The 107,698-nt window shown below is 44.9% G+C and overlaps 1 protein-coding gene across 2 annotated transcripts; it reads right to left on the reverse strand.

Moving 5' to 3' along the window:
• Positions 1-2,002: 2,002 nt before the first annotated feature.
• On the reverse strand, positions 2,003-79,658 carry GNG2 (G protein subunit gamma 2). Of its 2 annotated transcripts, XM_063438904.1 has the most exons (4): positions 79,544-79,616; positions 17,834-17,880; positions 11,590-11,705; positions 2,003-4,365 (listed from the first exon to the last, which is right to left on the reverse strand). In XM_063438904.1, exons 3-4 carry the CDS (start codon positions 11,674-11,676, stop codon positions 4,237-4,239), a joined length of 216 nt encoding a protein of 71 aa, XP_063294974.1. In that variant the 5' UTR covers positions 11,677-11,705; positions 17,834-17,880; positions 79,544-79,616; the 3' UTR covers positions 2,003-4,236. The 2 variants fall into 2 exon arrangements, with proteins under 2 accessions (XP_063294974.1, XP_063294973.1); XM_063438903.1 differs by lacking the exon at positions 17,834-17,880 and having other exon boundaries at positions 79,544-79,658.
• Positions 79,659-107,698: the final 28,040 nt, after the last annotated feature.

A 107,698-nucleotide genomic window follows, 5' to 3' on the forward strand; every position in this document is an offset into this window, starting at 1 on the left:
TGGAACGCACCACCACACGAGCGCGCGTTCCACCGCTGTGCGCAGGCACAAGGCCTGCCATGTACTCACTATGTGCTCGGGCCACGCTTTCTCCCCAACGCCGGTACCTACTCGGCATACAAAGATCCTGGTGTTGAAACTCCATACCTCTGCGGAATTAGCCTGGCCGCTCAGCCTGCCACCCAGACAGCTATCGGGTCGCATCCCCCAGGCATCAACCAGTGTGCCTCACCTTTAACAGATTCCTGATCCTTCCCGTGCTGGGACAAGGAAGAACTGAGGTGGGTTTGCCGGGGGAAGCCCTTCATAGGGTAAAGGAGGAGGGACTTTTCTTAATTTCCATCTTGCAGATGCTTGTCCTAATTAGGAAGCACAACCCATACGTATTGCCACCATATGTCAGAAAAATATTAGAATATTCAGTGAGCAGTTATAGCAAATTAGTTATCTAACAGCGATATAATATTACGGTTTAAATTCTGCTGTTAATATAGCTCTCGACCTAGGACACAAAGGAAATTTTCCCATAATACCGACAGTAGTATAAACAGAAAATGAACAAACAAAAAGAAACCCACAAAATATTAGCACTAGTGTACTCGTTATAGGTTGACAAATATCCGTTGAAATTAAAATGTTCTATATATTAAAAAAAGTTTATATAGACAGCACTTTAGTCTGCCTCAATACAAAAAGAAAGCAGCCCGATCCTCCTCCTCCTACAGAGCACCGCAATTATGGAACGACCTCCCGCACACTTTCAAATCTTCCCCAGACCTAAAATCCTGTAAGAGATCCCTCTCTACATATCTCAAAACAGAATGCACCGGTCATGGTTGATTATATATTCCTACCTGTTCTATGTTACGTTTTGTATATATTGTGTATTAATATTGTTTTTGTATTTTATTGTATCCTATTGTAACAATGCAATGACTTGTGGACCCAGGACATACTTGAAAACGAGAGAAATCTCAATGTATCTTTCCTGGTAAAATATTTTATAAATAATCACATCGGAAAAGCCAACATTTAGGATTATTTCATATAATTACATAAAATAGACACACTGAGCAGATTTTCTCACTTGTTTTCGATGGCAACAACAAGAATATTGAGGAAGACGTTATCCTCCTGCATGTATAAAATCTGTGCTTACCCGTTCTTCCCGACAACCCTACAGGACACCAAATTAGCAGGATTTACATGAACTTCGAAAAATGAAAAAAATTTTTTTGGGTGCATCGTGTTTATTCGTACCAAATCACCAACATCCAAAATCAGAAATAAATTACTTTGCCATGTTCACATTTACCTGGATACAATCTTTAGACGTTGATTTGTTATTCTACTTGGAAAAAAAAACATGTCAAAAAAGATTCAGACTTTTGCATTTTATTGACAATTAAATAAATAAGGATTAAACATTTAGAAAACACTTTGTGTGACTGTTTATTACCAATGTGTGAATTGACGGAACGTCAAGGTACATTTCAACATTTTATCCCCAATAGCGGAAATGGAAACATTATCCAAGTAAACGATTTCTTCTAGTTTGGCAATTTTAGTAAAATTTTTAAACGCACTTTGATTTTCCATCAATTCACTCTGTGGGGAATAGTCATTCGGGTTATGTACTAAAGTGATAATTCAAAGTGAATGTCAAATTTAAGACCAGAGTAGTCGAACAAAAAGCATAGATTAAATTACTGAGAATTTTTCCATTTCAGACACTTAGGCCTGAAATCCACTTTAAATTCTCACTTTAGGAACAAACTCGTGTGAGATATTACAAAATTCAATAATCAGAGAAATGTCCACAACCCATTGTTGAACTTGCATTATTCATACTCTACAATAATGAAACCTCAGCCTAGTTTTTAATTGTGTCAGCCAGTTTAGTCATTTGTTTGATTTTTCAGAGGGTTCATGTAAAAGGTAATTTATACAATAGACATTGCCCAATACTCTCCATCACTTGCCCAAAGATACAGGCTGCGACTCACAATGTAAAGGTTTATTGGTTAAACCACAAACTACAGAAAGTCATCAAGGAATTTGTAATTAAGTAAATCGCCAAACAAGAAAACAGTTGTCTTATATCGGCTATGTTGGAGTAAAATGTGCAAGTCTCTTTTCGTGAACAAACAATCTCCCTGAATTGAAAACTAAATTGTAAAATGTAGGTTAAATTTGATTCTCTCTATTGAAGAATCCTGGCACCTAGATTGTGCAAACTAGGTTTCAAGTCACCGCAGTTTGCGGCTTAGAGAATAAACCAGTTTGAATTCCAGACAGACACACTTTGGTGAATAACGGTTTGTCCCTAATGGTCCATCCATAATGAACACTCACATATGGCGGCAATTAAGCGGCTTTTAAAAGCAGAAGATTCAGATCTCATTTTAAACAAACAAGGTAATTATTTATTATGTAGTCATATTGGTGAAAAGGTGTCCTGTCATCAGTTTTAAAGATGAATGTGCCCCAAAGAATAAGCAGTTATTAATCAACCCCTTAAAATCTCCTGAAACATGCTTGGATGGGTCACTGCTGAGCTCTGCAGTGATCTTACAGAGAGATGGTCCTAAAAATACTTATAGAATTAGAGTGGAAAATGAAATTAAAAATACGGTATAAATATTTTACAGCAATGGGGGGATAGTGGGGCGGGAGAATTGGGATATTTACTAAACTGGAGATTTAGAAGAATTGACAAAAGGAATAATAAACTTTAACTCAACACAGATATATTGAGAAAACGTGTCCCTTCTCTGCAATTCCCCAATTTAGCAAATTATACTCTACAAAACCCTAAACATAACTTTTGTATTGGGTATCGACTTTTGTCCCCAAAAGAAAAACTATATGGCTGTATAATCAGTAAAGTCTAGACCCCATGCCGCATGTTCTCGAATAAGGCCTTATGAGCTTCCATTATGTGTAATGCATTCATTGAATGTCAGAATGGTTTCTCACCTCCTTAACGGACGATACACCCCCAACGTGATTCAGATCTAGATAATCCTATACCGAGTCATTTGTCACTCGAAGTTATACAAAGGGTTACTAAAATATTAAGGAGAATATGTACTGTCTGTGTCTCCAACTGGCTAGAAAGGTAGATTATGGAAGAACAGCTCGATTTTCTGCTTTTAGAGACAATATGCAGGTGGTTTGGGGAGTTCTGAATGTGATCTGCCAATTAAACAGCTCTTACTGCTATCGGACCAAGGCTTGTGATTCTTTGGCAATTCTTCAAAACCATCATGTTGGAAACTGCTATTGTAATCGCTTGAGATTGCTATTCTCTATGGCACTATGGAAATTCAATAAGCTTTTTTTTTTCTTCACAAAAAAAAAAAAGTACAAAATAAAGTTATTGGCATAAATTCCACCTTTCAGCTCCTTGTATTGGGATGACGATCAAAACCAGATTTGCATCCCTCCCTCTGCTGCTTCATGCACAATGCCTTCAAAATAGTCACAAAAATAGATATAAAAACTACATCACTAGACTTTTGTTTTTCAGAATCAAAAGTTACATTAAAAATGTTACAAAGAGTGATAACATTTTCCTAGAACACATAACAGCCACTTGCTGGCTAAATTTCTTAATACACACCATGAACGCGGTTAAAATATTACATGATCGGCACCGCGAAATGCATCGTAGCGCTACTCTACCCTACGCAATGCACAACATCTACATATGAAGAAATATAAACACCATTGCAAGTTTTATCCTGCGGCTAGAAGTGACGATTTAATTTAGATGAAAGAATATTGTTAAACAACTTAAAATAAACAACAAAAAAAAATAAAAAAAGCACGCTATTCACAATCTAACATCTGTTTTGGAAAAACATTGCCCCTTGCCCCATTCAAAATAATGAAAATTACAAAAAGGAAAAAAATATGAAAAACAAAACAAACAAACAAACAAAAAAAAAAAAAACAGGTTGAACTTAAGTGACACAAAGCTTTATGTTTTTGTCAAACACATTTTTCTCTCTAGGCAGTCTGAAAAGACCAAGTCTTATTTTCATGGTTGAAAAATCTTCCTTCATTTTTCGAGTGATGGGTTTTCCTTAGCCAGGATTATCAATGCTGCTCCTTCTCCAAGTCGAGTTATTAATTTGTTACTGTGATTCTGTAGACTGCAAGAGAGTCTGTGATGTTGAAAATTTCTACATCAGTGTTCGGGGAGCCCGGCAGCACGCGGCTTTCTACGGTTTACAGGATGGAACAGAAAAACTTCTTCTCCCTAAACGGATTTTCCGATGCAGGCACTGGGGTCAGTAGGGGATCCTCCTTGGCGTGAGCTTCACAATACGCCATCAAGTCGGCCGCAGCTTTTGATACCTGGAAGAGAATGACCACATTATAAAGGCCTTGTTACAGTGGTGATGGTAAAATGTAGTAAACTAACTTCCATCCCAAGAGCTTGTAATCTATTTTTTGTATTTTTCCTTTTTAAAATTGGAATTGTGAGAATTGCCTAAGGGATTGCAACATCTGGACTAAACTACCCAGGCTGAGGGGGGGGGGGGGGGGGGAGAATTCAATGAAAAAACTTGAATTTTGTGATTTTTTTTTTTTTTTAAATCTACAATTCTTTGATTAGTGAATAAACACGTTATTGCTATTATTAGCATTTACATAGCACCAACATATTCCTCCTAAAGTCCCCAATAATTCCACCTCTGGCAGCGTCATTAGCCAACCTAGAAACGGCGTTGTGGGCTGGCCAATTCGGTGCAGATTTCTAAGCACAGAGGGCAATTCAATAGCCGAGATCAATCAGCTGACGCTCTCAATGAATGAGCAGCAAGATCAGCATCCAGCTTCTGCGCAGGCCTACTGCAGGGAAATCTTGTAGTGGTTATGGTGTCAGGCATGCACTCCCTTCATTGGAATTAGTCAAAACAATTAAAGGGAATCTCCAGTGCCAGGAAAATAATCCATTTTCCTGGCACTGGAGGGTCCCTCTCCCTCCCACCCACCAATCCCCGGTTACTGAAGGGGTGAAAACCCCTACAGTCACTTACCTGAGGCAGCGGCAATTTCCCTCGCCGCTGTCTCCTCCTCCGCGACGCTCCGCCTCTCCATTGCGTTGGCCGGTGGGCGAGACTGATCCCGCCCACCGGCCGAGGAGACCTAAAGCGAACCCCATAGGAAAGCATAAAAAAAAATTTCAATGCTGTCCTATAGGGATTTGAGCGACGCTGGAGGTCCTTACACAGAGTGAGGACGTCCAGCGACGCTCTAGCACAGGTTTCCTGTGCTATAGAGCAGGAAGTGACCTCTAGTGGCTGTCTACTAGACAGCCACTAGAGGTGGAGTTAACCCTGCAAGGTAATTATTGCAGCTTATAGAAAAAATAATTACACTTGCAGGGTTAGGAGTAGTGGGAGTTGGCACCCAGACCACTCCAATGGGCAGAAGTGGTCTGGGTGCCTGGAGTGTCCCGTTAAGAGTGGATTTCCTTCCCACCTGAGATCTGCTGGGCGCCACTCCCCACCTGTAGTATTAGTAACCGAGAGCCAGAAACTCCTGCTAGGGGGCTACTCTTCGTCTCCTGAGAAAAGCCCTGAAGTGTGGGGCTAGCTCATTGGCTGATCTTTTTTAGCCAGTAGCACAAGCCATGCACCGACAGGCTTAGCAAACAGAGTGCTTCCGGATTGCTGTATGAAGTACTGGAGGCACAGAGTGGCGCTTTAGGTAAGTAGTCAACCCGTACTAACATGGTTTGCTATTTAGAATGGGCGTGGACACTAGGGCTCTCCTGGCAGCACAACAGTGAACTGTGGTAGTTATGGTGCTTGCACTATCTCAAGAAAAAGACAATTTTCCCATCATTTTCAATCAGACACAAATAAATAAATCAATAAATATGGAGCTTTATTTAGCATGCAATGCAGAGCATCATCTACAACAGAAGAACAGAACTGACTAACACACAGTAACATGCAGCGTGAGCAGACAGGAATTCTAAATGTGGAACAATCACCATGGAAACCGGTGGAATGTTTCTACTGACTGCAACACTCAGCAGGATTTCAATCAGATTGTTTATTAAAAGCTCAGTTTGAAAATTCATGGATTTCCAGAAAAATAAATACCGTATCTAATAAAATGAAGAAATTTGGAGAAAATTGGAGGGGGAGGAGGGAAACGTTATAAAATAAAATTCTCAAAAAGTCTTTTCACCCACCTCCAAAATGATCCAAATTAAAAATCCATATTAAATTAACTGGCGCTCTCTCAAAACAGCCTCCAGTCAGACATTAAGTGCGAGACGCGTTTCACACCTGACTGAAGGCTGTTAAGAGAGCTCCAGTCAGGCGAGAAATGTGTCCAGATTAAAATTTATCTTATTTTCTGCACCCCCTCAGCCTTTTTATCTTACATATTCTACATTTGGAAAAATACAAAAATAGAAAGAGTCACCATCTCTGCCCAAATTAAAAGTTTAATTGCTGAGAAATGCTGCCTTCTAATTAACCCCCCCTCTGCCACCCTATTAGTGATCTAATGTTCCCCCGCCGACCAGGTTAATTGAAGGATCTATTTTACTTTTGTTTTATTGGTAGCCAGCTGCTGGACATTTCACATTTTGTAATCAAAGGGAAAGCAAGCAAAATGAACAGTTACCGAGGTAAATACGGGGCGATTTTTAATGCAATCGGCCCTAAAAATGCCTTGCCTGGTTCCATTAAAGGCCCCCCAAATTCTTAACCGAACGTAGGCAATTATATAAAGCAATGCATTATTCCTCCCAGATGTCCTTTCGACATCAAAACCTTTTCTAATGCAGAAATATTACATATTTATAATTCATCAGATAATGGAAGCTCACAGCCAGCGCTGGGGGAACCGCTGTGCGGCAGCGGAAATCGCACATCCTGTGTGTGTCACGCTCACCGTCTAAATAAAACATGTCATTCCACTTGTATCAGAAGCTTTACTTTAATGTAAAATACATGAGAATCTCTGAAGACAAACAAGTGACAGCTGGAATGCTGTCGTGTACGGACAGAGTGGGGACATTTTGGATGAAGATTTGGGCAGATTTGCGGCCCTGGAAGGAAGGTGCAGCAATGTTACCGTCTGTATGCGCCGTACACACTACAGACTGGAGCGGCCATTTAACGAACATACTCAGCTCTGTGACTGAACGTCTTGTTATGTAAAATAATACGATATTTACGCCAACACCAAATATTCCCGGCTAGCACGTGAAGCAGAGATGGGACATGGTTCTACTTAGGAGGAGGCTGAGGATAGAATATATTGACTTATCGGTTCTCGATTCGCTTCTGGAAGGCTCTACACCCGAGGCAGCAGTGTGTCCCAGTGTTAATTTTGTCAACTAACAATTTTAGTCAAATCTTTGGCGACTAAATATTTTTGAGATTGAGAAACCAATTCAGATCAAAAGACTATGACAAACTAATTTTGGCAGCAAATTTCAATTTAAAGGAACTCTCTAGGGTCAGAACACAAACATGTATTCCTGACCCTATAGTGTTAAAACCACCATCTAGCCCTCCTTCCCCACCGCCTCCCTAAATATAGTAAAAAAATGTTACTTTTATTCAAGTCTGCAGCTAATGGTTCTGCCCCTGTCTACTGACATCAGAATTGTAGTCTGAGCCAATCACAATGCTTCCCCATAGGAGACAGTCAAGGAGGCAGATCAGGGGAAGAGCCAGCACAAGTCAAACACAGCTCTGACCAATCAGCATCTCCTCATAGAGATACATTATATCAATGCAGCTCTATGAGGAAAGTTCAGTGCAGAGTGTGGAGAGACAGAATGTCAGTCACACTGTGTAGCCCTGCCCCAGGAAGCACCTTTAGCAGCCATCTGAGGAGTGGCCAGTGGAGGTGTTTCTAGGCTGAAATGTAAACACTGCATTTTCTCTGAAAAGACAGTGTTTGCAGCAAAAAGCCTGAAGGTAATGATTCTACTCACCAGAACAAATTCAATAAGCTGTAGTTCTGGTGACTATAGTGTCCCTTTAACACTGTGCCTTTGCCAATAATATTTTAGATGTACTTGTATCACATTTGTATAGAATAGGACGCAGGAGTTCGACACAGAATTCCACAGTTTAGATCACGTCGGATGTGATTTTCCACAGTGTTCGGAGGCGGATTCTATGCAATGCTGGAAATCCATGTTGTCTCTGTATTTGTATCATTTTAAGGTTTTAAAACTTTTCTGTAATCCTCAAAATGCTTCGTCATAAGGCTATGACAATTAGCGCTACACATTTTTATAAAATATCACGGAGTGACAGACCCCCAGACGATTATTCAGTAGGAAGAGAATATAAAAATGATGTAAATATCTGGACGACTGAACGCCTGGTCTAATCAAATGGATTTATTATTTCACATTTTTTTCTTTTTTAGAACTGATAAGGAAATCGTATGTTAAAATAGAAAAGCATTCATAAACGGGAGAATTTGGACTATTTGGGCTTAAAATTTGCAATTTTCCACAACTCCAATTTTATGCAGAATATTAAGACTTCACAGGGTCCTCTTCATTCTTTATATAGAGATAGTGCATGGCTAGCAAAGCATCATGGGAAAGTAAACTTATAACATGACTAAAATAAAATCAGCTCTAAATACTTTGTAACATTATGTTCCCGATTGATCCCACATAACACATAGTATAGGACAGACTATCTCAGCCAGCCGCAGAGAGGGATAATCCATTCACTGACAACATAGGTCGACTTATGGTAAATCCGGAGAGACGCAACAAGTCATGAACTGTTCCTCCAAGCTGCTCCTTTCAATAACACAAATAATTCATATCGAGGGAGGTCTAATATTAAATATATGGAGCCAGACGTGTACATGGAGGGAGTCCCAAGGACATTTTTGAAAAGGCAGCCGCACCGCTTGCATGGTGTCAGACATGGTGGCAAGGAAAGAGTTAGGCCTGGACCTTGTCGTTAGCCTGGTTACCTGGCAGACAATTACATTAAAAGCTCTCCACAGGCTGCCAATGGGGGAGGGGGGTGGGGGGTGGAGTGAGCACCGTACTGCAAATATTGCTCTTGGGATAATATGAGAATGTGGAGGGGGAAAAAAATCCCCACCACATTTCCCCTCCTCTAGCGTTTGAAGCACGCCGTTCCATTATTTATAAAGCAGTGGGCAGACGCCCTGACACATACAGTGCGGGTACGGGGTCTGATGGAGGGAAACTCATGTGGATTACTTTGTAGTTTGTTTATTGTGAATGTATCTTCCATCATTTACTTTGTTTTGTCAATGCGTTAATTTATACGATTTATAAATAATTAAGAAAGGACAGAAAATGGAAAGGAAATTAAAACGAGAGGAGGAAGAAAGGAATAATTGGATGCAGGTGGTCATGAAATCTGATCTTCACTCGGCTGGAAGAGGATGATGGGAGCTATACAGTGAGCAGTGACATTGTATTGTAAAACCACTGACAGGTGAAGTGGATAACATTGATTACATTGTTACAATGGCATTTATCAATGGGTGGGATATATATGGCAGCAAGTGAACACAGTCACAAATGGGCAAGGAAAAAGATCTGGGTGACTTTCACAAGGGAAATAGTGATGGCTAGACCACTGGGTAAGAACATCTCCAAAATGGCAAGCTGAGCTTACTACATACCAAAAGGGGTGCAAGGAAGGAGAAGTGGGGAACTGGTGTCAGGGTCATGAGTGCCCAAGGCTCATTGATGCATGTGGGGAGTGAAAGGCTAGCCACTCTGGTCTGATCACTCCGAGAGCTACTTTAGCTCAAATATCTGAAATTCTTTGAGATTTCTGATGGTCTCACAAGACCACAACTAATGCCAGCTTGAGAACACATTTGGAAAGTTTCTGACAACATATCGTCGTTGGATGAAATCTTTGTTACAGCAGAATTGTATTATTTTACCTGAGGAGGCTTCCAGGTTGGTCCTACTGCCCATCCTGCAGGTCCCAACAGTAGGTCATTCTTTACGGACAAGAATAATGCATCTAATTTGCACAGAATGATTTCTTAACACATTTATTGTAGTTCAAAGACACATTACTGGGAGTATTATTATTGTGGAGCTCTGTTATACACACATACACATTACTGGGAGTATTATTGCTATGGAGCTCTGTTATACACTCAGACACATTACTGGGAGTATTATTGCTGTGGAGCTCTGTTATACACATTACTGGGAGTATTATTGCTGTGGAGCTCTGTTATACACTCAGACACATTACTGGGAGTATTATTGCTGTGGAGCTCTGTTATACACATTACTGGGAGTATTATTGCTGTGGAGCTCTGTTATACACTCAGACACATTACTGGGAGTATTATTGCTGTGGAGCTCTGTTATACACTCAGACACATTACTGGGAGTATTATTGCTGTGGAGCTCTGTTATACACTCAGACACATTACTGGGAGTATTATTGCTGTGGGGCTCTGTTATACGCTCAGACACATTACTGGGAGTATTATTGCTGTGGAGCTCTGTTATACACACAGACATTACTGGGAGTATTATTGCTGTGGAGCTCTGTTATACACTCAGACACATTACTGGGAGTATTATTGCTGTGGAGCTCTGTTATACACTCAGACACATTACTGGGAGTATTATTACTGTGGAGCTCTGTTATACACTCAGACACATTACTGGGAGTATTATTGCTGTGGGGCTCTGTTATACACTCAGACACATTACTGGGAGTATTATTGCTGTGGAGCTCTGTTATACACTCAGACACATTACTGGGAGTATTATTGCTGTGGGGCTCGGTTATACGCTCAGCCACATTACTGGGAGTATTATTGCTGTGGGGCTCTGTGATGCACTCAGACACATTACTGGGAGTATTATTGCTGTGGAGCTCTGTTATACACTCAGACACATTACTGGGAGTATTATTGCTGTGGAGCTCTGTTATACACTCAGACACATTACTGGGAGTATTATTGCTGTGGAGCTCTGTTATACACTCAGACACATTACTGGGAGTATTATTGCTGTGGAGCTCTGTTATACACTCAGACACATTACTGGGAGTATTATTGCTGTGGAGCTCTGTTATACACTCAGGCACATTACTGGGAGTATTATTGCTGTGGAGCTCTGTTATACACATCAGACACATTACTGGGAGTATTATTACTGTGGAGCTCTGTTATACACTCAGACACATTACTGGGAGTATTATTACTGTGGAGCTCTGTTATACACACAGACATTACTGGGAGTATTATTGCTGTGGAGCTCTGTTATACACTCAGACACATTACTGGGAGTATTATTGCTGTGGAGCTCTGTTATACACTCAGACACATTACTGGGAGTATTATTGCTGTGGAGCTCTGTTATACACTCAGACACATTACTGGGAGTATTATTGCTGTGGAGCTCTGTTATACACTCAGACACGTTACTGGGAGTATTATTGCTGTGGAGCTACCAACAATATGATGCTCCTAGAAAAGAGGGACAGAGAGATTTGAACAAAAATATAAAGACTACCCCTTCTAAATCAGGACACTCTGGATGTATAGGTCTCTTACCTTTATTCTGTCAATGTTGGCTTCCATTTTGAGTTGTTCTACCAGTTTTCTGGCTTGTGCTATACTGGCTGTGTTATTGCTGGCCATTAGCGCACTGGCAGAGGTTTCAAGAGAGGCTAGGCAAAAAATAAAAATAAAAGAAAAAAAGGTAAATATTTAAGGAAATGAAATAAATTTAAAAAAAATTATATATATAACAAAGCACACGACTAGAATTTGACTAATCTGTTTAAAGTTGGTTTATTTTCGGGTAGCATATTTTACTTGGCATTTAAAGTAGATTCCACAAAACCTTTATTTAGGAGAATATTGGCAGCCTCCGTCATGCAAGCTGCTAAGCATCATGGGTAATGCAGTGAACAGTTATCTGCAGTGCTGACACTAGCCATCAGGCTTCATGTGATCGTTCGGATTTCATTGCGATGTATTTCAAAATTCACTTTGTTTACAATATATATTTTAAGTCTACTTTTGAATTAAATAATGAACTGTCCCTTTAACACTGAATGCCACAAAGGGGATGGGGAGAAGGATTCTTTTCCATAAAATTGCTGTTAAATTTAGCCAGAGAGCTCTACCATATCGGCCCATTACACTAATTGGATATTCAGCTCTCCAAACCCATCTTTTCTTGTTACCCAGATTTAACTCCTCGCAGGCCTAGACGTGTGGGCTGCAATTTGCACAGTGATGCGCGGATCACCCTCCTGGTACTGACTGGGTTAACTCCAGCCTGGCACCGCTCCTGCTAATTGCAAGCTGTCACTGAAAGGCGTTGGCATTGTTTAGCACCAAGGCTGCGGGCTGCAGATCAATGCATTAGTTAAAGGATCCTAAAATAACGCAGAGCCCTATAATTTGTGCTGAATGTCAGTGAATAAAAATTAGCAGCGCACTTTGTCTCGCACACACCTGACGTGGAGAGCACGCAGTACGCAGATAAATTCACATCGTACACATGGTATAAAACGCCGTTATTGGACTTTTTATTTTTTTAAATGCACAGATAAAATAAATATCTGTATGCAGGCAATCTTTATTTATATCCATTCCTCAATAACTTGCGTTGAAAGGTTTACTGGCGAGCCGCGATGCATGCAGTGAACAAAGGATACTGGTCTCTACAGAGCCACAAGCACAGCCATCTTGGGGACTACTACCCATGATTCCTTGTGCACGCGCACATTATGTTCAAGGATACTGTGTGTACTCATGCATTTAGGGGACGTTTATGGGGTATACGCATAGAATCAGGAATCGGGGAGAATGGATTGCAAATTTTACGTCACAATGCAGTTATCGTTAGCATGAACAGGTAGGTCTCCTGATTCACCGCTTGATGTGCACATGAGCTCAGTGCTGTACAGAAAACAGCATGATTTAGGTAGTTGGTGCAGAGAACTACCACTCAGCAGAGGATCAATTAACTGAAAATAAATCCAGCAACTAACTGGGATGTATTGCAGCACCTCAGCTCAATGTAGAAAGGAAGGGAGGGGGGTGTTTAAACCCTGATAAATAGTAAAGTGGTTGTGCAATATTAACATTAGATTACTTATTATTACGCAATGTATCCTTTTATACAAGAAGGTTCATTGATTGCAGAATAAAAAATAAATAAAATAGAAAAAAAACTTAAAGGATCTTAACATGTATAGCTTGGAGGAAAGACGAGACAGGGGGGATATGATAGAAACATTTAAATACATAAAGGGAACCAACACAGTAAAGGAGGAGACTATATTTAAAAGAAGAAAAACTACCACAACAAGAGGACAGTCTTAAATTAGAGGGACAAAGGTTTAAAAATAATATCAGGAAGTATTACTTTACTGAGAGGGTAGTGGATGCATGGAATAGCCTTCCAGTTGAAGTGGTAGAGGTTAACACAGTAAAGGAGTTTAAGCATGCGTGGGATAGGCATAAGGCTATCCTAACTATAAGATAAGGCCAGGGACTAATGAAAGTATTTATAATACGGGGCAGACTAGATGGGCTGAATGGTTCTTATCTGCCGTCACATTCAATGTTTCTATGTTTAACATTTATAGGTTTATTAACTGAACGGATTTATAAAGAACTGATAAATTCCTGCTTTGAACAAGCCCAGAATATAAAATACTACAGAACGATCTCTGTCCATCTCAGTAAATACTTTATAAACATTGCGGCAAACAACGTGACTATCGAAACAGTGAAACAATAATATTCAGAAAATTTAAACGGTTCTGGATAGCGTTTCATTGTTTTGACACTCACTGGATGAAAAGTTTAAATTGTTTATTTAAAAATGGCTTGCGGGTATGGAATGCAGGCTCTGTGCGATATATCAAGTAAATGCCAACAGATGGGCAGCAATAAATGGTTTTAATACAGAAGTCATGAGAGTAGTATAAAGGGGATGTAAAGCCCACAAGGACTATGGTTCTTTCAAGTATATTTTGCTCAGCACTAGATAGAGGCAATACGCAGTGACTACATAGTGGTTTAATCATCACAGCCATAATAGCCGATTAAATTTCATGTCTGAAATATAGGGATTAACACAAACTGTTGGGCAGCACTTGCAGCCTCTACTGTACAGAATGCAAAATTAAGGGGTGTACTGCACGTTAATGGCAGGACTCTGGTCAAGGCTTAAAGGGACACTATAGTCACCTGAACAACTTTAGGTTAATGAAGCAGTTTGGGTGTATAGAACATGCCCCTGCAGCCTCACTGCTCAATCCTCTGCCATTTAGGAGTTAAATCCCTTTGTTTATGAACCCTAGTCACACCTCCCTGCATGTGACTTGCACAGCCTTCCATAAACACTTCCTGTAAAGAGAGCCCTATTTAGGCTTTCTTTATTGCAAGTTCTGTTTAATTAAGATTCTTATCCCCTGCTATGTTAATAGCTTGCTAGACCCTGCAAGAGCCTCCTGTATGTGATTAAAGTTCAATTTAGAGATTGAGATACAATCATTTAAGGTAAATTAGATCTGATTGAAAGTGAAACCAGTTTTTTTTTTCATGCAGGCTCTGTCAATCATAGCCAGGGGAGGTGTGGCTAGGGCTGCATAAACAGAAACCAAGTGATTTAACTCCTAAATGACAGTGAATTGAGCAGTGAAATTGCAGGGGAATGATCTATACACTAAAACTGCTTTATTTAGCTAAAGTAATTTAGGTGACTATAGTGTTCCTTTAACAAAGGCACTATGGCAAAACGTTGCTGTGTCGTTGGCTGAATGACTTGTTACGCTGAGGATTTTGGAGAGCAGACTGCTCTAATTCAATATCTATTGATGGACGCAAGTCTCTTTTCAGCTATGTAACTATTGAAATTGTTCAATATAGATTTAAAAAAAAAAAAAAAACATTTTTATACAAGCGTTAATGTGTTTGTTTTTTTATTTGCTTTGTATACATAATGCATAAATAGGGATTTGTAATCCCTTCTAGCTGCGTCCCTTTAATGTTTTATTAGAATTCCGAAGAGAACATTTTGACTGAATATTAAAATCATAGCAGTTTCCCGCCTTTTATTCAACATTAAAATGTGTATAGTCACTCTTGTTAAATTGCTGATTTAATCAGGTTTTATTTAAAATTATGCATAGACACATTGTTGATTTAATAATTTTTATATTGCATTTAATTGCTTCTATACGCTTTATTATAAGCTTTATTATGGTGGTATAAGTGTATAAAGATGGCTTTATGATAAAGCAGCCTTCATTGATAATATGAAGAGTCTGCTGAATCAATGGAATTTAAAGGCTAATTACCAGTACAGGACTTTGGGCGGTAAACGTATAATGCAAAATGCACCAATTAGAGAGACATACTGCCCTATAAAAGTACTTTGGGAACAGGGAAGAAAGAAGCCCCATTACGTCCTGATGAAGCCGTCTGAGAACGGCGAAACGCGTAGACGACGTCATTATGCACGGAAGGTGGGAGGAGCTAAGCGAAAGACGGAAGATTTTGAACGGCGATTGCAGTACAGCGGAGCAGCTGGCAATACGGACTCCATATATTCAAACCTCGCCTGACCAAATCTGCAGGAGACATCTCCCAGTGTGGGAAAGCGTGCTCGGGAGTCACGGGATTATATACCGTTACACTCACCATCATATCTAGTAAGCAGTTATCTGTTTACAAACTTCTGTTTTATTTGACTGGTTTATACCTTGTATCTTTTAACATTTAATGATTTATGTGAAGATTTGTTGTTTAATGATTAAATTTACTGAGTATCTAAATGTGTTAAGTAGCACTATATTAAATGTGCATTTCAAACACCATATATACAGATCTGCATTATCATGATTTAAAAAATTTTCTTTTTTATATACACAACATATGACTTTGAACGTACGACTACTATCCATTGGAGAGTATAAGTATACCTATTCCTTCATTTCTTGTAATATATTTCATAAATATAAAGGCCAGGGACTCATTTAAGCATTTAGAAAATTGGGCAGACTAGATGGGCCGAATGGTTATCTGCCGTCACATTCTAGGTTTCTATATTTAACATTTGTAGGTTTATTAACTGAACGGATTTATAAAGAACTGATAAATTCAGACACGCGACTGGGTGTCTGACGCCGAGATGGTCCCACGCGACTGGGTGTCTGACGCCGAGATGGTCCCACGCGACTGGGTGTCTGACGCCGAGATGGTCCCACGCGACTGGGTTTCTTATTTTCTTTTTTTATTCTTTTTTTTTGTAGTGCATGAAAACATAGCATGATAGCGCGCAGTGCCCCAACAGCATTTACAAGTATACGATAAAACACAGCGTAACAGTTGGTCAGCATTAGAAAATACAGCACTATTTTTTATAGTAGATTATAGTCAGGTTAAGGAAGCATGTCTAATCGATGGTAGAAATTAAAGTAGGTGAGCAAGAACTATTCGAGACGTGCAGAGGTTAAGAAGCAGTACGCCCTAGAGGCCCCTGGATCATTTAGATGTCCCAGTGCTTCGCTCAAAAGTCAAAACCACTCATAAAAGGTTAAGCTAGTGCACTACGTAGGCGAGATGTGGAAACATAGGTCTGGCGAGACCCAATATTGTCCTCGGGAGTATGCGAGCTGAGCTAACTGACATTATGGTGATGAGCACATGAGTAAATATGTAATGTTCGCAGATAAAAGAATAGGTGGGTAACAGGAGCTAGACTCTTAGAGTGGGCAAGCTGGGTGACTTGAGTATCACGAGTGTCACTTGGCACACGCCAGCAGCTGGTATGTCATAGTCCCCCAAGGTGGCGTTGAGGAATCTTGAAATCTGGATTATAGAAACTTGGTAATTAGGCTGATCGTACCAGGTAGTGGGAGGTCTCTGAACAAAGTTGGCAGATTGGTAGACATTGTATGAATTTTGCATAGAAAGGTTTCATTTTATTTTATAATTAGTATTTTTGAATGACTTTCTTTGGGACTGGGTGAGACTTTTCACATGAGATTCATCCTGGCAAATGTTCAATGACAGAACAAAGCCAAGTCTACATGCAGGACTTCGCAAAAGAACACCCGACCCGTGTAACATAACCTCTCCACAGGTACGAAAAAGGACTCTAAATAGAAATAAATAAATGGGTCCCCGAACAGATGAATGCTAAAGTCCGTAAACTCAACCAAACCAATTTGTACTTTTTCCCATTTACCACTATACAGTAGTTGCCAACAGATTGTTCATATGTCACCAATTACATTTTTTTGGTTAGTTTTACCCTTTGAAAGCCAGACTGGCACAGGCCACACTTGCTGCACACCTGAAAACAAAGTCTATTCTTCCTCCAATTGAAGGAGACCAGAGTGGTTTTTGAGATGACAATATTCTAATAATACATTCTCGAGCAGTCGATTTACCTGTTTATCTCCAACAGACATGAAACAGTCAATGATAATATGGGAGGAGAATACAGTTTATAGATCCAAGCTTTGTGGTTTTTATCTAACCTCTGGCAAGTAACTGCGCTGAAACACTGGCCAGGAGTCCCCCGTGCACAGCTCTGTAGGACACATCCTGGGGTTCTAGTGGCAAAATGGCAATCTACTGGCAGGTGTTGTGCGACATGATTGGTTGTTAAACCTGGGGCACTTACGGAGATAAAACTTACCAGCTTGGAAGGGGTGCTCAGCAAGCCCTGCTTCCACTTATCACATGGTAAATGTCACAAACCGTGTACCAACAGCCAGGGAGTCAGGACTGGGCTTACTCACTAACAAAATAAAAGATTTCTTACCAAACCAGAGAGGACCACTTCTGCTTTCGTGGATGTTTTATTCTCTCCTTCCAAGAAACAAAGAGAGAAATGCCAATTACTTCACCTTATAAATGATATCCATTATACACAGTACAGACATTTTATATTCACACTTCCTCGTAGTTTAAATAACACGCAGTGCTTGAAGCGAGAATCACCCCAATCTGCACAGTATACACAGTGTCTGGCTACGTGTATTTGGGATTAGAGTCCTTACAACTTCAATAATTATGTGCTTCTTGTTCCTAATAATGGAGCTGCTTGTTTTCACTTCTCACAAGCACCACCAACCATGTGTGCGGTCAGAGCGAAGATAAAATGATGACTGGCAAATTGTAGAGGATGCCAGCGATGGCCATGCCCGGGTGATGGGGTGGGCACAGACCACAGATGATTTTATCCTAAATAATCACCATGATACATGTCCTTAGCTCAGGCTACGGGGCTATACAGCCAGGGGTGGAGGCAGATCTCCTGAGAAAGCACAACTGTCACTTACAATAGTCCTGACATGACAGTGACTGACAGCTCTGCTTCTAAAGCAGTATTGTAGCAATGTGGGAGCTGCACACTGTGATTGGAACCTTGTGTATCAGGCGAGGGGAGAATAGTACATACTGTATATACACACACGACAAAAATCAGAGGAATGTTTCCTTTTACATGCGTCACGATTACATATCCCATTTTACAGGATTGATTCTCCCCCCCCCCACACGATAGATAGATACTGTATAGACAGATAGATACGGTAGATAGATAGATAGATATACCCCTTTTGTTCCACTGCAGTAAGTGTCAGCTTGTATCTGTGTGCTGCAATTCACAGCTGCTAGAATGCAACAAAACTACACAGTTCTAGACAAGGCCTTCTTAGTCCAGCACAATGACATCATGGGCTGCCTGAGATTGCTGGGAGTCAACCTTGTGCACACAACCTTGACTCCCAGCTGCCATAATTGCGTCTGGCCCTCCCACCACCTCCCCTCCTCTTCGTGAAACTCCATGAGAGGAGCTTTAGAGACAAAGAGAAACAGGAAAAAAAAACCTCACAAAAAGCACCATCTGCCCAGAAATAATTAGCCGAACGCGCAGAAAATATGTACAAAAAAATAAATAAAAAGGTACACATTTTTTACTTTATTCAGACAAGTAAAATTTAATTGTATTTATAAACTTCTATAAATAAAATCGTAAAATATGGCAGACTAGAATTTCCATATTTCCAGAGCCAAGACTGGCGCCCATCATTGATCAAAGGACCTTATTCTTATTATTTAACACAAACACTTACTACATAACAGTATGGCCTATCGTAAAGCACTCATCGAGGTGATCCCAATTCCATTAATCAGAATATTTCGTTGTGTAAATAAAATAACAGAGCGAAAAAAAATAAAATAAAAAAGTACGTTAACCTGCGGTCATTAAATTATTTTCCAATGATTTGCTTTTAGGAGCCAAAGAGATTTATCTTAAACGCCGATTAATGACTGTATTTGCGGAGTAACACCTGTGCATCGTGTAACCCCCTGCATTAATGTGTGTATTGTATGGATTGGCAGATAAGAAACCGCACATGTTAATAGCACCTTAACAGCATCGCCCTTATCAACAGCAATCCCTTAAACACTGGGCAAATTAAAAAAGCAATTAAAGAATTCATATCCCCGGGATTAATGGCATAATGAGTATTTGAGTAAAATCAATCACTCTCAAAACGTGTCACAAATGTACTTTAGAGTTTGGACACACAAAATGTGCATCCACAAACAGATAAACACACACACAAAACACACTAACAGGTGTCAAACAGCCTCTGGAAGTGATTTTCAAAGGCTCACATTTTGATGTTGGAACAAGGATTTCACATATAATCTTGGTATAAGGGCTATTTAACAATAATATTGGCATTTACACAGCGCCAACATGTTTCTGGTTTTAGTGAGATATGGTGAATGCGGTTGGTAAAGGATCTACATGGAGGAGAAATGAATGATGTAGCAGTGTGGTCATCCCAAAATATGTCCTTCAATGGACACCCTCACACCCTTGTCATTCCCTCCTAAGGTAATGGTGGCATAACCAGACTGCAAACGCAACTACATCATGGTTTACACAAATATATCCCCCTCCCCCTAATTTAGGCAGAGTGAATAGGCAGAGTCTCAGACCTTGCATTGAATCCTTCCACACAACACACACATACTGGGAGCTATAGAGTAGTGATCGGCTAGTCCGATATTGGAACGAAATTTACTAACGTACCCTGCATGCCTGCAGGAGATAAAGGCCTCAAGCAGCCAGAGATCTCACGGTAAGTTAGCGCTTGACCTACAGAATATCAGATTTTTAATTTTGAGTATTCTTTATGTAACTCAGGAATGTATCATACACGTTCCCAGACTGTCAATATACCCAGTTTCTGACACAAAGTTGGCTAAAAGGAGTCGTCCTCTGATGGCATTGGGGTACAGAATATTCATTTTTAGAATAATTTATGGAATATCGTCCAAACACCAATAAACAAACAATCGCCCTCTTGTCGAGTAAAGCGGACATGTTGGATTCTGCGATGTGAGGGTTATATTCCGGCGGCAGACCGGTCTTTAATGGTAAGTGAGGGTAATATTCTAACTCTGGCAATTGACACGTTATCCCAAGTCTAGGTCCTTTGTATCCAGTGTACTTTCTATAGTACATCGTTTAATGAATCTGATCGTTCTATTTCAGGGAGCAATGCCCTCTCAGTCTGGTCCTCCGTCACCCTCAGAGATCAAGACAAGCAGGTAAGTCCATGACGTGGCAGAGACTATTTAATCATTCTCCCAATGAGACCTTTTTAAATTGACAGAAATTCTCTGGTAACATATGGGAGCTCCGTTAGAGCGTTGTCTCATTATCCAATTAGCAGCAGCCGAGACTTTCCTCCGAGACCATTCTGGTTACAGTTAATCCTTAAGATTACTTCAAGACTTTCTTCTGGGCATTTACACAGATTTATTATCACTTTAACTTTCATACAACATGAACCCAATAAAACTGCATCACCTTTTATTCTTAAAGGGACACTCCAGAAAAGAATTTCAAATTTTAAGTGAACCTGTCATGGGTTATTAAAAACAGGAAACATCGAAATGATCCACAATGAATGGAGCATAGAATATCTAGATATACTCACCTTACCTCTGTTCCAGACATTTCTTCAGCTTCGTGGTGCAACACCCCTGGTCTGTCCAGTCTCTTCAATGATTCATTGATTTGCATCTCCAAGCCTCCTGTGAGACTATGGCACCCTGGCTCTGCTGTCAGCATGGAGCTACGTTAGAAGATTCTGCTTTCCCTTATCAATCAATTCTTTGGTATAGTGTCAATGCCAATGATTTGACGGACATGTGGGAGATGGAATTATGTATAAATACATTGTTATAGGCTATTCTTCCAGTTAAAGTCCCTCTGTTGTGTGTGTGTGTCAGAGCCATTATAACGGGTAGGCAATATCCGGTACGTGTGCCATGCACGGCACTCAAGGCTGCTAGAGCCAAACAGTCTCTGGCCCATCAGGAGTCCAGTGAAACTTGAGATATCTGCTAATACAAAAAGGTGGTGAAGGACAATCCTTAATTTATGCATTGCAGCACATAGAGGTAGTTATCCAAGATCACTTCATTCCAGCACTTGTGAATGGGAATCTGCACTGGAGTAGGGGAACCCACAGCTGCTATCACAGCTCCTGTCATTGAGCTGTACCTGGCCAGCCTGGTCCCCACTGGAACCCAGGGAAGCCACCCACACTGCTAGATATACACTGAGCTGCAGAATAACCCTCCCCTCATACAAATAATATTAACAGCCCACACACAAACATACACACAATCCTCACAAACACCACTAACAATCCACATACATGCAATACCCCAAACAGCCCCACACATACACACACTACCAAATACACAATGTGACATATACACACACACACACAATTCCACAAGCAGCCCCCATAGATGATACCACAAACTACTTGTTAACATATACAATGTAATAGCTCATATACGCACAAATCCAACGATACAAAGCAACTGCAGTAGAAATAACAAGCAGAATACGGCAGCATGCAAAACCCCAATTTAAATTAATATGACCGGCACGCTACGGGACATCACAGTGCTGCTAAAAGGTTGCCTACCCCTGCATTCTAATGTATGGCCCATCAAACAGAGAAAGATGTGGACTGACCCTCCCTGCTGGACTACAACTTCTATCATGCTCAGCGAGATTCTGGCTGAGGTATGAGGGAGGTGAAATATACATCAGTTATAGAATAGGTGGACAACACTACTCATTTGGATTAGAATTCTAATATACCTCATCCTGTGGATATACATTTTTGGATATAGAATACACACACACGAAAATGATCCTGTACTTTGTAATCCTAGTATTGTGCTAGCCGGCTGCTAAATATACAGAACAAGAAAAATACCTTACAGCAAAACATTCAGAATTTATAATAAAACGCAAACTAAACAAAAACCCTAAAAAATTTTTTAAAAAAAAATAAAATTATTATATATATATATATATATATAATATATATGCCCCAGACCACAGCATGGAGTACAGCAGGCCCAATCTCTGGTAATAAAATGCCGGTGCCCAGAACCTGTTTCCCTATCGCCTGCCCCCTTACGGTTTGATTGTGGTAAATAATGTCACCCTGAGACAGAACTGGCAAATAAATAATCATGGGTGTCACAGAGCTCCCCAAATCTCAGGGTCTGTTCAGAGTATCACAGCTGGAGCCCAGACTGTTTCTAAAGCAAGTCTCCTGCTATTTGGAAGGTAATGTTCTCACACATTGTTTTGGCTGGCTGAGGGTGTAGGGAGCAGAATTCTGCCAGCCGGCCATGAGATCTGTTTAGCAGACACTGTCCAGCAATAACACGGCTAGCAGCATCTCGTAGACAATCACCACGCTGCCCAGATGGCAAAACAAGAGGGGATTTCAGGACACGGTCAGAGAACCGCTACGAGGAAATGGTTTTGTGATGTAATTCCAGTAAAATACAAGTTTAGCAGGCTAAGATTGCCACAAGGCATATGTATGTATATGTGTTTGTAGTATCAGTTAGTTAATTACACGTAGCTAAGATACTGTCATCACTGTACTGACCAGGTGCAGGAATGTAAGAACTGGAATTACGCGTCCCTCTCCTTTGTATCAGATGAGCCACGTGGTTAGACCGGATGGATGAGTTTAGACTCTATTCATTAAATAGGTTAAGGGTATGTGTGGGTGTAGTTAATTGTGGGAGGAGCTACAGTGCTATATAAGGAATGTACTCTATGTATTCAGTACTCAGACTTTGCTGTATTTTGGTGACGCTAGTCCCTCTGAGTCCCGATCGGTGATCCAATAAAGAATCTCTTCCTTCCTGAAGAAACCTGTGTCCATCTCTCTGTGCTTGGCTTCCGTCAGTTTCTCCGGTATCATTTGGTGCATTGGCCGGGAAGCTCATCGTTCAACGGTAGCTGAGAGGCAGAGGCGTGAGACGGTCTATCTTTGCCCACGTTCTCTACGGCTGCACCCCTGAACTTCTGCGTGGACCTCCCTTCGTCTCGGCGCCACTGGTCTGTTGTCCAGGAGATCATCGGCCTCTACGTGAGAAGTGCTGGGGTGTCCCCGTCGATGAGTGTGAACTCAGGTTCAGGAACGAGGAGGTAAGATAACTGCTGTTTTAGACGGCAGGACCCGCTAGGGGTATACCGATTGTGCGGTAGGCCCAAAGGGGTTTTTGAATCTGTATCTGCCCCCTCTGTCGGAGGGAAGGAGCGAAGGCGCACCGCTCGATCGAACGCTCTTTAGTCAGACCGTTTGATTTGGTTAGTCAGGCGGGGTCCTGGTGTAAATAGCCCTAGCCGGACACCGGTGTCTTGTCTAGACTAGCGTTCTAGGGTGTATATTACGTTCGCTAGGTCGGAGGGACCGGGAGACTAAGCGGCGCCTGTGTAAATTCGGTTCGCTAGTTCTCATCCTATCTGGGCTAAGTGGGAAGGCGTGTAAATTTGGAACCCACTAGACTTTTGATAGTACGACTAAGAGGCGCCTGTGTAAATTCGGTTCTCTAGCTCGTTGTATAGTGCGACTAAGAGGCGTCTGTGTAAATTCGGTTCTCTAGCTCGCTATATATGTGGTGATTGGGCAGTGTGGCTAACCAAAACGGGTGTATATAGTTTTAGGTAGTCCATTCAAGGTACTGGCCAATAGTTTAGTTGGGAATTGTAAATGTGTTAACGATTGTTTTAGTAAAGTGTATATCTTGTTAGATAGCGCGAGCTCAGCCGTCTAGCGAGAGTGTTAATAGTGTGTTGCTGTATTATAGTGCACGGTACCATAACCCTGTATATTTACTGACATTATATAATAAGTACTAATCATTGTCGTCCATTGCATGTTTAACACCATAACCACTAATAATTGTATTGTGACCTTAACTTGTGCTTTGACCTATGCTAACCGTACTGTAACCGCTATTTGTAAAAGACGATGTTACTGGGGTGTGTTATAGACGGGTAATTCGTATATAGAGAATTATAGCGTGGGTGACTGTGTAGTTACGCCAAAGGGCATAATATTGATTATATAGTGACTGGTGTAGCAGCTGTGTGTGTACGGGAATTCCCTGAGTGTTTATTGTTATTGTGTACGTTTCACTTGGTAACCGTACCACGTGGTGCTGTTGCCAGAGGAAACGGGTGTGACTGTTGAATAGTACGCGTGTATAGTAATCGTTGTCGACGACGTTCCACTGTTAAATATGGGTGCGTCGCAGTCAACGATTCCGGATCCCTTAGGATGTATGGTTAAGAATTTTAAAAAGGGATTCAAAGTTTGTGATTTTGGGGTTAAGATGTCCCCTGTACGTTTGGTCACTTTGTGCACTAGGGAGTGGCCTACTTTGGTTGCGGCATGGCCGCCACGTGGCAGTTTGGATCCAACTCTGGTACAGCGCTTACACGTGGCTGTATCAGGTAGGCCTGAACTTTACGGCCAGTTTCCTTATATTGATTGTTGGAGACAGGCCGTAAATGACTCGCCAAAATGGCTCCGGACATGCCACGAGGAACAGTGTCGCCTCATGGTAGCTAGGACTTGTTCGTCCACTAGGGCTGGTGTTAGGCCCATTTTGGACACGCCCCCTGAGTCCGAGATCCCTTTGCCGCCCCCTTACTTTCCGGTAAGAGGAAGTGACGCAAATACAGGAAGTCCTGTAACCCTTCCCTCATTACCCTCATCCACTTCCGCTTCCTCCTCCAGTACAGGATCCACCCCCCCTCGTACTAAATCTCCCCTTCCGGAACCAGAACCCACCCCCATTAGAAACGAATATCCTGATTTGGCGCCACTTCAGACTTCCGGTCAAGCTTCATCTAGCTCGGCCCGAAGTGTTCTATTCACTACCTTTTCCCAAAACCAACCTCCCACATCCCCATACCCTATATCTCCCCGACCGGAACCCATGACTGACGCTTCCCTACGTAGCCCCATCCAAACCCGACAGTTGACTGGTGCCCAACAATTAAAGCACTATCAGATGCCTCTTCGCTTAAATCCCGGGTCAGCTTATATCGATGCCGCAGGTCAAATGGCACACGCTGACCCTGTCTTCGTATATGTCCCTTTCACCACTACCGACCTTTTAAACTGGAAGACCCATAATTCCTCGTATACTGAGAAACCACAAGCCATGACTGATCTGTTCACCTCAATAGTACAGACACATAATCCGACATGGGCTGATTGCCAGCAGTTATTAATGACTTTATTTAACAATGAGGAAAGGACAAGAATAAATCAAGCAGCCATTAAAGCAGAGGATAGAGCCCGTGCTTTGAACCAAGCTAATCCAGCAGCATGGGCCGCAACACATTATCCCAACACTGATCCCGATTGGAACGTAAATGGTGCTGATATGGTTCAACTCAGAGCCTATAGAGACGCTATAATTGCTGGCATGAAAGCCGGAGGAAAGAAAGCCATTAACATGTCGAAGACAGTTGAGGTGATCCAGAAAAGCGATGAAGCGCCCAGTGTCTTTTATGACCGATTATTGGAGGCGTACCGCTTGTACACCCCCTTTAATCCGGAAGACGCAGACAATTCCCGAATGGTTAACTCCGCCTTTGTCAGCCAAGCTTACGGAGATATTAAGCGCAAGCTACAAAAGTTAGAAGGGTTTGCAGGTATGTCAATCTCCCAACTAATGGAGGTAGCTAATAAGGTCTATATGAATAGGGAAACAGAAAGCAAGAAAGAGGAGGAGCGCAAGATGCGTAAAAAGGCTGATATGCTAGCGGTAGCGATCGCAGGCGTAGATAAACGGGGCCCAGATAGAGGCAATAATAGATGGAGTAGGGAGCCTTTGAGTAGGGATCAGTGTGCGTATTGCAAGGAAGAAGGGCATTGGAGGAACGAATGTCCGCAAAGAGAGCAGTACGAGAGAGACCAACCCAGGGCAGGCTACGGAAACTTTAGAGGCAGAGCGAGAGGTAGAGGAGGTCCCGGAGGGAGTAATGGTTATAGAGGGAGTAATGGGAACAGAGGAAGTGTTAGGGAAGACAGGTATATTCCAGCAGCGCAAAGGTCTCGCGATAGAGAAGGTAGGGACTTTGTAGGATTGGCTGACACGGTCATGGAGGACTATTGATACCGACCGGGCTCCATCCCCCTTGGTCGAGCGGAGCCTATGGTCGATGTATCAATAGGGGGGAAAAGGAGTGCGTTCATGATCGACACTGGTGCTGAACATTCAGTGGTGACTAATCTAGTTGCTCCTCCATCTGGAAGGACTATTACTGTGATAGGAGCAACTGGAAGAAGTGCTGAAAGACCGGTTCTTAAAAGTCGACTCTGTACATTGGGAGGCCACGTAGTAAAACACCAATTCCTTTATATGCCTGAATGTCCAGTCCAATTGCTGGGACGTGATATGCTATCCAAATTACAAGCGCAGATTACGTTCCTACCAGATGGAACAACATCTTTAAAGTTTAATGGACCTTCAGGTATTATGACTTTATCCGTACCAAAGGAAGAAGAGTGGCGACTTTATACAGTGTTGACTAGCCAAAACCCTAGGAGTGATGAGACATTGTTTAACATACCAGGAGTTTGGGCAGAGAACAACCCACCAGGACTGGCCCGCAATATTCCACCAATAAAAATTGAACTGAAACATGGGGTTTATCCAGTGAGCCTAAGACAATATCACATTCCGCAGAAGGCTAAGAAGAACATCCAATCCTATCTGGATAAGTTCATACGGTATGGTATCCTAAAATTCTGTACTTCCCCCTGGAACACCCCATTGCTGCCTGTTCAAAAGCCCGGCACAGATGAGTATCGACCTGTGCAGGACTTAAGAGCAGTCAATGATGCGGTTGTTAGCATACATCCAGTTGTACCCAATCCATATAACCTGCTTGCTTTAATTCCGGGCGGGGCTACTTACTTCACAGTCTTAGATCTCAAAGATGCCTTCTTTTGCCTCCGAATTGCCGCAGAAAGTCAATGTATTTTCGCTTTCCAATGGGAGAACGCTGTAACGGGCTCAAAACGCCAAATGACTTGGACAAGACTGCCCCAAGGGTTTAAAAATTCACCTACCCTATTTGGTTCAGCCCTAAGTCAAGATCTATTGGATTTCGAGTCCATCCCAGGAGAGTGTGTATTGTTACAATATGTAGATGACTTGTTGATAGCAGCAGTTACAAAAGAAATCTGTCAGCAAGCAACGCACGATCTACTACACATTCTCTGGAAGGCAGGATACAAGGTGTCTAGAAAGAAGGCTCAGTTGTGTTTGCCAACTGTCAAGTATCTAGGATTCCATATCTCTGAAGGTCAAAGAATTATGGGGCCAGAGAGAAAAGAAGCTGTCTGCCAAATACCAATACCCAAGAATAGAAGACAAGTGCGAGAATTCTTGGGGGCAGCAGGCTTCTGTAGGATATGGATTCCCAGCTATGCGATACTAGCAAAACCTCTGTACGCAGCTATCAAAGGTACAGAGCACGACCCCTTCTTATGGACCCAATAACAGCAAACGGCATTTGAAGATGTGAAGAAGGCTTTGATGAGTGCCCCAGCATTAGGTCTACCTGATCACACACGACCATTCTACTTATATGTACACGAGCAAAGAAGAATGGCTGTGGGAGTATTGACACAGTACTTGGGATCATGGCAAAGACCTGTTGCCTACATGTCTAAGCAACTGGATGCAGTGGCCAGCGGACTTCCACCTTGTCTAAGAGCCGTAGCTGCAGCCGCCCTGCTAGTAGCTGAAGCCGATAAACTCACTCTGGGTCAAGAACTTTATGTACGAGTCCCACATGCAGTACAGACGTTGTTGGATTACAAAGGAAATCATTGGTTTAGTAATAGCCGTATGACCAAGTATCAAGCAATGTTGTGTGAAAACCCAAGAGTGCATTTAGAGACTGTAAACACCTTAAATCCAGCTACCCTTTTGCCACAACCTACTGAAAGTCAACATGATTGTTTGGAAGTAATGGATGAAGTATTCTCAAGTAGACCAGATCTTCGTGATTTTCCCATCCAGAACCCCGATGTTCAATATTACACCGACGGCAGTAGTTATGTGAAAGAAGGGATCCGCTATGCAGGATATGCAGTGACAACAATAGACAAGGTGATAGAAGCTCGGCCACTGGCGAAAGGAACATCAGCACAAAAGGCAGAATTAATAGCACTAACACGAGCGTTACAATTGGCTGAAGGTTTAAGAGTAAATATCTATACGGACTCTAAGTATGCGTTTTTAACCACTCATGCCCACGGAGCTTTGTATAAAGAAAGAGGACTACTGAATTCAGAAGGCAAAGAAATCAAGTACGCAGCTGAAATCCTACAACTATTGGAAGCAGTGTGGGAGCCGAAAGAAGTCGGTATCATACATTGTCGAGCGCATCTGAGAGGAGATGGTGATGTAACCAAGGGAAATCGGATGGCAGATAGTGCAGCTAAGCGTGCTGCTGAATCAGGAAGACAGGAGTATGTAGGGCATATAGCTGCTCTTATACCAACTCCACTGTCCCAATGGACTCCAGTTTATACAGCTCAAGAAAAGGAGTGGTTAAAGACTGAACCGGGAAAGTATCTGGAGAACAAGTGGTATCAGCTAGAAGATGGAAGAATAGTTATACCAGCATCGCTAGCGGTAGAAATTGTCCAAAATTATCACAACGGGACACATTCTGGGAGAGACAGTACTGAAGAATCTCTTAGAAAACATTTCTACATACCAAGATTGTCCAACTTGACTCAGGCCATTGTACGCAGATGTGTAACGTGTGCTAAGAATAATGCAAGACAAGGACCAGTAAAGCCACCAGGAGTTCAGTTTATGGGGGGACTCCCCATGTCCGATCTACAAATAGACTTTACAGTGATGCCTAAATCGGGTGGACATCGTTACCTGCTGGTAATTGTGTGCACCTATTCAGGCTGGGTAGAAGCATGTCCTACTCGTACAGAGAAAGCAGGAGAAGTTGTGAGATTCCTGCTACGAGAAATAATACCCCGATATGGACTACCCTGTTCTATAGGATCGGACAATGGTCCAGCTTTTGTTCACCAGTGCCTACAACAACTGACTCATATGCTTGGTATAAAGTGGAGGCTTCATACTGCATATAGACCCCAGAGTTCTGGTAAGGTAGAGAGAATGAATAGAACTATAAAGAACCAGTTGGCTAAAATGTGTCAGGAAACCCAACTTAAGTGGAACGTTCTCTTACCCATAGCTTTATTGCGAATCCGCAGTACCCCTACCAGAAGGATGGGCCTCTCTCCTTTTGAAATCATGTATGGGCGACCACCTCCCGTACTTGGTAACTTAAGGGGGGACTTGAGTCAGTTGGGAGAAGGAATTACCCGGCAGCAGGTTGTAGAGTTGGGTAAGACTATGGAGGAGGTACAGAAATGGGTACAAGATAGATTACCTGTGAATATTTATCCCCCTGTTCATAGTTATCATCCAGGAGATCAAGTGTGGATTAAAGAGTGGAATAATGTACCGTTAGGGCCCAAGTGGAGAGGTCCTTATGTTGTTCTTTTGTCTACCCCTACAGCAATAAAAGTAGCAGAAGTGACTCCGTGGATACATCACTCCAGGGTTAAACCAGCAGCAGTCGATTCTTGGCAAGTTACAGCAGATCCAGAGAATCCCTGCAAGATCCGGTTAAAACGCACTACTCAGTCGGAGTAACGAGGAATTATTGTGGATTACAAATTTTATTGTTACAGGTGTGAGTGAGAAGGCCATAATAAAGCCTGTCCGCTTACCATCACATAGTGTATAAGCCAGGAAAGTCTCGAAGGGACACCTGTGAAGATGAGCAGAACTCCATTCCCTGCAGCCCCTCACATCCTGGAAGCTGAGGCGCCATCGCACGGACGAAGACTGAGGATGACGGCGAAAGATGTGCTTTTGATAGTGTTTATTTATATGTGTTTTTATATTCAGGAAGGTAGAGGTACCGACACTCCTAGCTGTGAGGTATGCATTAAGACTACGAGAACAGGTAACCATATTTCCCAAACCCTAATTTGGCATTCACAATACGAATGTAAAGGAGATGTATCGAGATGTAGATACTTAAATATAGATTATAGTGTGTGCCATTTAGGAGTAGGAGAACCTAAGTGCTTCAGTCCGGAGTATCAGCCTCGTACAATTTGGTTGACTCTCAGGAACGGAGATCCTCAGGGGACCCTAATTAATAAAACGGTGTTAGAATCCGTACATTCTTCGGGTGTTCTGCTATTTGATGCGTGTAAAGCGATATCGAGTGGTAGAAAGCCGTGGAATGTATGTGGGGATCTTAGATGGGAGAGGACGTATGGGTCTAACGATAAATATATTTGTCCCAGTAGCAAAAATAAATATGTAAGTCCTAGATGCCCAAATAGAGATTATAACTTTTGCCCATATTGGTCTTGTGTGGGGTGGGCAACTTGGGGACAGACAGTAGACAAAGACATGATAGTGACTAAGTTGCCGACTAGCCCTTATTGTAAGTCTATGGAATGCAACCCAGTCCATATACTCATTAATAACCCCGACAAGTTCTTAGATAAGTATGGAAATTTATTTGGGTTTCAAATATACGGGACGGGTTTAGATCCTGGGACATTATTGTTTATAGGAATAGAGACTGATACGGTATCCTCCCAGACTCATCAAGTATACCATTCCTTTTATGAAGAGATGAGTATAGATAATAAGATCCCCCATAATGCTAAAAACCTGTTCATCGATTTAGCTGAAAGTATTGCCGGTAGTCTTAATGTTACCAACTGCTATGTGTGTGGAGGTACTAACATGGGAGACCAATGGCCTTGGGAAGCAAAGGAGGTAATGTCCGGTTCTGAGGCAGTTGAAAAATTAATATCTACACAAGCCGATTATCATATGAGTGTTAGAGGTAAATCTGAGTGGAGATTAAAGACCTCCATCATAGGTTATGTTTGCATAGCAAGGAAAGGAATAATGTATAATACTTCTGTAGGAGAATTAACTTGTCTAGGGCAAAAAGCTTATGATGATGATACAAAGAATACAACTTGGTGGTCGGCTTCAAATGTCTCAGAACCATCTAACCCGTTTGCTAGATATGCCAATTTAAAGGATGTGTGGTTTGATCTATCCATCACATCTACTTGGAGAGCCCCAGCAAATTTGTACTGGATCTGTGGTAAGAAAGCCTATTCGGAGCTGCCACAGGACTGGGAAGGGGCATGTGTGTTGGGTATGCTCAAACCATCCTTCTTCTTGTTACCGATTGAAACAGGTGAGACTTTAGGTGTTAAAGTGTATGATGTGAATCATAGGAAGAAAAGGGGACCCATAGAGATAGGCGCCTGGGAAGATGATGAATGGCCTCCCCAGCGTATTATAGATTACTATGGGCCAGCCACGTGGGCTGAGGATGGTACCTTTGGTTATAGAACCCCTATTTATATGCTCAACCGTATTATAAGATTACAGGCGGTGGTTGAGATTATCACAAATGAGACATCACAAGCGCTCAATCTTCTAGCGAAGCATAACACCAGGATGAGGACAGCAGTCTACCAAAATAGATTAGCCTTGGATTACCTTTTGGCAGTAGAGGGAGGTGTATGTGGGAAGTTTAACCTAAGTAATTGCTGTCTTCAAATAGATGACGAAGGGCAAGCAATAGCTGAGCTTACTAGCCATATGGTTAAACTAGCGCATGTGCCTACTCAGGTATGGAAAGGGTACAATCCAAGTAGTTGGTTTGGTAGCTGGTATGAGTGGTTTGGAGGGCTTAAGGCAGTGGTAGGTGGAGTCCTACTGATTTTACTGTTGTGTCTACTCCTACCGTGTCTTATACCCTTAGTAGTTAGGTCTGTGCAAAGCCTGATAGGAAGTATAGCAGAGAGGAAGGCTGCTGCACAGATAATGGCGATATATAAGTATAAGGCTCTAGATCAGGGAGAACCAATGCAAGAAGATGAATGTTGAAGATTCACATCATAAGATAAGTCTGGTCTGGTTCATGGTAACCTGAGGTATATGCAAACCAAGGTTAAGTGATGCCTCAAGTAATTGTGAAATATCAGAGGCATCAAAGGGGGGAATGTGATGTAATTCCAGTAAAATACAAGTTTAGCAGGCTAAGATTGCCACAAGGCATATGTATGTATATGTGTTTGTAGTATCAGTTAGTTAATTACACGTAGCTAAGATACTGTCATCACTGTACTGACCAGGTGCAGGAATGTAAGAACTGGAATTACGCGTCCCTCTCCTTTGTATCAGATGAGCCACGTGGTTAGACCGGATGGATGAGTTTAGACTCTATTCATTAAATAGGTTAAGGGTATGTGTGGGTGTAGTTAATTGTGGGAGGAGCTACAGTGCTATATAAGGAATGTACTCTATGTATTCAGTACTCAGACTTTGCTGTATTTTGGTGACGCTAGTCCCTCTGAGTCCCGATCGGTGATCCAATAAAGAATCTCTTCCTTCCTGAAGAAACCTGTGTCCATCTCTCTGTGCTTGGCTTCCGTCAGTTTCTCCGGTATCAGTTTAACAGATGTAAAACTTTACAATGAAATAAACACGCTAGGGATGGTCTACAGCGCAACAAAATAACGCCCAGATCTGGAGGAAGAAGATATTAGACTTGCTCACAAACCCCGATCAGCTTCTCAAATCAAATTACTATTAATCACTGGATGAACGAACAGATCCGTCTGTGGTTTGCTGATCGAATCAATTCGTACGCCCAGCAATTAACAAACATTCACGATGTGGGACCCCGGTTACTCCATCCTGGGGATTTCCCTCCAGAGTCCTTAAACAAAATACAGAAAAAAAAAAAAGCCCGTATAAAGTGGAAATCACACGGAGTGTTTATATATGAGGTTTACGTAACATGTACACGTGGAGGTATGGGGCAACATCAATGCAGCCACTATGAGTCAAATAACACTTCCATCGCCGATGAAGGTTTATTCTAAGAAAACAGCAGCACATTCATGGACTAATCGCTTAACTGCAAGATACTCGATCCTTTATAAAAGTGGGAGTGATGCACAGAGCCAGCAAGACAAACTCAAAGCTGGAATGCTCAATGTAACCAGTGTGGAAGGCGTTCTACTCCCAAAGTAAATATCGAACATCTGCTCTTTCCGACGCACAAATCTCAGCATTTAGTTTTGTTTGTGTCGGGGGAAGATGGATTGTGAACTTCCTTCCAAAAAGGATTTAAAATCCAAGACAACAACAACAAAAAATTCCATTTTAATTAAATCCTGTTCGAGAGTTCTATTTGAGAGGAGGAGGACTGATTTTATGGGGACAATATAATCAGATCAAGGTTGTATTAAACGAAGCAGAGAAGTCCGCGAGATCTATTGGCCTGTGAAATGGAAGAACATCCGATAGGCCGAGCACCATTCACACAGACTGATCAATACTTTGCTGGAATTCCCATCATTTGTCCGCCTAATGCAAATTTATTAAAACATGTTGCTGAAGGTTTTAGCAGAACACAAGCCACAAAATAAAAACAACTTTCATATGTTTAGTCTTCCATGAACATCCAGACTGAGAAGGCTCAGATTTTAATCCAAGAATTATTAACTTGGAATGTTTTTTCCCATTAAAGACGCCATGTAATAATCTGATTAACCTGGGTGATCACAAACACCTTAAAAACCTTTCCCATCCCAGCCTGGATTCTGGAATTATTGATGCATTGAGTTCTGCTGGGTTCTTTTTGGCCGGGAAATTCTGTGACCTGGAATAAAAGGGAATCATGACATGTCACACATGTCATATGTCCTTAAGGGGTTAAAGAAAGGAGAAAAAAAAATCCATTTGGTCCAGCGTTATGTTAAAGTCAGTACAAGTAAAAGGAATAGCAAACATTACAACTGGCCAATCAGCGGGCCAGCTATAATGAAGCCCATGGAACAGCGCAGTCAGGGGAGTGGGCCTTGACAGAGCCAGGAGTAGGCAGGGGAGTAACCAGTTAAAGGGGCGTGGTTATTGGTAAATGGGGGTTGGACAATAGGAGTATATTAAGCGGCCATTTTATGACTAAGGGACATTTTAACTAAACTGACACTTACCTGGTAATTGTCCCTCCCACCCTCCCTGTTGTTTTGGAGTTCCCGTTTGGTCACAGCGGCGGGATAGGGCTTGGGTAATTGGAAGGTAGGAGGAGTATAAATTGGTTAGGCTGGATTAGACTGGAGTGTGAAATGGTTTGTGGGTTCGAGCTCATCGGTGGCTCCGAACCAGGTGGTGTAGGGGGGTCTCGGTACACCCCTACAGTTAAAAAAGTTATGGATATGGGGCCTCTTTGGTAGGCCATGTGTTGTGTTATTTGTTATTTATAATGTTATTTATTGTTATTGGGCGGGGTCATTGCCGGGGGTAATTTATGTACGGTGGGGGGTGGAGGTATATTTACATTTGTGGCAATGACCCCAATTTGTTAACTTGTTTATAAAAATAAATAAAGCTGTGGACTTTTATATTCCAACAGAAATACGGTGTCTGTAAGTTATTGGGGGGTTGGGGTAAACAGCGCACCTGCCGAATAATCGACTGTGCGCATGTCATGGGATGGTCTACAAGACCTTCTGGTGCGGTAATTCAATAATTCCAACTCCTCCACCCATTGGTCTGCTGGCATGTCAGCTTGGTAGAATCAGTCCATATCCCGTATGTGGTATGTGCACGAGAGGTAATGTAGTCAACACACATTCTAGATCACCATAGCTCACCATGTGCATTTAGATAAAACAAAAAACAAAAAAACAACAAGAAGCACACAATTCAGCCTTTGCAAAAGCATGTTCTATTAAATGCAAAGTACAAGTTTAAATAAATCAGCCAAGAGGCCATCAAATAAAAAAATGCTTATAACCGAGTTGGAAGCATTTGATTGAACGCGCGTAGCACTTGCCGATTTGCCGTACATGTGCTTTCATCCTGGCTGCATTCGACGAAACAAGAAGCGACGTCTGCTGGATGGTCCTCGAATTTAAATAGTGAGAAGACACTACAGCATTCGATACACGTTTGTATTCCTAACGCTATAGTCTTCCTTAAACCTCGGTGTCGGGGCCACAATGCATTTGTTTGGAAGACCCCACTAGGCCCCAGGCAACGCCCCACAATAGATTTTACCCAATGCAGCGAAGACCCATTTGATACAGAGAGGAGTGTTTCCTGTTCATTGTGACATATATTCTGTTACAATGGAAGAAGGGCGTCTCCAAACCATCGCCATTGATCTAATTTGGGTCATTGTCAAAAAGAGCTTTTGGAACCACATGTTTTTATGTCAATGATCTTTCCTAATGATGCGCTTCTTGTGCAAATTAAATTTAAAACGGACAACGATGGACACAAAATTAATCATTGGAGCCATGATCTAAATTTAGGCGCAGAGGTGGATGCTCTCCTACCCATCGATCGGATTTACCTCCCAACACTCAGTTACTTATTCACAGAAAATGTATTCAGGTTTTAAAAATATACAATCTGAGTTTTAATTGCATGAATTTTTAGAAGTTCAAAATCACATATTTTATTTGATAAGTAAAGTGCACATATGTAACATTTTAACTCCTATTCTAGAAATACACCTCCATAACGCTGCTCCCGGCATACATCCCACCACATCGCACTCTGCTCTCCCAGATTCTCCAGCACATATCAAAGCTTTGTCTACAACTACGCACCACTCGGCTCAGTGGAGCAAAACTCACAAGGCGTTGAGCTGCATTGGAAGCGTGTGATTGGACAATGCTTTCCTATGGGGAAACGCCGCGAAGGAGGAGACCTCTCTCGAGCCAGGCGAGCCTCAGCACTGGAAACAAGTCTAAAGAGTTTCTCACCCTTTTGTGTCCGAAGGTGAGGGATCTATTAAATCATGGACACTATAGAGTTAAAAATACAGTTGTGTTCCTTTAAGCCAGGGTGGGCAACCTTCGGCCCACCAGATGTGGACATATCCGTTGATGCTTTGCTAGCATTATAGGAGGTGTAGTCCAAAACATCTGGATTGCTGAAGGTTCCCCACCCCTGCTTAAGCATTTAACCTGGCCGATATCACAGCAAGTCAGCAGCAGATCCAATTCTTCAATAACGCATACATGGACTGTCCAACAATATGGCTGGTGCAATTCACGTACATTTAAAACGTAGCCATCCAATGGGCTCGTTTCAAATAGCAACAAAGAACAGGGACGCAGTAATGATTCTGATTTTATAAGAAAGCGGAAAGATTACAACAGGGAGACAGCAAAGGGGGGGGATTAAATGAAGGTTAAAGGGAGGTCTGCCCTCATAGGACGCTATGGACTGTAACTGCTAGGATTCTCAGCAAGTATAAATCTTTCACATTACGGCTGCTTTAAGATGGAATATGATGTAAAAACACACAAACAGAAAAAGGAATGAATATTCATAAATACACAAATGCAAAGTGATCGACAATTGTGCTTTGACTTAATAAGTCCCAGCAATCAGACCTGCTAATCACGCTCTGTATAGCCAGGGTGGAGGAGGTGTGGGGTGGGGGAGAGAAGAGAGACAGACAGACAGACAGAAACCCATCAGAACAGAGACTGAGCTATGGGATGAACACAGACGTTAAGCAGAGCCATTGCTCTGTGATAAAGACCCCTTGTAGCAGCACTACGTGTCTGTATCAGCTGCCTTGCAGTGTGACGTTAGGCTAAATGTCAGCCTTATTTGCAGCAATATTACCCTCCCCCAGTTCAGCCTTTAATAAAGGCAATAAATCAATATAAAAAGGACCATGTTGGTAGTGAGCAGCAAGAGAGAATTAACTAGACATCTAAGTTAAGTCCCAGACAATCAATCAGTCTTTACATCAGTCCTTAATACACAAAATAGGAGAAGTGATAAGAATATCAAATAGGAAATGTAAAAATGCAGGCTGCAAACACTGAATGTAAGGGATACCCTCCACCCCTTACACAGAGAAACAAACAGAAAAGATGGCAAACAATACAGGTTGCTCCAAATACAAAGTATGCTCAAGATATTCTTCGTTGGAGATTGTCTGGTCTTTAAAAGTGCTTGTAGATATATGTAATAAAACGGAAAATAAATAACCAATAATACTGCAGATTGTCTGGTGCTAGCTGGAAGACGCACAACTGAGATATTTTGCTAGCACTCACATTTCATAGAGTTATAGACCAGCTCCGGGTAAAATAGCTTGCAGCGGTGCAATCCCCCACTGATGGATATGTAGCTCTATGGGTCAGTCTCACGGCATACAGATTAATATATAAAATAAATAAGAAAGCAAACAGTAGTGCTTATTTTAGTAAAAATCGATAAACATAACAATGAATGGTAGTTTACTCACATTTGGTAGAGCAGTAGACACCGTTCAAGTATAAGCACTTGGGCGGTATAATCCCCACCAGGGAGCGGTTTAAGATTACATCATGTTTTTATGGTTTTCTCCTGAACTATTACAGAAATATATGTATTTTAACCTTTGCACATCATCATGTGACCTTAGTAGAGACCAAAGGTCATATAGGACGCCATTTTGGCGCCAATTTCTGTACGTTTGAATTGTTATGTATTCTATGACCTTGTATGCAAGGTCTTCAGTATTTATACTTTATGAAGAATTTCTGGTGAAATGCGTTTATGTATTTTAACAAGTTTACAGCATTAAAGTAGGTTTGGCATTCACCTTTTAATTGTGTTTGTCCATTTTATACTTTTATTGTTCCTGGCACATCTATCATCCTTGAAAAACCTTCTGTACCTTATCCTGTGGATAACTTAACATTATATCCCTGGTGGGGATTATACCACCCACGCGCTTATACTTGAGCGGTGTCTACTGCTCTATCAAATGTGAGTTTCTGTTTTAATAAAATTATATATATATTCATTCAAGCACTCTGAAGCCCAGCCTGTTACCAACCAAGAGTATCTCAAGCATACTTTGGACTCCGTATTTGGCGCAACCTGTTTTGTGTGAATCTTTACACCACAATGTTTGCTGTCCTTCAGAGCGAATTTCGGAAGAATGTCTCCTCGCTCGATCATTACCACTCCTCTGGTAAATATACTCTCAGTTACTAATACAAAAAGATAATTCCTGCGCTCACTCCCATTACTCCCGGGCGGCAGCAATGACTACAGTACACATCAGCCCAAATATATGGTTAAAAAAAACCCAAAATTTAAAAATTTAAATAAATAAAAAGTTACCTGCGCTCTCTCCTTAATCCCTATGTATATTTAAACAAATGGAGGTCATTTAGTTACTCCAATGGCCACTGGAGGAAATGCCCGCCTGCCACGTCAAGGCTGACCCCCCTATGCGGGTCCTACATTGACCCTTCACCTTGCTTCCTTGAGCTTCTGGCAAAGATATCTCCACTGAGACAGAGAGGGGTATTTTTTTTTTATATACACCCCTATATACTTATTAACCCTTAATAGGGAACACATGGGTTGGGCGGCTGCATTGTGGCTATTGGAGTAACTAAATGACCTCCATTTGTCTAAATATACATAGGGATTAAGGAGAGAGTGCAGGTAACTTTTTTCTTTGGTTTTTAACTATATATTGGGGCTGATGTGTACTGTAGTCATTGCTGCCGCCCGGGAGTGATGGGAGTGAGCTTTTTGTATTCACTTTTTGTATCACACATACTCTCAATGACTGCCAACATTTTGCGTTATCAATTGCTTTATGTATAGTTACACAATTTCACTTTTGCTGTGCATCACAAGCACCGTCCTATTGATTTATCCCCTATTTGGAGTTATAGGTTGTTTTGCCCACTAATAGGATTGCTGCCCCTACAGGTAGTCTAGGCACATCACATTCTTCTCACATCTAGCTCTTCTACACTGACCAGGAAATAGTGCCCCTAGAGTTGGGGGTAGCACATCACATCCAATATGCTTTTAAAACAAAAAACAAAACAAAAAAGTGGGACTGAAACGTCGACACTCTGTATCCAAAGATTTGATGCTAAATAAAAAGCACTATTTGAAATAAATTTTGAGTCATTTGAGTGCTCTCCATCAAGATTATATATATATTTTATTATTATTATTTTTTAAATTTGATTTTTTTAAGTTTCCTCTCCTCTTGCGTTGCGCACCAACCCGACTCTCTGCGATTTTTAATAAAGGCAAGAAGCCTCGCCAATTGCTCTTTGGATTGAGGCAGAGGAAATGAATGTGGGAACAAATATCCATGGATTCACTTCCAAGAAACAGAATTTATTTATTTGTTCTCCTTTCAAAGCCATATGAATACACAGAGCTGGATTTAGACGGTCACAAAAAGCACAGATCATGCAAAAAAATACAAGAAAAAAATATCGAGAGACAGTTTTCCCAAGTCGTGGAATCTGCAGCACAAGTGCAACGATTCCCATTGTCCGTGGTGCACAGATTGCTGACAAACCAAGAAGGCAAGGATGTCCTCCTTGGAGTTTATAGTGAAGTAAAATAAAATGCAATCCGCTACAGCACAGAGCGTCAGGAAGCAGCAAGATCAGGCAGCCACCAAACCCACTTCTTCTAGATTACGTCAGAAAGCGTGCCGTGGCTTACAAACACAGCCTCACATTCACTGTCCCTGCACCGTGCAACCGTGCGCTTAACGGATCTGTCTGTCATAGAACCCACAGTGACCACAAAGTATCATTAGCCCATCGCGCCTTAGCAACCTCGCCGTAATGCATTGCAACGGTGCTACGTTATCGCAGACAACACAATTCACAAGATTTTAAAATAAATAAATAAAAAATAAAAAGTCAGACAAACCTCCATGGATTTAACACAGAAATATTGTGGACTTTTGATACTAAAAAAATAAATAAAAGAAGTGGTTCTAAAATTGTACATAAGTGGAGGTCACCATGAAAACCAATAAAACAAACATTTCTGAATACTGCGCCAGCTTTAGTACATAGCCGGTTCAGGTTGGCTAGAAGTCAAATATAATAGTGACATGTTCTAACTAAGCGCAATGCATTGGTTTTGTTAGGTCTTTTTATTCTCATATAGAGCACATAATTGTACAGTACAGATCAACACCAGACACAAAATGACTGGGGATTGCAAAATAAAAATATTTCATTACACACAATTAGATCACTTCCCAGTTTCACTATAGTTGCTGCTCACATACTTTATGCATTTTTAGGAAGAATTGCAAAAACGTTTGGGTTCTAGAAATCCAGCAACCGCTATGGAATTGTATGTATCTATTATATTGCCCACTTCTGCTTCTCTGGGACACATCAGTAAGTCTCCTCCCCACCATGTCTCAGGGCAATATAGATTATAAATTAGGGTTATTGGACGATGTAGTCCCTTATACCAGCTGTTTGTCAGGATTACTCGTTGATCCAGCACGTAGAATTGGATCACACCTAGGAGTAAAAGGCAACGTCTTACCGAGCCTTAGAATGGCCGGACTGAACGTACCAAAGAATAGTCAGAATACTTGCCAAGGTCAGGGACACGGAATGGGACGCAACGATAAGGGAAAGCTAGATGTCAGGGATACCAGAATACAGGTTAGTCAAAACAAAGCCAAAGTCAATAAGCTCAGGAACGCACTCTCAGACAACCACTAAGGGAAACCACGACAGGGCAATGAGGAAAAGTAAATTTGCCTTTAAATAAGTGCATTACCGATCTAATTGGGCGAAAACAGCCTTTAACCCCAAAACGTGAGCGTCTCCCACATGACATCATGCGCACGCTGTCATCGACGTGGGGTTATAAATTGGCGTGGATCTGCAGCGGCCAGCAAATACCATAAGGTGAGGAGGAATGTTGTTACACTGTTCCAATAACTCTACATTTCTCAATCACAAAACGGAGACATATACACAATATTTATACAACTGTTATGGGTCCATTTAAAGTGTAAAATGGAAAATACAGCTGCAGAATTTATAATAAAAAAAATAGCCAAAAGCGTGACTATACATCTGCAACTTTTGCTGAAATTATTCAGTTTGTTTTGAAAATCACTGCAGAGTTTAAAGAATGACCCCCCCCCCCATGTTTGTACACAACAACGATCGACACAAAACGGCTACGATGTTGCACTTTGAAATGGTCTCAGCAGAACGCGCAGCCTAATTTACCAAAATTAGGACAATTACGCTTTTTTGGTTGCTGAAACACTGAAATGAAGTCATTACGGAATATCTACCCTTTAATTAAATTAATGGAGGCATCGCGTGCGACCGAAATCACAGCACTGGGGTTTCAGTTCACCTAACTGGGACAGCAGAGTCCTGCGGGTGCCAAACATTAAGAGATGTCAAGATTTTAATATCATCATCTCGGTCTTTGAATTAACTGGAAATAGCAATCCACATGTAATATGGACACTTTAAGAACCAAAACAACTTATGCTAAAATGTCTCAGGCTCGTACAGCCTTCCTACACACTTCCTGATTTATTTATTTTTTCAAATATATATATATATATTTTTTTTTTTGTAAAGCTTTCCTTACTGCATAGTGTGTTTAAATAAGAATGTATCTCCTTCTCAAACTGCCTGTTAGACTCTGCAGAGGTCTCCTGTGTGTGATTAAAGTGCAACAGAGCAAGACACAGATAACTCTAAAGTAAACACACTGTGCTGTAAGATCTGGTAAAAAAAAAAAAATAATAAAAAAAAATTAAAAGTAGGCCGTGGCAATCACAGTTAAGCTAAAGATGTTTTGGTGCATAGAGCAGCCCTTTAATTAAATGTGCAGATATCCTGTGCTCTGTATTTGGTATAGTCGTGTCTTTCCGTGGCACAACAGATGTTTGTTAACTACGTTTCACACAATGCTCAGGTGACCTTAAGGTTTGTGGGATACATTATTATTTTATTATTTATATAACGCCATCAGATTTTTTAGTGCTGTACAATGGATACATACATGTGTGGAGCACACAGGTTAGGGGTCATCACTTTGTGCGGTTTGGACATTGACGTATTACAAAGAATAAGAACAGTTTGTTGGGGGTGCGTGTTGGCATACACTATTCTTTATTAGTAAACTGATAAAATAGGGGCAGGAGGCATTTACCAGGTATTCAGCAACAATCGAGAGTGGAAACAGGAGAAAAACGGACCTGAACAGGTGTGTTAAACATTCCACACCAGAATAAAAATGGCCCTTCCCAACTCCTACAGCAGGGGGTAGTTCCTGTAAAAATGGCCCTTTCCTACCCCTAACACCTACAGCAGGGGGTACTTCCTGTAAAAATGGCCCTTTCCTACCCCTAACACCTACAGCAGGGGGTACTTCCTGTAAAAATGGCCCTTTCCTACCCCTAACACCTACAGCAGGGGGTACTTCCTGTACAAATGGCCCTTTCCTACCCCTAACACCTACAGCAATGGGGTACTTCCTGTAAAAATGGCCCTTTCCTACCCCTAACACCTACAGCAGGGGGTACTTCCTGTAAAAATGGCCCTTTCCTACCCCTAACACCTACAGCAATGGGGTACTTCCTGTAAAAATGGCCCTTTCCTACCCCTAACTCCTACTGCAGGGGCTACTTCCTGTAAAAATGGCCCTTCCCTACCCCTAACTCCTACTGCAGGGGCTACTTCCTGTAAAAATGGCCCTTTCCTACCCCTAACTCCTACTGCAGGGGCTACTTCCTGTAAAAATGGCCCTTTCCTACCCCTAACTCCTACTGCAGGGGCTACTTCCTGTAAAAATGGCCCTTTCCTACCCCTAACTCCTACAGCAGGGGGTACTTCCTGTCAAAATGGCCCTTTCCTACCCCTAACTCCTACTGCAAGGGCTACTTCCTGTAAAAATGGCCCTTCCCTACCCCTAACTCCTACTGCAGGGGCTACTTCCTGTAAAAATGGCCCTTTCCTACCCCTAACTCCTACAGCAGGGGGTACTTCCTGTAAAAATGGCCCTTTCCTGCCCCTAACACCTACAGCAATGGGGTACTTCCAGTAAAAATGGCCCTTCCCTACCCCCAACTCCTACAGCAGGGGGTACTTCCGGTAAAAATGGCCATTTCCTACCCCTAACCCCTACATCAGGGGGTACTTCCTGTAAAAATGGCCCTTTCCTACCCCTAACCCCTACAGCAGGGGGTACTTCCTGTCAAAATGGCCCTTTCCTACCCCTAACTCCTACTGCAGGGGCTACTTCCTGTAAAAATGGCCCTTCCCTACCCCTAACTCCTACTGCAGGGGGTACTTCCTGTAAAAATGGCCCTTTCCTACCCCTAACTCCTACAGCAGGGGGTACTTCCAGTAAAAATGGCCCTTCCCTACCCCCAACTCCTACAGCAGGAGGTACTTCCGGTAAAAATGGCCATTTCCTACCCCTAACCCCTACAGCAGGGGGTACTTCCTGTCAAAATGGCCCTTTCCTACCCCTAACTCCTACTGCAGGGGCTACTTCCTGTAAAAATGGCCCTTCCCTACCCCTAACTCCTACTACAGGGGGTACTTCCTGTAAAAATGGCCCTTTCCTACCCCTAACTCCTACAGCAGGGGGTACTTCCAGTAAAAATGGCCCTTCCCTACCCCTAACCCCTACAGCAGGAGGTACTTCCGGTAAAAATGGCCATTTCCTACCCCTAACCCCTACAGCAGGGGGTACTTCCTGTAAAAATGGCCCTTTCCTCCCCTACAGCAGGGGGTACTTCCTGTAAAAATGGCCCTTTCCTACCCCTAACCCCTACAGCAGGGGGTACTTCCTGTAAAAATGGCCCTTTCCTCCCCTACAGCAGGGGGTACTTCCTGTAAAAATGGCCATTTCCTACCCCTAACCCCTACAGCAGGGGGTACTTCCTGTAAAAATGGCCCTTTCCTCCCCTACAGCAGGGGGTACTTCCTGTAAAAAATGGTCCTTTCCTACCCCTACAGCAGGGGGTGGCCCTCCCCAACCCCTATAGCATGGGCTACCTCCGGTAAAAATACGATGGCTTTCACACACCATTTCAGATGAGGTTTCCTGGAGGTTGGAGGACACTGGTATAACATTCTGACCTGATCTCATGGCAAGACCTCTTTATGGACAAATGCCACAAAAGTGGAACAATCACTATGGAAACAAATGGGACCGCTCCCAATGATTCCTTGTTTTCTGTAGGAATAGGATCATTTTAAGAATGTTTAGATCAGTGACACTTTCATAAAATCTCCTTCTTCGTACCTGGTTTCTTTAAATAAGTGTTCGCGCCTCATCTCAGAGTCTACTTGTACCTCTGGAGAGTTGGCAGTTACCTTTGACGATTTAGCGAACAGCAAAAGCATGTATAATCCTCCAACGCATTTCACATCCGAAATGTTCAATCCGTTAAGTCTCTCTTTTTGTATTCTTGTGCTTTCATTCAGATTCCCGCAGTGTGGCTGAGCCTTTTATGGAGATGTTCTTCCAAATAAACTTACAAGAAATCTGCATCCTGGCTTCCAGGGTCACTAAAGGGAGATCGATGTTCAAGATTTACCCTATTTAGTAGGGAGTATTTCCAGTATTGCGATTACATAGAATCCAATATGGCACAGTGTGTGCTTTACTAAGGAGATTTAACTTCTCCGTTAGACTTTCACCCAATCCCCACTCCTTCAAACAAACAATCATTCAAAACTTACGTCTTCAGGAAAGCACATCAAACTGCCAACACCGTTCCCTCCCCACACCTTGATTATTCTCAGGTAATGGACATCAAAACAAAAAACACTAAGCCCTCAGTGAATACTATCGTAGCAACCTACTTTGCTACCCTACCCTTACCTTTTGTGTCACTATACCCCACTCCCTCTAGCATGTAAACTCACTGAGCAGGCCCTCAATCCCTCTGTTACTGTGTCACTATACCCCACTCCCTCTAACATGTAACCTCACTGAGCAGGGCCCTCAATCCCTCTGTTACTGTGTCACTATACCCCACTCCCTCTAACATGTAAACTCACTGAGCAGGGCCCTCAATCCCTCTGTTACTGTCACTATGCCCCACTCCCTCTAACATGTAAACTCACTGAGCAGGTCCTAAATCCCTCTGTTACTGTGTCACTATACCCCTCTCCCTCTAGCATGTAAACTCACTGAGCAGAGCCCTCAGTCCCTCTGTTACTGTGTCACTATAACCCCCCCACTCCCTCTAACATGTAAACTCACTGAGCAGTAGGGCGGAGCTTGACAGCCAAGCTGAGCGGTCGCACTGCAGATGAGCTCCGGGCATAACAGCCCAAAATCAGCCAAATTTATGGCACCAAGCTATGTATTGCCTTTTTGTTTTATGCTAATTACCAGCACTGTTATTATAGTCCATTCTATTTTATTTTATTGTTTTTGTGCATCTCCATTTTTGGGTCTCTTTCTATTACCATCTGGAGACCAGTCCAAAACTTCATTATGGAGACATGCTGTTTTACCACTGATTTTCTGTAAGTGCAATCTTTGTAATAAATTTTGTAAATTTTATACAATCTGCACTATTTCTATTTTCTTTTATTCCTGAGCAAAAGTGATATTGCCGTATAAGCGATTGAATCTGGAACTTCTCCTCTCCATATACTACGAGACAGACACCTGCTTCCACTGCTATCCAGTCTCTATCATATACATCTGATCATTCATTTGGACAATACCCCTGACAGGGTGACAGGCGTGATTACCATCTCTCTTTTGTAAGTTCTCTACCACGTGCAAAATTTATCTTTGCCTTATTTACTTCACCATATTTTGTATTTTTGCCATTCAATAGATTCCACGTTCACGATCAGCCATAAACAGGTTGTATTGTTTTGTACCACCCTCTACCTGTGTATATCACCCTTGGGGTTTTATACACGCTTTTGTGCATATTTTATATAGTATGTATTGCCTGCGTTTCAGCCTCGGAGACAGAGGCTTAATATGGAGAAGAGTCTAAAAACGGGGTCCATGACCAACACAGGCGACCGCATCCAGGGGACAGACCTGAGGCCTACTTGCGGCCTACTCGGGAGGCATGGGGGAGGCGGCCGATCCCTCAGCCGACTACAGCCTATTCTACTATAGGTCTCCTCGGATCACCCTCTCCCCCCCCCCTGCCGGTGAGGGATATCCCGGCAATTAAAGCATGCAGTCCAGAACGGAGGCACCGACCAAAGATCAGTAGAACTGCAGGACCGCTGGCACATAACATGGCGGGAGCCACGTGGACACCAGCACCTAAGCCCTGTCTGCCCCCATTGTCTGAGCGGCTGGACCGCATATTCGGAGACTTCTGGGCGAAGATTTGTCAACGCAGAGACACCACAGATGTAGTCCTACCAACATCAGTCTCAAGGAAGCCCACAGCACCAACATGGGCCCTGAGAGTGACCCGGACGGCGGGGAGAGAGAGGCGGGAAACCAGAGGCAAGCTCCAGCACCTTAATCCTCGCCCAATGGTGAGTCACCTAAAGCCTCCACAAAAACCAGGGCTACCCCCTCGCCGCTCCACTCTCAAGCATACAGCCCCAGCTGGGAAACGACGCCCTGCCAGAAGGCCTCGCAATCTCAGGCGCAACTCACCCCGTAACAGCTCACCAGAACGCCGAACACCCACTGTCCGAGAACAAACGAACACTCTGGCCACCCGGCCGGGAACGGCAATTGGAAGCCGGGCAACGGAACACACCTCTGCCGCAAACTCTCCTCTTTCTTTCCCATGTAGAGAAGGGAGACTACTGCCCCCTGGGGGGTACCCACCACGCAACACCTTAGACCTCAGTTTGCTCCTGATCCTGATGGACATGTACACAAGGCACCTGAGATACAGAAGCGGCATCGGATGAAGCCAGGCCTGCAGGGGGACTTTCCTAATCACTCCAGCGGATGGCCCCTATATCCTAAAGGCTAACTATCAGCTGACATGACTGTTTGCTTTTTTCCACTCATCTGGTCAACACTCAGAGACACCATCTAATATCAAATAGTCAGGCTAGCATACTTATATTTTCATTTACTTTCTTTTGGGGTTATGTTCATCTGGTCTCCCCAGAATCCATGCCGTACTAGACGCTGAAGGGGACTGGTTCACTCACACACCAGCTCCAATATGCTCCAATACTTTGTCTTCTATGCAGGGACTTATGTCTCAACATTCAATCAAAGCTCACTCGTGATTAAACTAATATAATAGCATCTCACCAAGTCAGGATGGTTACTAGCATAGTTCAATAGTTATTTCTTTATTTTTTTTAAGCCTGAGCCTAATTTTGTTAGCTTGCATAATACTGATACCTTAGGCTAACCTCTGCTACGACCTCGCAATGTGACTACAAAATGTGTACCTAAGCTACTGTATTGTTTAGCATTTCTCATTAACAGCCTACCCAGATAGGCATCGCTATCGAAATACCTTGTTTCATATGTTTTTACTCTTATAAAACTAAAATTGTGCTGTATACTGATATGCCACATTATGTTTTAACTGTTCGTTATATTACTGCTGGTGCCTGCTATCGTGGCTGACCAAGCCTGTTGTTATACCATGCACGTCAAAAATAAAGAATTAAAAAAAAAAAAAAAACTCACTGAGCAGGGCCCTCAACCCCTCTGTTACTGTGTCACTATAACCCCCACTCCCTCTAACATGTAAACTCACTGAGCAGGGCCCTCAACCCCTCTGTTACTGTGTCACTATAACCCCCACTCCCTCTAACATGTAAACTCACTGAGCAGGGCCCTCAACCCCTCTGTTACTGTGTCACTATAACCCCCACTCCCTCTAACATGTAAACTCACTGAGCAGGGCCTCAATCCCTCTGTTACTGTCACTATACCCCACTCCCTCTAACATGTAACCTCACTGAGCAGGGCCCTCAATCCCTCTGTTACTGTCACTATACCCCACTCCCTCTAACATGTAAACTCACTGAGCAGGGCCTCAATCCCTCTGTTACTGTGTCACTATACCCCACTCCCTCTAACATGTAAACTCACTGAGCAGGGCCTCAATCCCTCTGTTACTGTGTCACTATACCCCACTCCCTCTAGAATGTAAACTCACTGAGCAGGCCCTCAATCCCTCTGTTACTGTGTCACTATACCCCACTCCCTCTAACATGTAAACTCACTGAGCAGGGCCCTCAATCCCTCTGTTACTGTGTCACTATACCCCACTCCCTCTAACATGTAAACTCACTGAGCAGGGCCCTCAATCCCTCTGTTACTGTCACTATACCCCACTCCCTCTAACATGTAAACTCACTGAGCAGGGCCCTCAATCCCTCTGTTACTGTGTCACTATACCCCACTCCCTCTAACATGTAAACTCACTGAGCCGGGCCCTCAATCCCTCTGTTACTGTGTCACTATACCCCACTCCCTCTAACATGTAAACTCACTGAGCAGGGCCCTCAATCCCTCTGTTACTGTGTCACTATACCCCACTCCCTCTAACATGTAAACTCACTGAGCAGGGCCCTCAATCCCTCTGTTACTGTGTCACTATACCCCCCACTCCCTCTAACATGTAAACTCACTGAGCAGGGCCCTCAACCCCTCTGTTACTGTGTCACTATAACCCCCACTCCCTCTAACATGTAAACTAACATGTAATCTCACTGAGCAGGGCCCTCAATCCCTCTGTTACTGTGTCACTATACCCCACTCCCTCTAACATGTAAACTCACTGAGCAGGCCCTCAATCCCTCTGTTACTGTGTCACTATACCCCACTCCCTCTAACATGTAAACTCACTGAGCAGGGCCCTCAATCCCTCTGTTACTGTGTCACTATACCCCACTCCCTCTAACATGTAAACTCACTGAGCAGGGCCCTCAATCCCTCTGTTACTGTCACTATACCCCACTCCCTCTAACATGTAAACTCACTGAGCAGGGCCCTCAATCCCTCTGTTACTGTGTCACTATACCCCACTCCCTCTAACATGTAAACTCACTGAGCAGGGCCCTCAATCCCTCTGTTACTATGTCACTATACCCCACTCCCTCTAACATGTAAACACACTGAGCAGGGCCCTCAATCCCTCTGTTACTGTGTCACTATACCCCACTCCCTCTAACATGTAAACTCACTGAGCAGGGCCTTCTATCCCTCTGTTACTGTGTCACTATACCCCACTCCCTCTAACATGTAAACACACTGAGCAGGGCCTTCTATCCCTCTGTTACTGTGTCACTATACCCCACTCCCTCTAACATGTAAACTCACTGAGCAGGGCCCTCAATCCCTCTGTTACTGTGTAACTATACCCCACTCCCTCTAACATGTAAACTCACTGAGCAGGGCCCTCAATCCCTCTGTTACTATGTCACTATACCCCACTCCCTCTAACATGTAAACACACTGAGCAGGGCCCTCAATCCCTCTGTTACTGTGTCACTATACCCCACTCCCTCTAACATGTAAACTCACTGAGCAGGGCCTTCTATCCCTCTGTTACTGTGTCACTATACCCCACTCCCTCTAACATGTAAACTCACTGAGCAGGGCCTCAATCCCTGTGTTACTGTGTCACTATACCCCACTCCCTCTAACATGTAAACTCACTGAGCAGGCCCTCAATCCCTCTCTTACTGTGTCAATATACCCCACTCCCTCTAACATGTAAACTCACTGAGCAGGCCCTCAATCCCTCTGTTACTGTGTCACTATACCCCACTCCCTCTAACATGTAAACTCACTGAGCAGGGCCTTCTATCCCTCTGTTACTGTGTCACTATACCCCACTCCCTCTAACATGTAAACTCACTGAGCAGGGCCCTCAATCCCTCTGTTACTGTGTCACTATACCCCACTCCCTCTAACATGTAAACTCACTGAGCAGGGCCCTCAATCCCTCTGTTACTGTGTCACTATACCCCACTCCCTCTAACATGTAAACTCACTGAGCAGGGCCCTCAATCCCTCTGTTACTATGTCACTATACCCCACTCCCTCTAACATGTAAACACACTGAGCAGGGCCCTCAATCCCTCTGTTACTGTGTCACTATACCCCACTCCCTCTAACATGTAAACTCACTGAGCAGGGCCTTCTATCCCTCTGTTACTGTGTCACTATACCCCACTCCCTCTAACATGTAAACACACTGAGCAGGGCCTCAATCCCTCTGTTACTGTGTCACTATACCCCACTCCCTCTAACATGTAAACTCACTGAGCAGGGCCTCAATCCCTCTCTTACTGTGTCACTATACCCCACTCCCTCTAACATGTAAACTCACTGAGCAGGCCCTCAATCCCTCTGTTACTGTGTCACTATACCCCACTCCCTCTAACATGTAAACTCACTGAGCAGGGCCTTCTATCCCTCTGTTACTGTGTCACTATACCCCACTCCCTCTAACATGTAAACTCACTGAGCAGGGCCTCAATCCCTCTGTTACTGTGTCACTATACCCCACTCCCTCTAACATGTAAACTCACTGAGCAGGGCCCTCAATCCCTCTGTTACTGTGTCACTATACCCCACTCCCTCTAACATGTAAACTCACTGAGCAGGGCCTCAATCCCTCTGTTACTGTGTCACTATACCCCACTCCCTCTAACATGTAAACTCACTGAGCAGGGCCTCAATCCCTCTGTTACTGTGTCACTATACCCCACTCCCTCTAACATGTAAACTCACTGAGCAGGGCCTTCTATCCCTCTGTTACTGTGTCACTATACCCCACTCCCTCTAACATGTAAACTCACTGAGCAGGGCCCTCAATCCCTCTGTTACTGTGTCAATATACCCCACTCCCTCTAACATGTAAACTCACTGAGCAGGCCCTCAATCCCTCTGTTACTGTGTCACTATACCCCACTCCCTCTAACATGTAAACTCACTGAGCAGGGCCTTCTATCCCTCTGTTACTGTGTCACTATACCCCACTCCCTCTAACATGTAAACTCACTGAGCAGGGCCCTCAATCCCTCTGTTACTGTGTCACTATACCCCACTCCCTCTAACATGTAAACTCACTGAGCAGGGCCTCAATCCCTCTGTTACTGTGTCACTATACCCCACTCCCTCTAACATGTAAACTCACTGAGCAGGGCCCTCAATCCCTCTGTTACTGTGTCACTATACCCCACTCCCTCTAACATGTAAACTCACTGAGCAGGGCCTCAATCCCTCTGTTACTGTGTCACTATACCCCACTCCCTCTAACATGTAAACTCACTGAGCAGGGCCTCAATCCCTCTGTTACTGTGTCACTATACCCCACTCCGTCTAACATGTAAACTCACTGAGCAGGGCCCTCAATCCCTCTGTTACTGTGTCACTATACCCCACTCCCTCTAACATGTAAACTCACTGAGCAGGGCCTTCTATCCCTCTGTTACTGTGTCACTATACCCCACTCCCTCTAACATGTAAACTCACTGAGCAGGGCCCTCAATCCCTCTCTTACTGTGTCACTATACCCCACTCCCTCTAACATGTAAACTCACTGAGCAGGGCCCTCAATCCCTCTGTTACTGTGTCACTATACCCCACTCCCTCTAACATGTAAACTCACTGAGCAGGGCCTTCTATCCCTCTGTTACTGTGTCACTATACCCCACTCCCTCTAACATGTAAACTCACTGAGCAGGGCCTTCTATCCCTCTGTTACTGTGTCACTATACCCCACTCCCTCTAACATGTAAACTCACTGAGCAGGGCCCTCAATCCCTCTGTTACTGTGTCACTATACCCCACTCCCTCTAACATGTAAACTCACTGAGCAGGGCCCTCAATCCCTCTGTTACTGTGTCACTATACCCCACTCCCTCTAACATGTAAACTCACTGAGCAGGGCCTTCTATCCCTCTGTTACTGTGTCACTATACCCCACTCCCTCTAACATGTAAACTCACTGAGCAGGGCCTTCTATCCCTCTGTTACTGTGTCACTATACCCCACTCCCTCTAACATGTAAACTCACTGAGCAGGGCCCTCAATCCCTCTGTTACTGTGTCACTATACCCCACTCCCTCTAACATGTAAACTCACTGAGCAGGGCCTTCTATCCCTCTGTTACTGTGTCACTATACCCCACTCCCTCTAACATGTAAACTCACTGAGCAGGGCCTTCTATCCCTCTGTTACTGTGTCACTATACCCCACTCCCTCTAACATGTAAACTCACTGAGCAGGGCCCTCAATCCCTCTGTTACTATGTCACTATACCCCACTCCCTCTAACATGTAAACACACTGAGCAGGGCCCTCAATCCCTCTGTTACTGTGTCACTATACCCCACTCCCTCTAACATGTAAACTCACTGAGCAGGGCCTTCTATCCCTCTGTTACTGTGTCACTATACCCCACTCCCTCTAACATGTAAACACACTGAGCAGGGCCTCAATCCCTCTGTTACTGTGTCACTATACCCCACTCCCTCTAACATGTAAACTCACTGAGCAGGCCCTCAATCCCTCTCTTACTGTGTCACTATACCCCACTCCCTCTAACATGTAAACTCACTGAGCAGGCCCTCAATCCCTCTGTTACTGTGTCACTATACCCCACTCCCTCTAACATGTAAACTCACTGAGCAGGGCCTTCTATCCCTCTGTTACTGTGTCACTATACCCCACTCCCTCTAACATGTAAACTCACTGAGCAGGGCCTCAATCCCTCTGTTACTGTGTCACTATACCCCACTCCCTCTAACATGTAAACTCACTGAGCAGGGCCCTCAATCCCTCTGTTACTGTGTCACTATACCCCACTCCCTCTAACATGTAAACTCACTGAGCAGGGCCTCAATCCCTCTGTTACTGTGTCACTATACCCCACTCCCTCTAACATGTAAACTCACTGAGCAGGGCCTCAATCCCTCTGTTACTGTGTCACTATACCCCACTCCCTCTAACATGTAAACTCACTGAGCAGGGCCTTCTATCCCTCTGTTACTGTGTCACTATACCCCACTCCCTCTAACATGTAAACTCACTGAGCAGGGCCCTCAATCCCTCTGTTACTGTGTCACTATACCCCACTCCCTCTAACATGTAAACTCACTGAGCAGGGCCTTCTATCCCTCTGTTACTGTGTCACTATACCCCACTCCCTCTAACATGTAAACTCACTGAGCAGGGCCTTCTATCCCTCTGTTACTGTGTCACTATACCCCACTCCCTCTAACATGTAAACTCACTGAGCAGGGCCCTCAATCCCTCTGTTACTGTGTCACTATACCCCGCTCCCTCTAACATGTAAACTCACTGAGCAGGGCCTCAATCCCTCTGTTACTGTGTCACTATACCCCACTCCCTCTAACATGTAAACTCACTGAGCAGGGCCTTCTATCCCTCTGTTACTGTGTCACTATACCCCACTCCCTCTTACATGTAAACTCACTGAGCAGGGCCCTCAATCCCTCTGTTACTGTGTCACTATACCCCGCTCCCTCTAACATGTAAACTCACTGAGCAGGGCCTCAATCCCTCTGTTACTGTGTCACTATACCCCACTCCCTCTAACATGTAAACTCACTGAGCAGGGCCTTCTATCCCTTTGTTCCTGTGCGTCCAACTCGTCGGTTAGTCCACCCATTGTACAGCTTTGCGGAATAAGTTGGCGCTTTATAAATAATAATAAATAATAATAATAATAATAATAATAATAATAATAATAATAATAATAATAATAATAATAATGTGTAAAAAGTAAAATAGACTTGGTCCAATTCAAGTATCTGTATCTCGCTTTATCCCCTTTGCTTGCATAACCGCAAATATACAAGTATTTCTTAATATAACACACACACACACACACACGTTGGGGGCGGCAGTACTTTTCAGAGTTAAATTAATATTTTATACAAACATTTTAAATGACTGAATTTCCTACACTCTCCCATGTCGGTTTCCTCCAAATATTCTTTACTCTGTATTTTTCTGGGGCGCCTTGCGGGTATGTACCCCAGAAAGGGGTCTTGTATCAAATCTAATCTATTGAGCTGCAATTGTGAGTTTTCACATTTAAAAGATCCTTTTTTTTTGTCTTGACACATTGCATATCATCTCTTTATTTACCTGGGCACTTCCAAAGTCATTCTTGATTGATGTCTATGTGGAATAGGTATTAGAACGGTTTTTATTCCCCCCACGTTTGGATTCTCTAGCACATTACCTGGCTTTATTTATCTACTCCCCGCTATAGCAGAATTCAACTGGTTTAACCCCTTAGGAACCAAACTTCTGGAATAAAAGGGAATCATGACATGTCACACATGTCGTGTGTTCTTAATGGGTTAAACAACAGGGAAACTGATATTTGTGATTTAATAAACTTGTGAAAATATTTCAAATGTACTTCTCTCTGATTTAGAAGCAGGCTCCAGAACACGTGCAATGCATGATTATATTAATATATTCTACAGGACAGACAATACCTGCAACACCGCTTCACCCGTGCATTGAGCATCCAAACAGAAGCGGTAATTCTAAGCACGGTGATTAACAAAGCCTTAGGAAGAGGCACGAATCCTACCCAAGGTGGGGAGAGAGGTTCAGGAATGGTCACTTTAAAATTTTACTTTTTATAAAACTATAAATACATTAAATCTTGGCAGTGGTCATACATTAAAAGTGAAAGCAAGTCCCATGTCTCCAGCAGGGTGGGTGGGAATATAGTGAACCAACCTGCAGTAACGCTTTGAATAATCTGATAGCAGCCGTGGCAGAGCTCGTTTGTGGCCTATTGAACGAGTCACAGTTTAACGTGCGCAGGTCGGAGAGTGGCGGCTCCTACACGCTCTGTGCTCGCTGTTCAGTTTATTTGGATGGCAGGCAGATGGCTGTAATCCTCTCCATGCATGGAGTGTCCCTTTAAGTCAGTAAAACGTGTTTAATCAGTCTGTGTAAATAAGATACTTTGATGAGGTTTAAAATTAACTTTCCAGTTACCCAACTATCTTCTTAAGCCAAGAAGTCGCTTAAAGTGACACAAAAATAGTCAGCCAAGAAAAGACATAGGGAAAAAATGTAAATAAATTATTGAAATAATTCCAAACGGAATCGGACAAAGTTACAAAAAGTAAAACTTTGTAACATGTGGCATACATCATGCTTGAATACAGACCGCTAGCGTTCAGTGAGGTAAACTGAAAAAGTAGCTTGGCCAATCTGCTACAGAAATTAAATTTATTAACCTGCAAATACCGAGTGCTGGAGGTAATACGGAGTTATTTGTTTTTAGTTTCCTAGAAAATGACAGAAATGTGAATAGAATATTGGCTAAAGAACAAACCGTTAGAACACCAAATGTTGTTATTCTCCGAGGTTGGCATTAATTATACATAATATGAATGAGAAGAGAATATGGCTTTATATTAAAGCTGCAGCCTTTTAACAAGCGGGTTTGTTCGAAGCTCTTCTTGCCATTTACATAAAGCAAAGCACTGAAATCATCCTGGTTATGGACGCCACAATAACCACAAAAGCAGAGAGGCATTACTGGAGAAACAAGCTAGAGCACGATTTATTGATCCCTCATACAGTACTGCTATTGGGCACATTGAACACTATCGGCACTGTGCACAGCCTGAACAATTCTTCTTCTTCTAAAAAAACTGCAAGCTCTCACAGTTCCAGAGTTTAATTCATGAACATCAAAGTACAGATTACGTTTTATTTCTAACTCTAAGTGGATCATCTCCGTAGATTTAATAAGCTTTCCAATTAGAACAATCGGTTAAAAGAACCGATTTACCTACAAAAATCCCCAGAGACTTTATTGGTGACCTCTGTAGAGAAGTCAGCTAGAAAGTTTTTCGGACCCTATTGAAACATTTGTAAATATTAGATAAAAATTACAAAAATAAGTGCTCTCTGTCTGTAAATAAAGCTGCAGTTCACCAACAAGGTGTTCCCTCAACCTTGTGCATAACAAGACAAATATACAAAGAAAGGTGAACAGCGCTAGCGGTATACACAGATGTATATATATTTACATACGTAATTGGAGATATTCCTCGATGGTATAGCTTAAAAGAAAAGAACAGAATGCAATAATAGTGCAATATGTATTGATGATATAGTGGATGATGAAAAATTATATAAAATTCTCACTCACACTTTTAAGAGCTTTATAAGCTCAATGTCAAGAGCCTGGACGGAATAATCCCCGTCTATGGATTTCTTGGTGTGCAATCTTCTAGGTGAACTTTGTGGGTGTGAGGTTTCCGTGGTATATGAAAAAAGAGAGTACAAAAGACCAATGGTACAGATAGTAGGTGTATATGCAGTGCAAACAAAAGAGAACCTACTTACATAGACTAGAGCAATGGACCTGCTCTAGTTTAAACGGCTTCAGGTGGAACAATCCCCACCTAAGGATGTACAGTCAAGATAAAATTTTAAAAGTCCGTGGTTCTTCCTCACTTAACGCGTTTCGCCTTGGCTTTTTCAAAAGTGCATCATCCCCCTTGGTCGAGCGGAGCCTATGGTCGATGTATCAATAGGGGGAAAAAGGAGTGCGTTCATGATCGACACTGGTGCTGAACATTCGGTGGTGACTAACCTAGTTGCTCCTCCATCTGGAAGAACTATTACTGTAATAGGAGCAACTGGAAGAAGTGCTGAAAAACCGGTTCTTAAAAGTCGACTCTGTACATTGGGAGGCCACGTAGTAAAACATCAATTCCTTTACATGCCTGAATGTCCAGTCCAATTGCAGGGACGTGATATGCTATCCAAATTACAAGCGCAGATTACGTTCCTACCAAATGGAACAACATCCTTAAAGTTTAATGGACCTTCAGGTATTATGACATTATCCGTACCAAAGGAAGAAGATAGGCGACTTTATACAGCGTTGACTAGCCAAAACCCTAGGAGTGATGAATCCTTATTCAACATACCAGGAGTTTGGGCAGAGAACAACCCACCAGGACTGGCCCGCAATATTCCACCTATTAAAATCGAACTAAAACTTGGGGTTTACCCAGTGAGCCTACGGCAATATCACATCCCGCAGAAGGCTAAGAAGAATATCCAATCTTATCTGGACAAGTTCATACGGTATGGTATCCTAAAATTCTGTACTTCCCCCTGGAACACCCCATTGCTGCCTGTTCAAAAGCCCGGTACAGATGAGTATCGACCTGTGCAGGACTTGAGAGCAGTCAATGATGCGGTTGTTAGTATACATCCAGTTGTGCCCAATCCGTATAACCTGCTTGCTTTAATTCCGGGCGGGGCAACTTATTTTACAGTCTTAGACCTCAAAGATGCCTTCTTTTGCCTCCGAATTGCCGCAGAAAGCCAATGTATTTTCGCTTTCCAATGGGAAAACGCTGTGACGGGCTCAAAACGCCAAATGACCTGGACAAGACTGCCCCAAGGGTTTAAAAATTCACCTACCCTATTTGGTTCAGCCCTAAGTCAAGATCTACTGGATTTCGAGTCCATCCCAGGAGAGTGTGTATTGTTACAATATGTAGATGACTTGTTGATAGCAGCAGTTACAAAGGAAATATGTCAGCAAGCAACGCACGATCTACTACACATTCTCTGGAAGGCAGGATACAAGGTGTCTAGAAAGAAGGCTCAGTTGTTTGCCAACTGTCAAATATCTGGGATTCCATATCTCTGAAGGTCAAAGAATTATGGGGCCAGAGAGAAAAGAAGCTGTGTGCCAAATACCGATACCCAAGAATAGAAGACAAGTGCAAGAATTCTTGGGGGCAGCAGGCTTCTGTAGGATATGGATTCCCAGTTACGCGATACTGGCAAAACCTCTGTATGCAGCTATCAAGTGTACAGAGCACGACCCCTTCTTATGGACTCAAGAACAGCAAACAGCATTTGAAGATGTGAAGAAGGCTTTGATGAGTGCCCCAGCTTTAGGTCTGCCTGATCACACATGACCATTCTACCTGTATGTACACGAGCAAAGAAGAATGGCTGTGGGAGTATTGACACAGTACTTGGGATCATGGCAAAGACCTGTTGCCTACATGTCTAAGAAACTGGATGCAGTGGCCAGCGGACTTCCACCTTGTCTAAGAGCCGTAGCTGCAGCCGCCCTGCTAGTAGCTGAAGCCGATAAACTCACTCTGGGTCAAGAACTTTATGTACGAGTCCCACATGCAGTACAGACGTTGTTGGATTACAAAGGAAATCATTGGTTTAGTAATAGCCGTATGACCAAGTATCAAGCAATGTTGTGTGAAAACCCAAGAGTGCATTTAGAGACTGTAAATACCTTAAATCCAGCTACCCTTTTGCCACAACCTACTGAAAGTCAACATGATTGTTTGGAAGTGATGGATGAAGTATTTTCAAGTAGACCAGATCTTCGTGATTTTCCCATCCAGAACCCCGATGTTCAATATTACACCAACGGCAGTAGTTGTGTGAAAGAAGGGATCCGCTATGCAGGATATGCAGTAACAACAATAGACAAGGTAATAGAAGCTCGGCCACTGGCAAAAGGAACATCAGCACAAAAGGCAGAATTGATAGCACTGACACGAGCGTTACAATTGGCTGAAGGTTTAAGAGTGAACATCTACACGGACTCCAAGTATGCGTTTTTAACCACTCATGCCCACGGAGCTTTGTATAAAGAAAGAGGACTATTGAATTCAGAAGGCAAAGAAATCAAGTACGCAGCTGAAATCCTACAACTATTGGAAGCAGTGTGGGAGCCGAAAGAAGTCGGTATTATACATTGTCGAGCGCATCTGAGAGGAGATGGTGATGTAACCAAAGGGAATCGGATGGCAGATAGTGCAGCTAAGCGTGCCGCTGAATCAGAAAGACAGGAATATGTGGAGCATATAGCTGCTCTTATACCAACTCCACTGTCTCAATGGACTCCAGTTTATACAGCTCAAGAAGAGGAGTGGTTAAAGACTGAACCTGGAAAGTATTTGGAGAACAAATGGTATCAGTTAGAAGATGGAAGAATAGTCATTCCAGCATCACTAGCGGTAGAAATTGTCCAAAACTATCACAACGGGACACATTCTGGGAGAGAGAGTACAGAAGAATCTCTCAGAAAACATTTCTACATACCAAGATTGTCCAACTTGACTCAGGCCATTGTACGAAGATGTGCAAGGTGTGCTAAAAATAATGCAAGGCAAGGACCAGTAAAGCCACCAGGAGTTCAGTTTATGGGGGGACTCCCCATGTCCGATCTACAAATTGACTATACAGTAATGCCTAAATCTGGTGGACATCGCTACCTGCTGGTAATTGTGTGCACCTATTCAGGCTGGGTAGAAGCATGTCCTACTCGTACAGAGAAAGCAGGAGAAGTTGTGAGATTCCTGCTACGAGAAATAATACCCCGATATGGACTACCCTGCTCTATAGGATCGGACAATGGTCCAGCTTTTGTTCATCATTGCCTACAACAACTGACTCATATGCTTGGTATAAAGTGGAGGCTTCATACGGCATATAGACCCCAGAGTTCTGGTAAGGTAGAGAGAATGAATAGAACTATTAAGAATCAGTTGGCTAAAATGTGTCAGGAAACCCAACTTAAGTGGAACGTTCTCTTGCCCATAGCTCTATTGCGAATCCGCAGTACACCTACCAGAAGGATGGGCCTCTCTCCTTTTGAGATCATGTATGGGCGACCACCTCCCGTACTTGGTAACTTAAGGGGGGATTTGAGTCAGTTGGGAGAAGGAATTACCCGGCAGCAGGTTGTAGAGTTGGGTAAGACTATGAAGGAGGTACAGAAATGGGTACAAGATAGATTACCTGTGAATATTTATCCCCCAGTTCATAGTTACCACCCAGGAGACCAAGTGTGGATTAAAGAGTGGAATAATGTACCGTTAGGGTCCAAGTGGAGAGGTCCTTATGTTGTTCTTTTGTCTACCCCTACAGCGATAAAAGTAGCCGAAGTGACTCCGTGGATACATCACTCCAGGGTTAAACCAGCAGCAGTCGATTCTTGGCAAGCTACAGCAGATCCAGAGAATCCCTGCAAGATCCGGTTAAAGCGCACGACTCAGTCGGAGTGACGAGGAACCTTGTGGATTACAAATTTTATTGTTTCAGAGATTGGTAAGTGAGTGAGAAGGCCATAATAAAGCCTGTCCGCTCACCGACGTATAGTGTATAAGTCAGGAAAAGTCTCGAAGGGACCCCTGTGAAGACGAGCAGAACTCCATTCCCTGCAGCCCTTACATCCTGGAAGCTGAGGTGCCATCGCACGGACGAAGACTGAGGATGACGACGAAAGATGTGTTTCTAATAATGTTTTTATATGTGTATTTTTATATTCAGGAAGGTAGAGGTACCGACACTCCTAGCTGTGAGGTATGCATTAAGACTACAAGAACAGGTAACCATATTTCCCAGACCCTAATTTGGCATTCGCAATACGAGTGTAAAGGAGATGTATCAAGATGTAGATACTTAAATATAGAATATAGTGTGTGCCATTTAGGGGTAGGAGAACCTAAGTGCTTCAGTCCAGAGTATCAACCCCGTACAATTTGGTTGACTCTCAGGAATGGAGATCCTCAGGGGACCCTAATTAACAAAACAGTATTAGAATCCGTATATTCTTCAGGTGTTCTGCTATTTGATGCGTGTAAAGCGATATCAAGTGGTAGAAAGCCGTGGAATGTATGTGGGGATCTTAGATGGGAGAGAACGTATGGGTCTAACGATAAATATATTTGTCCCAGTAGTAAAAACAAGTATGTGAGTCCTAGATGCCCAAATAGAGATTATAACTTTTGCCCATATTGGTCTTGTGTGGGGTGGGCAACTTGGGGACAGACAGCAGACAAGGACATGATTGTGACTAAGTTGCCTACCAATCCATACTGTAAGTCTATGGAATGCAATCCAATCCATATACTTATAAATAACCCTGACAAGTTCTTAGATAAATATGGTAATTTATTTGGGTTTCAAATATATGGGACGGGTTTAGACCCTGGGACAGTATTGTTTATAGGGATAGAGACTGATACGGTAACCTCCCAGACTCATCAGGTATATCATTCCTTCTATGAAGAAATGGAGTATAGATAATAAGATCCCCCATAATGCTAAAAACCTGTTCATTGATTTAGCTGAAAGTATTGCCGGTAGTCTTAATGTTACCAACTGCTATGTGTGTGGAGGTACTAACATGGGAGACCAATGGCCTTGGGAAGCAAAGGAGGTAATGTCCGGTTCTGAGGCAGTTGACCAATTAATATCTTCACAAGCCGATTATCATATGAGTGTTAGAGGTAAATCTGAGTGGAGATTAAAGACCTCCATCATAGGTTATGTTTGCATAGCGAGGAAAGGAATGATGTATAATACTTCTGTAGGAGAATTAACTTGTCTAGGGCAAAAAGCTTATGATGATGATACAAAGAATACAACTTGGTGGTCGGCTTCAAATGTCTCAGAACCATCTAACCCGTTTGCAAGATACGCCAATTTAAAGGATGTGTGGTTTGATCTATCCATCACATCTAATTGGAGAGCCCCAGCAAATTTGTACTGGATCTGTGGTAAGAAAGCCTATTCGGAGTTGCCACAGGACTGAGAAGGGGCATGTGTGTTGGGTATGCTCAAACCATCCTTCTTGTTACCTATCGAAACAGGTGAGACTTTAGGTGTTAAAGTGTATGATGTGAATCATAGGAAGAAAAGGGGACCCATAGAGATAGGCGCCTGGGAAGATGATGAATGGCCTCCCCAGCGTATTATAGATTACTATGGGCCAGCCACGTGGGCAGAGGATGGTACTTTTGGTTATAGAACCCCAATTTATATGCGCAACCGTATTATAAGATTACAGGCAGTGGTTGAGATTATTACTAATGAGACCTCACAAGCGCTCAATCTTCTAGCGAAGCATAATACCAGGATGAGGACAGCAGTATACCAAAACAGATTAGCCTTGGATTACCTATTGGCAGTAGAGGGAGGTGTATGTGGGAAGTTTAACCTGAGCAATTGCTGTCTTCAAATAGATGACGAAGGGCAAGCAATAGCTGAGCTTACTAGCCATATGGTTAAACTAGCGCATGTGCCTACTCAGGTATGGAAAGGGTACAATCCAAGTAGTTGGTTTGGTAGCTGGTATGAGTGGTTTGGAGGGCTTAAGGCAGTGGTAGGTGGAGTCCTACTGATTTTAATGTTGTGTCTGCTCCTGCCGTGTCTTATACCCTTAGTAGTTAGGTCTGTGCAAAGCCTGATAGAAAATATAGCAGAGAGGAAGGCTGCTGCACAGATAATGGCAATTTATAAATATAAGGCTCTAGATCAGGGAGAATCAATGCAGGAAGATGAGTGTTGAAGATTCACATCATAGATAAGTCTGGTCTGGTTCATGGTAACTTGCGGTGTATGCAAACCAAGGTTAAGTGATGCCTCAAGTAATTGTGAAATATCAAGAGGCATCAAAGGGGGGAATGTGGTGGAATCTCGGTAAAAAAATAAATTTAGTAGGCCGAGATTACCACGTGGCATGTGTACGTGCATATGCTGACGTATCGATCAGTTGGTTGCACGAGGCAAGATACGATCAGTAGTGTACGGAGCATGTGCAAGAATACAGGATGTAGTATTCCCCTCCTCCATTGTGCTGGACAGGCCATGCGGTCAAGCAGGAAGTTAATTCTTATTTGTATTGATTGGTCAAGAGAATGTGCGGGTGGAGCTTAATATGGGAGGAGTTATGTGCCTATATAAGGAGCCTGCACTATTGTCCGGGGCTCAGAACTTGTTGTATTTTGGTGACATTAGTCCCTCTGAGTCCCGATCGGTGAACCGAATAAAGAATCTCTTCCTTCCTGAAGAAACCTGTGTCCATCTCTCTGTGCTTGGCTTCCGTCAGTTTCTCCGGTATCATGGTGATCGCCATTTGGAAACTTTATGTTGTTTACTGGCCTTAGGCTGTCCCGGTGCACACATCAGACACGTCCTCTGGGAACAGAGCTGACAATTAAATCTCAGGTGAGTACGTCTGCAGAGCCAGACATGATTACTAGGTCCCCAGACACCATTTATCCGGAGAACAGGTCTCAATATGCCGGCAAGAAACTTCCAGGACTAATGAGGAGAGGGAATAGCAGTCTTTCCGTGCGTTCATATCAAGAAATATGGAAACGATTCCTTCTAAAAACAGATTATGCAATACTCCACAACTCAACAATATAAAACGGCAACAATATAATCCAGCATAAATCATAGCATAAAAAAATATATAAAAACACAAATTGTTTCTTTTAACCCCCTCCCCAGCAAGTAAAATTACAGATACCAAACAGAAACTAAAAAAAAAAAAAAAAAAAATTCACACAAATGTAACTGGTGATAGATAATGAATTTGCTATTGTGATGCCATTTTGCATATTATCTTTAATTGATATCTATGCAAAATATACCAGAAATATAAATATGAATGGACACTAGTAGTTAAAGGGACACTCCACTGTCCAAATAAAAGATACTTACCGTTTAGTCGATATATTCCCAAAGAAAGCATGTATGCATTTAATTATGCATTTTTTCCCCATTGGTTGTGTATCAGCTTGCAGACGCTGAAGATCTCTTGTCTGCAGGCTTTACAAGCCCTTCCATTCTATCCCCGCCCAGCCTTTCTGTGACTGTCCAATGCAGCTAGTGTATTTCCTCTGCTCAAACCAAACCAGGAAGTAACAGGACAGAGTGTCTGATTGACAGCTGTGGGGGGAGGGTGGTGTAACAATGTTAATTTATAGTTTTTATTGAAATCTTCATTTGTTTGTAAAATGAGAAATAAATAAATAAAAAAGTTAATACTCTTCACTCAGAATGTCTGTATCCACGCAACGATACATGAGAACAATTTGCGGGTGACTCATAACTCCTGTGAGAGGAGAAGCAGATTTGAGACCTTTAATTTGCACAATTATATCTTACAGTGGGTATATTTACATTATCAAAGGGGGAAGAAGTAAAGCATGAACTTCAGTCGAGGAGCAACATTTAAAGGCTCCACATTAGAGCTCCAGATTCTATGAGCCACACAGAGCGCAGGAATCCCACCCGTAGGAGTTTAAAATGGGAGGAAGTTTCCGAACAACGGGTTCAGATACAGAGCCTGCAGGAGAATTAATACGGTCAGAGGAAAGGCTCCAAACTAGAATGGTTTGTCATAAATGCCACGTAAACCTTTCATAGGAAACCATTAATATACATAAGGAGTACCTGATATTAAAGAGATAGATGAATCTTGTTCTTTGGCGCATATTGTATCCTCTATGAAAGAGTTTTAGGGGAGAACCATGGGCATAAATATACATAAGGGATCGCGATTGCACTCCGTAAGATCATTTGATCCCCTGGATTGCCGCTTGGTAAGGGAGTGGTGGCATTTAGTGTCTAAGCAGGAGACTGATATTATGCAATAATATAAACAATATAAAACTCTGCAGGAGAATAGTTTTTTATACAGGACGCAAAATGTAATAAACAGGCAAGATGGATCCTACATGAAAGAGCTCAGAACGTGGGCAAAGGTGACCTCGAATATGCACCCTAAACCCAGTATAAATCCCGTAGAGGTATTGCAGACTGCGGGAGCTGGTTTCCTTCTTCCCAGTCTGACAGGAAGCAGTTCTCCACGCTCAGTAAATCGCTTCCTGTCAGACTGGGGAGAGGGGAAACAAGCTCCTCTGCCGCACCTCGGCGACGCTACATATAGAAACCGGCAGGAGGGGAACGCAGTGCTGCACTCTCCTACCAGTCACCCAAACCCTGCGCCCCCTAGGTCAGTGCGCCGTACGGCAGCCGCCTGATGGTAGCGCTGGCCCTACTACCAGTAATGGGTCTACAATAAACGGGTCTGGAAATCAGTCTGTGTAAATAAGATACATTGCACTACTTCCATAAATTGTAATTAGTAAATCACCTAAAATGTCTCATAACAGCCCCCCCCGGACACCCCCCACTCACACGCGGAGCCACCCCACCCTGCCCTGGTCACCTCCCCACTCACACAAAGAAAAGCCCCGCCCCAATCACCCCCCCCCACTCACACCAGCTCTGCCCCAGTTACCCCTCCACCCCCACTCAGAATAGCCCACCCCTGGTCACACCCTACTCACAATCAGAACAACCCTGCCTCTAGCATGGGCGTCCGCGGGAATTTTTCCAGGGGGGGGCATAATTGTAATGACATCTATGCTTGGCCCCTTTTTGACAGTGTCATGAAGGGGAGGAGCATAGTCGTTATCATATAAAGCCAGGGTTAATAGCGTTTTCACAACTATGGTGTCAGGAATACATGTTTGTATTCCTGACACTATAGTGTTCCTTTAAGCAAATTAAAGGAACATTCTGGTCACCATAACAACTTCATCTAAATGAAAATGCTATGATGCCAGGAAGCCCCTGGGTGCTCTTTCCTTTAAGGGGTTAAACCGCTCTCAAATGTTTTAACCCCAAAGGCTTCCTCCAGCTCCAGGTCCCTCAGTGGTATTCGGCATCTGAAACAGAGTGTCAGGAAGTGCAGATTGACGTCGGGCATGGGTGCCGCTGATTGGCTTGAGTTGACAGTCGACGCTCTAAGCCAATCGCTAGTTCCCGGTTCATAATTTTTTTAAACTTTTTTATGAATGGGGAGCTACTGAATGGCTTAGAGTGCCAGCTGACCGCTCTAGCCAATCAGCAACACCCCTACCCAGCGGCATTCTGTGCTTCCTGACACTCAGTAAATAAAAGTGAACACATTAACACTGATATTTTTTTTTACCTGGGGAGATGAGAATGTCCAGAGTTTCCCTGCCAGGCCCAGGTACCAAAGCCTTATGATGTGGTGTCCAGAATAAAGTGGAGGGTTCACTTCATTTGTCCTTCCTGCTCCAATCTCCTTTTCTTATCCTTCATTTGACAGTCTTCTATTTCTTCTGACACGGTCTTCTATATTTGGCTCCTTAACCTTTCAGCTCCTTTCCGCTCATTTTGCGCCCTTCTGCTCCTCTCTCGCTCTGGTTCCTTTCTGCTCCTTGCAGACCCCCTTTCTGCTCCTTCTCCTACTTTAGCTTTGTGCTCCTTGCTGTCCCTTTCTGCTCCTTCTTCAACTTTACCTTTGTGCTCCTTCTGATTCTTTCTGCTCCTTCTGTCCCTTTCTACCCCTTGCAGACCCTTCCTGCCCCTTGCATACCCTTCCTGCTCATTGCTGCCCCTGCTCCTTGCAGACCCTTCATTTAGCCCCCCCCCACACCTCACTTGCCTAATCTATAGGCTCCCCCATGCCATACTCCCCTAATATATAGGCTGCTGCCCCCCATGCCATACTCCCCTAATATATAGGCTGCTGCCCCCCATGCCATACTCCCCTAATATATAGGCTGCTGCCCCCCCATGCCATACTCCCCCAATATATAGGCTGCTGCCCCCCCATGCCATACTCCCCCAATATATAGGCTGCTGCCCCCCCATGCCATACTCCCCTAATATATAGGCTGCTGCCCCCCCCATGCCATACTCCCCTAATATATATATGCTGCTGCCCCCCCCCCCATGCCTCACTCCCCTAATATATAGGCTGCCCCCCCATGCCTCACTCCCCTAATATATAGGCTGCCCCCCCATGCCTCACTCCCCTAATATATAGGCTGCCCCCCCATGCCTCACTCCCCTAATATATAGGCTGCCCCCCATGCCACACTCCCCTAATATATAGGCTGCCCCCCCATGCCACATTCCCCTAATATATAGGCTGCCCCCCCATGCCACACTCCCCTAATATATAGGCTGCCCCCCCATGCCACACTCCCCTAATATATAGGCTGCCCCCCCCATGCCACACTCCCCTAATATATAGGTTGCCCCCCCATGCCACACTCCCCTAATATATAGGCTGCCCCCCCCATGCCACACTCCCCTAATATATAGGCTGCCCCCCCCATGCCACACTCCCCTAATATATAGGCTGCCCCCCCCATGCCACACTCCCCTAATATATAGGCTGCCCCCCCCATGCCACACTCCCCTAATATATAGGCTGCCCCCCCCATGCCACACTCCCCTAATATATAGGCTGCCCCCCCCATGCCACACTCCCCTAATATATAGGCTGCCCCCCCCATGCCACACTCCCCTAATATATAGGCTGCCCCCCCCATGCCACACTCCCCTAATATATAGGCTGCCCCCCCCATGCCACACTCCCCTAATATATAGGCTGCCCCCCCCATGCCACACTCCCCTAATATATAGGCTGCCCCCCCCATGCCACACTCCCCTAATATATAGGCTGCCCCCCCCATGCCACACTCCCCTAATATATAGGCTGCCCCCCCCATGCCACACTCCCCTAATATATAGGCTGCCCCCCCCATGCCACACTCCCCTAATATATAGGCTGCCCCCCCATGCCACACTCCCCCAATATATAGGCTGCCCCCCCATGCCACACTCCCCTAATATATAGGCTGCCCCCCCCATGCCACACTCCCCTAATATATAGGCTGCCCCCCCCATGCCATACTCCCCCAATATATAGGCTGCTGCCCCCCCATGCCATACTCCCCTAATATATAGGCTGCCCCCCCCCATGCCTCACTCCCCTAATATATAGGCTGCCCCCCCCATGCCTCACTCCCCTAATATATAGGCTGCCCCCCCCCCATGCCTCACTCCCCTAATATATAGGCTGCCCCCCCCCATGCCTCACTCCCCTAATATATAGGCTGCCCCCCCCCATGCCTCACTCCCCTAATATATAGGCTGCCCCCCCCCATGCCTCACTCCCCTAATATATAGGCTGCCCCCCCCCATGCCTCACTCCCCTAATATATAGGCTGCCCCCCCATGCCACACTCCCCTAATATATAGGTTGCCCCCCCATGCCACACTCCCCTAATATATAGGCTGCCCCCCCATGCCACACTCCCCTAATATATAGGCTGCCCCCCCCATGCCACACTCCCCTAATATATAGGCTGCCCCCCCCATGCCACACTCCCCTAATATATAGGCTGCCCCCCCCATGCCACACTCCCCTAATATATAGGCTGCTGCCCCCCCCATGCCACACTCCCCTAATATATAGGCTGCTGCCCCCCCCCATGCCATACTCCCCCAATATATAGGCTGCTGCCCCCCCATGCCATACTCCCCTAATATATAGGCTGCTGCCCCCCCCCCATGCCTCACTCCCCTAATATATAGGCTGCCCCCCCATGCCACACTCCCCTAATATATAGGCTGCCCCCCCATGCCACACTCCCCTAATATATAGGCTGCCCCCCATGCCACACTCCCCTAATATATAGGCTGCCCCCCCATGCCACACTCCCCTAATATATAGGCTGCCCCCCCATGCCACACTCCCCTAATATATAGGCTGCCCCCCCATGCCACACTCCCCTAATATATAGGCTGCCCCCCCATGCCACACTCCCCTAATATATAGGCTGCCCCCCCCATGCCACACTCCCCTAATATATAGGCTGCCCCCCCCCCATGCCACACTCCCCTAATATATAGGCTGCCCCCCCCCATGCCACACTCCCCTAATATATAGGCTGCCCCCCCATGCCACATTCCCCTAATATATAGGCTGCCCCCCCATGCCACACTCCCCTAATATATAGGCTGCCCCCCCCATGCCACACTCCCCTAATATATAGGCTGCCCCCCCATGCCACACTCCCCTAATATATAGGTTGCCCCCCCATGCCACACTCCCCTAATATATAGGCTGCCCCCCCCATGCCACACTCCCCTAATATATAGGCTGCCCCCCCATGCCACATTCCCCTAATATATAGGCTGCCCCCCCATGCCACACTCCCCTAATATATAGGCTGCCCCCCCCATGCCACACTCCCCTAATATATAGGCTGCCCCCCCATGCCACACTCCCCTAATATATAGGTTGCCCCCCCATGCCACACTCCCCTAATATATAGGCTGCCCCCCCCATGCCACACTCCCCTAATATATAGGCTGCCCCCCCCATGCCACACTCCCCTAATATATAGGCTGCCCCCCCCATGCCACACTCCCCTAATATATAGGCTGCCCCCCCATGCCACACTCCCCTAATATATAGGCTGCCCCCCCCATGCCACACTCCCCTAATATATAGGCTGCCCCCCCCATGCCACACTCCCCTAATATATAGGCTGCCACCCCCATGCCACACTCCCCTAATATATAGGCTGCCCCCCCCATGCCACACTCCCCTAATATATAGGCTGCCCCCCCATGCCATACTCCCCCAATATATAGGCTGCTGCCCCCCATGCCATACTCCCCTAATATATAGGCTGCTGCCCCCCCCATGCCATACTCCCCTAATATATATGCTGCCCCCCCCATGCCATACTCCCCCAATATCTAGGCTGCTGCCCCCCCATGCCATACTCCCCTAATATATAGGCTGCCCCCCCCATGCCACACTCCCCTAATATATAGGCTGCCCCCCCCATGCCACACTCCCCTAATATATAGGCTGCCCCCCCATGCCACACTCCCCTAATATATAGGCTGCCCCCCCCATGCCACACTCCCCTAATATATAGGCTGCCCCCCCCATGCCACACTCCCCTAATATATAGGCTGCCCCCCCCATGCCACACTCCCCTAATATATAGGCTGCCCCCCCCATGCCACACTCCCCTAATATATAGGCTGCCCCCCCCATGCCACACTCCCCTAATATATAGGCTGCCCCCCCATGCCACACTCCCCTAATATATAGGCTGCCCCCCCCATGCCACACTCCCCTAATATATAGGCTGCCCCCCCCATGCCACACTCCCCCAATATATAGGCTGCCCCCCCCATGCCACACTCCCCCAATATATAGGCTGCTGCCCCCCCATGCCATACTCCCCTAATATATAGGCTGCTGCCCCCCCCATGCCATACTCCCCTAATATATAGGCTGCTGCCCCCCCCATGCCATACTCCCCTAATATATATGCTGCTGCCCCCCCCCCCATGCCTCACTCCCCTAATATATAGGCTGCTGCCCCCCCCATGCCATACTCTCCCAATATATAGGCTGCTGCCCCCCCATGCCATACTCCCCTAATATATAAGCTGCTGCCCCCCCATGCCATACTCCCCTAATATATATGCTGCTGCCCCCCCCCCCATGCCTCACTCCCCTAATATATAGGCTGCCCCCCCATGCCACACTCCCCTAATATATAGGCTGCCCCCCCATGCCACACTCCCCTAATATATAGGCTGCCCCCCCATGCCACACTCCCCTAATATATAGGCTGCCCCCCATGCCACACTCCCCTAATATATAGGCTGCCCCCCCATGCCACACTCCCCTAATATATAGGCTGCCCCCCCATGCCACACTCCCCTAATATATAGGCTGCCCCCCCATGCCTCACTCCCCTAATATATAGGCTGCCCCCCCCCCCCCCATGCCTCACTCCCCTAATATATAGGCTGCCCCCCCCCCATGCCTCACTCCCCTAATATATAGGCTGCCCCCCCGCCCCCTCACTCACCTAATTTATAGGCTATTTTAACCCCCACTCCATCCCTCACTTACCTGATCTGTAGGCTGTCTCTGGCTGCATGTGTTGCTCCCCTGCGGTTTCAATCAGCAGAGAGAAGCAGGGATAGATGCAGCTTCCTATCCCTGTCTCTCTCCATACACAGCGCCGGTATTGCAGTTCATTTTAAATCACTCCAAAAATAGCAGAACAAGCTTGAAAATCCAGGGGGGGGGGGGGGAGTGCACCCCCCCACTGTGGACGCCCATGGCCTCTAGCCATACTCATACCCAAAACAGTTGCACCCCTGCAAGTGGCCTAACCCCCACCCCCCGTGGACGCCCATGGCCTCTAGCCATACTCATACCCAAAACAGTTGCACCCCTGCTCATACCCAGTTGCACCCCTGCAAGTGCCCCCCCCCCCCGTGGATGCCCATGGCCTCTAGCAACACTCATACCCAAAACAGTTGCACCCCTGCAAAATGCCTCCACTCACACCCCTAAAATGAAAGTTTCGCTCTTTGTCCATATGAAATGGTGGGAGGTTTGTATAATGCAGTTACCGAGAGCTTTGAACAGGTTTGCGCAGTTTACGATTATACTGAAAACATTTGTTTCCGTGAGTTCCAGTCTAAACACTGTGGCAAACCTAGCCACTTCTGGACTATACTGTAGAAAGGTTGTCTGTAGGCTGTATTGTGTGCTATGTATATTTTGCTGTGTGTGTACTGTACTATGGTAGTTTGCATGCTGGCAGCCATAAGCTACCAGCATGCAAGTACTTCGTTCGACGAACAGCGGCTATCCGGGCTGTTCGTCAAACGAATACGGGCTCTCCAGATGGACCACACACTTAGAGTCGTGTGGCGCTCGTTAACCGATTGCAACAATGTTGCAATCGGTAATTAAAGGCTCTCCTAGGTGGCCGCCGTTCGACTACCGACCATGCGGCGGTAGGCCATCTTGGATCCTTTGTCTCTTCAGCGGTGTTCGGTCGTCGAGTGCCTGGAACTGAAAACGGCTACTCGATGATACGAACACCGCTGGACTTCCAGAGCGTTCGGGAGTTCCGCTCTCATCACATTATGTTCCCCATCGGTGTTCGGTAGTTTCAAACCGAACTCGATGGTTAAATGTATTTTGTGCGGCGTTCGGTTAGTTTAGCTGGGATCTGAGCGGTATTCTCACTAAATGTGCCCGCAGACCCCAGCTATCTACCGAATGGCTGTTCGTGTAAAAGCGATGAATAATGTGTAAAATATAGATTTTCATGTGAATTGTCAGCTTTGCTGGACGAGGGGATAATCCACTTAAACGTCCATTTTAGTAGGAGTGCTGGGATAATTACACTGCCGGATGGGAGAAAACCCCTGTAATATCTGTACAGAAACCCCTTAAGCATGGGGAACTGCATAAATATGGAAGTCTGTGAATAAAGCAAGTTAGTTGACTCCCATACGGTGTTTCGTCCGGTTATTGGGAGGATTGGGATATTGCCTTGCTTTCTAGCGCTGACTGTGGATTTACCTGTGATACCAGCGGAGATCGTGGATTATAATACTGCATTCCGCTACAAACTCGATCACTGGAATTACGCGCCTCATTCATAACCGCTATACAAGGTTCTCACAGGATTTAAGGTGAAAGTAGGGGCAACAATATATTGACAATTTCCTGTTTTCATGCTACATGTGTGTTAAAATCAACTTATTAAAACAAAAAACAAACAGACCAATCCAGCATGGATTATATTGTGAATTGTATGTTGCTTGGACACAGCCATTTTCTTATGAATGCGTTAAATGATGCTAATGGTTCGATTAGAAAAGATAAGAGGAAGGTTCCTTCCACAATGGATCAAGTGTAGTTCTCTATGTGGCCAGAGGTTTCCCCCCCACGGTCACGCCACGCAGTGCATGAATCCTTCTCCATCCTCAACTGTTATTGCCCAGCATATAATTATAGATCTACATACACACACGTTGTCTCGTATAATTATGTTGAAGTTGGTATGAAATCGTTGTGTTTAGGATTATTCTCTCCTCTGCTTTCCTAGACCTGGTCTGTATTTTGGGATGAAGTGGGGGGATTTCTGCTGCCCCTGTATAAACATTATGGCCGATGAATTCTGTCTACAGGATCATTACCTCCTTATAATTATATGGTGAATCTGGACTACTTCCACGGCCAGAAGCTCATTGTTCCATCTACGTCTTACTGGTAACGTTCTGGGCTAAAATACCTTTATCTGCCACCATAACTTCACCCTGTAAATTCTGTCCCGATTGTGCCGGTGTCAAACAGCGCTATTATTGGGAACGGATAGCCATAAATCAATTCTAAATAGCAGCAAAGAGCACACGGTCACCAAGATCAAAACATAGCGCGCATCCGATCCTACTCAACAGCAGATGCGATGAAGGTGCTGGTCCATTCCACTGACTACTGTAATCTGCTTCTCAGTGATCTTACGTGCTCCCAACTTGCGCCGTTACAGTCCATAATGAATGCAGCGGCGAGGCTCATCTTCCTGTCCGCCTGCACCTCCCATGCTTTACCCTTCTGTCAGTCCCTACAGTGGCTTCCTGTAAAATTCAATTAAAATTCTGGTTCTTGCTTTCAAATCTCTACATAATGCTGCTCCCACCTATCTATCCTCCCTAATACACAAGTATGTCCCGTCTAGGCCCTTACGCTCTGCTGAATACTTATGTCTATCTTCTGTCCGTACTCCCACACACAAACACTTGTGGGGCCTAAGCCAAGATGGCGCCTGCCGCGTTTTCAGTGTGCCACAGCTGACACACATACCTGGTCTCCATCCCGCCGATCAGCTTCTGAATGCTATGGCTAGAGGAAGACGTCAGCACTTTCCACCAACAGAGCTCCAGAGACATGCCACTCCATAAAGGAGCAGCCATATTAAAGGTTTGCTCCACCTCAGGTAGGTCTTGCTTTCTGATCTATATTTATGGGGGAGGAAATGGGGATCAGGGAGCAGAGGGAATACTACTGTGATGTCCCAGCCTGCTGTATTGTGGGAGCTGCAGTCTCCCAGCACGCCCTCACACCGCCTGCTGTAGTCTCCCAGCGCACCCTCACACCGCCTGCAGCATTGTGGGAACTGCAGTCTCCCAGCACGCCCTCACACCGCCTGCTGTATTGTGGGAGCTGTAGTCTCCCAGCGCACCCTCACACAACCTGCTGTATTGTGGGAGCTGCAGTCTCCCAGCACGCCCTCACACCGCCTGCTGCATTGTGGGAGCTGCAGTCTCCCAGCATGCCCTCACACTGCCTGCTGCATTGTGGGAGCTGTAGTCTCCCAGCACGCCCTCACACCGCCTGCTGCATTGTGGGAGCTGCAGTCTCCCAGCACGCCGTCACACCGCCTGCTGCATTGTGGGAGCTGCAGTCTCCCAGCACGCCGTCACACCGCCTGCTGCATTGTGGGAGCTGCAGTCTTCCAGCATGCCCTCACACCGCCTGCTGCATTGTGGGAGCTGCAGTCTCCCAGCACGCCCTCACACCGCCTGCTGCATTGTGGGAGCTGCAGTCTCTCAGCACGCCCTCACACCGCCTGCTGCATTGTGGGAGCTGCAGTCTCTCAGCACGCCCTCACACCGCCTGCTGCATTGTGGGAGCTGCAGTCTCTCAGCACGCCCTCACACCGCCTGCTGCATTGTGGGAGCTGCAGTCTCTCAGCACGCCCTCACACCGCCTGCTGCATTGTGGGAGCTGCAGTCTCTCAGCACGCCCTCACACCGCCTGCTGCATTGTGGGAGCTGCAGTCTCTCAGCACGCCCTCACACCGCCTGCTGCATTGTGGGAGCTGCAGTCTCTCAGCACGCCCTCACACCGCCTGCTGCATTGTGGGAGCTGCAGTCTCTCAGCACGCCCTCACACCGCCTGCTGCATTGTGGGAGCTGCAGTCTCTCAGCACGCCCTCACACCGCCTGCTGCATTGTGGGAGCTGCAGTCTCTCAGCACGCCCTCACACCGCCTGCTGCATTGTGGGAGCTGCAGTCTCTCAGCACGCCCTCACACCGCCTGCTGCATTGTGGGAGCTGCAGTCTCCCAGCATGCACTCTAGAGCCATTAACTTCACAGAGTACCGTAGCACAGGGGAGGCATGAGAATCAGAATGTTTTATTCTCCTCAGAAGTCACCTCTAAAATATCAAAGTTGTTCTATTTGACATTTAAAAATGAATTTCTTAATTTTGGGCCCAAAAAAATAGGGGCCGTTTTATACACGGGGGCGTATTATAAACGGAATAAAAACGGTACATTTTAATGAAGAAATACGGATTATTTTTTTTGCACATGTAGACATTTTAAAAAGTTACAGCAGTTTATTAATATGTGTACAATTTATTTCTGTAACTGAATAATAAGGAAGTTTCATAAAAAAGGAACTGGGATCCATTTACTAAACCATAATAACCCTGGGTTTTGCATAAACACTTAGAAAGAAAGCAGATGTAGCCAGAGATATCACTGGCGAATACCAGATGTAGTGCTAGCGGCTGGCGTTATGAAAGACATTCAACAGCAGTAAGCCTTTGTATATGGTGGCCTTCCAACCATCCCGATTTATGTGGGACAGTCCTGATTTCAGGGCGATTTTCTAATGTCATGCTTTTGGGGACACCAAAGAACTGTCCCCAAAAAGCAAAAGCATCATTAGACGTGCTACAATGCACTCCCTGCATTGACTGCGCTCAGTGGGCGGGGCTTTGTGATTGGCAGGCAAGCTGGGGTGCATTTACGCTGACCTGCCAGTTCTTCCGATAGTCCAACCCCCTTTGAGTAACGCAGCCAATGGCAAGATTTGCATCATTGGTTCACCCTCGTTACCCCACCCACCAGGTTTACCATATTACTTCTGCAGTCTTATTAGCAGTGGTCCCTTGGTGCTACACAATGTGTTCCCACCTATTGGAGATCATGGTTTATACAATGTTCATCCACCCCAGATGGTAACAGAACCCAAACGAGGAGACATGTCGCCATCAGAAGCAGCCTTAATCAGGTCACAGTCCTGCTAGTTTCGTGTGGTCTCTTGATTACAGGGATAGGCAACCTTCGGCACTCCAGATGTTTTGGACAACATCTCCCATAATGCTGGCAAAGCATCATGGGAGGTGTAGTCCAAAACATCTGGAGTGCCGAAGGTTGCCTATGCCTGCGAGTCTAGAATAAAAAGATTCTATCACTGTATTACTGAGGTTTGAACTATGAAACATTCTGTAAACAGCTCGTATAAGAGGCAGACCTTCACTAATAAATCATGGGTCATTCTAGGACAGATTTTAATCTTAAAGGGACACTATAGGCACCCAGACCACTTCATGTGATTGAACTTGTCTGGATGCAGTGTCCCGGTTTCTTTAACCCCTTAAGGACACATGACATGTGTGACATGTCATGATTCCCTTTTATTCCAGAAGTTTGGTCCTTAAGGGGATACGTTGTGCAATCGGAATCATGTTTTAGAGAAATTGCAATGTTTAAATAGCAGCAATAAGACTGCCTCTACCAGACAGCCAGTAGAGGCAGTTCCGGGAGTTTACCGGACTCTGGGTCACCTAAATGACGCTGGAAGTCCTCACACTCTGCATGAGGACATTCAGCGTTTGTGAAATCCCATTAGGAAAGCAGAGTCTATGCTTCCCTTTGAGAAGGCCTAATGTGTTCGCCATGCGTGTGCTTTAGGCCCCCTCTCCTCCCCCCCCCCCCCCCCCCCGTCCAATTACATTGGATGAAGCAGAGATCCAAACCAACGCAAATGGACATCACCAGGGGTAGAAGGCATGAAAACGGGGAGAATATGGGGGGGGGGGGGCGGGGGGCAGAGGGCTCTATTGTGCAACGAATAACACTTTGTATTCCTTACACTATAGAACGCCTTTAACACGGCAAATTAACCAGGGTCATTCACTTAAGTGTGATTTGTTAAGAAGTCAAATTCATGTTTAAAAAAACAAAAAAAAAAAAAAAAAATGTATGCCGCAACATTCCATCTGAAAACATAGTTGAGAGAGTTTTCAAAATAATTTTGTCCCGGAATTAGCCATAAATTGGAATTTTAGCAATTCATGTCAGAGTCTGTATAGCTCACATTGTCCTCTCCACTAACAGACCCAGTGTAAGCCGTCTCCATAACCGAGGCGGAGACATGGACCAGTCTCTATAATGTTCTCACACAGCATTCACCCATCACCATCAGCTAACGCAGTTTGACACAGAGGGCCCAGCTGTGACAATAAAGATCTCATCCCAGAACACGGCCAGATGGCACCTAAGTGGATTATATTTGTTTTATTCGCAAATTATATATTCGTCATAAGCTGGCCAATATATCAAATAATGTTGCATAGAAAGCCATTACAACAGTCAAGGGGCTCATCCAGAAAAAAACAGAATAAAAAAGGAAATCAATGGGTAAAGTAAAGAGAAATGACAAACAATAATTCAGCCTGAATTGTTAATATGACTAGGACAGCGGTCTATAATGTTACCAAGTATGACACGGTGCATGGTATAATTAGGAATCTTAAAGAAGATCAGAATATCCAATTAAAGGGGCGGCATGGCCTACACGGTTTGTCATCTGGTCACACACTCCCAGCACAGACCACAGAGCTACGAATGAGTCCAATCAAGGCAGAACGATGGCCTATACAGCCAGAATCTACAAACACCTACCGCTAGCCTGCTTTATACACCTAGAACCCGCATCACAGCAAGAACACTTACACCCAGCTAATTAAAGCGGCTTCTTGGGTTCCCAAAATTTAAAAATGCTAATTTATGCAAATTTAATTCACAGATCTATAGGAGATCTGTACAAGTGACAGATGGGGAGGGTCAAAAGTTACAACAAAGCTCAGACACCAATTTAAATCTCCAAAATAAGAACAGCACCTACAAACACACAAGGGTCCAAGGAATCCGGTTCCGCCCAAACCAGTATATATTCAGGAAAGTAGAAACATTAACTCCAGGACTTCCTTCTGCAATCCGTGTCCCTAAATTCAGGGACACTCAGTGCACAGAGCAAGGTTTCTCTTAATAAAAGGCCACTGCAGTGGTCCAAACGTGGCTGTTCTACAATTTGGGCCCCAAATAAAAGGAAGTGATGGGATGTATTTTTACCATTTTAAATCTGTCCCCCAAGCCAGTAAGGCACAGAAAAATCGTTATTTCGATTTCAGCCCTTTTCTAGCAGTATTTAAAATGATTCATCCCCAGGCCTGCCTACTACAGTAAAATGCAAGGAGCAAATAAATGCTGGGCAATATAATAAGTGTGCACTAAATTATTATATACACATCACAATGTGTGAAAATCACACCAGGAGTTGCCATGGCAATTGGACTAAAATAATCCACTGATTATGAACATCCATTGTGTTTCTTGCTCTAACTAGGGTTTAACCCCCTAACAGCCAGGTAGATGTGCAAATAGTTACTAGAAGGGTTAAACTGGTAAATGATCGGTGCTTATGGTTAATACTGGATACAAACATATCACAGGTTTATTGTAAATAACAGGGCTCCTATAGCAATATGTACCAAAAATGTATAGATTATAGAGAGTTTTTAAATCAAAATGTCTGCAGATCAGAGGAAGCATTGTATTAAATGAATGATAGCAATTCAACAAGCAGAATATACCACACCTTATTGACAGGTCCCCCCAAATTCTGTAAACAGGTTCACACAAATAGAATTATTATACTGTTATAACCAGACACAGGGATACTGGAACAAGCAGAATATACCACACCTTATTACCAGGTCTCCCCAAATTCTTTAAACAGGTCCCCCCAAATAGAATTATTATACTGTTATAACCAGACACAGGGATACTGGAACAAGCAGAATATACCACACCTTATTACCAGGTCCCCCCAAATTATGTAAACAGGTCCCCCCAAATAGAATTATTATACTGTTATAACCAGACACAGGGATACTGGAACAAGCAGAATATACCACACCTTATTGACAGGTCCCCCCAAATTCTGTAAACAGGTCCCCCCAAATAGAATTATTATACTGTTATAACCAGACACAGGGATACTGGAACAAGCAGAATATACCACACACCTTATTGACAGGTCTCCCCAAATTCTGTACACAGGTTCACACAAATAGAATTATTATACTGTTGTAACCAGACACAGGGATACTGAAACAAGCAGAATATACCACACCTTATTGACAGGTCTCCCCAAAATTCTGTAAACAGGTTCACACAAATAGAATAATTATACTGTTGTAACCAGACACAGGGATACTGGAACCAGCAATGACTCTTTAAAACCAAAATGAATGCATCTTTAAATGACACACAGCTTAATTCTAAACACTCTGCTATCACAGCTGGATTACATTGTAACAAATCAGCTTCCCAGCCAGGTGTTACATAAAACAATGGGATTTGTAAACATTAAACATTCTGTAATGGGAAATCTGACATTATTTACAAAATTATATAAAAAAACAGAAAAACAAAATGTCTGTAGCTTTATAAATAGAAATGAAGACTGCACTGGGCTTTGAACTAGGATGTCTAATTAACCCATTGATTGCCAGCTGGCTGAGGGTAAATAAAGAGTGAATGTTTATGGTCTCCCAGTGATGATACATTGTGGAAATCAAGCTGCCCATTGTTACCTTGGCTGTAGCAGGCAGTGGAGACTCTGTATCTCTGGATCCAAGCTCTGAGAGCTCTCTGAAGAAGCAGCCCCTGAGTGTGCAATCCCCACCCATCTTTGTATTCAATCATCAGGAAGCACACGTCAGCCACACTTCCTCTCCTTAACAGGGGCCAGTGCCTCCACTCTCAGCATCCCTGCAGCCTCTCACACACAGCTGGCCCCTGGGTTTATTCCCTCTCAGATACAAAATGACAATCTGCATCTTTCAATCAGTCTCGCTCCTTCCAGGGTCTGGGCATCCCTTAATGCTTTTATTTGATTATTTTTTTTTTTAGATATTTTGTCTTGGCCCCTCCTTGCAGCTAGTACTGTGTGCTCAGTGTGCCAGGACAGGGGCCTCTTGTTCCAGCACACACCGACATGATTAAGGGGCATGCAGGCCTGCTGACAGATTAGTAAATACTGCATTCTGTGATTAAATGCTGGCTGTGTCTGTTCTCAAACTCAAGAAGCAATCCCACCTTATTGGAAGGGGTTTACCTCTAGCAGACTGGCTTACAAGGGGTTAAAGGGACAACATGATTATTCTTAAGAATAAAAATAGTCAAAGAGAGATTTTTTAGAATATGCTAAAATATGCATCTGATTTAGGGATTGTCAGAAACAGCTTGGGTTATTTTACTGGGAGCCATATCACATGTTCATACTGATGGCCAGTACATGAAAAATGCTTCCTTTATAACATAGCATTGGCATGTTCCTTCTCCCTTCACCGCCCAAAAAAGGAATTAACACATCGGTGTGTTGAAACACGGGATGTGTAACTAGTTAGTACATTAACCCCTTAAGGACCAAACATCTGGAATAAAAGGGAATCATGACATGTCACACATGTCATGTGTCCTTAAGGGGTTAAAGGATGACAAAACAGAATTGTCTGTGTTGATTGTTGTCAGCACCTTTTGCAAATGTCCAGTTTTTGAGATGATGCAGTTTGACTTGAAGGAGACGCACAGAGCTAACATATAAAAACATGGCCTGTTCAGGGGTGCTTTGGGGGTTGCAGTATTATATGATACCAACAGAATGTCCACATGGTTTATTCAGGACACTCAGGTAAAAATGGCCACGCTGAGACTATGGCATAGTGATAGAATTGTTCCAGATCAGCTGGTTTTGTGGCCTTTTACCATTCTGAATTAATTTGTGAAAATTCAGAGTTTAGTGAATAATACCGATAAAGATGCCAGTTGTACTGCGGAAGCCGGACTGTTACTGGTGGCGCTGACTAATGGGACCTTCAGAAATAGCGCAGTCAGTGGGACCCAGTTTGGGTACTGACCCAGGGTTAAAGATACGGTCTCTCTGCTCGAGGCAGAGGCAGTGAGTGGTAGAAAAGGAAGGTTTTATATTCATTCTACGTTGATGTCACCTAACTCTGTCTTGTTGTGTTTGTGGTATGGTGACATTGGGCATGTTTGCTCTACCTCCTCCTACGATGACTTGATTACATGTGAGATTAGAAGATCTCTGAGGAAGTCCACACCGCAGGTTCCTCTTCTGCAGAGAAATGTTTCTCTCACTGTATATCTGTCTTAAAGCTTCTTAACCCCTTAAGGACCAAACTTCTGGAATAAAAGGGAATCATGACATGTCACACATGTCGTGTGTCCTTAAGGAGTTAAGGGGACGCTCTAAGCACCATAACAACTTTGCATCTTTGGCTAGTTGAGAGTCACTTATAACTGCTGCGATTTGTAAGAAGCTATAAGCCAGCCTGCTAGCCCAGACACAGCAATGGAAGAGATCCTACTTTCTCCTTTACTGTCCCAGTTCTGTCTGACTCTCTCACTCCCTGGAGAGAGCCAAACCGTGTCCATGCTTCGCCAAGTTCACAAATAGTAATCCGGGCAGCGCATGTCGTGATAGAAGCTGCGGGGTGGTTCCTCTCAGTTCATACGCCTTGTGCACAGAAATATTGTAATCGTACATCAGAAACAAACCCTGTTCCATCCTGAATACCCCACAGGTAGATATAAAATCCTCATCCTCCGCACTCATCAACTGGTTTGGAAGAGTAAATTCCATCAACATTAATCTCCTCCATCAAACCAAAATGGCTTATCTCATTGGCAGAGAGCGATCAGCTGACACCGTCCGCCAATGAGCTAGTGCCGCACTGCGGGGCTTAGCGCAGGAGAGTTAACGGAAGCTCCTAGCAGGAGTGTCTGGCTCCGCGGTGAGGCGAGCAGCAATGTTATATGCATGGGGTGCCAGGGCTCGCCTGACACCATAACCACTACACATTGCACTTGCACTCGTTTTATTGACTGAACTTTAAGTCCTATCTAGTGAGCTATCTCTCCAGTAATTATAGGCAGGTTATTTTTTTATCATTATTGTTCTTATTCTGTAACGAAAATGCTGACGTGAAGACAGAATTTTATTTTTTTCCTGGTGATTATAACTAAAACTAAGATCTCTCTATTCAAGGTGTAGGTGGCATATTGTACAGCGCTATGGAATCTGATGGCGCTATATAAACAATAAAATAATAATAATATACGATTAAAACTCTATAAAAATAAATTTAAATAAAACAATTTGTTATAAATTGAATAAAAATAGAGAGAGGAAATACACAGTTTTGGTTGTATTAAGTTCCTGTGTTTGTACTGATAAGATCTGACATAAATTCACCAGATTCCGCTCTAGGATCTTGTGGAAACCATCCCTGGCGATGCCCTCAGTGTGTTCTCTTAGAAATTGTATAAATTTTCCTGGAAATTATGTCATTAACTGTCATTAAATGGCTTTGCCTCCCTGTTGCCATGGTAACTGGAGATGACTGCTTTCCTGTGTGGTGCCAGGAATGTACTGGGTGATTTCTGCAAAGAGAGCGTCAGCAATTCAACCTGTTTCTTATTCCTTCGTCGTCACCAGACCAGCATTACTGAGCAAGGTGTCTCTCGCAGAATGCACGGGGTGTTCTGGGTAATAAGTGAAGAAATCTACATGGACGTGACTGCGTGTCTCCAAATATCATGATTGCAGAGCCACGCCTGCGATACACTGTATCTGGACATTACTGATAGTGTACAGCAGGGTTGGACAGCCTCCACTTCTCCTAATTTAAACCCAGCCGTCTGATAGCCCAGTTACCAACTGTCCCACCAAAGCTGCGGTAAGGTCTGTGACGGCTGACGTAACAAGATTGCAACCCTGCCACCTTAATATTACAAATTAACAACCCTGCCACCTTAATATTACAAATTAACAACCCTGCTCCCTGTTTGTGTGAGTGTGACAGAACTCCTATACTCAGACTCCGTATCTCCACCAACTATGTCCTATCCCCAGGTAGAGAAAGTTTAGAGGGATTTTAGCTAAAATCTCAAACACCCGCCGATGCTTGGTGAAGGGTAAAGCACGAACAACCTTTATTCAGCAGCAGGCCACTTTATATACACACATCCCCTATGGGGGGTCATCAAGGCACACAATACATTCCCCATCCTGGCATCTGGGTGTCATAACTGAATCACAACCAGAAAGTTTGATAAACTACCAGACACCTGGGCAATTTACAACAGCATCCCCCAAGGAACATATTTACCTCAGGTTATCCCCAAGCATCGTACATGCCCTCTAACAGGGTTAGGCAACCTATGGCACGTGTGCTATGCACGGCACTCAAGGCTGCTAAAGCCAAACAGGCTCTGGCCTATCAGGAGTCCTAGTAAAACTTCAGATATCTGCGAATACAAGAAGGTGGTGAAGGACAATCCTCAATGTACACATTGCAGCACAAAGAGGGGATCTCAGATCACTTAATTCCAGCACTTGTGAATGGGAATCCCCACTGTAGTAGAGGAACCCACAGCTGCTGTTGCATTTCCTGTCCTTGAGCTGTACCTGGCCAGCCCCACTGGAACCCAGGGAAGCCACCCACACTGCTAGATATACACAGAGCTGCAGAATAACCCTCCCCTCATACAAATAATATTAACAGCCCACACACAAACACAACACACAATCCGCACAAACTCAACACCACTAACAATCCACATACATGCACACAACCCCACGGACAGCCTCTCACATGCAATACCCCAAACAGATCCACACATACACACACTACCAAATACACAATGTGACATATCCATCTACACACACAATTCCACAAGCAGCCCCCATACACAGCCCCCATACATAGGTATCACACATGATACCACAATCTACTCATGAACATATACATTATAACAGCTCATATACGCACAAATACAACAAAGCAACTGCAGTAGAAATAACACAAGCAGAATACGGCAACATACACACCTACATTTAAAAAAAATAGGACCGACACAATCTTATTTCGTCACAGTGCTGGTAAAAGGTTGCCTACCCTGCCCTAGATACTCTAGACAGGCGGAGAAAACTATCAAAAAAGTGCCTGGATTGGAGGTGTCTAGCCTGAATAATCAGTAGTAGGAATTTGACTGGGCAATTACCATTCTCCGATCCGGTGCTGGGTTCCAGGCTGTTTGATGGGAAGTCCTGGTCACTGATGGTTGTCCTTGGTGTCATTGGATGCCTCATCACCTTCCTGTTTCTTCTTCCAAATAGCACCCTGTTTGGAGGTCCTGGGTCAGAGTACTACCCAACTAGCATGTAAGCTCATCGAGCAGGGCCCTCAACCCCCTCTGTTCCTGTACGTCCAGTGGTCTGATCTCAATTATGTGTCTGTTAGTCCACCCATTGTACAGCGCTACGGAATTTGTTGGCGCTATATAAATAATAAAATAATAATAATAATAATAATAACCGAAGTTTCACTAGATGGTGGTATCCCGTGATCCGATGCACAGTTCCATTTTGTTGTCCTGACCATGGTAGACAGACACAGTGAGCATAACTCACTCTTATCTCTGATACATGTGTTGATTCTGCAGACTTATTCTTTTAACCAACAACTGAGGAGAATCAAGTCATTGGTTGTGGCAGCTGGCAGTGGAACATTAAATGTCCCGATATCAAATTTTGGCAGTGTAAAGGATTGCCAACACATTGCCCTATTCGTGGACTTAAGCTGTCTGTGTCACAACATATACCCCGTTGTAGCATGATGCAACTATGTTCCTTTGGAACAGTGTGCCCTTCCCCACATCAGACTCTCCCCTAGTCTTCAATCCTTTTTTTAAGTCCCTTAAAACCCACCTCTTCAGAAAAGTCTACTGACTCCTTGGGTGACGGTCATTACTCTGTCATTAGAAGGTCCGTTCTTCCCATCCAATTCTGCCACCCCCCACCCAGTCCTTCCTATTGTGTTTTTATCCCCACCTCCGCTAGATTGTAAGCTCATTCGAGTAGGATCCTCATCAGCCTTTGTAATTTAATAACATTTTTATAAAAATTTGTAATAGTTTGTCTCATTTATTGTTAAATTTCCCCTTTATATTATTGTAAAATCCTGTGGAAAAAGTTGGCATTATATAAATACCAATAATAATAATAATAATAAAAATAATAATATAACCAAATTACCAGAGGGGCTGGGCAGATCTGTCTCGAGAGGGAGATTAAATGTTACGCTGTCAGGCTAGTTACTTTCTCAGTAAATGTTACGGCTAAAGAATGACCTTAAACCCCTTAAGGACACATGACACGCGTGACATGTCATGATTCCCTTTTATTCCAGAAGTTTGGTCCTTAAGGGGTTAAAATGCAAAATGAAAATAATAAACGCACACACTGATCACAGGTAAAGCTGCTCCTCGCCTGCCACAACGTATATGCTGGATCTCTTGTCAGAGGGGACGCATTATCCCCCATATCGATCCAAACGGTGTGTGGGAATAGAAGAAAGGAAACATATCTAGACTCACCAGTCTGAAACGTGTCTGTGTATCAAGGATGAACAATAAGATTGATTTACCAGGAAGGTTGCACGGAGATTTCTCTTGTATTCAGTATGAATATATGATGGTAACATTTTTTCATTTTTTAAAAGCCATTAAAGACAATATATGTGAATTGTTGCAGCAGTGAACAGAATACCTGTACTGTTTTTTGCTGCCATCTAGTGGCAAACTTGTAATTTACAGTACATGTTAATTCCATAGAACATTGTTATGGTTGTATCCAGTCTGAGGTCTAATCCTCACAGCTATATATGGGAAGGATGTGTTTAGAGTCTAGATACAAAATTAACACGTCTACTTGTAGGATTCGGAACAAAGAGCATGCCTTTATTAGTTAAAGGGGCCATAGCATGAAATTGTTACTTGGCGCCATGTGAATACGTATCCAAATTGTCAACTAATTTATAGTTTCAATTATTATTATTATTATTATTATGTTATTTATATAGCGCCAACAAATTCCTTAGCACTTTACAATGGGTGGACTAACAGACACGTATTTGTAACCAGACAAGTTTGACCCACAGAAACAGAGGGACTGAGGGCCCTGCTCAGTGAGTTTACATGTTAGAGGGAGTGGGGTATAGTGACACAGTAACAGAGGGATTGAGGGCCTGCTCAGTGAGTTTACATGCTAGAGGGAGTGGGGTATAGTGACACAGTAACAGAGGGATTGAGGGCCCTGCTCAGTGAGCTTACATGCTAGAGGGAGTGGGGTATAGTGACAGTAACAGAGGGATTGAAGGCCCTGCTCAGTGAGTTTACATGTTAGAGGGAGTGGGGTATAGTGACACAGTAACAGAGGGATTGAGGGCCCTGCTCAGTGAGTTTACATGCTAGAGGGAGTCGGGTATAGTGACACAGTAACAGAGGGATTGAAGGCCCTGCTCAGTGAGTTTACATGTTAGAGGGAGTGGGGTATAGTGACACAGTAACAGAGGGATTGAGGGCCCTGCTCAGTGAGTTTACATGCTAGAGGGAGTGGGGTATAGTGACACAGTAACAGAGGGATTGAGGGCCTGCTCAGTGAGCTTACATGCTAGAGGGAGTGGGGTATAGTGACACAGTAACAGAGGGATTGAGGGCCCTGCTCAATGAGTTTACATGTTAGAGGGAGTGGGGTATAGTGACACAGTAACAGAGGGATTGAGGGCCCTGCTCAGTGAGTTTACATGCTAGAGGGAGTGGGGTATAGTGACACAGGAACAGAGGGATTGAGGGCCCTGCTCAGTGAGCTTACATGCTAGAGGGAGTGGGGTATAGTGACACAGGAACAGAGGGATTGAGGGCCCTGCTCAGTGAGCTTACATGCTAGAGGGAGTGGGATATAGTGACACAGTAACAGAGGGATTGAGGGCCCTGCTCAGTGAGTTTACATGTTAGAGGGAGTGGGGTATAGTGACCAGGGCCGGCGCAAGGATTTTTGGGTACATAGGCGAAGATGTATTTTTCCGCCCCCCCCCCCCCCATTCAAAAATAACATCTTCACCTATGTGCCTCTTAACCAGACCCTCTCCCCGTCCATTATTGGTCCCTTCCCTACCCTGTCCCTTAGTGTTCTTCTGACAGTCACACACACTCAATGACAAACACAGAGACTCACTGATCTGACACACACACACTGATTGACACTCATTGACAGACACACTGATAGTCACACACAGACTCAATGACAAAGATACTCTCACTGATTTGACAGACACTCACAAACACACACTGACAGACACACACATACACTGACACACTCACATGCAACACTCATACAATCACTCACAGACACACATACACTCACTCACGCACACACTCACAGTCACTCACAGACACACATACACTCACTCACGCACACACTCACAGACACACATACACTCACTCACGCACACACTCAGTCACTCACAGACACACATACACTCACGCACACACTCACAGACACACATACACTCACTCACGCACACACATACACTCACGCACACACTCACAGACACACAGTCACTCACAGTAACACATACACTCATTCACGCACACACACAGAGACACATACTCACAGACACTCACTCACACACACTGACACACACTCACACTCACTCACACAGAGACACATACACACTCACAGACACACAGACACTCACTCACTCACACACACTCACACACAGACACTCACACACACAGACACTCTCACACAGAGACACATACTCACAGACACTCACACAGACACTCACACAGACACACACACACTCACTCACAGACACTCTCACACACACACTCTAACACAGACACTCTAACACAGACACTCACACACACAGACACATCACATACATTCACAAATTATTTTAATAAATAAATAATATCCACCCAGCCTCCCTACCTGGAGAGCTGGTGTGGATCATTCCCTGGGGTCCAGTGGGGCTGCTGGGCGGCGTGCGGCAGTGCTGCGATCAGGCGCTGCGAGGGAGCTCTAACCTCTCTGCTCTGCTCCCTCGCGGGCTGTCTGCTGATGCCGCGGGAGCCGGAATATGACGTCATATTCCGGCTCCCGCGGCATCACTAGACAGCGCGCGAGGGAGCAGAGCAGAGAGGTTAGAGCTCCCTCGCAGCGCCTGATCGCAGCACTGCCGCACTGGGGGCGGAGATGGTGGCCGGCAGGAGGGAGAGCTTCCCTCCTGCCGGTCACTGAAATCTTGCGCCCCCGGAGCCGGTGCGCCCTAAGGCGGCCGCCTGTGCCGCCTTATGGACGCGCCGGCCCTGATAGTGACACAGTAACAGAGGGATTGAGGGCTCTGCTCAGTGAGTTTACATGTTAGAGGGAGTGGGGTATAGTGACACAGTAACAGAGGGATTGGGGGCCCTGCTCAGTGAGTTTACATGATAGAGGGAGTGGGGTATAGTGACACAGTAACAGAGGGATTGAGGGCCTGCTCATTGAGTTTACATGCTAGAGGGAGTGGGGTATAGTGACACAGTAACAGAGGGATTGAGGGCCCTGCTCAGGGAGTTTACATGTTAGAGGGAGTGGGGTATAGTGACACAGTAACAGAGGGATTGAGGGTCCTGCTGAGTGAGTTTACATGTTAGAGGGAGTGGGGTATAGTGACAGTAACAGAGGGATTGAGGGCCTGCTCAGTGAGTTTACATGTTAGAGGGAGTGGGGTATAGTGACACAGTAACAGAGGGATTGAGGGCCCTGCTCAGTGAGTTTACATGTTAGAGGGAGTGGGGTATAGTGACACAGTAACAGAGGGATTGAGGGCCTGCTCAGTGAGTTTACATGTTAGAGGGAGTGGGGTATAGTGACAGTAACAGAGGGATTGAGGGCCCTGCTCAGTGAGTTTACATGTTAGAGGGAGTGGGGTATAGTGACACAGTAACAGAGGGATTGAGGGCCCTGCTCAGTGAGTTTACATGTTAGAGGGAGTGGGGTATAGTGACAGTAACAGAGGGATTGAGGGCCCTGCTCAGTGAGTTTACATGTTAGAGGGAGTGGGGTATAGTGACACAGTAACAGAGGGATTGAGGGCCCTGCTCAGTGAGCTTACATGCTAGAGGGAGTGGGGTATAGTGACACAGTAACAGAGGGAATGAGGGTACTGCTCAGTGAGTTTACATGTTAGAGGGAGTGGGGTATAGTGACACAGTAACAGAGGGATTGAGGGCCCTGCTCAGTGAGTTTACATGTTAGAGAGAGTGGGGTATAGTGACACAGTAACAGAGGGATTGAGGGCCCTGCTCAGGGAGTTTACATGTTAGAGGGAGTGGGGTATAGTGACACAGTAACAGAGGGATTGAGGGTCCTGCTGAGTGAGTTTACATGTTAGAGGGAGTGGGGTATAGTGACAGTAACAGAGGGATTGAGGGCCCTGCTCAGTGAGTTTACATGTAAGAGGGAGTGGGGTATAGTGACACAGTAACAGAGGGATTGAGGGCCCTGCTCAGTGAGTTTACATGTTAGAGGGAGTGGGGTATAGTGACACAGTAACAGAGGGATTGAGGGCCTGCTCAGTGAGTTTACATGTTAGAGGGAGTGGGGTATAGTGACAGTAACAGAGGTATTGAGGGCCCTGCTCAGTGAGGTTACATGTTAGAGGGAGTGGGGTATAGTGACACAGTAACAGAGGGATTGAGGGCCCTGCTCAGTGAGTTTACATGCTAGAGGGAGTGGGGTATAGTGACACAGTAACAGAGGGATTGAGGGCCTGCTCAGTGAGTTTACATGTTAGAGGGAGTGGGGTATAGTGACACAGTAACAGAGGGATTGAGGGCCCTGCTCAGGGAGTTTACATGTTAGAGGGAGTGGAGTATAGTGACACAGTAACAGAGGGATTGAGGACCCTGCTCAGTGAGTTTACATGTTAGAGGGAGTGGGGTATAGTGACAGTAACAGAGGGATTGAGGGCCTGCTCAGTGAGTTTACATGTTAGAGGGAGTGGGGTATAGTGACACAGTAACAGAGGGATTGAGGGCCTGCTCAGTGAGTTTACATGTTAGAGGGAGTGGGGTATAGTGACACAGTAACAGAGGGATTGAGGGCACTGCTCAGTGAGTTTACATGTTAGAGGGAGTGGGGTATAGTGACACAGTAACAGAGGGATTGAGGGCACTGCTCAGTGAGTTTACATGTTAGAGGGAGTGGGGTATAGTGACACAGTAACAGAGGGATTGAGGCCCTGCTCAGTGAGCTTACATGTTAGAGGGAGTGGGGTATAGTGACACAGTAACAGAGGGATTGAGGCCCTGCTCAGTGAGGTTACATGTTAGAGGGAGTGGGGTATAGTGACACAGTAACAGAGGGATTGAGGACCCTGCTCAGTGAGTTTACATGTTAGAGGGAGTGGGGTATAGTGACACAGTAACAGAGGGATTGAGGGCCCTGCTCAGGGAGTTTACATGTTAGAGGGAGTGGGGTATAGTGACAGTAACAGAGGGATTGAGGGCCTGCTCAGTGAGTTTACATGCTAGAGGGAGTGGGGTATAGTGACACAGTAACAGAGGGATTGAGGGCCTGCTCAGTGAGTTTACATGTTAGAGGGAGTGGGGTATAGTGACACAGTAACAGAGGGATTGAGGGCCTGCTCGGTGAGCTTACATGTTAGAGGGAGTGGGGTATAGTGACACAGTAACAGAGGGATTGAGGGCCTGCTCGGTGAGCTTACATGTTAGAGGGAGTGGGGTATAGTGACACAGTAACAGAGGGATTGAGGCCTTGCTCAGTGAGTTTACATGTTAGAGGGAGTGGGGTATAGTGACAGTAACAGAGGGATTGAGGGCCCTGCTCAGTGAGTTTACATGTTAGAGGGAGTGGGGAATAGTGACACAGTAACAGAGGGATTGAGGGCCCTGCTCAGTGAGCTTACATGTTAGAGGGAGTGGGGTATAGTGACACAGTAACAGAGGGATTGAAGGCCTGCTCAGTGAGCTTACATGTTAGAGGGAGTGGGGTATAGTGACACAGTAACAGAGGGATTGAGGGCCTTGCTCAGTGAGGTTACATGCTAGAGGGAGTGGGGTGAAGTGACACAGTAACAGAGGGATTGAGGGCCCTGCTCAATGAGTTTACATGTTAGAGGGAGTGGGGTATAGTGACACAGTAACAGAGGGATTGAAGGCCTGCTCAGTGAGCTTACATGTTAGAGGGAGTGGGGTATAGTGACACAGTAACAGAGGGATTGAGGGCCCTGCTCAGTGAGTTTACATGTTAGAGGGAGTGGGGTATAGTGACACAGTAACAGAGGGATTGAGGGCCCTGCTCAGTGAGTTTACATGTTAGAGGGAGTGGGGTATAGTGACACAGTAACAGAGGGATTGAGGGCCCTGCTCAGTGAGTTTTCATGCTAGAGGGAGTGGGGTATAGTGACACAGTAACAGAGGGATTGAGGGCCCTGCTCAGTGAGTTTACATGTTAGAGGGAGTGGGGTATAGTGACAGTAACAGAGGGATTGAGGGCCCTGCTCAGTGAGTTTACATGTTAGAGGGAGTGGGGTATACCGACACAGTAACAGAGGGATTGAGGGTCTGCTCAGTGAGTTTAAATGTTAGAGGGAGTGGGGTATACCGACACAGTAACAGAGGGATTGAGGGCCTGCTCAGTGAGTTTACATGTTAGAGGGAGTGGGGTATAGTGACACAGTAACAGAGGGATTGAGGGCCCTGCTCAGTGAGTTTACATGTTAGAGGGAGTGGGGTATAGTGACACAGTAACAGAGGGATTGAGGGCCCTGCTCAGTGAGTTTACATATTAGAGGGAGTGGGGGGTTATAGTGACACAGTAACAGAGGGATTGAGGGCCTGCTCAGTGAGTTTACATGTTAGAGGGAGTGGGGTATAGTGACACAGTAACAGAGGGATTGAGGGCCTGCTCAGTGAGTTTACATGTTAGAGAGAGTGGGGTATAGTGACACAGTAACAGAGGGATTGAGGGCCCTGCTCAGTGAGTTTACATGTTAGAGGGAGTGGGGTATAGTGACACAGTAACAGAGGGATTGAGGGCCCTGCTCAGTGAGTTTACATGTTAGAGGGAGTGGGGTATAGTGACACAGTAACAGAGGGATTGAGGGCCCTGCTCAGTGAGTTTTCATGCTAGAGGGAGTGGGGTATAGTGACACAGTAACAGAGGGATTGAGGGCCCTGCTCAGTGAGTTTACATGTTAGAGGGAGTGGGGTATAGTGACAGTAACAGAGGGATTGAGGGCCCTGCTCAGTGAGTTTACATGTTAGAGGGAGTGGGGTATACCGACACAGTAACAGAGGGATTGAGGGTCTGCTCAGTGAGTTTAAATGTTAGAGGGAGTGGGGTATACCGACACAGTAACAGAGGGATTGAGGGCCTGCTCAGTGAGTTTACATGTTAGAGGGAGTGGGGTATAGTGACACAGTAACAGAGGGATTGAGGGCCCTGCTCAGTGAGTTTACATGTTAGAGGGAGTGGGGTATAGTGACAGTAACAGAGGGATTGAGGGCCCTGCTCAGTGAGTTTACATATTAGAGGGAGTGGGGGGTTATAGTGACACAGTAACAGAGGGATTGAGGGCCTGCTCAGTGAGTTTACATGTTAGAGGGAGTGGGGTATAGTGACACAGTAACAGAGGGATTGAGGGCCTGCTCAGTGAGTTTACATGTTAGAGGGAGTGGGGTATAGTGACACAGTAACAGAGGGATTGAGGGCCTGCTCAGTGAGTTTACATGTTAGATAGAGTGGGGTATAGTGACACAGTAACAGAGGGATTGAGGGCCCTGCTCAGTGAGTTTACATGTTAGAGGGAGTGGGGTATAGTGACACAGTAACAGAGGGATTGAGGGCCCTGCTCAGTGAGTTTACATGTTAGAGGGAGTGGGGTATAGTGACACAGTAACAGAGGGATTGAGGGCCCTGCTCAGTGAGTTTTCATGCTAGAGGGAGTGGGGTATAGTGACACAGTAACAGAGGGATTGAGGCCCTGCTCAGTGAGTTTACATGTTAGAGGGAGTGGGGTATAGTGACAGTAACAGAGGGATTGAGGGCCTGCTCAGTGAGCTTACATGTTAGAGGGAGTGGGGTATAGTGACACAGTAACAGAGGGATTGAGGCCCTGCTCAGTGAGTTTACATGTTAGAGGGAGTGGGGTATAGTGACAGTAACAGAGGGATTGAGGGCCTGCTCAGTGAGCTTACATGTTAGAGGGAGTGGGGTATAGTGACACAGTAACAGAGGGATTGAGGGCCCTGCTCAGTGAGTTTACATGTTAGAGAGAGTGGGGTATAGTGACACGGTAACAGAGGGATTGAGGGCCCTGCTCAGTGAGTTTACATGTTAGAGAGAGTGGGGTATAGTGACACAGTAACAGAGGGATTGAGGGCCTGCTCAGTGAGTTTACATGTTAGAGAGAGTGGGGTATAGTGACACGGTAACAGAGGGATTGAGGGCCCTGCTCAGTGAGTTTACATGTTAGAGGGAGTGGGGTAACGTGACAGTAACAGAGGGATTGAGGGCCCTGCTCAGTGAGTTTACATATTAGAGGGAGTGGGGGGTTATAGTGACACAGTAACAGAGGGATTGAGGGCCTGCTCAGTGAGTTTACATGTTAGAGGGAGTGGGGTATAGTGACACAGTAACAGAGGGATTGAGGGCCTGCTCAGTGAGTTTACATGTTAGAGGGAGTGGGGTATAGTGACACAGTAACAGAGGGATTGAGGGCCTGCTCAGTGAGTTTACATGTTAGAGAGAGTGGGGTATAGTGACACAGTAACAGAGGGATTGAGGGCCCTGCTCAGTGAGTTTACATGTTAGAGGGAGTGGGGTATAGTGACACAGTAACAGAGGGATTGAGGGCCCTGCTCAGTGAGTTTACATGTTAGAGGGAGTGGGGTATAGTGACACAGTAACAGAGGGATTGAGGGCCCTGCTCAGTGAGTTTTCATGCTAGAGGGAGTGGGGTATAGTGACACAATAACAGAGGGATTGAGGCCCTGCTCAGTGAGTTTACATGTTAGAGGGAGTGGGGTATAGTGACAGTAACAGAGGGATTGAGGGCCTGCTCAGTGAGCTTACATGTTAGAGGGAGTGGGGTATAGTGACACAGTAACAGAGGGATTGAGGCCCTGCTCAGTGAGTTTACATGTTAGAGGGAGTGGGGTATAGTGACAGTAACAGAGGGATTGAGGGCCTGCTCAGTGAGCTTACATGTTAGAGGGAGTGGGGTATAGTGACACAGTAACAGAGGGATTGAGGGCCTGCTCAGTGAGTTTACATGTTAGAGAGAGTGGGGTATAGTGACACAGTAACAGAGGGATTGAGGGCCTGCTCAGTGAGTTTACATGCTAGAGGGAGTGGGGTATAGTGACACAGTAACAGAGGGAATGAGGGTACTGCTCAGTGAGTTTACATGTTAGAGGGAGTGGGGTATAGTGACACAGTAACAGAGGGATTGAGGGCCCTGCTCAGTGAGTTTACATGTTAGAGAGAGTGGGGTATAGTGACACAGTAACAGAGGGATTGAGGCCCTGCTCAGTGAGTTTACATGTTAGAGAGAGTGGGGTATAGTGACACAGTAACAGAGGGATTGAGGGCCTGCTCAGTGAGCTTACATGCTAGAGGGAGTGGGGTATAGTGACACAGTAACAGAGGGAATGAGGGTACTGCTCAGTGAGTTTACATGTTAGAGGGAGTGGGGTATAGTGACACAGTAACAGAGGGATTGAGGGCCCTGCTCAGTGAGTTTACATGTTAGAGAGAGTGGGGTATAGTGACACAGTAACAGAGGGATTGAGGCCCTGCTCAGTGAGTTTACATGTTAGAGAGAGTGGGGTATAGTGACACAGTAACAGAGGGATTGAGGCCCTGCTCAGTGAGTTTACATGTTAGAGAGAGTGGGGTATAGTGACACAGTAACAGAGGGATTGAGGCCCTGCTCAGTGAGTTTACATGTTAGAGAGAGTGGGGTATAGTGACACAGTAACAGAGGGATTGAGGCCCTGCTCAGTGAGTTTACATGTTAGAGAGAGTGGGGTATAGTGACACAGTAACAGAGGGATTGAGGCCCTGCTCAGTGAGTTTACATGTTAGAGAGAGTGGGGTATAGTGACACAGTAACAGAGGGATTGAGGCCCTGCTCAGTGAGTTTACATGTTAGAGAGAGTGGGGTATAGTGACACAGTAACAGAGGGATTGAGGGCCCTGCTCAGTGAGCTTACATGTTAGAGGGAGTGGGGTATAGTGACACAGTAACAGAGGGATTAAGGGCCTGCTCAGTGAGTTTACATGTTAGAGGGAGTGGGGTATAGTGACACAGTAACAGAGGGATTGAGGGCCCTGCTCAGTGAGTTTACATGTTAGAGGGAGTGGGGTATAGTGACACAGTAACAGAGGGATTGAGGCCCTGCTCAGTGAGTTTACATGTTAGAGGGAGTGGGGGATAGTGACACAGTAACAGAGGGATTGAGGGCCCTGCTCAGTGAGCTTACATGTTAGAGGGAGTGGGGTATAGTGACACAGTAACAGAGGGATTGAGGGCCCTGCTCAGTGAGCTTACATGTTAGAGGGAGTGGGGTATAGTGACACAGTAACAGAGGGATTGAGGGCCCTGCTCAGTGAGTTTACATGTTAGAGGGAGTGGGGTATAGTGACACAGTAACAGAGGGATTGAGGGCCTGCTCAGTGAGCTTACATGCTAGAGGGAGTGGGGTATAGTGACACAGTAACAGAGGGAATGAGGGTACTGCTCAGTGAGTTTACATGTTAGAGGGAGTGGGGTATAGTGACACAGTAACAGAGGGATTGAGGGCCCTGCTCAGTGAGTTTACATGTTAGAGAGAGTGGGGTATAGTGACACAGTAACAGAGGGATTGAGGCCCTGCTCAGTGAGTTTACATGTTAGAGAGAGTGGGGTATAGTGACACAGTAACAGAGGGATTGAGGCCCTGCTCAGTGAGTTTACATGTTAGAGAGAGTGGGGTATAGTGACACAGTAACAGAGGGATTGAGGCCCTGCTCAGTGAGTTTACATGTTAGAGAGAGTGGGGTATAGTGACACAGTAACAGAGGGATTGAGGCCCTGCTCAGTGAGTTTACATGTTAGAGAGAGTGGGGTATAGTGACACAGTAACAGAGGGATTGAGGCCCTGCTCAGTGAGTTTACATGTTAGAGAGAGTGGGGTATAGTGACACAGTAACAGAGGGATTGAGGCCCTGCTCAGTGAGTTTACATGTTAGAGAGAGTGGGGTATAGTGACACAGTAACAGAGGGATTGAGGGCCCTGCTCAGTGAGCTTACATGTTAGAGGGAGTGGGGTATAGTGACACAGTAACAGAGGGATTGAGGGCCTGCTCAGTGAGTTTACATGTTAGAGGGAGTGGGGTATAGTGACACAGTAACAGAGGGATTGAGGGCCCTGCTCAGTGAGTTTACATGTTAGAGGGAGTGGGGTATAGTGACACAGTAACAGAGGGATTGAGGCCCTGCTCAGTGAGTTTACATGTTAGAGGGAGTGGGGGATAGTGACACAGTAACAGAGGGATTGAGGGCCCTGCTCAGTGAGCTTACATGTTAGAGGGAGTGGGGGATAGTGACACAGTAACAGAGGGATTGAGGGCCTGCTCAGTGAGCTTACATGTTAGAGGGAGTGGGGTATAGTGACAGTAACAGAGGGATTGAGGCCCTGCTCAGTGAGTTTACATGTTAGAGGGAGTGGGGGATAGTGACACAGTAACAGAGGGATTGAGGGCCCTGCTCAGTGAGCTTACATGTTAGAGGGAGTGGGGGATAGTGACACAGTAACAGAGGGATTGAGGGCCCTGCTCAGTGAGCTTACATGTTAGAGGGAGTGGGGTATAGTGACACAGTAACAGAGGGATTGAGGGCCCTGCTCAGTGAGTTTACATGTTAGAGGGAGTGGGGTATAGTGACAGTAACAGAGGGATTGAGGCCCTGCTCAGTGAGTTTACATGTTAGAGGGAGTGGGGGATAGTGACACAGTAACAGAGGGATTGAGGGCCCTGCTCAGTGAGCTTACATGTTAGAGGGAGTGGGGGATAGTGACACAGTAACAGAGGGATTGAGGGCCCTGCTCAGTGAGCTTACATGTTAGAGGGAGTGGGGTATAGTGACAGTAACAGAGGGATTGAGGGCCTGCTCAGTGAGTTTACATGTTAGAGGGAGTGGGGGATAGTGACACAGTAACAGAGGGATTGAGGGCCCTGCTCAGTGAGCTTACATGTTAGAGGGAGTGGGGGATAGTGACACAGTAACAGAGGGATTGAGGGCCCTGCTCAGTGAGCTTACATGTTAGAGGGAGTGGGGTATAGTGACACAGTAACAGAGGGATTGAGGGCCCTGCTCAGTGAGTTTACATGTTAGAGGGAGTGGGGTATAGTGACACAGTAACAGAGGGTTTGAGGCCCTGCTCAGTGAGTTTACATGTTAGAGGGAGTGGGGGATAGTGACAGTAACAGAGGGATTGAGGGCCCTGCTCAGTGAGCTTACATGTTAGAGGGAGTGGGGTATAGTGACACAGTAACAGAGGGATTGAGGGACCTGCTCAGTGAGTTTACATGTTAGAGGGAGTGGGGTATAGTGACAGTAACAGAGGGATTGAGGCCCTGCTCAGTGAGTTTACATGTTAGAGGTAGTGGGGGATAGTGACACAGTAACAGAGGGATTGAGGGCCCTGCTCAGTGAGTTTACATGTTAGAGGGAGTGGGGGATAGTGACACAGTAACAGAGGGATTGAGGGACCTGCTCAGTGAGTTTACATGTTAGAGGGAGTGGGGTATAGTGACACAGTAACAGAGGGATTGAGGGACCTGCTCAGTGAGCTTACATGTTAGAGGGAGTGGGGTATAGTGACAGTAACAGAGGGATTGAGGGACCTGCTCAGTGAGTTTACATGTTAGAGGGAGTGGGGTATAGTGACAGTAACAGAGGGATTGAGGGCCCTGCTCAGTGTGTTTACATGTTAGAGGGAGTGGGGTATAGTGACACAGTAACAGAGGGATTGAGGGACCTGCTCAGTGAGTTTACATGTTAGAGGGAGTGGGGTATAGTGACACAGTAACAGAGGGATTGAGGGACCTGCTCAGTGAGCTTACATGTTAGAGGGAGTGGGGTATAGTGACAGTAACAGAGGGATTGAGGGACCTGCTCAGTGAGTTTACATGTTAGAGGGAGTGGGGTATAGTGACACAGTAACAGAGGGATTGAGGGCCCTGCTCAGTGAGTTTACATGTTAGAGGGAGTGGGGTATAGTGACACAGTAACAGAGGGATTGAGGGCCTGCTCAGTGAGCTTACATGTTAGAGGGAGTGGGGTATAGTGACACAGTAACAGAGGGATTGAGGGCCTGCTCAGTGAGTTTACATGTTAGAGGGAGTGGGGGATAGTGACACAGTAACAGAGGGATTGAGGCCCTGCTCAGTGAGTTTACATGTTAGAGGGAGTGGGGGATAGTGACACAGTAACAGAGGGATTGAGGGCCCTGCTCAGTGAGCTTACATGTTAGAGGGAGTGGGGGATAGTGACACAGTAACAGAGGGATTGAGGGCCCTGCTCAGTGAGCTTACATGTTAGAGGGAGTGGGGTATAGTGACACAGTAACAGAGGGATTGAGGCCCTGCTCAGTGAGTTTACATGTTAGAGGGAGTGGGGTATAGTGACACAGTAACAGAGGGATTGAGGCCCTGCTCAGTGAGTTTACATGTTAGAGGGAGTGGGGGATAGTGACAGTAACAGAGGGATTGAGGGCCCTGCTCAGTGAGCTTACATGTTAGAGGGAGTGGGGTATAGTGACACAGTAACAGAGGGATTGAGGGACCTGCTCAGTGAGTTTACATGTTAGAGGGAGTGGGGTATAGTGACAGTAACAGAAGGATTGAGGCCCTGCTCAGTGAGTTTACATGTTAGAGGGAGTGGGGGATAGTGACACAGTAACAGAGGGATTGAGGGACCTGCTCAGTGAGTTTACATGTTAGAGGGAGTGGGGTATAGTGACACAGTAACAGAGGGATTGAGGGACCTGCTCAGTGAGCTTACATGTTAGAGGGAGTGGGGTATAGTGACAGTAACAGAGGGATTGAGGGACCTGCTCAGTGAGTTTACATGTTAGAGGGAGTGGGGTATAGTGACAGTAACAGAGGGATTGAGGGCCCTGCTCAGTGTGTTTACATGTTAGAGGGAGTGGGGTATAGTGACACAGTAACAGAGGGATTGAGGGACCTGCTCAGTGAGTTTACATGTTAGAGGGAGTGGGGTATAGTGACACAGTAACAGAGGGATTGAGGGACCTGCTCAGTGAGCTTACATGTTAGAGGGAGTGGGGTATAGTGACAGTAACAGAGGGATTGAGGGACCTGCTCAGTGAGTTTACATGTTAGAGGGAGTGGGGTATAGTGACACAGTAACAGAGGGATTGAGGGCCCTGCTCAGTGAGTTTACATGTTAGAGGGAGTGGGGTATAGTGACACAGTAACAGAGGGATTGAGGGCCTGCTCAGTGAGCTTACATGTTAGAGGGAGTGGGGTATAGTGACACAGTAACAGAGGGATTGAGGGCCTGCTCAGTGAGTTTACATGTTAGAGGGAGTGGGGGATAGTGACACAGTAACAGAGGGATTGAGGCCCTGCTCAGTGAGTTTACATGTTAGAGGGAGTGGGGGATAGTGACACAGTAACAGAGGGATTGAGGGCCCTGCTCAGTGAGCTTACATGTTAGAGGGAGTGGGGGATAGTGACACAGTAACAGAGGGATTGAGGGCCCTGCTCAGTGAGCTTACATGTTAGAGGGAGTAGGGTATAGTGACACAGTAACAGAGGGATTGAGGCCCTGCTCAGTGAGTTTACATGTTAGAGGGAGTGGGGGATAGTGACACAGTAACAGAGGGATTGAGGGCCCTGCTCAGTGAGCTTACATGTTAGAGGGAGTGGGGTATAGTGACACAGTAACAGAGGGATTGAGGGCCCTGCTCAGTGAGTTTACATGTTAGAGGGAGTGGGGTATAGTGACACAGTAACAGAGGGATTGAGGGCCCTGCTCAGTGAGTTTACATGTTAGAGGGAGTGGGGTATAGTGACACAGTAACAGAGGGATTGAGGGCCCTGCTCAGTGAGGTTACATGTTAGAGGGAGTGGGGGATAGTGACAGTAACAGAGGGATTGAGGGCCTGCTCAGTGAGTTTACATGTTAGAGGGAGTGGGGTATAGTGACACAGTAACAGAGGGATTGAGGGCCTGCTCAGTGAGTTTACATGTTAGAGGGAGTGGGGTATAGTGACACAGTAACAGAGGGATTGAGGGCCCTGCTCAGTGAGTTTACATGTTAGAGGGAGTGGGGTATAGTGACAGTAACAGAGGGATTGAGGGCCCTGCTCAGTGAGTTTACATGTTAGAGAGAGTGGGGTATAGTGACACAGTAACAGAGGGATTGAGGCCCTGCTCAGTGAGTTTACATGTTAGAGGGAGTGGGGTATAGTGACACAGTAACAGAGGGATTGAGGCCCTGCTCAGTGAGTTTACATGTTAGAGGGAGTGGGGTATAGTGACACAGTAACAGAGGGATTGAGGCCCTGCTCAATGAGCTTACATGTTAGAGGGAGTGGGGTATAGTGACACAGTAACAGAGGGATTGAGGACCCTGCTCAGTGAGTTTACATGTTAGAGGGAGTGGGGTATAGTGACACAGTAACAGAGGGATTGAGGGCCCTGCTCAGTGAGGTTACATGTTAGAGGGAGTGGGGGATAGTGACAGTAACAGAGGGATTGAGGGCCCTGCTCAGTGAGTTTACATGTTAGAGGGAGTGGGGTATAGTGACACAGTAACAGAGGGATTGAGGCCCTGCTCAGTGAGTTTACATGTTAGAGAGAGTGGGGTATAGTGACACAGTAACAGAGGGATTGAGGCCCTGCTCAGTGAGTTTACATGTTAGAGGGAGTGGGGTATAGTGACACAGTAACAGAGGGATTGAGGCCCTGCTCAGTGAGTTTACATGTTAGAGGGAGTGGGGTATAGTGACACAGTAACAGAGGGATTGAGGCCCTGCTCAATGAGCTTACATGTTAGAGGGAGTGGGGTATAGTGACACAGTAACAGAGGGATTGAGGACCCTGCTCAGTGAGTTTACATGTTAGAGGGAGTGGGGTATAGTGACACAGTAACAGAGGGATTGAGGGCCCTGCTCAGTGAGGTTACATGTTAGAGGGAGTGGGGGATAGTGACAGTAACAGAGGGATTGAGGGCCCTGCTCAGTGAGTTTACATGTTAGAGGGAGTGGGGTATAGTGACACAGTAACAGAGGGATTGAGGGCCCTGCTCAGTGAGTTTACATGTTAGAGGGAGTGGGGTATAGTGACACAGTAACAGAGGGATTGAGGGCCCTGCTCAGTGAGGTTACATGTTAGAGGGAGTGGGGGATAGTGACACAGTAACAGAGGGATTGAGGGCCCTGCTCAGTGAGCTTACATGTTAGAGGGAGTGGGGTATCGTGACACAGTAACAGAGGGATTGAGGCCCTGCTCAGTGAGTTTACATGTTAGAGGGAGTGGGGGATAGTGACACAGTAACAGAGGGATTGAGGGCCCTGCTCAGTGAGCTTACATGTTAGAGGGAGTGGGGTATAGTGACACAGTAACAGAGGGATTGAGGGCCCTGCTCAGTGAGTTTACATGTTAGAGGGAGTGGGGTATAGTGACACAGTAACAGAGGGATTGAGGCCCTGCTCAGTGAGTTTACATGTTAGAGGGAGTGGGGTATAGTGACACAGTAACAGAGGGATTGAGGCCCTGCTCAATGAGCTTACATGTTAGAGGGAGTGGGGTATAGTGACACAGTAACAGAGGGATTGAGGACCCTGCTCAGTGAGTTTACATGTTAGAGGGAGTGGGGTATAGTGACACAGTAACAGAGGGATTGAGGGCCCTGCTCAGTGAGGTTACATGTTAGAGGGAGTGGGGGATAGTGACAGTAACAGAGGGATTGAGGGCCCTGCTCAGTGAGTTTACATGTTAGAGGGAGTGGGGTATAGTGACACAGTAACAGAGGGATTGAGGGCCCTGCTCAGTGAGTTTACATGTTAGAGGGAGTGGGGTATAGTGACACAGTAACAGAGGGATTGAGGGCCCTGCTCAGTGAGGTTACATATTAGAGGGAGTGGGGGATAGTGACACAGTAACAGAGGGATTGAGGGCCCTGCTCAGTGAGCTTACATGTTAGAGGGAGTGGGGTATTGTGACACAGTAACAGAGGGATTGAGGCCCTGCTCAGTGAGTTTACATGTTAGAGGGAGTGGGGGATAGTGACACAGTAACAGAGGGATTGAGGGCCCTGCTCAGTGAGCTTACATGTTAGAGGGAGTGGGGTATAGTGACACAGTAACAGAGGGATTGAGGGCCCTGCTCAGTGAGTTTACATGTTAGAGGGAGTGGGGTATAGTGACACAGTAACAGAGGGATTGAGGGCCCTGCTCAGTGAGTTTACATGTTAGAGGGAGTGGGGTATAGTGACACAGTAACAGAGGGATTGAGGGCCCTGCTCAGTGAGGTTACATGTTAGAGGGAGTGGGGGATAGTGACAGTAACAGAGGGATTGAGGGCCTGCTCAGTGAGTTTACATGTTAGAGGGAGTGGGGTATAGTGACACAGTAACAGAGGGATTGAGGGCCTGCTCAGTGAGTTTACATGTTAGAGGGAGTGGGGTATAGTGACACAGTAACAGAGGGATTGAGGGCCCTGCTCAGTGAGTTTACATGTTAGAGGGAGTGGGGTATAGTGACAGTAACAGAGGGATTGAGGGCCCTGCTCAGTGAGTTTACATGTTAGAGAGAGTGGGGTATAGTGACACAGTAACAGAGGGATTGAGGCCCTGCTCAGTGAGTTTACATGTTAGAGGGAGTGGGGTATAGTGACACAGTAACAGAGGGATTGAGGCCCTGCTCAGTGAGTTTACATGTTAGAGGGAGTGGGGTATAGTGACACAGTAACAGAGGGATTGAGGCCCTGCTCAATGAGCTTACATGTTAAAGGGAGTGGGGTATAGTGACACAGTAACAGAGGGATTGAGGACCCTGCTCAGTGAGTTTACATGTTAGAGGGAGTGGGGTATAGTGAACCAGTAACAGAGGGGTTGAGGGCCCTGCTCAGTGAGGTTACATGTTAGAGGGAGTGGGGGATAGTGACAGTAACAGAGGGATTGAGGGCCCTGCTCAGTGAGTTTACATGTTAGAGGGAGTGGGGTATAGTGACACAGTAACAGAGGGATTGAGGCCCTGCTCAGTGAGTTTACATGTTAGAGAGAGTGGGGTATAGTGACACAGTAACAGAGGGATTGAGGCCCTGCTCAGTGAGTTTACATGTTAGAGGGAGTGGGGTATAGTGACACAGTAACAGAGGGATTGAGGCCCTGCTCAGTGAGTTTACATGTTAGAGGGAGTGGGGTATAGTGACACAGTAACAGAGGGATTGAGGCCCTGCTCAATGAGCTTACATGTTAGAGGGAGTGGGGTATAGTGACACAGTAACAGAGGGATTGAGGACCCTGCTCAGTGAGTTTACATGTTAGAGGGAGTGGGGTATAGTGACACAGTAACAGAGGGATTGAGGGCCCTGCTCAGTGAGGTTACATGTTAGAGGGAGTGGGGGATAGTGACAGTAACAGAGGGATTGAGGGCCCTGCTCAGTGAGTTTACATGTTAGAGGGAGTGGGGTATAGTGACACAGTAACAGAGGGATTGAGGGCCCTGCTCAGTGAGTTTACATGTTAGAGGGAGTGGGGTATAGTGACACAGTAACAGAGGGATTGAGGGCCCTGCTCAGTGAGGTTACATGTTAGAGGGAGTGGGGGATAGTGACAGTAACAGAGGGATTGAGGGCCCTGCTCAGTGAGTTTACATGTTAGAGGGAGTGGGGTATAGTGACACAGTAACAGAGGGATTGAGGCCCTGCTCAGTGAGTTTACATGTTAGAGAGAGTGGGGTATAGTGACACAGTAACAGAGGGATTGAGGCCCTGCTCAGTGAGTTTACATGTTAGAGGGAGTGGGGTATAGTGACACAGTAACAGAGGGATTGAGGCCCTGCTCAGTGAGTTTACATGTTAGAGGGAGTGGGGTATAGTGACACAGTAACAGAGGGATTGAGGCCCTGCTCAATGAGCTTACATGTTAGAGGGAGTGGGGTATAGTGACACAGTAACAGAGGGATTGAGGGCCTGCTCAGTGAGCTTACATGCTAGAGGGAGTGGGGTATAGTGACACAGTAACAGAGGGAATGAGGGCCCTGCTCAGTGAGTTTACATGTTAGAGGGAGTGGGGTATAGTGACACAGTAACAGAGGGATTGAGGCCCTGCTCAGTGAGTTTACATGTTAGAGGGAGTGGGGTATAGTGACACAGTAACAGAGGGATTGAGGGCCCTGCTCAGTGAGTTTACATGTTAGAGGGAGTGGGGTATAGTGACACAGTAACAGAGGGATTGAGGGCCCTGCTCAGTGAGGTTACATGTTAGAGGGAGTGGGGGATAGTGACAGTAACAGAGGGATTGAGGGCCCTGCTCAGTGAGTTTACATGCTAGAGGGAGTGGGGTATAGTGACACAGTAACAGAGGGATTGAGGGCCCTGCTCAGTGAGTTTACATGTTAGAGGTAGTGGGGTATAGTGACACGGTAACAGAGGGATTGAGGCCCTGCTCAGTGAGTTTACATGTTAGAAGGAGTGGGGTATAGTGACACAGTAACAGAGGGATTGAGGGCCCTGCTCAGTGAGTTTACATGTTAGAGGGAGTGGGGTATAGTGACACAGTAACAGAGGGATTGAGGCCCTGCTCAGTGAGTTTACATGTTAGAGGGAGTGGGGTATAGTGACACTGTAACAGAGGGATTGAGGCCCTGCTCAGTGAGTTTACATGTTAGAGGGAGTGGGGTATAGTGACACAGTAACAGAGGGATTGAGGACCCTGCTCAGTGAGTTTACATGTTAGAGGGAGTGGGGTATAGTGACACAGTAACAGAGGGATTGAGGGCCCTGCTCAGTGAGTTTACATGTTAGAGAGAGTGGGGTATAGTGACACAGTAACAGAGGGATTGAGGGCCCTGCTCAGTGAGTTTCCATGTTAGAGGGAGTGGGGTATAGTGACACAGTAACAGAGGGATTGAGGGCCCTGCTCAGTGAGTTTACATGTTAGAGGGAGTGGGGTATAGTGACACAGTAACAGAGGGATTGAGGCCCTGCTCAGTGAGTTTACATGTTAGAGGGAGTGGGGTATAGTGACACTGTAACAGAGGGATTGAGGCCCTGCTCAGTGAGTTTACATGTTAGAGGGAGTGGGGTATAGTGACACAGTAACAGAGGGATTGAGGACCCTGCTCAGTGAGTTTACATGTTAGAGGGAGTGGGGTATAGTGACACAGTAACAGAGGGATTGAGGGCCCTGCTCAGTGAGTTTCCATGTTAGAGGGAGTGGGGTATAGTGACACAGTAACAGAGGGATTGAGGGCCCTGCTCAGTGAGTTTACATGTTAGAGGGAGTGGGGTATAGTGACACAGTAACAGAGGGATTGAGGACCTGCTCAGTGAGCTTACACACTAGAGGGAGTGGAGTAAAGTGCCACAAAAGATAAGGGTAGTATTAGGGAAGTAGATTGGTAGAATAGTATCCACTGAAGACTTAGTGCTGTTGTTTTTTTTGGAGCTATTAACAGTTTCATTGATATGCTTGTGTGAAATAGTGAGTTTTTTATGATGATTTGAAGGAGTGGAGACTGGATGAGCATCCCCTTCATTTGCAGTGAATGTGATCTGCTTGGATTTGGCCAAGGCATTTGATACGGTTCCTCACAATAGGTTAGTCTTCAAACTAAAATAAATTGGTCTAGATGAATATTCTTGTTCTTGGGTAGAACATTGGCTTAAGGATAGAGTACAACGAGTTGTCATTAATGGTAAAGTTTCAAGCTGGACAAAAGTAGTAAGTGGTGTCCCTCAGGGTTCTGTTTTGGGACCGCTTCTATTTAACATATTTATAAATGATCTTGAAATGGGCATTGAAAGCCATTTATCAGTGTTTGCAGATGACAAAAAACTTTGTAAAGTAATAAAATGTGAGCAGGATCTTGCCTTGCTGCAGAGGGATTTGGATAGATTGGGGGACTGGGCACTCAAATGGCAGGTAAAATTTATTGTAGAAAAATGCAAAGTTATGCACTTCGGGGTCAAGAATGCACAATCAACTTACACCCTCAATGGTAGTGAATTAGGGATAACCACACACGAGAAGGATTTGGGAACAGTTATAGACAACAAATTAGGCAGCAATACGTGCTCCTACCATGCCCCTACGTTTGCCAATTCTATGGTCATGATAACTAAAGCTGATCAATCTGGATGTATTCTTTTTTGGTTATGTCCCTTTATATTTTTAGACATTTTTATTTATCTCTGTATGACCTGTATGTCCAACATGTGCGATGTTATAGTATGTATATTATGTTATAGTATGTATATTATGTTATAGTATGTATATTATGTTATATGTATTCAGTTTGATTCAGTGTATCTAAAGAAGGCTTATATTTCATAACCTAAAAAGGTCTTAAAATATGAGAATCGAAATAAGAGTCAATAAAAATATATTTATTTAAAAAAAAAAAAAAACACCAAAAGGCATTATGATGTAATCCGCCAATTTACAGAATTCACTGTACATTTTACAGAAAATAAAAGTAGATACATTTGCTTCACGTGTCAGTAATAACGTGGACCGATTGGCAGAACAATATGAGATCGTTCAGATTATGACAGACATGTTATGGGAATATTCTCTAAACTGGAGCAAAAAGTAAAATAAATCAATAAATATAAATCACTTAAACTGGACCACAAATTGTGCAGAATAAGTGCCTTTTAAATCTGAGACCAAAATAGGCGATCTGGGGAATTTCTCTAATTTGACTGTTTTAAGATAAATTCTTTACAATCACTGATTCAGCAAAGTAACCCTGCGACAGGTTATCATTCGATTAACACTGAACGTTTTCTCTCCGTTATTAACTAAAATACACTTGGGCCAACTCGGAGCGAATCATTCGCCAGGTGAATCTTTGGAGACTCCACGCGCCCAGGATAGTCCGCGGTGAATTGTTGGTAATTTATAGTTAATTTCGAATTTTAAGCCAACATAGCCAAATTAGGGGGAAAAAAATAAATTACAAGTCAGCTTCTAGGCGGGCTGTTTTGACTTTAAATTTGAAATTCACTTTAACCCCTTAAGGACACATGACATGTCACGATTCCCTTTTATTCCAGAAGTTTGGTCCTTAAGGGGTTAAAAAAAAAAATTAAACTATTCTGCAGATAGCTGGGAATACTTATTATATTTAAATAAAAACTAATCTAAATGGCAACCGGTAACATAATGTTAATGTCTACGTGTTTGGCCGTATCGCAGCTGTTAGTACATCTAACAGGAGGCTAGTCAGGCCCCATAAATAAATACTGTTACTTTAATCGTTACATCCAGAAATACAGAGGATTGGTTTGTAGTATGGCCACTGGTTTTTAGATGAAGCATCCTGGTTGGTTAGTTTTCTGTTTTGGAAATTAGCAAATTCCATCAAATCTTAATGTGTAGTGGAGCCCACTCTGAGTGTTGCTCATTTGTAAATAGAGAATTAGTTAATTTTTTGCACTAAATTGGACAAAATTGCCATTCTTAGCACAAGTATAGTAATACCGGGTTATAAAATGATCAAAACACATTATATTCTAGGCGGGAGCCGACTGACGGTCTGATAGGAATTATAGAGGAATTTGG

This window comes from Pelobates fuscus, chromosome 13 (assembly GCF_036172605.1).
Source record: "Pelobates fuscus isolate aPelFus1 chromosome 13, aPelFus1.pri, whole genome shotgun sequence".
In the NCBI taxonomy this organism is placed as follows: Eukaryota; Metazoa; Chordata; class Amphibia; order Anura; family Pelobatidae; genus Pelobates; species Pelobates fuscus.

What these genes read in the sequence shown, in the direction of transcription:
- GNG2 (XM_063438903.1), bottom strand. Translation starts at nt 79,655, where the DNA reads ATGATTGAATACAAAGATGGGTGGGGATTGCACACTCAGGGGCTGCTT. An exon ending in CACTGCCTGCTACAGCCAAG is followed by an intron (nt 11,706 to 79,543) that starts GTAACAATGGGC and finishes TTTTTTGCCTAG; the next exon opens with CCTCTCTTGAAACCTCTGCC. An exon ending in CCAACATTGACAGAATAAAG is followed by an intron (nt 4,366 to 11,589) that starts GTAAGAGACCTA and finishes ATTCTCTTCCAG; the next exon opens with GTATCAAAAGCTGCGGCCGA.